Here is a 127,104-nt window from a genome sequence, read left to right as displayed (position 1 = left end):
CCCAGTGCACTGCAGCCCCGCCGAACCCCTCCCCGGGGAGGGACCGGAGCGGAGGCCCTGTCCCACACCTCTCACCTCCGCGACCCTCCTCGCTCTTGAACTTCCAAAAATACGTCTTTGGGGGGTGCGAGTGTCTGTGGCCGCTCAGCGAGCGCACCCGGCCCCGCGCCCTCCACGCCCCGCAGGCCTCGGGCCGCTGGGATTTGGGAGCTGCCCGAGGCGGGTGGAGAAGAAGGGGCTGGGGGCTCACAGACTTGCCACCCCAGCACCAAACTGATGGACAGGTTGAGATTAGGTATTAGGAAGAAATTCAGTGCCGTGGGGGTGGTGAGGCACTGGATGGGTTGCCCGGAGCAGCTGTGGATGCCACGTCCCTGGAAATGTTGAAAGCCAGGCTGGATGGGGCTTCGAGCAACCCGATCTAGTGGAAAGTGTCCCTGCCCATGGTTGAGACTAGATGATCTTTAAGGTCCCTTCCAACCCAAACCATTCTATGATTCTATGAAAATCTGGCCGTTTGCCATGTGTGCTGCCTAATGAAAATACCTTCCACCACCCTGCTCTGCCCCGGCAGTTTTTTACAGGTGGGCTGAAGTAAACCCTACTGACAGAAACACGAGGCTGTTACAGAAATGGAGACACCAGAAGATCAGCACCAAGAAAGGCTACAACAAAATAAAAAAAGTGCTTTGTAACTGTGTCCAGGCAAGAGGGGTTTGCTTGCAGCAGTGTGTACCCTGGGGACCCTCTGGCCTCAGCATTGTGATAGTGCTGCATCCGCCCCTTTCCCATGGGGTTCGGCACTGCACCCCAGTTAACTGTGACTCTGCAAAGGGTGAATAGAGGAGGAAAATCTGCTCAGTGGGACCCATCTTAGTTCAGGGCCTCTCATAAATCCTGGGGCCTCAGTAGAAAGGAAGGTGCTCAATTGGCTGCATGGGCCCAGTACTGGGCCCTTGAAGATGCACAGGCTGGGGGCTACACTCAACATCCCACTGGTAGGGAAAGCCTGTGTGGGTACATGGCCAGCTCATGAACACAGTTCCTGGGCCTCAGTCTGTTTGCATTTTTCTAGGAGAAAAAGTGCAGCCAGGAGCTACTCTGCCCTTCCTCCTCCTCTCCCTCAGTCCACACCAATGCTGTAGCCTGCAGAGCTTTACCCACAGACGGCCAAACATTTGCTGCTGCATCTAGTGAGCAAACATGAGCCAGGCTGGGTCTCCCCAACTATTCACGTATTTCCAGGAGAAGCATGAAGCAAAACCAGGATGAGATAAATGTAGAATAATTCAGGGGAAAGAGGCTTTTGGATGTCTCTAGTCCAACCCTCCTCCTAAAAGCAAGGCCATCTTCAAAGCTAGAGCAGGTCCTGCTGGGTTTTGAGTATGTCCAAGAACAGATAAGCACAGCCTCCCTCGGCACCTCATGCTAGCACTGACCACCATAGAGCAAAAAAAGGTTGTTCCTGATATCCAAACAGATTTTCCTCATTGCATCTTGCCCCTTGACCTTTTGCTGTGCACATCTGGAAAGGATCTGACTCCTTTTTCTCTCTGACCATTCTCCAGGCTCACCAATTCAAGCTCCCCTGCAGCCAGTCCCGGCGAGCAACTATGGCTCTCTCCACTTTGCAGATCTCTGTCTCATAGATCTCCAATAAAATTTAGAGCATAACACAGCACAGCAAAACTTGTAATCCAACAGAAGAGAATAAAAGGTCTGTCCTGCAACGAGCATCCCAGCATTGGGAAGAGTCATTAGATGGGGCTGGGGTTGCAGACTGTCCCTGAGGAGGGACGGCAGAGAGGGGAGAGGGAGGCTGGTGACCACAACTGATATAGCAGGAAATTTTCTTTCCTTGTTAACCTCCTTGGGTGAAGCTAATTGCTGTTTCCCGATTATTCTCACCCTATATTCCAGTCTTGCCCACAAGGGATTCCTGCAATCCTGGCAATCTGGCCCGGAAAGGCCCATTTAGATCATCACATCAGTGTCCCCCTCAGGGTAAACTACAGCCGTGTTTTTCATTTGTGTTACAGACCACATTATGCTCACCCTGCAGAATATTTGCTGAGGAGATTCATTTCTTGGAAACTAGCCAGAATCCAGCGATGCTTATACTAAAGCACGTGTTAGGACATTTTAAAAGCCCTGCAACATTGTCACGATGATCACAGAGATAATTTGCCAATGGTGAACTCTGCAGCTGAATCCAATCAGGGTTGTGAAATGGTCCTTTCAGCCTCCTCTGACTCACAATAATAATAATAATTTGGGGTTAGATTTTGCATTTAGTTGTGGCTCTTAATAGAGGGTTGTGGAGACCTGCACCTGCCAGAACTGAACCAGCCCAGGGAAGGGGGAAGGATCAGTCTGAAACACTTCAAATGTTTGTCACATGCCTTTCCAGCTCTCCAAGTGGGGATGCCTTTTCCTCTCCTGTTCTTTTTAGCTTGTGCATGTTGTACCCAAGAGAACAGAAGACTCTGGTCTCCTGTTGGCATTGTCCCCCTTGGCATTGTTCTTCATGCTTGATTCCCAGGGGCAGAGCTAAGGGTGTCTTGCCTCTTCCCTTCCTGATCTGCAATGCTTTCAGTTTGGTTGAATTTAGGACAGTAGCTAAACACAAGGTAGTCTTAATGCCTGTGCCAGTGAAATTGTTTGATTGCTTTTTGCCGGCGAATCATTATTATATCAGTTTGAGCTAGCTAACGGACCGTGGGAGCAGTGGCAATCAAATACAGGGAGGAAAGAAAATACTTCTCCTGTGTGGGAGTGTGACCTGGGGAGTGTGCACAGCATGAAATAATCAAGCTGCTGGCAGAGCCCAGAGTACCAGAGGGAGGACAGGGCAGGGGAAAGCTCAGCATCTTCTCAGAACTTGCCTCAATTCCTCCAGGTCTGGAGATATCATTCTGCCTGCCTGCAGCCAGTCCAAGGAGAACTACAGCATGAGAGCAGCTCTGTCCTGCCTCCTTTAGTTACCCTACAATCCCAGCATGAGAGGAGAGCAAAACAGGAACATTGAATTTGATTAACTTTCGCTACTTTGGACCCAGCTCAGGGCAGAAATAACAAGCATCACTGTGGACAGACTATCAATGTGATATTGATGTCTCTTTGTAATTTAAAATGAATTAAGCCACCACTCAAAAACACCTTACTCCATTGTGTGGTGACCAAAATGTGTCCCCATTCTGTCTTCCTGATCAAGATCTTTATTTAATAAAGGTAAAAAAAGTCTGCATTCCTGTCTCCTAAAAATGTGCTAAAGGAAGCAGAAAACAGAAGGGAAAATATTGATGTCTGCAAGAGCTTCTTAGTTGCTACTGAGCGCCTGGTATTGCAGAGCCACATTGTGAAGGCTTTTGTACCCAGAGGTGACTTCTAACTGGTTCTGACTCATTGAGCACTAAAATTTAGACTAATTTGCTTTCCTTCCTAGTAGAATTAATAATGACAAACTGACAGGTATTCTGCATAGGAACCTCATTCCAGGAGAGTAATGATCTCATAAGAAAAGATGTAGTCAGATCAAAAAGCATTTTGCAGACACCTTCTGACTGTGCTTGTGACAAGTCCTCTGCAGTAAACAGCCATTTTACAGGTGGAACCGTGACTGTGCCATGTGGGCTGCTGTCCTGTCTGTCTGCAGAGAGCTGGGTCTAAACACTGCGAGCATCCCAGTACCACTGGTGGCCTGAGCCAGCAGGACCAGTGTTAGGCCCATGGATGAGCCCTGAGGGAGTCTGGATTGCATGGCAGGCTGGTGCTGAGATATGGCCCACAGCTGATGGATACCCAGACTGAATGAGCCAGTGAATTGCTGCTAAAGGCTTTGCCCAGATAAGCACAGGAGGCAGCACTATTTATTTCATTTGAATAATACATGACTAGTAAGTTAAATAAGAGAAAGCAAAGTGAGCTTTCCGGTTAAGCCAAAATGTTTGATGCTTGTTTCCTGGGCATTTTGGGTCTCTGGGAAGCTTTGAAGTGGTCCTAATGAACTTGCCGATGTAGATAATGTAAAATCTTTAATAATTAATTTATCAGGCAATGCTGTCTATGAAATATATTCTGAAATGTTTAAAGAGATAGAACTGTCCTTTCTAAGTGGTTGTTTGATCTCGATTAAAATGGTGCAAGTTCTGCAAAGATCTTTTATGGAAGCACTTCAATACACCTTGCTTTGAATTAAACTGTCCTAATTGGACTATCTTTTATGTTTTTATAATGCTGTATTTGCATCAGATTACAAAAGAAAGAGGTGAGGGAGAAAGACCTGAGGAGTAGCAACCAAAATTCCCTGACACCAACCTCACCAAATGACAGAGCCATTTACTCTGTTGTAATCTTGATCTGTATCAAGTGATCAAGGCCAGGAAATAAACCATAAAAGAACTCACCTTATCTTATCAACCCTCCTATACCCATGATACCTTTATTGCAGTTGTAACTTTCATTTCCTTTACCTTCTCCTGTTAGACACCTGTGAAATTTTGACTCCTTCTTTGCAGTGTAATCTCCTAAAATGATCCCTGCCCACCTTAAGCAAGCCCACAGGCTTTTCCTGGCAGAAGCTGTTTGGCACCTTGGTGAGATCATGGTGTTGGTCTGTGACCAGAATGGATTTTTTTCCCCTCAGAGTGATGCAGGATGTGGAAGACAGCAGTAGGAAATGGGGATTTGTAGCGGTGGGCTGGGCATCTACACAGCTGTTGACGAGGACAGGGAGTGCCAGTGGAACTGACAGTGGCTTGGGACATCTCCTGTTCACCGGACAGGTGAAAGGATGCTCTCAGCCCTGCTTTCCTGACACAGAGACCAGTGCCACCAGCACTGCTGGACCGTACCTTTCCATGGTCCCACAGTCCCACAGTCTCAGCAGTGCTTCCAAGCTGGGAAATGTATTAGGAGATACATAAGGGGTTGGAGGTGATGACCAGGGATCACTTCCTCTCTGTCAACACAGGTACAAAACACACTTTTACAAGGTTGCACGCATGGCCAAACAGCCTCTCCCATCCATGTAACAGCACTGGGATCGCTGGAACAATAACCCACCCACTTGTGTTTCTGTTTCCAGGGGCTGTCCTGCAAACAGTCACATGCAGGTTGTTTTACTCACAAAGACCCTCAGCGAGTTTGGCTGCATTCGTGTCTCTGTGCTGCCTGGGCAAGGTCACATCCTCCCTGCCCAGAGGCACACCTGTGTCCATGCAGGGGAGAGCAAGTATTGTAAGTCTAGTTTTCTTCCTATTCCACCCTAGAAAATTACCTAACAACAATTAATGCTGGTGTTTTGGTGGTATATATCATCAGCGCTGTAATGTGCCAAGACAAGGAAGGGCCTGAGAACAGCAAAATATTGTTTGTATTTTCAGCTCTCAGCTCTGAGTTAAATGAAAGTTTCAAACATGTGGCTCGAGTCCTCTTGGATCACGTTTAAAATAAATTTTGTGTATTTGGAAACAGTGAAACTGGAAACTGCAACAACAAATGGTGTTTGGGGGAAAAGATAGCAGGGAGAGAAGAAACAAGCCTATCTAGAGATCTTATCTTCGTTTTTCTTGGGAGGACAATTTATGCAGCCAGCACTGGAAGTTTGATCGTGGTTGGGTGGTTCCCGGCAGCTGCGTTTGGAAAGGAAAGGGAGGCAGCAGCCGGCCAGGTAGATATCTGAGTACTTCCACGTCTGCTCTTTTCAGTTAAATACCAGATGTTTAGACTTTGCCTGTAAACCTTTAACAATAGGGATGAAAATGAAATGTTTGCTGCGTTTTCTGCCTGGCTCCATTTCAACACCAAACTATGCTCACAGATCCCCACTCACCTGTACTTGCCTGTTTGCAAGTAAAATGTGAGCCCTGTGGCGATTTCCAGGACTCTTTAGTTTTCCCTTGCCTGTTCTAGATAAAAAGAGATGGAAAAAGCTAGATCTAATGTATGCAAAACAAACCATAGTGGTCAGTGGTGCAGCACTGGTGTTAAGTGCTTTAGGAGATCATTTCTTCAGCCTGCATAAAACTCCATGCAGCTAAGGAAGTATATGCTGATGAATTGCATACATTTATGGGTATAGTCCATATTTAAATATCAAAATCATGCTTATTGCACAACAGAGACTTTTATTTAGTTCCTACAATGCCATTCTTCCTCAAAGTCTTCACTAGCACAAACATTAACAAGGTGCAATGACCTGTCTGTGTTTTGGCCTGACACCTGGGAAGTATTTCTATTACACAATGTTTCCTTATCTGCTCCAGCAATAAAACTAATGGAGCCAGGTGTCTGATAGGTCCCACTCCTCTTGCTGTCTGCTTGGGAGGCAAATGGGAGCCCTCCTGCAAGTTCCTGCCAGAGCCTGGGTTAGTGGCACTTCTCTCAGTGCTCACTCAAGTCTCTGGCATTGCCAGTGAGGGATCAGACATGGATTTTGTTTCTAATTAACATTTTCAGTGTAGTGGACATTTATTTGTATGTGTATTTATATATGGCCACATTTTACAAGCCCCAGCTCCCACCCGAAGTCACTGCCTTTGTAAGCGAGGCCCACTCACCTGATGAAAAATCCCTTGAGCCCGATCGTGTTGAAATAATTTTGTGTCCCAAGCTGTGTAATATATTAAATGAATCACAGTACAAGAAACAGATGTTTATTCCAGGGAGTGCAGGAGTCCACACACAAGGTATTGGGTTACTCTCTGTCTCAGATAATGGGACAAAGCAGAAAAGTTGGGATTAAACATTCTACATGTGCCCAATGTAGAAACTTTAAACCTTAAAAATGTAGCCCAGGTCCTTGTAACTGGCCTTATGGGAGCAAACCTGCATTTGCTGTGCTGCATTCCCAGGCTGTGATCAGCACTTGGGCACAAACCTGGGCACTGGCACATGTCCCGCATGTTACACCAACCTCGGTGTAACATGTAAAGCACTTGGGTGCTTTAGTTTGGTGCCTGGACACATTTTTTTTACTCCCATGCCCAAGGGATGGTGATCCATAGCCCATATCTAAGAGAGGTTTGGGACTATGTGAGACATCATCTATGATATTTCAGGTCTTTGGACACTAGTGTCTTTAGATCTAACTGCAGAACTGAACTCTGGTCTTTTCAAATGAGCTGTTTTCCTTAAAACAAAGGCTCATTATGTTTGATCAGTTGTTTTTATCTGTTAAGCCAAAACTCTAGATTAAGTATGAGGAAAACTCCCCCCAAATAAAACATGAAATATGAGAAGCTCCTGAGAAGTTTGCGGGCTGGGGTGTCTCTATCAGGCTGGCTGCTTGACTCTTAGCAACTCAGTACAGGGAATGTTTGCTCAAAACTCTATACAGGAGAAAGCATGAGCCCAAAAAAACAAGTGAGGTAAAGAAAAGGATCCTTGTAGAAAGATTGTGCATATCCAGGGATGCTCCTTGCCTTCAACTTTTCTGCCCTGCACTGATTCTTTTATCATCAGCAGCATTGCCCACATGGGTCCTGTTTGGGGTAATTTCTAAAAGCCCTGTGGGTCCAGGCAGTGCCCTGTGCTTGGGGTCCCTGAGGGATCCCAGCCTCTGGTCCTGCAGGATGGCAGTCAGTAGAAAACAGTGTGACCAGACTTCCAGCCTCTCCTGCCACATGCAACCACTGTCCTTTGGCTGGCAAGCACTGCGGAAAATGAAAAGCACCATTTCTACATTGTAAAATCTGTTTGAACAAACAGACCTTTGCTCAGACACAGCTCAGCCTCCTCCCACATCCCACCAATCGCTGTATCACAGGCAGTACTTCCTGGCTACAGAATCTGGGCTTCACTCATACAGGAGGAAAGATCTGCTGCTCCTTTTCTGTTCCTGTTTGCATACCTCAGCACACTTGACATGATCTATATCCTGAGCTATTCTTGTACAAGCTTTCCCATTGTTTGAGTTGCAGGTTATGAGTTCTGTCTCTTTGAAGAAATATGACACGTGGTATGGAAAAGTGAGAATGATGTTAAGTCTGCATGAGATACTCATGGATGTGACATACAGGAAAAGGATGAATGCTTTGCACTGTCCTCATGAATGAAGGCACAGGAAGGAGGTGTGACAGGGCACTGGGTGAGCTGCTGAGAAATTTCCATGGTTCCTGATTTTGTGCTGGCTCAGTTTGCATCCTCACTCTGCATTTTCATTAACTGAAAATGTAGATCATAAAGGGCTCCTCTGGCACTAAAAGTCTTGTCTCTGCTAAAATGTTTTTTAAATACTTAACACTAGTGATTCAGACATAATTTGTGACATCTGTGTCATGACAGCTTGCAGTCTACAGCTTCTTCACAGCAGGCAGGAGAAAGGCAGGTCCTGATCTCTCTGGTGACCAGCAATAGGACACAAGAATATGGAATGAAGCTGTGTCAGGAGAAGTTCAGACTGGACATTAGGAAAAGGTTCTTCACTGAGAGGGTGGTTGATCTCTAGAACAGGCTTCCCAGGGAACTGGTCATGACATCAAGCCTGGCAGAGTTCAAAGAGCATTTGGAGGATGTTCTCAGTCATATGGTTTAGTTGTAGGTAATTCTGTGAGGAGCAGGGAATTAGACTCAGTGATCCTTATGGGTCACTTCAAACTTGAGAGACACAATTCTACGACAGTCATTGGTCCCTTGTCTGTCTTTCCACACTAGCACTGCTCCTTTATTCTCATCGGTATTGCCAGCTGAATATTTGCAAGGGTGGGAGGAAATACTTTGTGCTGATAGATACCAAAAATGCCTCTCTGATGGCTGCATTGTCCTCCCCAGGATGCTGTTACCAGCCACTCAGGATGTATTTTGAAGGAATGGGGGAAAAATCAAAATGCTACAGCCAAAGGCCTGGTGCAAACAGGTGCTGAGTGTCACTGGGTACAGCCTGTGGTCTGGAGCATTTGGAGTTTGCTGCTGGGGCTCTGTGCCTTGCATTGTCCCTGGGGTCACTTGGCATTTTGTTCCTCCAGTCCTGGACCAGCAGTGCCCATGCTCACTGTCAGGGGCTGTGCTTCCCATTGCCAAGCTCCTTGCCATGCCTCAGCACCTTGCTCCTGGAGGCTGCTTATCGTGCAAAAAGGAAGAAGAAGGCAAAACAAGCACAGCCAGGAATCACATAATATTGCTGCAGTCCTGCCAGGAAACAGACTGTAGAAGTTCCTGTATTTAAAGCCAGGAGATGAGTTTTATTGTTAGTAGTTGTTATAGCAACCTGAGGTGCTGGAGAGTAATACATGCTCGGCGCGTTGCAACAGACTCTGACAAGTTCAAGGCTGTTGCCTTGCTGCTAAATCTTGTTGCCAAGGCAATGTAACACAAGGCTAGAGCCTAGAGAAATGAATACTGCTGACAGCTTGTGCCAGCAGGCATGGGCTGATTAAAAGGGAACTTGTGAAAGTGATGTTAACTTAAAGAGCAGAAGGGAAAGGGGAGCACAGAGAGGGAGGAGAGGATCCAGAGGAGGAGTGGTGGGTTAATGTCAAGTAACAGGTAAAGGAAAGCATTTGGTTAAAAAGCCATATAGTTGAACAGGAAGTCTTAGCCTGTGATGCAAGAAATGCACCACATTTTTGGAGGGAGTAAAAAAGAATCACAAAATCCTCATTTTTAAAATTGTTTGACTTGGACAGTACTGCTGTCAATTGAACAGGAACTTTGGCTTTTTCCCAATGGTGTTGACAGCAAAAATCATTTCCTCAGTAAATTTGTTCAGTGGCACGGATATTGTTGCTGCTGTAGTGAAAACCATGAAGTAGCTAAGTTAACTTTCAGTTTTATGTTCATTTCCAGCCTTTTTAAATGTGCTTCATGGCAAAATGTTAGCTAGAAAAGAGATGAGGCTGCAAGTTGATTATTCTCTCTTGTCTGTGATTCACTGTTAATGCTGACACTATACTCTGAATTGAAGGAAGAGTATTACTCCAAGGACCACAGAATCAAAATAAATGATCAAAGCCAAAGAAGTCAGGTAATTAAGTTAATTTCAACTACCAATACAATATTTTGACAAGTGCTATGGGATACTAGTGTTCAAAAATGCAAGTACTACAGAAGTGCCTCAAATAGATACACAATGATCTCAGATGAACTTGTTGACTTCTCTATTGATTTGTGAGTAAAAGCATAATGTTTCTTAAACAATTACCATGGCAGTGTTCTGATCCACTCCTACTTATGTCCAATGTATTTTACATTTTCATGGATTATCAATAGCAAAAGGTGACCTCATGTTTTTCTATTCAATATCTGTTTCATCACGTGCAACTTGCAGTACAACAGGACTATACCTGACCAAATGCCCTATGCGGAAATTTGTTCTTCTGGCACCTACTGTGGATCATGGAAAATCAGGTCTGTGAGTACTTTGTACTATTCAAATGTGGGAAACTTAGACATAGGAAGGGATTTGCCAGTTGTGCTGGAATGTTTTTTGTGTGCAATCATGGGCAGAGCCACCTCTATTGACCTTGATAAAAGTAAGGTTTTTTATTAACTGTGAAATATTTTTTTACTATTTTGAAGTTCTTAAGCCATGGTCCAGGAAGCAGGCAGGTAACTGGTCGTATGCCTGTAACCATCATTTGTTTTTCAGCTGCTGAGTTATATTCAAAGAAGGTAGCAATGTGTTACTTGTACCCCTACTACTATTACTGGCATTTTTCCACAATTGCCATAGTCAGCTGTGAGATGTTATAGAATCAGAAAGAAGGGGAAAAACAGTTCAGGCAATTGTGAAGAGAACATGACATTGCCCCAGAGGATGCTTGTATTTGGAGACTGTCCATTAGATAAAGAAATGTGAGGATCCTAGAACTGGGCATTAGCATTTTTTTTTAATAAGAAAGCAAAAAAAAACTCTCTATTTTTAGTCTTAGTTGAATTTCTCTTCTGGTGATTCCACATATGGTGTTATTTCTTAATATACCCAAGAGAAGGTTTCAAAGCCCTCTGGAATACCCTTCATTTTTGTGAAGAGATGCATACATAGAAGTCAGGCAAGTAAAAAGGCAAAACCATATGGGCAGGTCACTCAGCAACATCAACACTTACTTGAACTGCAGGATCCCAGAGCATTTCCAAGACCCAGCTCTCCTATCTGCAGGTGCCATCTGCCCCTGATGCCTGTGACAGTAGGATCCTTCTTGGAAGGCTTCTGGGTTCCTAGATGATGTTTACCACCCCAAACATGTTGTGTTATGCCTCCTTCAGGACAGATGGGATGCATAGGGGAAGGTCAGACCCCCCCAGAAAGAACCATGGCTGAATCACACTGCAGCTAAATGCACCTTGGCACAGCCTCTAAAATATGGATGCACAGCCCAAGGGCATCCCCCTCTGCTTCCTTCTGCCTCCTACCCCTCTCCCCTTCTGTGCACCTATTTATTTGCTTGAGAGTCACCCCCAGGGAGCAGGAAGCAATGTGGAGCCAGGACAGTGTGTCTTCAAGATAGCTACTGATAGCAGAGCAGACAGAGCTATTTCCAGAATGATTAATACTATTAACACATGCTGAAGCTTAAGGTTGAATATAAGCTTTAGAGGAATGGATTTTGATGTAAAAAGTGAATAAATGAGACAACTGTCAGAACAATGAGTGGTGAACCAAATAACGATTTTTAGCGTAGGAGATGCAAAGCACTGCCTGCTGGCCTGTTTTCACTGAAGCTGCTGATAAAATCGCCAATGCCCTTCAGGCTGGAGAAATAGCCCAGCAATAGCATGTGGCACAGAGGTAACCCAACTATAAGGCACCAAGGCTATTCCCACAACTAATTAGCTGCATGGCATTTGAGCAGAGGCACAGGGATGGTAACACCCAGGATTCAAGGCATTGATCCTCCCCCAGACCAAACCATGCTCCCATGTTGCTGGAGCTTGTTTGGAGATCTTTGTGTTGCCCTTTGCTGTACATAACTTGAGTGCCTGTGAGAGTACCAGTGTGAGGGCTTGTCCTGTCATTGAATAAAAAGCATGTCTCCAAAGAGCCATCTGACTTACACTATCTTCTAATAATCCCCACCCCACAGATCTCAAATGCCATAATTTAATACCTGCTGTTTATCTTCTGAAAGTCAGGTTTAACCTACTGTAGGCAGCTCCCAGAAGGACAGTATTTTGCATAATCAGTTACAGGGAATATGTATAGCATTTTTCTGTTTTATTTCTCCTGACACTTTTCTCATAGGAGAGCAAGCAAACAAAATGTAGGCATAGCTGTGAAATGTCCTCTTCCACAATTCCTTTTTTTTTAACCCCAGTCATTAAGGTTACTTCTTTTCCTGTGACTACTGCATTGTATGGACAGTTTTTCATTTCTTTTTTTGAAAATGTATTCTTTTCTTTCTTGCATGAAACATCTTGAGAATAGATGAATCGATTCACCAAAATCTGGTGCGATTTGTTACCTTAGATCTGTCTGCAAAGAAGTCACATGCTTGGGGTGTTTCTCTGGAATAGCTAATTCAGCTTGGACCCAGCCACATGATCCTTTTTTTGAATCTTGCCTTATGGCCTCTGAGGAATGTTACATTGGCTGCGAGCGAATTACTATGTCTTGGCAAGACATGTTAATATCTTCGCAAAGACTTGTTAGGGACCAAGACTTCAACCTCCAACTATTTCCTCTGATAAAGCAGAGTATTCACAGCAGTTCATTAGTCTTGAATCATCAGTCTGACTTTGAGAGAAATGAAAGTTCCCCACAAACCAGAAGGACTCCATGAGTAAAGCTGGCTGCTGATGCCTGCCTGCTAACAGGCTTTGGAACAGAAGCACAAAGTGTTGGATAAAATTAGAGGAGTCAGTGACTCACGACACTTCAGTCAAAGGTTGGGAAAATGAACACCCAGGTGGAAGACAGGTTATGAATTATGGCCACACCTGCTGCAAGAGGATTTGAAAGACCATCTGCCATGATATCTGAAAAGTTGGACTGTCATATCTGGGGATAGAAATTTGATGTTTTCTCCTGAAGATCTGCCCATGTTCATACACCAAGTTCATAGCAGCAACAGAACTACAGTCCCATTTTATTATAGCTGTTGTTTTGGGGGGGTTTATCACTCAGTGCTGTCTTTCCATTAGCGTCCAAAATCACACTGATAACCCTTGAAAGCACAAGATCTCTGCTGGATCTCTGCTGGGAAGCTAGTTACACAGCATGGAAAGTATTTTTGTTATCTCATTTTGAATCGTTGATAACAATATCACAAGTGAAGGGACCGTACTGTTCATCCATTAGATGGGAGAAACCCCTCCCACAGTCCCAGAACATTGCTGTCCCAAGCACACACTTGCAAGGCAGAGAGGCAACATACACATCTTACAAGCCAGGAGCAGCTTTCCCAAAGTGTGGCTGGCAGAGCACCGGTGCAAGTGACAGAGTATCACAGAACAGGTCCCTCCACGCCAGCTTCCCAAAGCACTCATATCACTGAGCTCAGCTTCGGAGCATAGCACAGAGAACACTCTAAAGGAACCTGAGAGCTGGCCCCCAGCAGCAGCAGCCGGCCCCAGCACCTGGAGCGCTCCATACGAGTAAGGGTATCTATCAGTCAGATGCTCGGAAACCCCCAGTTGACTCTCAGCCCCATTTCTTGGCTGCGTGCCGGCCCTTTACACCTCGGGTGTTGGAAAAGGAAGTGAAACAGCCGGTTCTCATGTATATGTTCAACAGCTCTGAAAAGCCCCCCAGTTGTAGAAAAACGGAGCAGAGCTGCGAGGTCTGGAGTTGGTTTCCTATCTGAAAGCCAGGCAGGATGCCGGATCTGTAGCTGCAGTTTGGCTTGACAGAGGGCCAACTCCAACACCGCTGTTCTCATCTGCTTTAGTGTCAGCTGAACATTTGTGTGCCATTTTCCCATCCAGCAACATATGAGCCTAAATCAAAGACTAAAGTTCCCCCAGCTTTCTACAGGTGGTGGCATAAATTGCATTCTTGTTCAGTGTCATTTGGTGTCACCCAGTTAATATTTTTGACACTGGGATCCAAATCAGGATCTCGGTTCAGCAGCTACTCAGAGACTTGTCCCATTCCAGTCTCATTTGGGCTGTGCATGTGCTTAGTTAGACACATGTTTAATTAACTCAGTAAAGCCATGGTCAAGCCTAGAGAAAAAAGTATCCCAGCAGAAGGACAGAGAATGGGCTTGATGAACCACTCACAATGAGATGTGTTCAAGCCATCTAATGGGTAATCCTGTGCCTGTGTACCACAAAAACAAGATAACTCACTGTCCTACTTGGCAGAAGTGTTATTGGCTCTTGGGGAACAAGCACTCCCCATCAAAAATTATCCTTGTAGAGTAAATAATCAAACCAAACTAATGCATTTGTAGGTGTGTATATATACATACATAGTGCACGTGGATTTATATGATATTGCATATGCTTATGTCAGTCCATCTGATGGGGTAGAAACTGATGGGGAATTTGTAACTACACGGAAAAAACAGGAATTTTCTGGTGAACCTCAGCATGGCAGAGACTGTTCTCAGAGGTCGTAAAAGACTTCTGCAGCCTGCTAATTATACACTAGCCAAATCTTATTACAAACAAGTAATAAGTATAGGCACGTTTGTTGGTTTTGCTAATGACATTAATGTCCTTTTTGATGGTTTGCAGAGCTACAGGAGGCCAAAGACTCAATTTGTACTGATGTATCTCTCACTCTGGTGAAGTCTACGGATCTCTGTGGAAGTTTGATAGCTTTTCACCCTCTATCTTTAGACAATCCAAGGTCTGTTTTCTGCACAGTAGTTTGAGCTGCTTCTTCTGCCATATAACACACACATTCAGAACTCTAATTAGATAGTGGATCTGTATATTATTTTCTAGTACATAAGTGATGGTATGTAAAATTACACATTTCTCTTCTTAAAGGGAATTTGTGCTTTTATTCCTCCGCAATTTCCTTATCTTCCACAGCAAAATGGCTGAGATATTGAAGTCTGCTGTGTAGATTCATTTATCTTTCCCCTGCAGAGTTCCAGAGAGTTCAGCTATCCCAGTTAAAACCACAGACTTTGCAATTTAGGGTAAGTCATCAGCAGGGTGAGAGACAGACTTGGAGCTGGTTAGTACACATTCTGGCGAATTATCAGAATTTGCTGGGCAAAGAGAAGCAAAGGTTTTTCTCTTCTCTCTATCCACATACCTCTGTGACTGATTTGTTTTGAGTTTCCAGTGTCTGTTTGCACAGACCTGATCATCGGTCCCACTGCCCTTCTCCGCTTCCTGTCTGAGAACAAATGGAGACAGTCACCAACAGCAATCACACGTCCTTTCATATGAAAACCACTGAACACAATTTGTCCCGCCAGGGAAATGAGTGCTTCAAGTATGTGAGCAATCCACTGACTTCATAGGAATATCTCTGGGTGGGTTTTTAAAGCGTGCTCTCGATGGCTGCAGCGACAGAAGGACACTGCTCTGAGCACACACTTGCACGCTGCAGGCGAGTGCCAGGAGCTCCCCGCAGGCGCTGCTGGCCCGTGCTGCAATGTAGGGAGCCCTGCTGTGCCGGGGCAGTGAGCTCCTGCCCCCCCAGCTTTCCATCCAGCCCTTCCTACCATTACACATCCCTGGGAATATACTCCGAAACTACAGATGAGGTCATTCCCAAGAGTCTGCTTAGGTATTTGGGGCCCTTGACACTGAGAGTAGTTAAAATCTTATGCTCTATGAATGGCTTTTAAAGGGAAAGTGGAACTCTTTTTATAGTACATTAGCTGTTTGCTAATCTTGAATTGGTAAATTACTAACTCCTCTATAGTTTGTTTATCCTTATTGTTAGAGATTGAGCTCATATATATTCTTTGATCTTAGTTGCTTCCTAAGAGGCTTTGGGAGTGACAGTTACCAATGCACAATCCAAAATAAAACATTATTCATGAATTAATATTGTTTATGCATATTAAAAAGTTTGATTTTGTCTCTGTGCTGTCTTTTCAAGCAATCCATCAAATATGAAAAGTAGCAGCTTGCCCAGAAGGCCCTGAATTTGATTTGATGCTCTAAACTTCAAAACATCTGTCCAGCAAATTACGCCACATGCTCCTCTGTGGGTCCAGGGCGAGAACAACAAGCACAGCATACAAAGATACCTCACCACTGAGGTGTCCTATGTCCAATTTGTCTTGGTGTAACAAAGAAGAAAGTGGAAGCTTACCCCGGAGTCCAGGTTTGGTACAGAAAGCCTTTTTCAGACTTACTGAATCAACACTCACATCTACCAGCCCATGACCTTACACTCCTGTACTTCCATGCTCCTCTCCCCCAGGCAGTTGTACAGGGCTTCCCATCTGGTATGGGTCTGCTGACAGCACACTCCTGTCAGAGAATTTAGGTTCAAGTCACAGTTAACGTGCTGACAGAGAATCCCTACCTTGTTGTTCAACCAACATAAACCTTTTGCCCAAGTGTAGACGGTGCTGAGCCAACAAACATGGGTTTCTTGATGCAAGAGGATGTACTGTGCTCCAAATGCATCATCAGAATCACAGATTAGTGTCTTCTTAAAAATGTGCTCTGAACATGAGTTTTTGCGTCCAAAAATAACTTTTATTTTGTTCATATTAGAAGAGCAGGATGTTCTTTCCTGTCCTGAAGGGATAAAGAGGAAATGAGAACTATGGGGTTCTTATATGGTATAAGCTACTATTCTTCGGGACTAGTGCTGCTCTGAATCTTGATTTATTTTTTTTTCTCCAGGCTTAGCATTTTATTCTCCATGGACCTCGTTTTGCATTCATTCATGCTGATGTTACTCCAATGAAGATCTCTTTGATATCAAAGGAATTCCTTCATGTTTACAACCTCTCCCATCCTAAGGCAATAGGCATTAGAAGGGAGGCAACCTACTGAAGACAGTGCATGCTGAATGTTTCAAATCCCTTTTCGAAAGAGATAAAGTCAGTTGAGAGTTGCAAGTGGGGGCAGAAAGCATCCTTTCCTGTACTCTGTTCGAAGGAAAGAGACAGCAGTTTGGAGGAAATGTGAATGTAATGGACTGTACATTTGTATCCCATTGTACTGAGGTCTGACAGGAAACACTTGGGGTTTGATTCAGGAAAAAGTAAATAGTATTCCTCTATAATACTTTCATAACCCTGGTTATCCTGCAATATTTGACTACATCCCTGTCTTTAATGTATATATTCTCACAGCTCTCTCCAGAGCACCAGAAGGAAATCTGGCCACTGGGGAGCGGGGGAGGCATGGGAAGAGACTGTACGGCATTTTCCATCCGACGGCCCTACTGAGTGACAGCAAAAGGCCATCTCAGCTCTCCCCCTTTTAAACCAAACGGACTCCTGAGCAGCTGCCATTATGGACTGCCACCATGAGCAGTTCCTTATGGGAGGAAAGCTGCAAATACCAAACTTGGAGTAATTTCTGAGCAGCCTCCACCAAGCCTCTGAGAGCTCTCTGTTGCCATCGGCTCTCACTGTTATGTATAGATGGTTGTAATGAGTTCCCACCAGGTGTGCAGGGCCACGGACTCCTCAGCAGACACCAGGGAATCCCTTGTTAGAGGTTCACCCTGCAGCAACATGGAAAAGGTTCCAGCCCTCAGCATTTAGCAACTTTGTTCCTCAAAGAGCCATCTGAAGCAGGAGTGCTCTGTAAGATCTGTGCTGGTCCCTGGAAATGCCTTTCATCCCTCCCGAGGGAACCTGCCTCCCAGAGTGACCAGGTCAGGGAACTGTTACAGTTCTTTGTCCGTGGGGAACATGCAGTACCACCAGTGTTTGGCACTTTGCTGCATGGCTCATGAAGCTGCAAAGATTGCAAAAGAAACCAACTCCCCCCCATGTAACCCAGAAGACACAGACTGAGGACATAATGCCCTTGATTGAAAAGGGAGGCACCCAGGAAACCTCATAGTATATGTTTTGTTGTGGTTTTTTGGTTTTTGTTTTTGTTTGGTGTTGTTTTTTTTTTTAACTAGAGCTAAAGTAATTTGGCATGTGTGTCCCCTGAGCTGCTTCCTAAACCACAGCTGCATGAGGAGTTATCTAGCTCTTAGCTGAAGTAACTCCTTAAAAAAAAAAAATCCCAACATGTAGGTCATTAAAGTGCTAATAAAAAAAGTTGATGAATCTCTGAGCAGTGCTCCGATTATCTCTCTGTGGGGATTGAAGAACTCATTAACATGAGCTCCATGCCACTCCCTCCCCCTTTCTCAGAGTTTGGCATAAAGCAAGGAAACAAATGTTTGTGGTTTGGCCAAGTTTCTAATGAGTAGCTCAGTTAGGTTCACTGATTTAGACACATGGCTTTACAGAGGGTGTAAAGGCTGCAGTACCATGTGAAGTGGCAAAGCATTTCTGCCAGATTGGGACCCTGAAAAGGAAATGCTTTACCTCTTTTGTGAATTTTTTTTGTGATATGTTTAGCCAGAGTTGTACACAGAGAGGGTTTCCTTGACTTGGTAGACAGGGAGAAACATTGAGCTCGAGAGAGTAACAGAGCCGGATGTATGTCTGAGGACGCACTCTCCAAAAATACAATGCTGTTGTAGCTTACTATGGGTTTGGTTTCACTTCCTGTGTTCTCTCTGCTCTAGATGTTACTTGTTCTAATCCACAGAAGGATGCACAGCAGCCCCCAGGCACTGCAGGAACCCACAGGCAGCATGGTCAGAGACCTCCATTTGCTGCATCATCTGCAGGAGCTGCAGTGCAGACATCTGCCTATAACTAGAATTGGCCCAGGCCAGTGACTCTCCAGGAGCACCTGGCAGTTGTTTTGAAAGAGGAAACAAAACCTCCAGAACTAATGGGAGAAGTCTTTTCCATGCAGGAAAGTTTCTTCTATATTCTGCTTGTAATCCATTTATAGCCCGAATCATGATGAGTACTTGTCATCTCCATAATCTTTCCAGGAGTAAAGTAAAACTCATCCACATGCCCAGGAGAAGAAAACTCACCCTACAATAAACAGGAAAGGCATCTGCTGGGATAAGCAGCTGCTGCCTCTGAAATTCAAATATCAGGGTGTGTGATCAATGTCACATAGCACCTTAGCACTCAAATCAACCTCCTGAGACATCAAGTCTGTCCCCTGCTGTTGCAGACAATGCATTGTATAATGAATTTAATAAACTTCATCTCAAAAGCAATGAGATTTTCCATTTCCAATACCATCCTTGGAAAAGGCAGAATTTAATTGCTCTAATGGTTAGCAACCCTCTTCTAATTTCCAGATGAAATCTGTGTGTGGCCAGTTCATATCCAGTTGCTTGTATTCCAAGCATCATCTCTAGCCAAGCAGTTTTTTGGGCCAGAGCTCAGAGTTCGAGGCAAGTTCTGATTCACCAATTCCATTCCATCCTCACTTTCAAAACCACACCTAAAGTTTGTAATTTCACAGCTTTTCAAGGTTGAAAGTTTACTAAGGCATGATACAGCTGTAATTTTTTCTGAAAGGAAATGAAAAACAGGGGATGAACATGGATGGAACAGCCTTACTAATTCCATGACTGTTAAATTGAATAAATATGCAAATTGGAGAGAGCCAATTGCTTCAACCTTCATAGCACAGTCCACATGTAGTTATATATTCTTCCAGTGCCTAAGGTAAGTTTCAATTTACAACATCCACCAGATAGTTAGAGGTTTTGTATTAAATAACAGATGCTGTACCACCTCATCCCATTATTAGTGGCTGGTACCTACAGGTTCCTGTGGTGCTGGTCCGGTCAGGTGGAGACATCTCAGTGCCATGTACACATTTGCAAAGTTAAAACATGTTCTGCATCCTCTCCCTATTCAAATCAAATACACATGTCTGGATAGTTTGATGCCTCAAGCACTTTTTTCTCCAAGGACCTCTCCAGCTCCCAAAGGCCCTTGCTCACCTTTCTATGGTGGACTTGTAGCTTCTATCCTGATGTGGTGGCAGCAGACAGCCAGGCTGGAGCCTCTTTGGTAACTCCATCAGAAGAGGGTCCTGGTGTGCAGTGTCCTTACTCCAGCTCTGCTCATTTCCCCATGACCACAGCCCCCTAGGGGCTCTTTAAAAGTGATCAGGATGCAGAATTAAAAGGTTTTGTTCCTGAACATACATGAAGTTGGTTAACGTGTGTAATTTTACACCTGTAAGCAGTATTGTTGATTTCAAAGGAACGTTTTAAGCCTTTCAAACATATTTTAGAAAGTTTCTCCCTGATCCTGCTTGTAATTCATTCATAGCCTGAATCATGGGGACTTCTTGGACTTCAGGAGTTTTGAGTTTTAGAAATAATTTAAAAAGTAGTTAAAATACAGACTATTTTTCTGCATATAAAGGGGAACAATCACCCATTGGTTCCGTGACTTCAAACGTCTGGTCAGAACTGCTCAGATGTAACCAAACCAGCTCTGAAACTGAGAAACAAGTAACTTAGGGTGGGGAAACAAGACAGGGGTGTTTTCAGCTGCAAAGCAGAACAATTACAGAAAGGGACAGAAAGAGACAGAAAGAGACAGAAAGAGACAGAAAGAGACAGAAAGAGACAGAAAGAGACAGAAAGAGACAGAAAGAGACAGAAAGAGACAGAAAGAAAAAGAAAGAAAAAGAAAGAACAATGTTTGCCAAGATGACTTTAGCATTTTGTGCAGCTTTCTTTAGCCAGGGCTGCTCTCAGCACAAGAGCCTTTTCCTGAGTAGCATGAGCCATCTGGAGGAGCCTTCTGCTGCCTTTCAGCCCCAACAACTGTTTAAATCTCTCAAAATTTCACTTCAAAACAAGGGGGTTTTCCGTTGTTGTTTTTTGTCTGGGGGAGGTTTCTTTATTCATTTTTCCCCCCGTACACCTCCCTGTATCCCCCACCGCCGCCTCAGCAGTGCGCTGAGCACCGAGGACCCCATCTCCTCGCGTCACGGCCCCTCGGGGACCGATGCTCCAGCCCCGCACTGCAGGTACCGCCGAGGCGCGGGGCGTGGGACAACAATGGAGGGCAGGCGGGGCGGACGACACTGGCGGCGCCGCCGTCCCTCGGCCAAGTTGGAAGCCGGCGGAGGGCGAGGGGAGGGCGGCAGCTCTTCCAACTTGGCGGAGGGGCGGCTGGAGAAGGACGGCGGGCGCGTCCCCGCCGGCTGCCAGATAGTGATCCACGGCGGGCGGGCGGGAGCGGGGGGAGGAGCCCAGGTGTCCCTTCCTGCCACATAGTGCGCCACCCCTTTCCCCGCCCGCTCCCGCGGTGGTGCTGGCGCTCCCGCCGCCGGCGCGGGGATGGACTGCAGCACAAAGGCGCGGGCCCGCTGAGGTATCGCTCCCGCGGGGCGCGGGCGGGAGGGCGAGCGGGGAGCGGGGGGAATCTCCTTTCCCGCCGAGCGCGGGGCCGTGGCCGCCCCGCAGCCGGGAAAGGGGGGCGGCGGCGGCGGCCGGAGGCCCCGAGCGCTCCTCGCCGTCCCGCGGCCGCCCCGGGGCTGCGGGGGGAGCGCGGGGCCGCGCCGGGCGGCGGGATGGGGCGGCGGGGCGGGACCGCGGCGGCCGCGGGGCGCGGGGGCGACTCGCCCGCGGGGCTACGCCAGCGCTCCGGCCCGGGGAGATGCTGCAGCGCTGCCGCTCTGCCTCGGCGCCGGGCTGGGCAGGAGGACGGGGCTTTAAATAATGCGCCTCTGCTCCGAAACTCCGCTAATCAAATAAAACCTGGCGAGTGATTGCTGTAACTACGCACTGCCCTTGCTCCACCGCAAGGCTCCGGACTCCCCTATGCGTCTCAGGAAACTTCTTAAAATTAATGTTTTTTAGGCTTTTTGTGCGTTTAGTCGCGCACGGCTCCACCTTTGCTGTGGATCGCGGTGCGGAGAGCCCGGGAATGCGCTTTCCCGGTGCAGGCACACGCATTCCGGTCACGGCAGCGCGGACCCATCGGCGTGAGCAGCATCAGCCCCGCGGCGCTCGCTGCTGGCCACACGCCCCCCTGTTCTGCTCGCAGTTTGGAATTATTGCCACTCTGTGTTTGTATTAGCGAGGAGGAAATTCAGCATTGCTGCCTTGAACTTTAGGCTCCAGAAATGATGATTTGCGATGGGCCTGTTGGGAGTTTCTTCCTCGGTTTTTGATCAGTTTCATCTCTCATTATAAAGCTTATTTAGGAATTCGGAGCAGAGTTATCAGTCAGTGTTCACCGCAGACTTCAGGATAGGCAGGGTCTGCATGGCCAAACGATGTGGTTTTAGCAGGGAAGCCTTGGACTGGCCCTCTAGGGAGGGTAGAACATGTCTCAAAAGCAATAAGCTGGTCATAGAGTTGGGTTGCCTCTGTTTCTGTCTTCTCAGCATGGTTAAGTTACAGGCAGGTTGAGCCTGAATCTGCTGGTTTTCATTCACAGGTCCTGGACTCATGTCTGGAGGGTAGTGATGTGATACCAAGCAAAGGAAAAATCTGTAGGCTCGTGCCTCATGTGCATGGTGCCACTGTGTGGAGGAGTTAAGTTTTAAAACAAATAGATAAAATCAATGGCAATGAATATCTGGGCAAAAAATAGTTGGCCAAGGGTTATAAAAGCATGAATGTATGGAATTGCTGAATTGTGTGGGAGAAGTTGCTGCTTAAATGAGCTTTGGTTCCAGAGGAATGAAGCCTGATAAATGTGACTTCAGCTTTTAAAAGAGCACTTTGCTGTGCCTGGGGCAGATTCAGATTGTCTCACCTGCCTTCTGGTCCAGTTGCTGGTGATTGGAATAAAGTGCAGGTGTGGCAGATGTATGTCTGTGTGTGATCTGCTGGGAAGGGATGGTGATGGCTTTGGGGGGAGCAGTGCAAGACGGGGCAGTTCTCCACCTGCCTGCTTTGACAGCAGATCTGCTGTGAAAGCCTCCCTTTTGCCTCCCTGCCAGGGTTTGCCTTGTATCAGGGAGTTCTCAGGACTGCACATGCAGCCACTGAAGTGGCCTTGCTGGAGGGAAACTGTGTATGAACAAATTGTACAAACCTTCTTGATGGCATCCTGTACTTACAGGGAAAGAAAGTGTCAGCTCTGGGAACGGAGTGAGCTCTTTGGCCATTATCAGACAAGCTCCTCAATGCTGCTTTGAGTAACGAGTGCATGTGCTTCTCAGTGAAACAAAATGATAATTGTGTGATTAATAGAGCGTACCAGTTTTAACTTTAGATGTTGTCACGTTAACACTTTTAGTGATACTCACATTATTTTTCAGAAGACATTACTTGATCTTAATTTTCTCTGGGAGAACCTGAAGCCCTAAGCAGGAATGGGTGGGCTGTTTAGAGGTTGAGTGTTTAATGACAGAGGTTAGTGCATGATGATGATGATGATTAAGCATGTCCTTAATTCCTGACCAATAGATGGAGTGCTTCTATGCTTTAGGATATCTGGGGATTTAATGGTCTCTTGGTTAAATCAGTCATTATCCTTGACTCTTGCCTGAGGATTGAGGCAGCTGACATTTTTATTTAAGGAAATGGTGATTTTTAGGGTGGTGCAGTCAGGCTGTCTGACACCATGATCATCTAACCTAAAGAGGAGGTCCAGGTGGTGCCTCTCACCCCAGAGGCTTTGCACTGCTTGTGGAGCGGTTGGACTGGAGGGACGTGGGTGAATGGGGCCGTCTTACTGTGACGGTCAGCTAGAGGTACTGCAGCTCTTCTGGCGACCCTTTGCTGGCAATGAAATGAGCGTGGGCTGTTCGACAGGGCTGGCTGAGCTGAGCCAGACTCGGTGAAACTGTGCTGGAACGGTCCCTGTTGCATGTGATGTTAGAGGTGACATTGCATGCGGGGCTGCCTGCTTTTGTTCAGCTCCACTTGTTATGGGCCAAATGACCTGGCATAAGACTCTATTTGCTGTTAAAATCATGAGAAATTAATGTGTAAGAGATGAAAAATGAAAACTATTTTAAGACAGGTCAACCTTAGTTTGTTTCCCTTTGTAAGGGGAATGTTTTACAGATTAAAAACTGAAATTGAAAGAAGGCAAAAGGCTACAAGATTTTCCCTTGTTAAAATCATTGTTGCTGGTTAAAACTGCAGCAAATGTCCTTGCCTTGCTGTGGATGGCGTTGGAATGATAATGCTTTTAAAAAAACAATTTAATTTAGGAGAATAACTTTTATGACTTTGAGATGGTGCATAAAATTGCCTTTGCTAGCTTTTTTTAAAGTCAATTCAAATTTTAGTTTCTTAAAAAAATGTCCTGTAACTTTAGCAGTCATTGTAACCTCTGGCTATTATTTCCCTTGTAAATCAATTCTGCATTTTCATAGTGCTGCTGTTTCAAAACCTGAGTCGATCATTGTTTTGGTATTGACTTAAAAGAATGCAATCTATATTTTTTAATAGCATTGCTTCCCATTACATCACAGGCTTTTCTTCAAGCTGTGTTTTGAAATGCCTGTTGCTATATGAGAGATGGTGGTAGATGGTGGTGTGGCTTCTGGCAGGGTTCTTGCGGGGTAGTTGTCTTTGGTGTAGCATTTTTTGGCAGATGAGGATGAATAAAACTACTTGACCCTTAGGGAACAAGCAGTAACTTACTCATTGTGTGTTAATATTAGCTCTGTTTGCCCACAGAGTCTACTCGGCTTCCATATTAAATTTGAGTCATTTGGCATATGGGGAAACACTGTTGTTTCTTTATTCAAGATAACACAAGTCATTGTACATCATCACAAATGAGATTTTGAGGGATTTCTTTTAAAGATATCCTAGCAAGTACGTGGCTGTTTTGTGGATAATTTGTGGTCCAGACTATTAGTTAGGACAAGCAAATTTTAATTGGATAGGTAAGAAAGTATCTGTAGTTATGGCACACTCTTAACCTTGGCTGGGGGAAGGGGGAGGCTTCACTTCAAAATTGTAGAGTAAATTAAAAAATGTTGATTACTAAAAGGTTGAGATGTTCTGCAGATTCATTGAACAGTTGGATAATGAAAGAAGGCTTGAGAGGTTCAGACCTCAGCGTGAGGGTGACGGCTCCTGGTTGTTTTATTCCCTCCTGGATTGTTACAGTTTGGTGAATGTAATGTAGGTATCTAGTCATTTAGGACTCTGAGAGCATACTAAATTTAGTTTGTGTCTTATGGTAGTAATGTCAATTCTGCTTGACAAGGATGCAATCAGCTGTTAAAGTGCTAATTAGGGAAATATTATAATAGCCTCGTTCATTGTCCCAGTCTCTTACAGTGTTCTGTTCTTGGGTAGAAATAAATTCTTTGCTTGTGTTATATTGTTTAATGTGTTAAAATCCAAATGACATCAAAGCAGGAGGCAGTTTTCACGTGAGTCATCAGGTTGAGGTGAAGATCAGTAAATCACAGACTGGTGTGAGAGCTCCAGCTTGCTTTGTAGCATTTCACATTGTTTTCTTCACCCACAGCAGCTAACAACTGGTAAATCCCTTTTCCCTTCTGCAGTAGCAACCTCCTGAAGTTACTTTTCCAGCTGAAGTACGTGGCAGCTCTGAATACCATAGAGTTGACAGCAGTTTGCTGCTGTTGCTATTGTTGCTGCGCTGCCCTGAATGAGCACCTCACACAGTGCTGGTGTTACTGACAGCTGGCACTTCAGCCAAGACCTGAACTGTCCGCTGTGTTGGCCATACTAAGAGGATTCTTGGAATTGCTTTGAAAATCTCTGCTTATTTTCTTCATCTATACCTGTAATAACTGATCTCAAGCTTTTTTATTGATACATGTATTTAAGTGTTATATGATACTTTTTTTTTTTCTTGTAGAAAACAAGCATTCCCCTGCATGTCATCCATAGTTATTACACTAAATACAACATAGTTTGGAGGCCATGTGGATCTTCATCTTATGTTTGCAGATGTACGGTAAATGTCGGTCCTGGAAGCAGGATGGTTTACCACTCAAACTGTGCATGTCCTTCTGATGGTAAATAAAGTGCAAAATAGAAAAGCTTACTTGATCAATAAAGCTTGCTTAATTGTTCCAATACATTCAAAACAAGGAAAGAAAAATATAATTTGAAATATGTATTATTCCCCCCTCCAAATGTAGACTGGCTTTTTTTTGACAGCTCTAGAAGTCTTCACAGAATGTTGTGGGAGCAATTTGGTACTGAAGTTGTCTGTATGATTCAAATAAATAATTTCTAGAGCAGTGTAATTTATAAATTGGCTGGGTTCAGAGAGATTGCTGATATCAGTGTAAGTAATTTCATAAAATCCGGTATCCCAGCACTTCCTTAGCAACCCCTACAACATATTAGCCTTTATGGATGGATATACAAAAAACCTCCGTATTTATAAAGAGCATCAGTAAGGCCACAAAGTCAAGTGTTTGAAAGCTGGGTAGTGCTTTCCAAAGAAAATATCCTTAGTTTAAAAATGAAAATTAAACTATAGCATTGGAAAGTACACTTAGGAGCCCTGATGTCAGGAAGAGTAGAAGTGTTTTGGCTCAGATGCTTCAGATGTAGCAGACACTTAGCAGAGGCAACCTTCAACCTACCATATGAAAAATTAGGTGAAATTGAAAATAGGATTTTGGGACGGAAACAGCAGACAATGTTAGGCAGTGCATCCAGCTCTGTCTAGAACTGAATACAATGACTCGAAAGTACTGACCTCACAAGTGTCTTTGTGTTTTCCTGATTCAGAAACACTGCTGTTTTTAGGAGAGCTCATGAATTGTATAACAATTTCTCCAGTCTCCTGGTCAGTGCTAAAACAAGAGTAAAACACAATTTAAGCAAGCTGTCTTTTAATATACCAATTATTGCTATACACCAGACAATGTACCGTATTTCCTGTGTACCCTAAACCACCAAAAGCAAACCTAACAACTTTGTTCTTGGAACATACAAGCTGTATTTGGGGATTGCATGATATAAGTAGCCCATGGAGGGTCAGATCAAGTATTCTATTATGAATGTTTCCAGCTGTATTATCTGCAATGTCTGTGGAGGTGCTGAGATTTAAGGTGCAGGAGGCATTCCTGTGTTAACTGAATACAACATTAGCTCTTCTGATGTAGCATTACTGCCATAATAAATGACTAACTAGTTTAATAGATATTTCTCTTATCATGGTTAAAGTGCGAAAGTGCCCACAACAAGCCCATCATCCTGTTTCAGGTTTTGGTCATGTATGAAGCATTATATTAAATACCCAGTTAAGGGGTAATTGTAGAGTTCACAGTTAATCTGTATAATTTCTGGCTTTCAATTGCAGCTGTCTTTAAATGCCTAAATATGTCTAAAAATATATGCAAAGGCTCTTCTGGTACTCAAATTTTTTTTGACCCAGCGGTCAGAGCAGAAAGCAAAGATGTTCATAGTCTTTAATTCACTTATACTCGTGTACTGTTCCCCCTTAGGGCAAACTGTATTTTCAGGCAATGGCTGTGTAAACTTGTTATTCCTAAAGTTATTGAGGTTGTAAAAGAATTTGTGGGCATGTGTCAGTTTTTTTCTTTTTTCCTCTCCTCCTCCCCATTCCCATCGATGGATATAATACTGAATACAAATTAGATTTCTTACTGACGTGCTGATTGTTATGGGTTGGCTATGCAGAGCTGTTTGTCTTTTACACGTAGCTGACTTGGCATTCGAAGGACACGTGCATGTTCTGTGTTAAATGGCTTAAGGACTGGAGTGACACAGTTGGGGAGCTTGGCAGATACGTCTGCGTGTGCATGATTTGGAACAAAAAACTCCATCTTCTAAGACAAAGTGTCCAAAGTAGATTTCTCAGTCAAATTTTCATGAATATTTTTATTGCAGAGATTTAATCCTGAGCAGCTGAAGAAGAAGAAAGAACTTGTGATACATGCTTTAATAATGGCTTCTACCATGTTTTGTAAAGCCAAGTATGTCTATAACCAGCAAAGCCCCCTTTAGATGTTTGTCCTGTTCCTTATCAACCTGATCAAAATCAGTGGGCAGAAAAAAAGTAAGAAATGTGCAGCAGAACTTGCACATCCTTTGAAATGCATAGTGTTTTGAAATAAGTAAAAAAAACCCAACCCAAAAGCAGAAACCAAACCCAGTGATGTGGCAGTCAGGGTGTACCCCCCTCCTTTTTTTTAATCTGTTTCAAACTTATTTTAAATACTTTTGCAGCATGCAAAGAGATTGAATACATCTGTGTAGAGCTAGCATGAGTGAGTCTGTGCTCAAAAACAGGTTAGTTAAAAAAAAAAAATCTTGAAATGAATCCAGGTAGCTTCCTAGTTAAAACATATCAAATAACATAAAGCACGTGAACTCAAGACAACTCAGTTTAACTATATAAAACATTTAAGCTGTAAAAAAATTGGGAGGGTTTTTTTTTTATAAGTACCTGGATAATTTGCCCTTAGGTGGCAGAGGGGCAGAGTGGGCTGGTTCCCTCATTGCATCAGATGTTTTCCTGTGGGCCAAGCACTTGGGGAAAAACTGAAATACTGCTTCCTCTTTAAATGTTTTCTACATATACGTTATGCTCTTTGTGTTTATTTGCTTAAATTTAGATGTTTTTAAAGAGCAGTGCCCCTAATTTTACATGCCCTAAGACAGCTCCCGGTTAAGGGTTAGATTTCAAAGACTGCTTAGTTCTTCTCAAGCACCATGCCATTTGAAATGGAAATTTTTCCTCTCTGGTCAGCAGAAAATGTTCTTGTTTTCTTGCTATTCATAATGTTTTATTGTGTGTCAGTGTTTCTAATCAAATCAAGTGACAATGTATTGCCAGATGGGATCCTGTGTCCTTCAAAATATCTTAAATATGAAAGTCTCCAATTATCTGGATCAAGACACCTCTCTGCAACAATGGACCCAAAGTGGCCTGTGGAGACTGTTAGCGTGGTGGGATTTCTTCTGTACTAGAGAAGTGTAGTCCAGCAAGGGTGGTCAGCATTTCATTCCTGTGCTTTGGGGAGTCTTTGCTTAGATGTGAAGATTCCCATATCTGTCCTCAGTTGGCAAGGCAAGCAGGAGCCCAGGTTCACCCAGCGGTTCCAACGCCAGCAGCTTTGTCTGCCTGGTCTTCTCCTATAGCTGGAAGAATAGACTGCCTAGCTCATATGTATCAGCAGAGTGGTGTGTGTATGGGCAACCCTTTCCAAGAACCTTGAGCGCTGTATGGCACTTATCTCTGAATTTGGGTCTGTGAACTGTTTCACAGGAGCCCATGAGACAGAACAAAGTTACTGTCCCAATACTTGTGTTGGGAGGTTCTGTCTCTCCACTGGAAAAATTATCAGTTTCTTTGTTGAAAAGGGTTGAAATCTTCCCCTATAGGGTAAAAGCAGTAAAAAATTAAAAAAAAAATCCCCCGATGTATTACTTCCTTTCCTATTACTATTGGCTAGTATGTTGCATAAGACTAATGTATGTGCAATGTAGACTGAAAAGAATTGGCTAATGGTGGGAGTAAGAATAACGATGTCATATTTATAGCCTGGGTTAGCCTTTAACAAGGAAAAAATAGCTTGAGGTATACCATGTAACACTAGTGTCTGGCTACTATCAAACATGCTGCAAATATATAGTAACAGGTATTGTGTGCAGTAAATTTATCTTTGTAGTAGAAACCTGATGTTGTTGCTATTCCCAGGGGCTAAATTGAATTACATTATTGCTGAGGCTGAGCTAACAGAGCTTTGCTTATAGTATACATACAGACAAGGCGGCTCTTCACAGAGAGGTGACCTCTGCTGTATTTTGGTTTCAGGTTTCACAGGGACCTATTTCAAAGTTTTTAGCTTCAGTCCACACCCTGCTGGTAGTTAGCTATAAAACTCTCTTTGAAGTAAGTAAAAAAAAAAAAAAAAAGAAAAAAAGTGTCTTTTATTACTTTAATAAAGTTAGATAAAGGTCATTTGTTTACCCCTTTTGTGTTATACAGTGCTGCCACTGTTGCTTGTCAATATAACTGATAGTTTGAAGATGAAACTAAAGCTACAGAATTACTGGTTGCAATGTGCAAATGCATAGTGTAAGTAATTATTTTTTATAGCTCTTCTGTTTATTAGTTAACTTGAAGAATGTGTACTAGCATATATTTGTGCTGGGGAAGCTATTATAGTTGACATGGCATAATGTAGTGTACTCTTTCCAAGGTTATTCCACTCTCACTCTAAACTTTTTCTGTGTTTTTCTTTCTCTCTCCAAAACCAATTTAAAGAACCAAATTAAAGCCCTGTAATCCTATTTAAGAGCCCTGTCAAATAAGAAGTCTGCATGTCACCGTTCCAATAAATATAATCGCCTCTTTATACAGTCACTCCTCTCTAGGACTCCGATTTCCATTCAATTTAAATACTTGGATTGTACATTACAATCAAGCTAGAGGGGATATCTTGCTTTTCCCTCCTGGCCATGTGGTCCTGCCCCATCCTCTCTTGTGTAAGCCCTGCTGCTTGCTGAACTTGTGCAATTCACTCTGAATTGCAGCAGGAAAACTCCTCTCCCCTCCTCCCCGACTGAATTAACTCTCTTTAATAAGTTGAATTAGCTCAAGAGAGGATTGAGTGAACACTAGGGTGGGTACGAGGTGTTGAAGGCAGCGGTGAGAACCTGTGGGGAAAGGGGGGAACAGGGAGATGGGGCACTGACAGCACTGGGCTTCAGGTTGACTCCAGCCCCTTAATCCTTCAGTGGTGACAGCTCTGCAGGCTAGGCACTGCCTGCAGTACTGGGAGGCAACACAAAAATGTATGTGGAAGGTGTTGGTAAGCTGAGCCTTCTGCAAGGGGACTCTTTGGTAGGACAGCAAGAATGAAAAAGCCATTTCTCTAGGCTTTGAGACACAATGTGGCAGCCCCTAGGTTAGGAAGTTCTGCCTTACCCTTCCAGAACTGTCAAAATCTGAGAGGGAACAGTCATGTTTAAAAGGAGATTCTGGGATAAATGCCACGTTTGGGAAAAACTACACAGACTTCAAAATTATTTTAATGAAAATAATCTCAACATGCTAGACTGAGCGGCTCTTTGACTGCCATGCCACACACCCATATCCCAGCTCCGTGAGGCTGCCAGTGCATGACAGTCCAGTGGAGTGCAGTGGTGTTGGGTGCTTGGGGTTGCTTTCTGTGTCTGCCTTCCCTTGCCTTCAGAGCCTGCAGTGTACACGCACAGCACAAGATGCACAACTGCATTTTCTATTGTAAAATTACGAGGTTATCACTGTTGAGCAGTGCGTACCATCGCTGCTCTTACTTTTTGGTTCTATTTCACGGTTATGTACCAGAAATGGAGGCTAAATACTGCCATAAGAGAACTTAATTACTTAATTAGTTGGGTAGACCACTGTGGCTGTGTGTATAGAAAAGGGGAGGATGGGGTTGTGCTTGGTTCTAGCAGTGAACTTATGCATATGTTTACAAGACAACTTTATATATGAAGATTAAGAATTACATTGAGGAAAATGTATACAAGTAAGTTGCTTAGTGTAATTCAGCCTGCCTCCTGAAATGTGTAACTCTCTTGCAGTCTCCTTCATGCTTTTGATGATGGCATTGCCTCTCTTCTCATTTCATCCAGGTTTTTATAGGTTAAATGATGTGTGAGAAAACCTAGTGTTACTAGCAACAAATTTGGCAGAAGAATTGCTTTAGAAGTGTAATGCTGAGTTTCTAACAGCAAAAAGCTGTTTGCTGTTTAAGTTGACTGAATTTATTCCAGTGAGTGTCTGTGCAGGTGGTGCGTGATACAAGTTCACAGTGTGAATAGCTGTCCTGCAGATAGCACTTTTTGGTCTTCAGTGCTGGGTCCTCCTAGGTTTTTCCTGGACCTCTCTTTCTCCTTTTCTCTCTTTTCCTAGCTGCAATGAAGGGTCGTTTCCAAAAGTTTGTATTTTGTATGTGTGATATGATATGCAGGCTTCAGTGTAAATACTTAAGGAGTCTTATCAAAATAATACTGGCTCAGTCAGAGTAAAGATGCTTTAGTTAAATAGACTGTGGCTGTGTTTAAAAATAACAGCTCTGGCTGTGTCAGCGTGTTGGACGACCTGATACTGACTGCAACACAAAGAGCTTCTGAAAATCACTTTGCCTGTTGCACGTATCGCCCCCAGTGTGCACTTGATTTCTGTTAGTAGCGTTTCAGTGTAAGACAAACCGAAACAGAGCCCCCGAGTTGTAAATATGAGTAGCCAAATGGCTTGAGAGAGAGCTTGTTGTAGTGGGCATCTTTTAAATGCACAAACAGGAGTAGCAGCATTTTTGGTCTTGTTCACATTGTCAGAACAGTGGTGTCTGGGTTTGGGTGCCAACATTGCCCTCATCTAAGCTCAGTAGTTTTGGGTTCTCAGCTGTTTGATGTTGTGGTGGTTTTCCTGTAGGAAAAAGGTGGTGTGTGTATGTTCCAGCCCAAGGTCTGTCAGTCTGTGACTGCCATGCTTGCACACATGTAGGCTGTTGCTTTCTTGTAATAGTAAAGCATGAGGAGGAGCTTGCTAGTAATTCCCATGTAATTGTCTCATCTCACCCCAGCCCTGGTTTGTCTCTGACTTCTTTTGCCTTTCTGAAGACTTATTTAAAGCATTGACATTCTTAAAAAGTCTAGTTAATGAAATATAGGTCATATGCAAAAGAAAGGTACAGGTTTTTGAAAATACTTTGTGTATCTGATGTTTATTCCATTTTTTATGGTTCTTGTTCTGTGTAGGTTTTCTGTGCTTTTTTTGTTTCTTGGCAAGGAAGACAGTATTACATTCTTGTACCAAGAGGAAGGGTATTAGGCCTACTCATAAAAAGAAGATTTATTATCAAATGTAGTTTTTCATTTTGTCTATTGGAAATTATTTTTTTCTTAAACTCTAACCATACACAGATTACTGGCTTCATTCATACAGTTGTATCAAGTTTGGATGCTGTCTTTGTTAAATTATGGCTCCTGAGGGTTTTCTGTTACAGAGGTTTCTTCAGTCAGGGGAAATGAGGGTATAATAAAGAAGATCCGAGGACCGGACACAATGATTCTATATAACTGAAACAAACAATGCCAGACTTGGCTGATGTTGGATTTTCCATCAAACTTTTTTATTGGCATTAATTCATTTTACTTTAGGCAGAATTTAAAACTCAGGCAGTTTGAGTGCCTGAAGGAACTGAAAGACCAATAGCAGACAAATCGGGCAGTACTTTTAATTGCTGTATCCTATCCTCATGCATTTATTCTGAATTCTGGCTTACTCAGGAAGTTGCCTTGATTCAAATGCCATTAGAGCAGTAAATTCAACAGGAGACATCCAGAGTCACCAAAAGGACTATCACTAAAGCCAGTGTAACAGACCTGGCTGTGCCTGGGGTTTCTGAAACATTGATTCCAAGCACTGAGCTCGTGCTTTGTGAGAAGCAGTACTGTTTTCTGGCAGAGTGAGTACCTGACCTTTGTTTCTGTTGCCTGTGACTTACTGCAACTCTCTTAATGTTAATGGTATATTTTGCCTTTTACTACAGTTATAAAATGTTACTAACTGTAATATGCTAAAATAGAGATAGAATAATCAAAATGCACCTCAGCATGCAAGCAAATTTGCTTGAGAGATTCTATAAATAGATGACTGTGCCTCTCAGCCAGAAATACAGTGTGAAGCAAGAACACAGGGTATGCCAGTAGCTTTCTCTCTCTCGTGTTGAGTGCCAGAAGGGGAATGATGCTGAATCTGTTTTTCACTGCCTCTGCTATGCCAGAATATTGGTCTTTCAGGGTAGAGAATGTGCAGTACTGCAGTTTTCTGCAGGTACTTCTAAAGGAGAGAGGAGGAAAAAACATATTAGTTTTGACATTTACAAACTAATAGATACCATGGTAAAGCTGCTGAAGTCAAAACTGTAGACATTGTTTTTAATGGCTTTTAATTATTAAAAGCCTTTATATATTATATAAAAACCTTTCAACTATTTTGGAAGGTTTTAGAGTATTCCTCTCCCTTCTTATTGTCAATAACTTCTCCGTCTTTGCACGATGGTGAAATTGGGTGCAATGATTGAATCATACCCAGTACACAAAACTGCTTCCTCTCCCCATCTATTTCTGCACCTGCTCTTCAGTATAACTTATCCATTTCTTTATTCATAGAAATCTAGGAGAAGCTTTCCTAATGCTCTTTCTCTTATTGAGGTTCAATGGCATAACTTTACCTTCTGTTCTTACATCTTTCCTACCCTTAGTGGCTTAGAAGGCACTCTCTGGTAAAAATGGAAGTCCTTACAGTGACTAATCATGTAGCAATTTGGAAGATGAAAACTGGATTCCTCATGGAGCAAAAAGCTGTATGTGATTTGAGATGAACACTTGCAGTGCATCAGCACTGTGCATTATGGTCAAATTTAATGGACACAGCATTTTTAGTCTTTTTTCTTTTAATACCATAATATGCCTCTCATACAACAGGATTCTGCTTGATGAAAAAAAGAAAGAAGATAGAAGGGGTAAAACTACACATTGCCCCAAGGATAAAGTTTTGGAAATATTTGTGTGAATTACAGCAATGGGCATTACATAAGAAAGAAAAAAGGTTTGCCCTGAAGTGCCTAAGTTATTAAAGCATTTGTAAAAGCAGGATTTGTCTGTCCCAAAATTTATTGCAATGTCAACTTCTGACCAGAGGCGAGATGAGTATGGATGCTTTGTAAAATCCTAGTCATCTACAGGAGCCTGAGGATTTTGAGGGTTACAAGGTTGTGTAACTCAGTGTAAAAAACATAAAAGGTTGCAGCTGATATCGTCAGATTATTTATTTACCTTGCAGTTGTGTGAAATTAAGTTTCCTGAGAGGTCTGAGTGACAGTATTTAGTGTAAGAGGATCTGATCTTCTAGTTGTTTGTTCCTTGTGGTAGCCTGAACTATCACAAATGACCAAAAGTGTGCAATTTTGCAGCTTTCTAATTAGTGTGCTCTCTTTAGTGTATTTGATAGATCAGCATTGAGGGGTGGTGGTTATAAAGGCAGCAAATAGAACAGTCTTGGTTGTGAGATGCAGTGATTTCCTTGTAGCATCTTATGGGGAGGAGTCTGCACTGGACTGGGATCCACAGCTACTGAGACTTTCTCTTGAACCACAGCCTCTTTCTTTGGCCCATGAGGGAGCAGAAAGGCCGGAGGTATTCACACCACTCAGCACAGCCAGCTGAGGCTCTCCCCTTAATCACATTCCTGCTTTGAATTGCTTTTTGGAGAACTCTCTAAGGATGCCGGAAGCCTTAAAACAAGGCAAACGCAACTCGGGCTTGGCTGGCTAATTAAGGTGCCCCAGCAGAGTAGTGAATAGCACACGTAGGTTATTATGCCTGCATCTAAATTCTTTGTACGGTGAGGCCTGGATCCCTGGGTCCTCTCAGCTCTGTGCCGATAACACCCAGATAACGATTCTCTGCTTAGTTCTCAGCTCATTATTCAGATATATTCAAGTATTTTGTCTGCATATTGGCTTAATTTCTGAACAGACTTGGACTGTGAGATATTTTTTTTATACTTTTTAACATAAACTGTGTAAATGCTGCTGTATGTTATCTTTCTCCTTTTAAGATATTTTATCCCATAGTGATGCTACAGCTACTGTTGTTCACCCCTTTTTTGGGATAGTGAAACCCTTCGTGTGAAATAGTTGGTAACTACTAAATGAATGGAAGCTTTACCATTGATTTATTAATGTGTCCACAAAACCACCTTTATGTTTTGCCTTCTCAGTTTATTTGTCTTCCTTCTTAAGAAAATAAACAAATGCACATATCCTCCTTTGTTTCTCCCAGCCATAGGTAGGCTTCTCAAATTGGGGTTTCTTTTATGTTTAAGGAAAATGCTTTGCTAGCAAGGCTTCTGTTATAAATAGTAGGTGAGTGCACCTACACAGCAGGGCTTTTCTCTTTAAGTGAGACTATAGCAGTTGAAGTTTGGAAGTAATTTTTAGGTACCACATAGATAGATGGCATGTGGGCAGAGCTGCTCACCCGCATCACCCCCACAAACCAAAGTAGCTGGAAACACTTGGGTGAGAACACAGCTGAGCCTCAGAGCTCAGACACTTCAGCAACCTCTCTCACTGAAAGAACGTTTTCCTCGTGGAGCAGAGACAAGTGCTTTGCTCACCTCTGGGCTCAGAGTGCTTGTTTATCCATCCTTGCCAAAGTTTCCTCTCTGAACAAGCCATTAGGTCTAACTGTACTTTAAATCAATCTGATTCCTCCACTAGAGATTGTGTTTATACAACCGTGTATATATATATATATATATATAATCCTGTTGTAAATGATGTTCAAAACAGATATTTAAAGCTCTTGTTAAAGGTTGCTTGGGACACTTTAAATAGTTGTGTAACATTCCAGTTTTCTCATCTTCCTGCCTCCAGAAGCAAGTAGCTAGGTACCTGTTGATTAGAAATTGGCTGGTTGTGAGAGGATTTTAAAATTGCAGCTGCATTCACATCATCTGACGTGGAATTTCTTAGGTTAAAGTAGGACTTTTCTCTACTTTGATTTTTATTCACTGACTTTTTCATCATTTCATATGACCTTTATAATACCTTGCTGGGAAAAGGTAATCTAGATTAATCAAATATCTGAGCTTTACCAGTAAATGCAGGTGCTCATAAGTGGCAGTGTCCTCTGATAGAGTTACTTATCTTTGTTTTCTAAAGGTCCAATCGAAAGATAATTTGGGGAAAAGTGTTGTTTTCTTTTCAACTGTTGATTTTAAGTGATGTTCCTGGTAGTTAACTAACCTAGCTTCAAGTGCTTTAGTTCCTTCAATAAATACATTGCAAAGGCAATAGTCTCAGTAACCATTGAATATTTGGGGTTTTACTAGTTAAATTCTATATGAGCATGAATGTGGAGTGAGAGTAATGATTCTAAGTAGAGAGGATTTTTCTTAACCATTGGATTCTCTATTCATATGAAGATGGACTTCTCTTATGTAATTCAGGAGAGTGATTGTTAAGAGGACTTTCTTAAATACTTCAATATCTGGATATCAAATATGATGAAAATCTTTTGGGTTTAGATGTGGAGTGATGCAATCAGTCTTTCTGTGCTGTTTCTATCCTGTTTCAAAATGAGTTTGAGTTTTACTCCAATTTTCTTGAGGTAAGTTGATAGGATTTTATAAATCAGGCAGCATGAAAGAACCAAGTTCTTGTTCAAACTTTACTGATTTTCAATATGAAACTTATGTGTTATTTCCATTATTTTGTTGATTGCTCGTCATTATATCAAAATTCAACTACCTTTTATCCTAAGCAATCCTAGAGCATACCAATTAAATCTTGATCATATGTTTGACTTATTTACCGAGACCTCTATGAATTTGGTCAGAGATTTTAAGGATGATATTAGCGATCAAAAACTTTGGTATGTATCTTTTTTTGTTTTTTTGTTTTTTTTTCTTAAAACACTGAAAATTATTGCTTAAAGCATCTGAACTTTCCCTAATCCTACAAGCAGAATTATAGTAACTGTTTTTGTACTTTGAAAATCAAATTATAAGTCAGGCACAGATCTAGCTAAGTACTGTTTGCTGCAAAGAAGCTCAGTCTAGACTTAGTTCTATCCTGCATCGTTGCCTTCTCATAGCTGCTATAGCAATAAGCTGCTGCAAAGCAGGGTTTCCTCAGTAACATGCTGAGCTTTCCTTTGATAAGAATGTGCTTCAATTATTTTTTGTGGTGGATGTGTGAAAGGGGAGGGTGTGGAACTTTTTTAGTTCTTGGAAACATTTTTTTTTTGTGAATTAAGAGATTTAGAGAAAATGTAGAAAATGAGTGAAATTCTTACACATATAGAGAATTTTTCTCTAAACATTAGGTTCAGGATATAGGCCACATCTGTGATCATGTTTTTAGAAATGAGTCCATATTAAATCGATTCCCTGCCAACAACATCTGGTTGCACTTTATGTACGTGTTTTCTTTCATAGAGAAAGCAAACCATATGACATAACCCCAGTCAGATAAAATGATTGTTTATAATACTTTGTTTATTTATATAGCACCACAGTGAAATACCTCGTCATCTGAAAGACCTCACAGCAGATTACAAAGGTGAGCAGATGACATCTGCATTTCCAGATGGCTGCTCTGGGGCACTGTGTTGTGTGGTTTATAAGCCCTGCTTAAGGGGATATAAAATTAGTAGCTGAATTTGCTAATTGAATGGGGGCTAATAATTCTAGGTGCCTTCGTGGATAGTGTCCCACATCCTGTAGTGGCCCTGTGATGCTGGTAGCACTTCTGAAGCTTCACATGGGGTCAGAAAGAGGAATACTGTGTAGTGACAAACCTTCACAGACACAGTGCCTTTTAGGACTGGTAATGACCCCCTGATAGTGCTCACTGCCATGAGTAAAATTTGGAAGCAGTGATTTACTTTTAATAAAGTGGACAGTATAGCAGTTGCTCACGTAAATAGTTCAGACAGATTTCAGACAATTGATCTGAACTATGCTCTTGAAAGTGGCTCCTTTCCTTACAAAACAAGCAGTCTGTGGGTCTTGTGAAGTAGTGCAGCCTGGATTCACCTTTTGAATTCCCTTTGGGAATGAGCCAAAAGAGAAGAATTGGAAATACCTTGCAAATAGCAGAGATGTAACATCCCGTAGTAAAGAGTATTGAGCTGTGATGCCCTCAGAGCAGGGGGAGCTAAGCAGTGGGGGTTTGGCTGTTGTGATCCTAAACAACAGATCTCTTTAGCACATGCCCACCGAGGTGTTAAAGGGTGTCAGCCTTGTCTTTACAGCATGAAAGTTGAGCCACTTGGAGCTGTAGAAAAAGCTGTAGATGAAGCTGTGTTTAACCGAGCATGCACAGTACTGCACTCCTGATTTGAGATATTTGGGAGGAGCAATTTCCATGTAGGCCAGCAGTTATTTCAGAAAGAGCTTCATGTATCAAAAACTTGATGGGAGCTTTTATGCCCTGCCAGACCTTGTGTGTCAGTGGGGGGCATACTGGGGAGGGAGGCAAGTGTCATCCATCTACTGCAGGGTTTATTTCTTCCGTGAACAGGCTCTGATCAAACCTAAACGAGGAAAGGACATTTTGACAATTTGTACCCAGATGAAGTATCCTTGGGTGGTTGATGATCTCAGGTGAGATCCAGGTTGTCTTTAAGTTTGGATTTTTTAATTGATTATTTATACTCTAAAGTTGCTTAGAATATGCAGTATTCAACAAGTAATAATTTATTTGACTCTTTCCATTTCAACTGATTAGCTTATCTGTTAACAGCATAACTTCTTTTTCTGAGTCAGTCAAAAAAAAAAATGGCAGGGGTTTAGAATAGACTTTTATTGTGTTCCCAGAACAAACCAGAAATTTAAATATTGTGGCTATTAGACCTTTTAAAATTAGGCATCCTAATTAACAGAGCTAAACATGACTTAATTACTTAATGTAATTAACAGAATATCTATTACCTTTTTAGTTGCTAGGCTAAAAGGTTTTTACTCAAGTACAAGCTTTTGCTGTGCATGATGACCCTTTAAAGGCTTTTGGGACTCTATCCAGCTGGCAGCTTGGCATTGCTGAGCAGATGTGCCTGGTCTCTGGAGAGCTGATCTGTACTGCTTAGCTTTATTAATTCCTGACATTCAGATTGATCTGTGGGTCCAAACAAAAGTAAAGAGTCTCAGGTGGAAGTGGTATAGTGTGTAAGTTCCTGTTGGTCTTTTCCTGCTCTGTTCAGGATATAGTTTGGTATTTTTAGTCTTAGCAGCTCTTATTTGTTGTTTGTACATGTGCATGTTTTACTGTTTCTTGGCTTCATGTTCTGTTCTTGGTGATTCATAGAGCATCAAAATGCTCAGAAATCATGTTCTCAGCACTTTGGAAGACCTCTCCAGATAATTCTGAACACTAGTGGTTCACAGGAAGCAAGTGGGTGTGCTGCAGGAGCATTTGAGTTTCCCGAAAGTGCTCATGATTACTGAGGAACTGCTTTGCAGCTCCCTTCTGAGAAGAGTTTTAAATTTCTTCCAACTATTATTTAATAATTAAAATATTGAGGTTGGGAGGAAGTACATTTTCCTGTAATAAGGGCAAGTAGTGTTGAAAAATCAAGTGAAAAATTGTGCTGATGGACTGAAGTTTGATTTTTCCCAGGATGTAATTTACGTCTACAAAAGGCAAACTGTAGTATATTGGGATTAGTTTGGCAGTAAACTCAAATCACAAGTGACAGATTTTTCTTAGTGTGGAGGGAGTTACAGTCAGATATTCTGTGTATGGAGAGTCTTTGTGGGCCACCTATTAATGTATTATTATCAAAGTACTAAATTGAAGTTGGTTTTTTTTAACGTTTTTCAAATTTAAGAGGAAACATGAGGAGTTTATGAACAAGAACAGTATGACCAGAGGTTGGCATGTTGGAGACACTGATCACGGGCAGTTGCAGACAGTGTTCTGAAGGTTACCAGTGGATCATGCCAGTGGGCGGTGGATTTCCCCCTTTAACCACACAGTGTCACAAATAAACATGGTAATTTCTGCAACAAAGGCACTGCACTAGTGCGCATTGCTGACCTCATCCCAAGAAACGCACAGCACTAGCCAATTTCTGATACAGTTTGGGGAAAACATTATTTAAATACTTACTGAAAACAGATGTTTGGGAGTTCTATTTGGATATATTAAAGTCTTCTAAAAAAAAATCATGAACTGGAACTACAATAGCTGATTGTTTATACCTTTCCAATCCTTGGTGTCTGAGGCTGTGCTTTGATAATTTCTCCAAGGGAAACACTTGCTGGTGAGAAAGTGGAGTCAGATTGAGACCACCCAATAGTCACTAAATAGAAGTCATGGCAATATGTGTTTTTTCATTTAGTATAAACATTTTTGACTTAATGACTTCCTGTTTCTAAGGATGAGAATAAACTTGCTTAAAAGAAGAGGAGGGGGAATATTAAAACAGGAAACTTGCATGATTGCACTTTGCTAGTAAACCTGTAGGCTGATGCAAACTTAGGAGAAGGCTCATAAGATGTTATGATATTGCAACTTGCAATTCCTATGGTGTTTGTCAAGCAGTTATGGTTGTTTCCATAGAAATATACAAACTTACGGATTTTGCTGAACAGCAATGGAACAAGTAACAAGAGGTGGTAAATGGAACAGCAAATGAGGAGTGAGCTGGTGGACAGGAAGACAGTGAGGGGAGAATACAGATAGTGTCTAAGTAGTGTCTTGACTTAATAAAATGTTACACTGGATAGGATTTCTGTTTAACTAGGTAACAAGTCTCTGTTTACATTTCCAAACTTTATCTGAATGGGCAAATATTACTAACAAAGAGTAAAAAGAAAAGCTTAGCTAAAACCTCAAGATTAGACTTGAATCATTAAAACATTCCACAAATTCAAGTTGAAGATGTCTGTCCTAGTTTTGTTCCCTTTCCTAACCGAATTTGATGTACAAGTTCTCAATGTGACAGTGTTGTAGAAGCAGCACATGAAAGTGGCTGGGTTTTTTCTCAAGTTTAGCAGTTTTAGCAGTGAAAGCAAGTGAGTTGCAGAGATGGGTAAGGGCTTTTGTGAACTGAATGAGATGCACATACTCAGGGACTCTTACACTTTTGTAATGTCCTGTTTTATTTTAGACCTGGACTTGGATTAATTCTGCTGGCCTTTTAACATATATCTCATGCAGTCTCTATGTAGCATTCTATTTGATCAGCACGTGTTCTCTAACCTTCTTTTAAGTAATTTTTGTTGAAGGGATCAAGGTGTGTACAATGAATGCCTTTAGCCTAAGCCGAGGATCTTATTAGAAATACGGCTACTGAGAGGTGAGGAGGGGGATGGCATGGTTTGATTGAAACCAAATGAGTTCTCATCCTTCCATTCTTGAGGGAGGAATGTATAAAAATACTTAGCATCCTTTTTACATAGCAGTAATTTATATTTGTACTGTTCTAACTGTACACTTGAGTATCATTTCAACTGAAGGTTTTGAAGGAGGAAAATCTATTCCCTCCCAAGAGGGCTTTGCTAGAAGTGTGTTGGAGGAGCATGTGGAAGTGAGTCACTTTGACTAAGTTGCAAATGATATTTTGTCTCAACTGAGGAAAAAAGAAAAAGGTCCCCTTGATTTCTGAAGGGGAAAGAAAGGTTACCTGGTCCTGTTCTTATATCCTGGTAGCTTCTATTTTCGAGAAAGCTTGAGCTGTGTATTGTGGAATGAAGTGTCTTTCAAAGTAAAGATGTGAGAATTTCCTTTTGCTTCTTGTGGCAAAACAAGTTAGACTAATTGAGCGATCTTCTGAAGCTTTGCACAGTCCAGGCATTCATCAAAGGAGAGATTTTTTTTCTCTGAATTTAAGTAAGTTTGGGTATCGTTCTTGTCTACATCTTTGGTAAACTAACTGTAACACTTGTGTATAGTTTTAATGGCCCCGGTTTTTTTTCTTTTCTCCTTTGGAAAACAGGAATCCGTGTGGCGAATGACAAACAAGGATTGCATCAGTAAACTTTGTTATAGTATCTGTTGCAGCAGTGTCTCACAGGATCTGTCTTTTGTCTCTGCACGGTGGTCCAACCAGGCACAACTGTGCAGCAGCAGCGTTTTCATTGGGCTGACCCCTAAATATATTCCAGTTATCTGTCACTTAAGAAGTTGTGCATTTATTTTCCTGTATTGTTATTTTCATAGAATTTCTTCATACCTTAAGACTGGTGTAATCTCAACATGAAATTTAATATCTTTGTTTTACCTGTAAGTGGAAAAAGGTGTTAGGAAGCAAAGCCTGGGTGGGAAGCAAAGGCTGCTTCACCATACAGCAAATAGACATTCCTGTTGCACTTATACCTGAAATAGCCACTGTCATCATGTCACCACTGAAATTCTTTACTTGTTCTTTTCCAATTGATAGCCTAAATTTCTCGAGTTGTGGAACTTCTCATTAAGAGCCTAATCTCCCCTTAATAATGTTGTCTTGAAATGAATTTCAACACATGCTGAATTTGTCAGGCAGTGGTACAAGAAACTTCCCTAGTACCAGGCATGAAGAGGACACCAGTGGTTCCTGCTGCCTCCCTGGCATGTGTAACCTGGACATTCTCATCTATTCGGTTTTAGCCCTTCCTTTCATATGCCTCTTGACTTCTGCTTGGTTTTATTGCTGAGTAAGAAAGATATAGACTGAAATGAAGAAAATCCTACCTGCTAAACGTGCCTGGAGTGCATGTTAGGACTCATTTCCACAACAGGTGTTAGAAGTTTGGTTGCTTGTTGTGGGTATGCCTTGCTTCCTCTCTCTGAAGTGGTAAGTGCCCCTCAGCACAGGAACTTTTGAGTACAACCTTCCTTTATGGGCATTTTGGATGCAGAAACAATCACACTTTGCTTGAACAAAGGTAATGCAGTAAACAAAGTGTTGTTGCTTCTAGTGCAGGGCAGTGAGCAGCAGCATCCTTCTGCTTGGGGAAATATGATTATTCATCTCTACTGGAATATCTCATAAGGTACATTTTATAAGGAAAGGCTTTGAGACTCAACAGGAAAAAATGCTATATATACATATATCCCATTGAATACGGAATGGTATCTTAAAGAAGCGTGTTCTTGCCAGAGACGAGATCAAAGTTATTTGACATTTCCACGTTGTGTTTGCAGCTAAAACCATTGTTCTGATTTGCATTCAGAACGATGCTTGTAACAGACCATTATCTGGATTATTCAACATGTATAATTAGGTATTTGCTTTCTTTTCCTTTCAGAGTGTCTGTGTAGGGTTTTAAAAATTTGAATTAAAAATGATCTGTGCACTTTCATACAGCATTTACGTAATTAATTTGAGAGGTTGGTCAGAAGGATTTATTTTGAAGCTTTTGTGCCTAAAATAGGTTCCATTGATTTATAGATAGAGATGAATATTGATGTACATTCTACAGTGGGATAGCACAGTGGAAATAATATGACAGCCTGTGGTAATGTATTTGGGATTTCAGGCCTGGGCTGTCATCTCTGGGCTGCTGGCCTTCGTGCAGACACTTTTAGCAGTAGACTCTTAACACTGATATTTCAAGTTGCATTAATGCTTTGCTATTGCAAAGTAAATAGCTGTGCAAAAAGAATTGTCACTGTCCAAAACAACAGAGCACATAGGCAAACCAAGGAGTTGAAATTAACCTCACTCAAACACATTTATTGAAACTGCTTTAGAAAGATTATATTTTCAATTCACCATCTAGTTTTTATTGAACATAAAGGGGACATGGATTTATTTTTAAATGTGAATTTAAGATTATTTTTATTTATTTTTGAAACTCTGTGTATACCCAGAGAGAAGCTGTCTTGCTGTGTCGTGAGAATGATGGATTACAAAGCTTGCTTTGCCTCTTGCAGACACATACACGTGTGCAAGCTCTGTTGCTAAGCAGTGGGTTATGTGGCTGGTTGGTAGAAGGAATGTTTCATTTCAAAGTTTAGGAAGTGCACTACGTACCTCTAAAGTTTTAAATTCTCCAAAGAATTCTGATTATTTTGGCCTGGAGGATCTCATCATGTGTAGTCCCCTGGTATAGCTGCCCTTTGGGTCTGTCTGCATCCTGAGTGCAGTCCCTGCATGCCAGGGCACACTGCCAGCTGGGGAGAGCATCTGAAACAGCCCCATCCCATCAGGCTTGGAGGGATGCTTTCTGAAGTCCAGTACTTATGGCAGCAGGGAAACCTGGTTGGCATTCATGGTGTGGAAACCCCTCTTGAAACTCCCCACCATTTACCTGACTCCCTTTGAGTTCTTGTACAGAAAAGTTTGCTGCCTCACTAGTTATAAATTTGTTTTTTCTCTGAAAGAGGAACCATGAGACGTGGGCAGTCATATTTTTTAGAAGTCACTGAGGAGCCTCTGCATGCATGAACGAGCAGACTATATTAAGTGCCAGAGGTATTATTTTTAGTGTCTCTTCCTGCACTGCAGTTGAGAGGAGTAGGCTGGTACTGGCAGTGAGCTGGTGTGCATCCTGCTTACACCCTGTGCTCTCCCTCCTCAAATAGATGCATGTGCCTCACCAGTGAGGCTGCCAGTTAAATTGCTAGTTTAGGATGCTCAAGGTTCCTCAATCGGTTTGGAGGAATTTTGCTTCTTGTGCTTTCTGCAGCTGATGCTGTGTTTGCTACAGAAGCAGCACAAACACAGAAATTTTGTTCCCTCAGATTCTGCTCTGTTTCCTTAGAAACTGATTTCATAACGTATCTGTGGACTGAGCATCAAGTCACTTCATATTCTGTATGTTAGAAACCTCTAAAATCAAATCGATGCAGACTAATTTCAAATATATTGGTCTTCACTTCTTTGCAGTTTCTTCTCTTCTCTGCAGTGAATCTTCTCTTACTGATCATTTTCCAACTCGGCTGTTCTAGAGAATAGAGCCCATTAGGCTGTGATTGCTATTCCTTTGATTAAGCTGCAAGGAGTTGTCATTGCTGGAAGTAAAACTTATTTTTAGTAGCTTGCATGAAACATTCAGCTTGTGTCTCAAGAAGAGGAAGTTCAGTTGCCTAATTGATTATTGTCCATGTCTTCACTCCAAAAAGAAAAAAGTATTGCGAAGTATGGGCAAAATTTGAACAGCTTGAAATCACATGGAGGGGAGAAGTTCTTCTTAGTAGAGGTATCGCTCAGCTGATAACAGATGTCCTGTTTTTGGTTTTTTTTTTTTCTGGTGAGTAATTTGGCAGTGCTTCCCTAAAGCAGAAATAATGTTGCATCTTCACTTCGGCTACTTTTAATGACAAACTGTGTTTATTCATACTGATGGTCTTTTTTAGATTTTTTGGAGATGAGGAGGTAAAAAATGGGAAGGGACAGTTGAATCAGTCTAGAAACTGGCATCTATGAATGCAAGGAAGCAGAATGTTTGGTTCTGTTAATATTGCATTAAGTCCTCTTTTCACAGATGTGGAAGAGGTAAATGTTGGCAGGGGAAGTGTTTCTGCCCCAGCTTTGTACCCTTAATTATGCTGGTTCAAGCATTTGTGTCCAGAGCTTTTGCGTTATTTTATATGTGGTAGTGTTTGGCTGAGTTATTTCAGTAGTTATTTTTTGAATAATGAATAGTGGACCTATTCATTACATTTTTAATTCACTGTTACCTCTCTACTGTATATTTCCTGCTCTGATGAATTTACTGTACCGGTGGTATGCAGCCTCCTACACATCTGTAATTGAACTTGTACTCCTTGGTATTCCAGAAGAGTTGCTGAAGGGACAAGAAGATACTTAACATGATCATTACAAGTCATTATGCTTCTGAAAGCTCACTTTGTTGAATTAAATTCAGAGGTTCAACTTGAAAATAAACAGCAGCTAAGCAATCACCCCTGTAGAGAGATATTTTTCTTCCTAGTATGTGTTTTCTAATTTGTTACACTATAGTTCTACACTGGCATTTTTCCCTTATGCAGGTATTAAATTAGCTCATTAGACTGAATTAATATTTGAAATTAATCAGGTGTTTGGATCAAGCATTGCAAAGCATTGAGAACCTTCAATTCCTGGTTAAAAAGCTGAATGTCAAGTATTGCTCATTGCTTTCATTAATTTTCCCTGTAACAAAGGCACGAATCTGGCTTTCATTTAAACTTGATGCAGATTTCTGGTGCGTATCAAGTGGAGCAGAGTAGTCTGCAAAATAACTTTTAATGATAATCTGTAGTTGACTACCTTTGATCGAAAGAGATAGTGTGCCTTGAAAAATAGGGTTATAAAATGTACTAAAAGGCACACTTATATGGCAGCTCAGATAAAAACAGATAAAAGTAGGTGGGGTTTAAGAACATGTGGTTGGAAGTAAAACCAGTTTGATGCAGTTGCTTGTCTTCTGCAGTTTATGCTTTTTCTGCGAGTGTTCCTCAGCACATGTGATCCACTGTTTTGGGAGAGGGGTCACAGCATAGATATTTTGATGAAAATATCATTTAAAAAAATGACATGTCCCTCTTTTCTGGAGGAGCTGAGATGCAGCAGTTGCTGCCAGGGGGAGGGATACCATCAAAATGGGTACAAGTTCAAAAGTAAATGTTTGTCTCTGTTCCTTTTAAAGTTTGTCTCTGATCTTAGTTTGGCAATAATTCACTTCATTTGCAAAACTCTCTGAATAAACACTTTGGTACAATTTCTTCTATCCTAAACCATCATACGTGAACTTTCATGCTGTTTGTAAGGACTTTTGTGACGAAAAGGTGAAAACTGAGGGGAAAAAAAATAATTTCTATTTTTTAATTTTTTTTTTATTAAGGCAGCACTAGAAAATGGTAAGCAAAGAAGTTGTATGACATCAATAGAGCTCACGAGTAAGATTGTGTGAGCTCTTCATAGAGAACAATAGTTTTTTTTGAGAAAATAAGAACTTAGAAAATAACTGCACAGACAAGACAAAAAGATAGTAAGGAGGTTTTTCTTTGTTCATGAACAAGTTTGACTTACTTCTTAGTAATGTAAATACAGTCCAGATGGCTGGAAAGTACAAGATGCTCCCAGGGGTTAGGGTGGAGGTTGGCTGAATTAAGCTGTGTAGAAGTCAAAAGTGAACAAGTGAGATAAAGAGTTTAAAAAAAGGAAAAAAAGTGTAGTTGGTTTCTATCCTTTCTAAGCTTTGGGGCCTGGATTGACCATTTCAGGAGCATGATTAAATAGAATATAAAGAGGCAACATTTCTGTTCACAATGTCAGAATTAATTAGGAAGAATACTGATGAAAGTGTGTTTTTGTTTTACCAGTTGGTCAGAAGTTGGTCAATTTGTAAACAAATCATAATCTTAACTTCCAAATACAGCTTGTTCCAATAAATAAGGAGTTCAGTACTTTGTAGCTGAGGAAAAATATTTTAAGATCTGTATGTACACTGAACATTATTAGTTTTGCAGTAATGGTGGTGTCATGAATCCAGCTACGGCTTTATCCGTAAGTTAATACTGGAAGAAAATAATTCCATACTTTTGAAGTTTATGTTGTGAAACATCTTCTGGTCAGCTGTTGTCAGACAGAGATTCCTCTTGAGAAGTTGTGTCATGCCTTGATGTGACTGGGCTAAGTGTCCTAATCACTATTGGGAGCACAGGGAAAATCCTCTCCAGCCCCTTGAAGCTTCAGCTGCAGGCCTTCACTTTGATTTCCACTATTCTCTTCTTGTTTGCAGGCACAGTATGAGCCAAGTTTCAACAGTCTCAGAATGTGCCGCAGAATGCCAGTAAACCCTGCTGGAAATGCTCAGAAGTAATATTGCTGTAGTAGAATCAGAGGTTCAGAGCTGAAAGACAAAACTGTGTGAGTGGAGGTGTAGAGGTGCTGTGGATTCAATGATTCAGTAATAAAACCAAAACAGTATTAAAGGAAAAGGTGAGATTAGAAAAGAATCAGTGGCTTCTCAGGTGGTCGAAGCATCAAGTTAGCAAAAATTACTTCCTAGTAAAAACATCCCAAACAGACATTTTTTAGAGATGAAGTGGCAAAGGCAGTTTGCAAAAAAAATTGCTGTGAAATGAAATGTAGCATGAGACTCTGCCAGGTCTTATTGTTATTTAATATGAAGACTTGGAAAGAGTCCCTATGAGTCTTGCCTTGCTTTGTATCCTTGGGCAGACCACTGCTGTAACTGCAGGTGTGTAAGTATATATTTTACATGCAAGTCGAAGAGAACGGTGTTTCAAGTGCACATACCCGAGCGAGTTGGGAAGTCGGTCTTGTTTCCTTCTGTGAGAGATGGATCCCAAGGAAGCAGAGGTCTTGCTACTTGAAGTGCCCATTCCTTTCTTGAAACTTTGATGCTTGTACCTTTTCTGTTGCTTTAACCTATGCTTTTTCATTTTTCATAATGAAAGCTGAAGGAGCACTGTCCACCTCCCCTTGACAGGCCTTTTCAAAGCTGCACTTGGCATTTGTGTTTTGTCTGGTTTGAAGTACCTGTTACTGAAAGAGATGCAGTTTATTAACACACACCTTTGCTCATGCCAATCTCAGTAGGCTCTTCACCTCATTTTAAGGGACCAAAGGAAGCAGAAATATATAACGTAGAAATGATTTTTCTGAGGCCACTTAGGAGGCTTGTAGCAGAACTGTACCCGGCATCCGGATCTTAAGGCCATTCGGATGATTTCTGACAGTGCCATTTCCTATTGCTTGGACTGTATTTATGTGAAATTTAATAATGCAGTATTTAAAATACCTCACCTGAAACTGATTTTACAGTCTTCCTGAGAAAGTGGTTAAGGTAGCTACCAGACAGCAGCTCTATTCTGTACAACACCAAATTGTTGAGCATTGGGCTTTTATTAGTGGGATTTATCAGATGACAGAGGTAAAATGAAATAACAAGTATTATCATAAACTATAACCCATAAGATGAGTGTGAATTAGTGCCTTCATTTTCACATGTATTTATTTCAGCCAGAAGACACAATTAAAGCTTTTCAGATATTCTTCAATAGCTTGGATTTTTGCCACCTTTCTAAAATCAGTCTCTGCTTCCTTATCAACACCAAAGCTTCCACTGATGGTAGTGCTAATTCAGCCTGAGTATGAATGTTACATGGACTTTGCCCGGTAGTTTCTTGTCATTCTGAACATGCATCTTGTTGCAGTGACTGTAGGAAAAAATAAAAATGAAATGGGCATTTTAATGAAAACTAGCAAATAATTTCTTGCATAGCTTGGTATTATTATGTTCTAGTTATGGAAATCCGTGATGTGTTCTACTGACTTTACCTTACGGTCTGCAGAGTTTGGGTAGTTCTCTATATCATCACCAGTGAGATTAAATTGAAAAGCTTTTGGTACATGTTTTTTTTCTAGGACACTGACAGTAATAAAAATAAAAGATAGCTTTTGAGTAGTGTTCTAAATCTCAGCACGCTTTGGCACTAGTCAAGGTTGTGTAACACGCTTTGGTTATCTAGTCAAGATAACTGGAAAAATAATTTTTGCTCTACTATTATAATTAAACCAAGCTGCTTCTTTGCATGACTTATGTTTAGATCTTCAGAATCATCTAAAAAGGAGGGGAGAGTTAATGGGTTTGACTTGAAAAAAGTTGAATTCTCCAGAATCATGAATGTACTGTGACAAAAGGTCAGCGTTCAAGAGTTCAGTGTGCATCTCCTATAGAAAGAAAAGATTAAGAGATGCAACAGTTAAAATAAAGCCTGGCTTGAAATTTTTAGCTTCCTGTTTAGTAACTTCTGGTAAATGGTTTTGTATGTGAAAATATTATGGGAGACTTGCAATCAGTGACTATTTTATTATTGATTATCTCAGAAGATTGAAGTACAGTATGGACATGTTTCTTCCTCCCTGGTGCCATTGGGACGAGTTTGTTGATACTTTTGGCCCTTTTTGTCTACACATGGGACATCACAGCCATATCCCATTTTCCCTTTTGAAGAGCATGGAGGATTTTCCCGTGTTCCCTCCTAAAAGGGGAAATCCAAAATTTGAAATCTTGTAATTGTAGGAGTGGTTTCCTTAACTACAAGAGAAATAATCTCTCTGCCATGGATTGTAAACACTTCCACACAAGCAAAGTCTTTTTACATCTCTATCTCAAGTTAAGACATTTGTCTGTCTTTTCTACTATCCAAAATTCTTGACTTGTTTGGCAAACTAATTCCATAAAGCTGTGTCTTTCATGGACTTTGTTTGTTTTGGTTTTTTCTTTTGAAAACAATTTGGTCTCTTTGTAGCACATTTCAGTTTTGTTCTGTTTTTATGACTTCTTCTCCTTGCTTTCCTTCAGCTTGAATGGAGAGAATTAAGTCCAGTTGTAGCTCTGATTATAATCTTGCCTTAATTTAGTTGCAAATTTGCAATGACAGATATTGGTCAGGGTGCTGATGTAGCACCTTTTGGCATTCCTGGTCCCCTCCTGGATTCTGACAATACTCTCTGTTTTTACAATTGCTTATGTTCATTTATTCTCCTTTTCCCTCTTCACAGCATGGAGCTCAGCACAGAGTGTAAATTGCTTTCTCTGCGATAGTGACTTGTTAATTAGCTGTCTTTGTCAGTCTTGTCTTGCCTTTCCCTTGAAGTGTCTCTGATACTTTGTCTCCTCATGTAAGGTCTGAAGCCCAGTAGATTGCGAGCACTAAGGGTGCCATTGCCTGAACATATACACAAACATTTCCAGCTTCCTTTGGAGGGATTCGCAGTGTCAGTTGGCATCGCTCAAATAATAATCCCAAATGGAGAAGGTGGCGTGGAAATCTATTCATTGGAATTACACAGAGGATATAAGATACAAAGGGTGTACTACCAGTAGCATTGCTTTTGCTTTCACTAACCAAGTTGAGCAAAAACCCATGTTTTTGTGCCAGTGCTTCTCCCTAGCCTCACCTGCCTTACTTACTGTCAGGGAATGCTGCGGGAGTGAGTCTTGTTACTGATGTGCTGATTTGTGGTTGGGGCTAGAGATCTGTTTCTGGTTAAAAGGGATGTAACGTTATTTGGGGGAAATCTGACAAATAAATAGAAAGTGCAGTAGAAACATAAATTTTGTTTAGATAAGATGCTAAATAATTAGACATAAGTTCTCTCTCTAAACGTCAGGAGAAATATATTCTTGTTAAGTCTCAGGTGCTGAGTTAAAGATGTCTTGTGGCCCTGGTATGATACTTCTGTATTCTATTATATCATCTGTTTTGTATGCTGAGTGCTGAGAGTGGAAAAGATGGAAACATGGTTAGCTTGTCAGTTGTTTCCAATGAACACATCTCTGTTTGGTGGAACTGTTTGCATTCCTGTGGCCAGTGGTATAAGGAAATACCATGTTATGAAAAATTCCCAATTGTTTCCTTAAGGGCTCTTAGACTTGCACAATCTTTTGATGGTTTTGTTTGTTAAAAAGAAAAGAACTTAGTTGCTAGCCTTTCAGTTTGGAACTCAAAATTCTCTTAAATATTTACTAGAGCTTTGCTTTTATACTCAAGGTTTGGATTCAAACCAGAAGCGTATTTTCCTATTGCACACTGATCAGCCATTATAATATGAGTAGTTGAGGAAGATTATAATTTCATTCCAGGACATGTTTCTTTGGGATATCCCATCAGTTCCTGAACTATCTGTCATTATGATTACTCGTACTTTCTGGATGCAGCTCTAAAATGTTGCTTCTCTGACCGAGGGAGTGGTAGCTCTCAAGTAACCAAGTGGCTTTTGCACTTTAATTCTCAAGAAGATAAATGGTATCTCTGACACACAAATTGTTTTGTCCTATAGGCTGAAACCCTCATGTAACATTTAATTTGTACTTGCATTTTCAATATCCTGTTAAGATTTGTGTAATATGCCTGATTTCTGACATACACAGTTACTCAGATGTATTGCAAATTTTTTTGAAGCTGCTCATGTTCAATATTTGTCATATCTTGAGTTAACGTCCATCTCTCTTCCTAATTTATTCATCCAAGAATGTATTTCAGTTATTATTTTCCCTGATCTGAGAGCTGACTTTGAGTTTGTTCTTTAGTGTGTGACTGTTACTCCTTTCCAGATTTTCTTTTTCTAGTTCTTGATATGATCTGCATCCCTTGTTACTGATTGTATAATTTTATTTTGGCCATAGAGTCATTTTGATGAAAAAAAGCTGAGAATACAGCCTAAACAAGCACAGTGAAGACAACTCCTGGCCAGTGCCTACGTCAAAGAGTTTCTTGCCCATACTCCAGGGGTGTGTAGAGCAGGGTGAAAAGACCCCAGTGGATTAAGCAGAGTGAATAAGGTCATGGTACCAAACAGCATAGTAGTTTCACAGTTGTCAAGTGTTTTTGTTGTTGTTTTAATAATGAGAATTTTGAATTGGAATGGGAGGAAGAGCTTGTGAAAGTGCATTGAGTGGTAATAGGGAGAAGGGTCGCAAAGAGGGAGAAGAAGGAAGGGATTGTAGCAAAGAGCTTGTGACAAAGGGCAGAAAAAAAATTTGCTCAAAAGCACATATATTTGGAGTGTCACGGTTCCTGGATTCAGCAGTTTCCCAGACTGCCTCCTTTTACTGAGAGCTGTAGGATCTCCAACTCCCCCAGTGCCCAGAGGTGGGGACAGAGCTGAGCAAGATGCCCATGCTCCACTGGCCCCCATGGGAGAGTGAGCAGTGCTCTGCAACTCTAGGGAGGCTAAAGCATGTCAAACACCATCAGATATGGGCATCTCTGTGCTCTAACAACCAGTGCTATTAGACCTGAAGCTGGCAAAATTGGAGAGACTATCAAATTTTCATGTCTGAGAGTGGTCTACTGATGCCCTCTGGAAACAGTAGCTGCTAGCCTGCAAGACGGGGGTCTCTTCTTGCTGGTGACAGCTACGCTTAAAATAACATATCAGGAACTTGCATAAAAATAGCATTCCCTTATCTCTAGCAGTGTGAAGTAGATGAAAAATAAACTGTACTCATGCCAAGAATAAACAGTCACGTTAAAGTGTTTAAATTCCTGATGCTGTGGAGTACTCCTGCTTTAATGTGGCATTTTGATGCCAACACACTTCCTCTTCTTTCCCCAGTCACTGCTATCACTTTGTGTGCTCTGCCAGGGAGCATTGGCAGGACAGCAAAATAAGCAAATATGCCCAAGCCCCATGCAGAGCACCTGGATAGAGACAGTTTTGTCCCCTAAATCTATATTCCTCTCAAGTCTAAAAGTAGGTGAAATTGTTTTGTGGCTGTTTACCTGTATTAATACACTGTGTAAGTACATTGTTCGTTCCTAAATGCAGACGTGCTGAAAATAATGCCATACTGTGGCAACATTTATTTTTCAAGTGAGCAAGGAATTGACTTTCTGTAACTATAATTCAGGGAAAATAGACAATTTGAGCACATGTGCACTAACATTTTAACTTCTCTTGGAAGCTTGTTTTTTGCTTTGGACAATCTTGTGGCAATAATCTCTTACGGTAATTTTGCATAATTCTACTTGCATTATTTTTATGTACCCTGTTTTTTTCAAAAGTTAGTTCTTTACTCCTGACACTCATAGAGAACGTTGAATAACTGAGCTATTAGTGATGATGGGGAACAGGATAACCAACCTGCTGGAATGTTGAAACTGGTGAAGTATTTGTAGTATGATAGTAGAAAACCTAGAGCAGTAATGTTTGAGGATACTAAATGAAGTCATGAAAGAGTAAAAGGGAAAAGCTGGGGACGGTTGAAAGAGACTGTTACAACCTGATGAATAAAAATGGGTTAACAGGTTGGTGAAAAGTACCAGCCATGCCTGATGGTTGGCTGAGCTCGGTGTTTTCACAATGCATAAAATGTCTAATTTGCCATGTATAGATCTTAAAAAAGAAAATGTAGCATATGTTTTGTATATATGTATGAAATCAAGGAGTCTGGCCCCTGTACCCCAGGAAATTCAGCTGTTTTTCCTTGGCGGAACAGTTCAGGGAAAAGGGGAGGTGATGGAAATGATTTCTCAGGTTTGACTGAAGACAACTTGTACTCAAAGACCGAGAGGATGAAAGATGAAAGAAATAAACAATTGCTATTTTATTTATTAATTTATTTTCATGTTAGAAGACAAAGGCAAGAGGAAGACCCATCCCTGCTCAGTGGTGGGAAAGGGTCAGAGCAAGGCAGTTGTTTCCATATGAATTTGCACGCCAGCCCTCAAAGGGGGGTATTGTGTCGCTGTCCCGGTTCCCCACCTGCCCCACAGCATAGTGACTGCTCTGAAGTTCAGTTCTTCTGCTGGGCTAGAAGAGGAATTGTGGATTGTGGCTGTTACGCTCTATTTTAAAAGTGAGGCTGGTAGTCTGGATTTTACTTTCTGGTTTGGAACCTGGTAAATGGCAAGATTCCCAATGAGATGCTCTTAAATGAGATTTATGTATGTGAAAAATGCACTATATGGTAACAAAATGTAATTCAATGAAAAAATCTGAAAAGAGTTCAAGAAACTGAATGTTGCATCAATACTTTAAGTGTACAGTATATTCCAGTAATATTCAAAAGTCTACCAGAAGTCAGTCATCTCTTTCTTCTGTTTTACAGGTCAACTACATTACTAGAAAGAAGGAGAGCTGTGGAAAAAATCAAGGTACCTAAAAAATTTTACTGTCTGAATTCTTGGCTGTGTTCCTGCTGATCATTTAGTGTAATGATTTTAAGGGGGGAGAGGGAACTGAATCAGAAATTGGCACTACCTACGTCCTGGGGACCTCACTGCCACTGTCCAAGTTTGCTTGGCCCCGGCAGATGAACCTCAGGATTAAAGGGTGGGCTCAGTTCAGCGCACGCTGTGTCTCACCTAAAAAAAAATCCACTGCGCAGGCTCGAAGGGTTAATGACCTTTCCCAAATCTTCGCTCGCGAAGACTGGCCATTATATACAGACAAAAAAAACTTTCACAATAATCTCATTAATGTTGCACAGAATACTTTCCTCATTGTGGGATGAAATTGTACCTCAGCTTTGGGGTGTGTGCAAGAGTCCGAACAGTACTGCATAATATTTGCTCTAAATATGTAATGGAACTGCATATGCATAAGGATAACAACATGTCCTGCTGGTTCCAGCTACAGTGAGGTGGATATTCCCTATTTGTACAGTGGGATGCATGGACTAGTTGATAAGTATCATCAAAGCTTGCAGCTTTGACATTCTTCACAGTAGTTAGCAGACTTTGCACATCAGTTAGCTTTTATATGTACAGTTCCTAAAGATGCAAAAGGAGGAGTAAGAAAGTGGCAGAACCTGAGCAGCAGCCTGTATTTACAAGTGAGGAACTGAGGATTTTTTAATACCTTTTTCAGACACTGCTGTTATGTCTTACAAGTGTTCCTGTGGTATAGATAGCATATATTGTGTTGTGTTCTTCATTTTTATAATGATAGGCAGCAAGCATTCTTACAGTGCAGACTTTTAGGGATTTGGATGCCTAATCTCTTATCTGAAGTATTTTTTGTCTACCACTCTTGTCTGTAGCTCCTCAGGCCTAGATTAAAATAAGACAGTGTTATAACTTGCATTTTCATGCCTGTTATGTAACTAAAAAGACTATATTAAAATAATCCTGTTGCTAGCACTTGGATTTTTTTTTTTTTTAGTTGGAGAAACTTTCTTTCCTTTATTTGCTGTGAAATATTACCTGTGAAATGCTACATGTACCTTGCAAATGGAATGCTGTGAGGCAGAAGCAAGGAAGGAGTAAAAATATTACCATTTCATTAAAATGTGAAGACAATGGCTTTGATTAATAAAAGCTGACTTTATACTTCTGAGCATTACAAATTGAGAGGTGCTGAGCTGCCTTCTTCCACTAAGAGTGCATCGAATTATTACTGTAAACTCTAGCACTTTCTGTCCTGTTAATGCTAAGTTTCCATATTTGTAGCTGTATAGGTTGCATGTACCACACCTGCAAGAGCAGTGTGCTACAGATGAGAGTACAGTTTATATGGAATTAATTTCTCAAATTTCTACTATTAGTACAGATTTAGAGACTGGTTATATCAAACATTTGTCTTTGTGATTTAGGGAAAAAGTAACAGGTGTTTTTGTTTGGTGTCTTGAAGAGTGTGGGAACTGAAAAGAAAGGACAGAGAAACTTACAGTGCTGGTAAATATGAAATGTGTTCAGTTCTTGACCTGTTGGTGGGTAGTTATGCTTACACTGCAGGTGACACAGAACTACTCAGGTCTGTAATTTGGACAGAATTGAAAATACAGGAGAGAAATCCTGTCCAAGAGCAAAACTGGTGATATTGGCAGTGTTCATCCATAATGCCTTTCATTTCAAGAAACAGAGTAATTTCCTGGTCCTTTGACTTTTCTTTAAGATCACTCAGATGATTGGTTCTACCTTTAAATTGAGGTCTTCTGTGATGCTTGGGGTATTTAAAATATAAGATGTTTTCCTGGGATCTTGGGACAATGATATACATGGAGTCCCAATGTGGCTGCATTCCCTGCAGTGCTGGACTGGCCTCCCCTGTAGGCTCCTGGTAAGATGAGAAGCTGGCATAAAGCATAAAAAGGAATTAATATGTGGCTGGAAAAAAGATACAAGGGAGTCAGACATTTTATCTGGCGTCTCCAGTGCTGAAGGAGAGGTTTCTGTCTCTTTGCTCGTTTTAGACAAGAGATTTTACTCTAGACGTTCCTTGCCCCTCACTGTGCAGAACCTGTCAGATCCTTTTCCTGACACTTTCTCCCCCGTCAGTCCCTCAGAAGGAGTTCAAAAGAGATTTTTCCCAATAGCAAAAGGAACCAGACATGGCCTTTCTTACTAACCCTGCATCTGAAGCATTGATAAGTAACATGTGGCTGGCTCCAAACTGCTGACTTTCCCAACCATTTAAGAAAACACTGTTAGGAGTCCGGTTTTAAAAGAAACTATAGGATTGTTCTTCCTTCTTTGCAATTGCTCTTTTGTGTAATGCATCCCAAGAGTTTTGATTCTTTTCTATCTGAAGCAGTCAGAATTCACTACTGTCTTTCTGATTAACACATATTGAAAAGAAATGTCAAATTTTTAAAGCTTTTCCATATGGGAAGGGTTTCTTTTTTCGTAATCTGTGTCACACTGTTTAAGCTGTAACTTTTTTTCTTTAATGCCTTTGGATCATCATTGTTTGGGAGTGCCCTAGTAGAAAGAAAAATATTATTTTTAAAACTTGAGACTGAGTAAGAGGAGCCTGGAATTGAAATCTACTGTCTTGCATAATTGTTTAAACCTGCTACACAGTTTGGCAGAGGTACAAACCAAGAGGTCTTTTCCATAAAATGTGGTTGGGGCTTCATCTTCAAAGACAGGGTATGCCTGAGGACAGCTTCTAGTCCTTTTAATAAGGATAGAGCTCACTTGAAAGGCAAGGCTGAAGATGAAGAAGAATGTGTAACCTGGGGGATTGATCTATTCAATAACAGCAATCTGGTGCATGCCATTATAATGATGGGAGAACATGGTAAAGCAATTGCCTTTTTCTTTCCTGCTTTGTCTAAGGAACAGTCTAAAGTAAATAGTTCAAAAATACAGTAAGATTCAAGATTAATCTAAATATGTTTTTAAATCTATCACCTGAATTAATTTTTTTCTTTTAAAAATAATAATAAAACTCTCAAGCCCTCCTTGAAATACAGGGAGTGTGGCTGCATTACCCCATACCATTTAACCTGGTTAAATAAAATTCAGTGTTCTCTTGGCTCCTGGGCATCTGCACTTCCTTTAACTTCTGCTGTCCCACATGGTTTATGTGAGGAATTTCAGTCCTTGAACTATTAAAACATTCAAGGGACTTGTTGGGGCTGTTTTCTGAAACCATCTTGCAACACTCTTGAGATTCAGCAAGTTTATAAAGTTGATTTTTTTTTTATCTAATACAGTTTTAATGCCTCTCTGTGATATGAAGCATGTTTCTGAGCCCCAGGTAGAATTACTCATTTTGCTAGAAATTGAGACTTTTAAAATCCCCTTACTCATAATACTGAGGAAGAGGTCGAAGTAGAGCAGAGCAGGACAGTTACCAAAGTATTTTTGCATGTTACCAATATAGAGTTGACCCAAACTTTTGTCTGTGCCCTACTAGAAGTGTCAGCCTGTACTGTCCCATTCCTCCCTCCCCCCCCCCCACATGCATGATATAAGGGCATACCTGTTTTGCACACTGGATGTAGCAGCTCTGGTGAAGGTCATGTTCCTAATTAGTCTGCTGTACTTTTGAGAGGGGCTAAATGTTGTTTGTGGAACTATTTCAAGCAAGCCCTTGAGTGCTTTCCCCTCCCTGCCCAGTGCATCTTTCAACATATCCATCTCCATGTTCCTACCAGCCCTCACCCTCCCAATCCAGCAAGGAGGAATTGGGATGGACATTGGCTCGAAATCCTTTAGGCACACTACTTCCTAGGTTTGAGCAAGGGAAACTGTTTAATAAGTGTTTACTTCTGGATATACAGGAGTTTCATGCAAACATAGAGGAATTGTCTTCTCTGTCTTTTGTCAGCTACTAGCCCTACGGAACCATACTTGAGCATCCTAGAGGCCTGGAATCCTCTGGTTTAATGTGGCTTCATTGTCCTTTCTAAGCCCCATTGCTAGAGTCAGCTTCTTATTTTGGTCAATTTTTTAATTGGGGCTGATTAAGTCCCCCAAGTGAGGCTCTTCAAATGTCAGTGTAGATAATCCTGTCTGCATGAATGATGAAGCAGAATATATGATACAAGTGTATTTATGCCTTAAATGCCTGTTTCCAGTAAATATTCATAAAAAGAAGTTGGTTTTGCAGTCTGGTAACAAAGCCAAAATTAAATGCAGAGTTGGGCTCATGCACATTTCATGAAATCATGTAATCTGATACCTCATTCCCCACAGTGAATCAGTTTGAAGCTTTTTTTTGTTCCTAGCATGGAAGTTTCAATGCATAAAAGTGAGTCTTTGACTTAATCTTCTCACTAAGTATTTGCAGTAGCAAACAGTAATATTGGTTCATACTGTACCTGCACTCTACATTTTTCTCCTACGGAGTGGAAAGAGATAACCATACTCATCATGAAGATGACTGTATTTTTCTGGAGTCCTGCATTTGTTGGACTTTTTCTTTCCTGTTGAGGTGAAGAAACTTTCTGGAACTCAGTTCCTGTTTGCTTGGCTGGTCTCAGCCTTGTCCAGTATGGATAATGACTGTATCTCCTGACAGTATGGAGGCTGTATCTCTCCCACTTCTCCAGCTTTCCCTGCTGGTGGTAGTGCTCATGCTGAACTGAGCTGTTCACTGGGACCACTTGCATCAAAGCACTGCAGCTCTGCCCAGATACTCATAAACAAATGAAATACATCGTGGGATATATATTGTGCAATCTAAAGTAATCAAAGGGAATTAAAAAAAAAAAGACAAAAGGAGATCCTATTCAACATTTCTACAGTTGTTGTCTTTCTCCTGGAAAAAACCCACTTGCTTTGTGTGTAGCTCCTATTCTTTGATACATGTGTGAAAGAGCTGGGGGATTGTTGATTGTGTTTTTAATTATTATTTTAAACACACCATAATTTTCAGTATAGATTGCTGTTACAAAATAGAACCTGGTTCTCTGTAACCTCAGCATCAAGCTGATGATTATCTTGTCTCAAAAGAACCAAACCCAAAGTTTCTGTGGTATAATCAGACTAAGCTTGAAGCACTTGCACTGCTTGTCTCACTGTGATAGAAAGCTGGAGTAGCTTAGTAGTTGAGGATGAGGAAGATTTATAATTAAAACAGAAAAACATCATCCTAGGATACTTTCAGAATTGCTGCTCCTGCTATGATCCATAGCAGTGAGGGAAGCTTATTCAAATTCCTGCAGCCTTTTAAAACATGAATAGGGTGCTTGAAGCAAAGATCCTGCTCCCTCAGGCATGCTGCTAATCCTTGAGTTTGTACAGAATTTCTGTAGCTGTGACTTCTGGTGTGGATTGAGAAAAGAGACATTCAGGCTTTCCCAGACAGCATAGTTTTTGAAGGTGTTATTTTAATAATGTTAAAATCCTAAATCGTTGGTGCTGCTTTTTTTTTAATTCTTTTCTCACTGTTTTGGGGGGTTGTTTGTTTGTTTGTTTGTTTGTTTGTTTGTTTTATTTCCCATGAGTGCCTGAAATGGGTTGAAGAGTGTTGGATTGGTCTTTGCCATTTTCTCTTTCCAATGCCTCTCTCACAGAAACAGTTTGCTGGCAGCAAAGTTTCTATATCTCATTCCCTGTCAAATTCCTCAGTCCGTGTGATAAAGGAGTTTCATGAGAGGCAGGAAGAGGAGGAAGACAGCATTCATGTAAAGTCTCTAATTGCAGCAGGGGCAGAGGAGCTTGGTGGGCACCTCCAGGAGGAGGAATTGTAAGGGAGTGTGTGTTGCTGAGCATGGGAGAGAAGCACTGGAGCTCTGGGGTTCACCAAACAAAAAATTGTCCTTTTTCAGGTGATGCAAGCAGACTGTTAAAAGTTAGTAGTACAGATTGTGTTACCAACCCCAGTTAATTATGAATTAATGAAGAACAGCTCTACAGAGAGGGGTTGATGTAATTATTCGGTTGATTGTGACATGGTAATCAGATTTTTAGATCTTCATATGTGATGCTGGAATTCAAGCTGAAAATAATATTCAAAATTGCAGACTGGCATATTTTAAATGATTCAGCTTCTCACTACAAAAGAACAGATCTAGCTTAAATTTAAACATTTTTTTCCAAAAGGTAAACTCATTCTGTTTTGCTAACATTATAACTATTAATGAAGTGGGTTTAAATGTGTCACCCTATCTCTATCTCATTGCACTTAATTTTTTTAATTGCTCTTTAGTTTAGGAATAAGTCTGTCCCTGATGGCTTAAAAATATTGAATCTTTGTGAGCATAAAAAAAAATGTGGATAGATGTGTATTAGCTCATCACTGTGTCTTTACCATGGAGATTGTTGGATTTCATCTGGTTTGACTTTATTCATAAACTGAGTAGAGTGAATGAGGAATATGTGTTTAAAAATTGAATTTTTTTCTGAAGAAAGACTTAAAACTCTCCCACTCAATAATGATTTAATACTTGCAACAACAGCCTGTGTTTTTAGGATTTTCCCCCCCTTCACTCATTGAACTATATTCAGAAATTACAAGGTCCTTAGCAAACATTGATATTTAGAAAGTCAGTTTAATAAACATATAGCTTTTTGTTTCCCCTCTGCTGAAGCTGGATTTACTTAACAGTTCAATTATAGTACCATGGAGATTTTCTCGGTCTGCTAATGACCTGTGACTCTTCATAGAGAAGACTCTGTTAAATGTGGAACTAGTTTTAAGATTCAGCTTTGTTGTGTACCTTGCTGGGTCAGGTTAAAACAGTGTCAGCTGAGTTCTTTGCAGCTGATGCTCCTCTTAATTCTGCTTCTTTTGAAGGGCTTATACTGTTAACTGAGACTTGCCAACACTCCAGTCTCTGCTGGTTATCAGCATGAAGTGCCAGGAAGTGTGATTTGTGTTGTGTCATCTTTAGGCTGAGGAGAGACTTGGTTGAAGGGGGATGGGGTAAAACAATCACTAACAAAGCATGGAAGTATGATTTCTTTGTGAGCTGCATTCAGGAACTGTTTACCAGTGGTCAACAGTTGCTTTTATTGCCCAGTGTGTACCCCTTAATGTAGAGATATGGAGGGTTTCATGTCAAGTGGTTCAGTTGGAAGCTTGTCTATACAAGTAATTGGAGTAACCTGTAATTCTCTTAATTTTAAATTCAATTTATTCACATTTTTCGGATTAACAGTAGTGCAGCTACACAAATCAGTAAGTGAACTGCTGAATTAGATGTGTTTATTCTCCATAGCAATAGACCATTTATACTGGACATAGATTGTAACTTTAGATTGAGTTAATTCTTCTAATAAGCTAAAGCAGTCAAGCCCCCAAATATTACAATTTAACGGCAATAGAACAAGCCTCTTTGCATTCTGTTTGCAGTCTTTGAATGTGTGTACCTTGAAAAAAAAAAGTTACAAAACACATGGTATTATGAAACATTGTAACTCACAAGAATCCCAGTCCTGGTTGTAATACATTGAACAAGTCACCCTGATGTTCGGAGCAGCAACCTGCTCCCATGAAGGTACAGAAGGAGGTAATTCTGTGGGTGTTTCCAAAGGCTGCTGATACCACTCTCAAGCTTGTAGAAGGCAGTGACTTCAGAAAGCATCAGTGTTGCTTTAGATGCATTGGCAACTGAGATCTGGAATAGCAAAGCTGTTCTTACCTGGCTCCCAATAATATATTTGCATGATTAAAGTTCACTGGTCACATCTGAACTGGTGCACTGAACCCTGCAATTCTCCTGCCAGCCTCCTGCCTTTGCTAGTCATAAAAATGAGAATGCTTGTTATAAGGAAGTTGAAGATTGGAAGTAGTAAAGTGTCTTTTTAAAGACTGAATTAGAAGTTGGATAAAATGTATACCCATCTATCAAAGACTTCAAACTTTTTGTTGTTGCTGCTTTTTATTTTTAAGAGGTAAGGAGGGTTTCAAAGCAGATTTTAGGACTCTCTTAGCAACGAGGAACCATCTTTCTAAAGCTGAAGTTTCCTCTGAAGAAAATAGAAAGGGGAAAAAAAAAGCCTCTCACAAATTAAATTTTAAAGTATAATAAGTCTGTCCAAAAGATATTCTGAGAAACAATTTGCTAAAGATACCAGAGCCTACAATAAATCATTTAAATTGAATCATTTCAAGTACATCAGAAATGGACATCCTGCCAGACAGACTGGAGAGCTGATAGATGCCTGAAGTGTAAAAGAAATACATGATGAAGATAAGCCACAGAAAAAAAGCTAAATATTTTTTACCCAAATTGACTTTCCTGAGAGATTTTAGTGCAGGAACTTCACTTCGTAGGTGATATTTTGAGAATTGGTCTCAAATTGAAATGTTGGTATAAAAGACTTTTAGAACATTAAAAAAATGTAGCAAATTGCCAAGAGTAGATAACATTTGTTCAAGAGATCTTATAGTAACTGCCGGTGACAACACTGATCTGGCAACTGTGATCTGTTACTTAAGGCGGCTGCGAGATCAGAGGCAGGAAAATAGGTGAACACAATTTCAATATATTAAAAGCATTCCAGAAATAGTCAGGGTACCACAGACCAGCAGGTCTGTACAGGCAAGTTGGGGTGTTTCATTAGGAACAAAGACCACAGAATTGGTAAACACGTGGGCATATACAGTTTATCTCATTATTTGAGGAAAATATTTGTGTGCTTCAAATAGATGACCTTTAGCCTTAGGGTGGGACATGCAGTTATTTAACTCTCTTCTTTCTCCTCGTCTTCAGCTTGTGGAATTGAACTTGCTGTTGGTGTCAAATGCAAAAAACCCCCACTAATTTGTTCTATAATCATATAACTTTGTGAAAAAGAGACTTACTTAACAGCCAGAAACAGTATACTATACCACAGTGTAACTTTGTGTTAAATTAGATGTATGTCAATAAATAACTGGATAATAAATAAATATTATTAATAATAATAAATACAAATAATAAATATTTAGTAGGAAATGATGGACTGAAATTAACTGTCTGGCATCAAGCACACTAAATGACCTGTATGTAGTCAAAATCTATGACTGCTGACATACGTTAGTTTAGATGTGAATGTTTATTCAATTTTGGTCAAGTTCTATCCACAAGATTTAAATGAAACTTAGTTTGTGGTGAATGGGACGTGGACATTAACTAGATTCCTATGAAATCCGCCAAGTCTGAATTTTATCCTGTCTTCATGCGTGGTTGGCACATGTGAGACTGGATGTGCGTGACTCTTTTTTACGTTGCTGATAACACAGACTTCTTGGTGAGAAGATACAAAATAAATAAGGTAAGGTGTCATCTTGCCATCAGATCCTGGGCATCAGGAAAAAAAGATTCTTTGGACTAATAGTGGTTTCAAGATGTTCTATGGGTACAGCCTCTGTAAGGTGTTTAACTTTGCATGTAGACTGAATACAGGGCTTTTTTCTGCTACTTATCATGCTAAGCAGAAAGAACTTGCATTTCACCAACTGTGTAGAAAGTTGCTGATGACCTGTGGATATTTGAAAAGCTAAGTAACTGTGGGGGAAGGACCTCACCTTAATACTGATTTGTGTGAAATAAATATTAATACCTTATGATGATGAAATAGCTTTAAAGTGAAACAGATTTACTAGACCAGCCAAAAGGCCTTCACCTGCAGCTGTACATCAGCTGGTATATCAACTGTGTATCAGTTTTGTACCAAAGAATTACAAAATGAGTGGAGATTACTAGAAAGGTCAGGTTACTTCCATGAAAATATTTTCTTTGACCAAATCTGTTCTTCAGTCTTTGGGAATATACAGATAAATTTACGCTATTCTCTTTAAAGCATAAAACACCAAGTTTGCACCATTGTTAGTTTGCACATCTTGTGTCATATGGAAGAAAGCATATGTTTGTAGGTGGGTACTGATAAGCTTGTATGATTTAGAAAAGTATTCAAAAATCCTTTCATCATCACTGTAACTTAGTGTTGCATGTTTGTCATGAATCATGCTAATTAAGCCCCAGATCATCTAGCTGTCATATGAGGACGGGAGCTTAAATTAGCTTTTACCAAACACATTTTGGTGCAGTACATCCAATACATTTCACTGCAATGAACTTTTTATTGCCATGAGTATAGCAAGGTGCTTAGAGTGGGCTAATGAATGCAAGGGGTTTATTGTTGCTTTGACCCAACTTTCACCATGATTTCTAGTATAAAGGAGTACTTTGTTTATTTACATGTCATGCTAACATGAAATGAAAAGACTCTAGTACCATGTTGATGTCCAGAAATGTGAGTTGTGTAATGCATTTTCTAACTTTTTGGCTCATTTTTCTTTCTTAACAGTAATAATAAAATACGGAAGACAGTCTTTGAGATGTACATTAGCTTCAAGCACTTAGTGACAGTGGGAGAGAGCATTATTATTGAATTAAAAATCTTTTATGGAACTTGTTAAACACTATTTTCTGTTAAGCTTGTTTGCTTTGTTATCCCCATGGATGAACATTTTCCTAATCAAGTACATTTGTATTTTGATCACAAACCCAATAAAATTTGTCTGCTACATTTCCCCCCTTCCTTGTTCCTTCACTTTTTCTCCTTTGTTATCCCCTAGATGTTGACATTTTCTTTCTTTTTTTTTTTTTTTTGAGGAATTGGTCACATATTTTCGCTTAATGATTGTTATGTTAGCAGCTCCTGCACTTGGTATTCCAAAAGCTTGTTTGTGCCTGGTGACAGTTTCTCACTGCATATTTTAGTCTACACTCACACTGTTGCCAGATCTTGGTATTTACTTGGCACCATGAGGTTCTCATTTTATACTGTGTTGTATCCCAGTGCCACGAATTAGTCTGTAACATGTGTTGTTGACTTGGGCAATGTAAAATACTCCTTTGCCTCTGATTAGTGGGATGCATAGAAAACTGTACTACACATCCTGCATGTGAATTTTAAGAATTTAAAGAGTAGGCTCTTGTTTTTAAATCTGCCATTTTTCATTTTTTCCCCCTTGGTTATTAATGTAGTTAAGTGATCTCTTCGAACACATTTCTTCCGTCTTGCATGTGGTTTTAGAGCAGCACGTGTCTTGCATAACTTGAGGTGTCTGCAATATGGATGTCTGCTTGTGGATTATGTGCCTCCATTGGAATCACTGTAAGCCTGTGGTGCAGGCAATGAAGTCTAGAATATTATGCACCTCATCCTAAAGAAAGAGCTTAATTAGACAATGAATTCAAATGTTATGTAATTATCTAAAGTTAGGCGAAAAAAACGCACTTCAGGACCTAATGAATTCACAAATACAAATGTTGAACAGGAAGGTGTTAAGTTTCAGTAGTTTGTACATAATATGGATGATAAATGAAAACTGTTACTTTAGGACTTAGGAATTTTCCTTTCAGACTGGGAACTTTCAGACATTGAGCAACTTTGTTCCTGATTCAGATTTTGGAGAGAGAAAAGCATAAGTCACCCCAAGTGACTCACAAATTATTTAACCATAAAGTATGAACTCCTCTTGCAAGTTCAGATGGCACTGTTTATCCTTAACCATTATGTAATATAAGCATTTCTAGGCATTTCAGGGATTATTCTAACATATGTGATATGTGTTCATGTTCAGCATAAGTTAAGCAGCTTCCTTTTGTTGTGGCTGGATGTGAAAACTAGGGACTTTCTAAACCCCTTTTGCATTCTTTTAGTGTGAAATTCTTTGCTGTGTAGCAAATCTGAGAAGTGTGTGCCGCTTAGACTTGCATGGAAGTAGTAGTGAGGTGTAGTTTTGGAATATAAGTGGTATACAGGCTTGGAGCCCTCTCTGCATCCGAATTTCAGCCTTAGTCACTGAAATTTATCTCTAGCTTGAAGTGTCATGTCTAAATTTAAATGGTAAATCCTTAAGAGCAGAATAATCATGGTATTTATTTCTGGGACACATCTTCCATGCTTTTAAGCAATACATAGATCCTGGATAGATTTGCTGCACAAGAAAGAGTTTTACTGTGGAGAAGTAGCAGAGAAGAGACTAGTCAGCAAAGAGTTGAGTTTAGTTAACAGTTGGCATGTGTACACTTGTGTGATTTCTGTTTGTACTGCTCAGCTGAGTTTTACTGATGCAGTGAAATGTACTGTTACCACTTTCAACATCTATCAATATTTTCACAGTCTTCTATCAAAATATTGCTGAAAACAGCTTGAGAAAAAATTTTGAAATTAATAACTAATACCCATTCTAATAATTATGGGTGGGGTGAGAGTAATTTCTGAACTACGTAGTTTTTTTAAGGCATCGACAGCACTGTCACCATTCCCTACTTTACTGAAATATCTTCCATTTTGAAGTAGGTCTAATAAAGCCTTTAATCCTTCTTTTAGTTTAAAAACCTCTCTATGTTCTGCTGTTTAAGGATAATTTTTGCCTTGTGTTGTCCAGTATTTAGGATAAGTAATATAATACTTTGTATTGCAGCACTTCATGTGAAAAGAATTGGAGAAAAGTCTTGGAGAAGTGGCCTATGTATCTTGAAGGTCTTGGTGTTGCTCAGTGTGATGTGATGGGTCGATCAACTGCAGAAACTTTCTATGCATGTTTCTAGTATATGAGAAAGTCAGATTTTACTGTGGCAGACAATAAGCAATGTAAGAAATCATCCCCCAATGGATTTGCTCAGTGTTAAGCAGATAAAAGTGAAATTGTGGGAAGTGGTGAGTGCTGTTCTTGCTTTCAAGGAGCAGTGGAACTGTTCATGCAACAATATAGTGAGATTGCTTGCAGTCAAAATTGTGCTATGCTTCTGATTTAACAAAATTGTGCTGCTTCTGTTTACCCGTTATTGAGTCACTGGTTCCAAGGGAAAAAAAAAAAGACATGGTGTTTTAAGCCATTTGTACAAATTCATACTTTCCAGTCAACCATAGGATTTAGATTTACTTTCCTTGGGAAAATTTCAGTAAATTACTGAAAGTCCTCTGCTTTTGTATTTTCTGAGTGATAACACTGCCTGCTTGTATAGCTATTGTGGAGATGATACCAATCTTCCAGAAGCATAGCTCTACATTGTAGAGATTCTTTTTAAAAAAGGTAACGTTTAAATACTTCATCAATCTTGTTTGACAGAAGGATGTTGCTCTCACGTTTTTTTCATTACTGTATGGACACAATATCACAGTCCTGTTCTGTAGAATATTTTTCTTTCTACACACTGGGATGCAAACTTGTAGTCTGAGCAGACTCGGTTTATTCAGCAAAACACACAAGCTGGTATTTCAGTCTGCCTCTTTGTAAAGGGATTAGCTCTGACAGTTACTTCTTACCTCAGGTACTGGAATTGAAAGTGGCCGAGTGAAGATGTTTTCTAATAGTGTCATTCTTCCTGATACCTGTGCAGTTTGAGATGATTGAGTGGTCCAGCCAATGAAAAGGTGACCTGCTGTTACTAAAGATCAAAGAAGTCAAAGGAGCTCTTTTTAACTGGTTGTGTTGGGACCGAAGAAAAAAGCACCAGTAATATATATTAGAAGAGTCTTGCTGTGTGTGGCTTTACCCAGCAAAAAGGAATCTGTATGGATAGTTTGGGATTTTTAAATGGGGGTTGCCTTGGGTAAAGGGAGGGGAAAAAAAAAGTTATTTTTGTTGTTTTAAATATATTATAGGAAAAAACGACCTGTTTGTGTAACCTGGTGAGTTTATTTAAGTGGGATGAAATTTCCAGGTGCTCAGCACAGTGGGGTTTGTTGATGTTACTGATAGCATCCTCTTTTTATATGCTCTATGCCTTTCCTGAAATCCCAAGTGTGGCATGGGGTGATTTCATTCATAAGAAAGAAAGGGCTGAAATCTGCCTTAAGTTCTGGAGCTTCAGGGGTGCAATAATTACCAATAAGTAGTAATTACTTACCAAAAAGTCTTATTCCAGCATAGATGAAGCCATGTCTCTATAGCAACTTTGTTGGGAAAGCATGATCCCAAATAAAAGTGACAGCTTTTGTAAAGTGCCCCCAAATCTACCTGACATCAGCCAGTGTAAAACCACCTTGGCAGAGCTGATGTAGATATGGGGGTTTCTGAGGCCATCCCACCCTGTCTCTGCCAGTGTGACAGTCCTGTCCGTCCTGTAAGCTGAGCCTGGCTTTGCTGGCAGCTCCTCGTCCTCCCCCTCTGCCGCCCTCTACCCCAGATAACTTTATCCTCATATCACAGATACTCAGCGCTCCAGTCTGGATTTCATTTCTTCTTCCTCAGCTCCGTGTGATCTCTCGCGCATTCCTGACGCGTTACCAACAGCCCACGGCTCTGAAAGTGCCGGATCAGCTTTCAGTGGCAAGAGCTCGGAGGGGAAGAAGGCTGGTTCCTCCATGAGCAAACAGCTGGGCAGTTGTGGATGGAATTAATTGCTGATATACACTGGCTGTGTTTTTCTTCTCTTGTCATTTCCTTTGCAGCTGTGAAAGGCAAGTTTTTTAGGCTTTGAAAACAGCGCAGACCTTCTCAGTGGTATTGATGTAACAGCACTGAAATATATATGCAGATTAGGATTTGCATACAAAATAAAAGCCCTCCTAAACTGTAACAACCAGCAGTGTTGACCTTGATATTCAAATTCTAAGTGCACCTTCCATTTCTGACTTTGGATTTCTAGCTTGAAAAAAAATTCTGTTTGGGGAGGTTTGTATTTCTGAATGCAATAGTCATTGTTTTCTGAAAATAGGAGTCTGAAGTTGAGTGTTGAAAGCAAGCTGTTAAGAAAATGGTTGTCTTCCATCTACAGTCTTGGAGCTATTATACAAAATGGACTGAGGCTGCTTTAGCCAAATGTGGAACAGTCAAGTTGCTGAAAGTCATGTTCCAGGCCAACAGTTATGGGAAATTTATCACAGGGTTGGAAAATACATATGTTATCAACAGGGCTGCCTGTCTGCCCTTAGGCTTCACCCAGCCCATAACAATGCAAAAACAAACCGCCCATCACAAATCAAAAAATGCTGTCAAAAGTAGGTTCTGAGAACTAATGCTGTCAGAAGCTGCAGCTTGTTGGATTTAGTTGTAAAATCAGTGGAAAAATGTGTGGTACCTATTGTTGAAGATAATATTTTGTGAGCTTCCACCCTGTAAGTCCCACAGATATTTTTTGCCTTATTTATTAAACTGTTTTAATGTGCTTTTGTTTTACAGAATTGTTAGGCCTCCCCTTCCAGCAGGCTTATGCTGCCATGCAGTTTACTCAGGGGAAGATCTATAAGCTCTTTTGCCAAAATAATTACAACTCTCTTAGGTATTTCACTAGTACACAGTATTTGCACGATGTATATTTATAAATAGTCTTATACACAGAATGGATTCTTTAAACAAATGCTAGAAAAAGGTTTTGTTGTTTTAAGGCCTGGTCCTAATAACTAAATAAATGAAGTTGTACAAATATGCTGAAAATGTCCTCACCAGCTTGTGTTGTGCAGTGCCTTGTTACCACAAGACGAGTATTTCAAAGGTCCCACTGAAACCAGGGCCATTATTTGTGGTAAATACTGTGCAGGGTGAGGAAGGGTTGACAGACCAAAATCTTAATAAATAAATAAAAATTACACAACTCTTGAAAGGAGCCAGACTTTCAGTCACAGCACCCACATCAGCCAAACTCTTGCAGAGACTGCTGCAGAGATCTGTGGGACTGTACTTGCAGCCAGTACAAAGTAGTGCATCCTATTTTTTCAGCCTTCCATGCAAGGGATATCCGCTGCGACCTTGCGTCTGTCACAGCTAATAGCACACCAGGGGACACCAACCAAGTCTGGCTCACATGGAATGCAGGAAGGTCAGCTGTAGTAATTCAATTGTAAATCTGAGCCAGAGAGTCAGTATATCTGAATCGTGGCTGTTACTTCAAAGAATGAAGACTTCCCCTTTGAAAGCCTTCTAGTTTTTATAGCTATATAAAAGTTAACTGTTACATAAGTCGTATGATATATGTATGCATATATGTCTGTATTTATATGTTTTGATAAAACATATATGTATTATATGTATTGATAAATTTGCATGTATCATAGGCACCCTGTCCCATATCTGTCATATAAAGTACTTTTTTGGCAGGTAACAAACAGAAGTTATGGAAACAATTAAAATTCCTGTGCAATGCTGGAATACTTATTTGTTTGGAAGAGTGGGTGGTGTTATAGGGAGGGGAAAAAAGGCAGATATGTACTTCAAAACCAAAACGTAAAAGCATTCTGGAGTGGTTTTGCCAGAAGGTCTTTTTGTCTATTTGTGTTTTGACAGAAAGATCTGAGTATCAGGAATACAGTTCTGGGGTTTGTACTCTGGTGTATCTTATTAGTAAATATTTAAGAAATTATAGAGCTGCAGTTGCTTTTATGACCAGTAACCAACTGTGTTCATTTCAAGGCACTAAACAGTGTATGAGAACAGTGCTCTTAACTGCCCTGCATTGCAAGAAGTTGTTAAAATTTAGAAACTGGTTGTTCTCTGCTCTGCCTTCGCTTTAATCCAGTGCCTGTCTGACTGAGAGATTAAGAGAGACAAAAAACCCAGCCAGTTTTAAGGAACTCATATAGTAGCAGGGCAATTTAATTTCATCCAGCAGTGAATATCTTGATCCAGAGTCTGCACTGTGCTTTCTTCTGGGTTACGTGACAGGTTGGTGGCATGATTTGCTTTGCAAACCTGTAAATGAGTTCATGTTTGTGAATCTTTCAGCTGTGGTTTCTTCCTCCACCCTTTTCTCATGAATAAACTTGAAAAATATTTAGGACAAGATTTCTCTGGACTCACCACATCTGATGATATCTTTTTCAACTGTGGTCTTTGTATATGTGTACTTCTAAAACAATTGGGAGGTGTGGTGCAATGTGCTTCCTTGGAGGGAGGAAAGATTACTAATCTGTTAGTAAAGATTACTAATTCTGTGAGAAGAGTCAACCACACAAAATGCTGAAACTAACATTGCAGCTGGGAGGAGTCTGTGGCTTTGGTTCTAAACTTCCTTTGGGTTTTGCCAGTGACTTGGAGCAGAGAAGTGTTTGGTCAGTTATGGTGAAACACCAAAAAGATTTTAATCTTCTTGACAACTACATATAGCAGTATAGTAATAAGTTCAGTGTCCTAATCAACCACCTGACTTGCTACATGAAGAAACTGAATGCAATTAATAAATATTTCAGATTGTTCTGTATGTGACTTACAAGTGGTATTTGACTAATGAAATACAGGATCTGGCAGTACTAAAGCTCGAGACATCGTTGAGCGAACTTTGTGTAAGAGTGGGTTCATTCAATAAAAAATAAAAGGAGCATTTAAAGAGCCTTTTATTCCTGTCATAAAGATGCTTTGTGCTATTGCAGTTGTGTATTTGACAGAAGGGTTGGGGATGGATGCTGCAGAAAATTGTCTTGTATTTTGAGTGTATTTTGAGACCTGCGTGATTTCTATCTTCAGGGTCATGACATGGCTGGTGAGTTACGATTTCTGTGTTTGAATGAAGTTTTCCACTGTACTTAGTGTCTACATATCCATAAATCAGTTACTCCTTTAACACTGGTTGTTCTGCATATTATGGGGTGGTTTGGGTTTTGTTTTGGTTTTTTTTAAGGGAATGTTATCTGATTTTGCTTCTTCTTAAGTCCAGAACACCAGCCTCATTAGGACTGGGCTCAGAGTTTTGAGTATATGTTGGCAGCTAAATTGTGCACAACCACATGGGGCACAGGGCTGATTCTGCTGTGGTGCAGTACCGTGGGTTGCTGTAGTGACCTTTGAGGTTTTAATTTTAAGTCTGTGAAATAAAATGAATCAAATATGTTTGGTTTTGTTTTGTGGTTGAGTTTGGCTTTGGGGTTTTTTTTGTTGTTGTTGGTTTTGTTTTTTGGTTGTTTTTTTTTTAAAGCTGAGTACAAATAGGTATCTTGATTTAGTTTGTAAGATACGTTTTAACACATGGTTCTAGAACACAGCACATACTAGTCACACAGTTACACCAGTTGTTGCACTGTATTTTTTCATCTCTGCTTATTGTGTCAAAGTAGTTCAACTTCTGTGAGTATGGGTGATTAGCAGCAGACTAGATGTTCTCCTGTGTAAGTCATTGCAGTGTGATAGATAATGGAGAGGTCTGTTCTCATTTAAAGCTATAGCAGAGTGCATAAGGCAGCCTTCATTAATGTATACCGTAATAGCATTGAATGTCTTGGATTATGTCAGAGAGATTCTTATGATAAACATGACCAACAATTTTTAAATTGTCCATAAAATTTAATTTTCTAAGGTCCAAAACTACCCCACTCCCACCTTCCCCTCCACCACCCCTCAAAAAAACCCCCAATAAAACAAGGCAAAACACTCAAGTACTTTTAAAATACATAAACTTCTAAACTTGAACTGGGGAGAAAAGATGAAGAAAAAACTTCTAACTTTCGGTAGATTAATCATACTTTCAACATCTGGAATTAAGGTTTTTCTTAAACACAGTTTTGAGATATGTGGTATTAATCCCAAAGCTTTGTGAGGGTGTGCAGAGCTTAGCCTAGGAGGCAGATACTCAGTTCTGGCATTAGTTTTTTTGCATTGTTTCAACATTCTGGCACTCCACTTCATTTCCTCGCCTCACTGAGCACTGAAAGGGACATAAATTGACATAACTAGAATTTTGTGACTGGGGCAAGGGAAGCAGCCTGAAAGATAAACTTTAACCTGTCATCCTGTCAAAAAATTTGCATTGTTACAGAAGTAAGAATTTATATACCATGGAGTCAAGAATAGTATGTAGGGACAATGTATTAAGATAAAGAAAGTGCATATCTGAAGTTGTTTTTTTTCATCCTAAAAATAGGATCTAAACTTCCTACTACCTGATGTGCTGTTCCATAAAAAAAATTTGTTTTTCCATTTTTTTGGCATAAAAAAGTTTTGAGTACTTTCGCTGGCGTAAAGCAAGGAATCCCTAACTATGGCAAAAGTTGAACAGCTTAATGGGAAAGTAATGAAAGAATTTGTCCTGTCAGTGTAGTTTTGGGACTGCTGACTTCTCTTAGCAGTCTATACTGTCTTCAGCATGCCACAGTTCAGTTATGCAACCTTGGGAAATTTCTCTCCCACTGAATGCTCTCTTCCTTTATTAAGGCTAATGGGAGTCATGTGTTCATGTCAGTGGGAAAGCAGAGCCTTACAAATCTTTCTGGTAGATTTGGTGGAAACAGAGCTCACGTTCGTTATTGCTGTGTTCTGGGCAGTTGGATGTCTCATTAGTGGGACGTTAATGATGTTCAGTGAACTTCGTTACTGGACAGGAGGATGTGGTGAAAATATAAAATAAGTGACTTCTCAATCTTATAACTTCCTATGTTATTGGATTAACTTCTGCCTGTTGTGCCCTTTCTCTCATCCCAGCACTTAAACATTGCTACCTGTAATGTGGTGGATATGATGCTGGAGGTGCTTCAGCCCCACTGTCGTAGTCTCTCTGCCCTGAGCCTGTGCTGTGGCTTCCCTCTCCTTGGAAATTTTCTGCAGCTCAGTAGCAACCATTAGGTTTTCAATCCTTCTGCAATTTAAGGCAGGGAGCAGATCATAAACATCCATCAGGTAGGAGCCAGATTTTAGGCATGAGAATGTCAGTGTAGTACCTCTATAGTGAGAGCCACGTGCGGAGGGAGCAAACGTGGGTTTGCACAGATCCGTGGGAAGGGCCTGCGGGCGATGATAGCGAGAGCCACACCACTGCTTCCCTGAGCAGATGTTCCTGCAAACACCTCCTGCTAACAAAAATAAACCCACCATCTCCCCACCAAGTCGCAGGACAGGCTGGCCCTGATGTGAGGCCGAGCCGTTGGCCGACAGTGGGAATTTGCTTATCCTCAGAAAACGCTGCCTCTCGTTTTATCTCGCCGAGGCAAAGGCAGAACAATAGGTTATTAGAGCATTGGAACAACACAGGCTTTGAGTGACCCCCGTGTTACTGTGTTGGGCAGGCGAGGCTAAAAGAGGAGAGATTGGCTGCCCTCAGAGTTAATTTGGCAGCCAGCGTGTGGAGGCCTGGTCTGGTGGTGGGTGTGAGGTGAGGGTGACCATGAGAGAGCACAGAGGGCTTCCCCTTAGGGCTGCCCATGGGAAAGGAGAGCAGTAAACATAGAAACAGAGAGCTGGCAGAGCTGAAAGCCCTTGGTTTGATTTTTCTTTCTGGTACGAAATCTGTTTTCCTTCATTCTTCAGCTTTTATGACAAAACTGTTACATTGCTGATTTTTGTCACTGTGACTCCAAGGGGCTGGAAATGGCTGAATTGCAGGTGAAGTGTCCGTTCACAAGCAGAAAGGTGGTGGCCTCCTCAGTCCTACACAGAATGGCACAAGCAGGCTGTCACATCCATGCACAGTCCAGAGACCTGATTTAGTCTTGAATGTAGCCTTTGGAGATGTCATCCTTCCTGAGACCGTGTGCATCTGTAAGTAATTAGATAAATTATGCCATTGATATCTCAGAAATTAATCACGGAATATTCTGAGTTGGAGGTGACCCACAAGGATCACTGAATCCAACTCTTAGCCCTGTGAAGGACACCCTAGGAATCTCACCATGTTGTGTTGTCCAAGCACTTCTTGAACTCAGTCAGGTTTGGTCCTGTGACCACTTCCCTGGGGAAGCTGTTCCAGTGCCCAACCACCATCTGGGTGAAGAACCTTTTTCTAATATCTAACATACTGTACTAAGAATTTGTTTTTTCAGAGAATAAGGGTGTAGGGGAATGTTTTAATCTATGAACAAGGTATGTTCCAGCTATGGGCCATTAGTCTTAAAGGTGCATTTTAATTAAAAGCACTCATATTTCAATGCTGGTAAAATATATAGAGCTGCAGAGTAGACATGCATTTTGAGGAAATTCAGAAGGGACACAACATTCAGATGTTTGCCAGTAGCTCCTGTTTTGTAAAGCAGAAACCAGTTTCTTAGTCCCTCAGCTTTCACTTGCACACATACCCTTAACAACAAATAAAGAAACTAGCCTTCTTGATGACTCATCAGTCTGTCTTGAGTAGAATTTTCCTGCCTCCCATGCTGAAGGAGGAGCCCATCCAGTGAGTTATTTGAAAGTCAGTTGGTCTTAGAGAATTAACAAGGTGATGAAACTACCTTTATCTTCTGGACTGGTGTACCTGTCGTATGCTACTCATGTAAATGTATGTACATTTTTTAAATGTGTTTTTCTCTAACACGTAGTAAGAATTCTGGCAACCCCTTCCTGGGTAGTTATCTACTCAATATGCAAATGTATTCCCCAGTGTCCTGACTGGAAGCCTGCTGGAAGGCTCCCAGTCGGTTCTCACTGTGTAGTTCCTGGGTTGCATCTGACAGTCCAGAACCAGAGACTTTTCCATCAGTCTGATGGGGGCAGAATGGACTATCCATGAGGGAAGAAATAAAATGGGCTATCCATTAGGGAAGAAATATTTAATAGTTATGATGTGCACCTTTTTTTAAATTTTTTTTTCGCATCAGTTGAGGAAAAACAAGCGATGGCAGCAGCTGTGCCATGTGAGCGAGTGTGTCATGAGCCTGCTGGGCAAGGCATAGTGAAGGGCATTATTCCTCTGGGAGGTTGGCACTGGCCATGGCCCTCCAGAGTTGCCACAAAGGATTTTCTGTTCGACATCTAATGCAACAAGCACATTCATATGTTTGCAGAGGGTTTCCATGGAAACCATGTAAACTGTGATGCTAGCAGACAGAGCCAAAGGTTATACTATTGTAGAGGCCCTTTTGTGTTCTCTTTAAGTGTTTCAGAGCAGTTATATTTCTTAACTCATACTTTGAGCCTATGAAACAATTTATTCAGATTTTTGGTTTAGTCTTCTTTTCCCCCTCCTTTCCCCCCATCCGCCCTTGCCTAAGCTTTTGTCGTGGTTGTACTGAGGAGGCCAGATAAGCTGCAAGAATAACAATGAAAATGTGGTTTTTATTTTAGGTTTTTTTACATAGGATCACTTGAATATCATTATTTGAATTGATTTATCTTTCTGTTAGTGATAATGGTGCAATTGGCAGTGGAAGAACAAGGCACAAAAAAACCCAATCAACCCATTCTGCCCCTAATAGTACTATTCTCAATTCTGTTGAGTGCTTTTATTGCTCAGGTAGAACTAACTCAGGTCATTGCTCGCTGGCACGTGGAGAATTTTGAATGTTTGTCTCCTCTTAGAAATATGAACCTATGCTATTTGTAGACACTAGTTTTAACACTGGCTAGCCTTTAGTATGCTTTGAGAGTTCGTGCTGATTTTAAATTTAAATTTCCAGGCATACCTATTGCTTTGTTCATGTTTCAGGAAGTACGCCCACCATGGGCACAACTGCTACTTATTAAGAAGAAAGAGAAGTATTGACTCTTCTATAGCATTATCTGAGTTTCCTTTTGACTGCCCATGTTTGCAAAATTGTGCTTGTTCACAAGTTCAGCTTAATTATCATGGGAGGTTATTTCAAATGGCTGATCTCATGTCTGGGCTTCTGCTGCAGGTCAGAGAGAGGTCCAGGTACCTGTTTGTTGTTCACCTGCTGCTCTATGAACATGAGATCTTACCTGATCACACTATGCATATATTCCTTCCTGCCACTTATCTTTTGAACCTGTTGGTTACTTTGAGCCAAACTTGGTACAAAGGTAAAAACGTAATTCATTTGTGCATTACAAAAGTTGATGTCTGGTTAGAAGACAAAGATGTAGGGTTTAGATGCTGAGGTTCAACAGAGGTACGAGTTGCCCGTTCCATCTGATCATAGGGCAGTGACTAAAGAACAAGTCCAGGCTCAGTGTACATAATCAATTGAACTTGTAATCAAGTTTGCAGATTTGAGACAATTTAAATTCTCAGTTTTAAAGAATAAAACGTGCTTTGCTGAAAAAAAAGTGCAACAACCTCTTAGGTGCGTAAAATATTCCCATCTAATATAGGCAAGTAACCTTGGCATTAATTGTTTCTGAACTTGTGAAAGTGCTGTCTCAATTATACAAAGCAGCACTTAGTAATTACTTTTTGTGGATATCCCACACAAGGATGAAACAGCCAACTTGGAGCACCTGTGGGCACTTGTGGGCAATAGTTTCTAATACAGAATGAAAAGGTGGAATATGCTGTTAGCTCAGCATACTGCTGACTTACTTTTGGACAGCTAGGCATGCCCATGACCTGCTGCACCATGCCAGGAGGGGTCAGGAAGGGATGGATTTGTTTGTTTACTTATTTCTCATGTTTTGTTATTTAGATATCAGATGTGTAATTATTAAAAGCCTTATATCCACTGCCTCAGGAATGTGACAGATAAAAATAACTTCAAAAAAATAAACCATCCATGTTAGTCTTGTAGAAACCACAAGTCTTCCAGCCCAATATCACACGATTCCAAACAACACATTGAATATGACATGAAAATGAGCACAGGATAGATGCAATGAAAACCTTTCTTCAAGTTTCATATAGCATAATTGTATAATTGCACTCTGTGAGGGATGGGGGTTGTGTGCCAGGTAGGAGTGTTTTTCATTATGAATTCCAATTTTCTGAATTTGAAGCCAGAAGTCTCAAGTCTGTTCATATAGCACAAAACTTTGTATGCTTTTCATCACTTCATCCTGACTGCTTTGCAGCACAAACTCTGATCAGTTTTGAAAATTTATCACAGAGAGAGAACACAATACTGATGAGGCAGGCTGAAGTCAAAATTCCTTAGCAATTTGCCAGGCAATTAAAAAGAACAAAATGAAAAACCCTTAGCAACCCACAAATGGCATCTGACATGCTTGTTTCAATACACACTGGAAGCATCACTCAATAACTGAAATTGAAAAAATTTGAAATCCAGCAATCTCCCTGCCCAAAATAATGCAATATATTAGCAAGTTAGAGCAATGCATCTTGAAGGGAAAAAAAAATATTTAAATACTACCCAACTCTAGAAGCAGCACCCACTCCAACACTTCCAGAAACCTTTGAGATCAGACTCCTGAGACCAGATTAGTCCTGCAGATTCCTTTTTTCCTCTTTGGATTAAGAAGTGAGTTCCAAAAAAAGATGTGGTTCCTCCGCATCCCCACTGTGGTTAATCCAGAGCTCCGGCTGCCCTGGGTCGGTGTCGTCCTCCACAACATTCCAGCACGTCTGTGAGAGCTGTCATGAATGAGCCTTTGGCAAGCATCTAATCACCTATTATTCAGCACTTTATTAATCAAGTTTTGTGGTATTTTTTGGCATGTTTTTGCATTAATGTGGAGATCTTTAATGCTTTGAACAATGTTAGGTTTTTACAGATGTTTAAAAAAAAATCCACAAAATGCCTAATACATAAGAGAAAAAAAATAACTGAAAGACCCAGAAGAGATGTTACTTACCCTCACTCCTCAAACAGATGTGATCTGTCTAGTCTCAAGCATTTTTTGTATCATCAGTAATTATGATATGAACTGAAATTCCACTTACCCAGGATGGTTTCCATGAGTTATTCAAATATTCAAAAATAAACATCACTATAGCTCAGAAAACAATGTAATTTTTACAGTTGTTAATCGATTTTTAAATTTGTTGCTTTTAAATCATAATGTTACAGTTAAGAGAAAAATTTCCCCCCACATCTCTCTGCACTCAGACTCTGAACTCCATCCCATGGGTAACGTCTGATACTTGCATTCAACATAAATATAAACAAGTTGGAATGCAAACAAACAAATAGCATTTTCAGGCCCGGTTTACAAATGAGCTTTGGAAATTCAAATAAAACAACTCTTATGTTTTTAGTTTTATCTAGGAGATGGATCCATCTAATATATCTGTTGGCTTCAGCATATTCTTGGAATTACAAACAAAAAACAGTGGAAATCAAAACTGGAAGAATTGCTGGGAAAGGACTTGAGGAAGAATCCTTCCTGCTGCATGTGTGACTGATTAAAGGCTGTATGTGCCTTCAAAATTATAACTGAGGTCTTTGCAACTGGGATTCTGAGCCACTGGTGCTGCAGCTCATTCAAGTCCATGGTTTGAGGAGAAACCATGAACAAGCTTTTCTTCATTTGTGTGCCAATGCAGTAGTATAAAGTGCCTTCTGAAGCAGTCTCTGGTGGATGGTGTTTGTGCTGCCTTGGCTGCCAGGAAGTTCTGTTCTCCTTTTTAGACACGAAAATATGCTTCATGAACTGCTTAGGACAAAAGAGAGGGTGAATCTCTAGGACAAGTGTTCAATGTCAGCTGGTTTTGCATTCTAGAAACAACCAACACAGATGTTTGCAAGTCTCCATGATTTTACGTAGCATGCCAGGATTCATCCATGGTCTGGTGATACCAGAGTTGTTTGCTGTGGAGTGTCTTTTATTTTATGCAAGTTTCCAGTGCTTATGAGTAACGACGGAGAAGGTGAATTATGGGATAACAGTAGATAATTGCTTGCTTGCACTGGAAAATAATAGTAACCTAATTATGAAATATTTCTATATTCTGCTTTTGACTTTTAAAATACTACTCTTACTACTGTGCCTGATGCTGACTCACCCCCGCAGTGTGCGTCTTACCAAAGCTTTTGTTAGTAAATCTTCAGCTCTTGTTCAGGGATGTGCTGGCTACTGCTCTGGGCATGTCTCCTTCTGTGGTTAAGTCCAAAATAACCCTCTGCCTTCAGACAGGCTTGCTTGAGATTCAGTAAAGTAACTTTCCATTCCTGAAGGTGTAGAAGACCTTTGGCTCTCTAAATTCAATTTACTTTTCGAGTACCATGAGCAAAAGGTGGCAGAGACAAGAAGCAGGTCAAATTCAGGCCAAGTCAGTTGAGATTGATGTACATAATTATATAGGTTAAACATTGAAAGCAAATGAAATTTTTTGTATTTACTAGTTAGGTAATTGGTTGGGTTTTTTTTTTAAATTATTTTCCAGCAAGCTGAAGACAATATTAGCCATGTGACTATACACAGAAAAAGTGTTTCTGCACCACCGTAAATCCTAGGGATTTCCCTGGGAAGGATAATTAAAGCAACATGCTTTGAACACAGCTGATAAAGTAGCTGCCTTTTGAACTTATGGTGAGGGCAGCCAGGCCTTTGTGGCCCTTCTCTACTCCACACTTTCCCCTGCCCTTCTTGCCCAGATTATTTTTAACCCTGATCCTTTTGTGTAATCAGTGTAGACTCAAGCTTCCTGGAGAGGTGTGCTAGCACACCTAGGGGGGAATAGTGTTTTGAGAGGTGGGGAGCTGAAACACAAGGGGCAGGATTGCCTTGAGTCAGCCGGGAAAAACTGTAGCATAAGGTGTGTTTAACTTAAGTCCTCTGAAGATAATAATTTTGTAGGTATTAGGGATGCCCCCATAACTTAAATCAAATTCTGTGTGTTTGTTAACTTTTTTCATGTTATGTTTTAACATTCATGAACATTCATATTTGTGAATGGACCAAGGAGGGGAAAAATTTTTCCATGTATTGAGGCAAAATTAAGTCTGATAATGCGGTAAAAAAGCAAGTCTTGAATAGGGTGACAGAAGACACTTCTCAGAATAATTTGGATATAGTGATTTACAGTTTTTTGTCCCTTATGCCATCCCATGGCTGATAGAAGCTGTTAAAATCCTATCAGAAGAGCTTTCCCTCTACACCTCAATTTGAGCTTGCTTTTTGGAGCATTTACTAAAGTAAAGGTGTAGCTTTTTTCTTGAGTTGCCTAGGTTTTTTTCCATGCTTCTCATGGCAAATCATTGGCAATGTGCCTCCTGCACAGTCAGGCCTGGACTTGGCTGGCATCAATCCCTAAAATTACTATTTTTAAATTCCAGTTAAAAACCTTAAGACAGCTATAACATTTCCACTAAGTCTCTTGTTCATATTTGAAATCAAAATATGCGATTGTTGTTTTATCTAAAATACTCAGAGTTTTTGACTGTAACTATCATAAATCAGCTTTTTTTAAATGCTGTTGTTTTCTGTTTAATGTGGAAATGACATATAAGTCAGTAAAATGTTAAAATTCCCTTTTTGAGACGCTAGCCAATTTATTTTGACATGGTCAAGCTGATATTGGTGTATTAATGTGACTTGTGTTATTGCTCTTTATTTAAAATTTATGTCAGCATGATTCAGAGGTCCCAAGATGAACTGGGGGGAATCGTGCAGGGTGTGGTGCGTAATGTAAATAAAGATACAATTTGTCCTGAAGACTTTATGATCGAAGACCTGGCACAATTTCATCTTTTCCCCAAGCCTCCAGTTACAAATATCCTACTGAGATTAGCTGTTGGCCAGGCTTCCCATTCCTCACTTACGAGTTACAGAGGGTGTTGAGCTGCAATTCTGTATGGTCAGTGCACGGTGGTGGTCTTAAATGGGGTTTAAGACAGAACCGTTGCTGATGGTAAAGGTCAGGATTTGATGTGAAGAGAGAGGAACTCCAGGGGTTTGGGCTATAAAAAGGTTTGGCTGCGTGCTGCCATACACGAGATCGGTTGTTCGTGTAAATATTTGTACAATCCAGCAGTTGCCCCATGTCGATCATCTGGTTTGCCCACCATTGCAGCCTCTGACCCTCCAGCAAAACACAGGAGGCAGCTGCTTTGGCCATGACATTTCTCAGGATAATCAAACTGCCATAAATCACGAAGACTTTTCATGTGCCTTGGCATCGATAAGTTTTCCCGGCTCTCTAAGGTCACACGTTGTACCAGTGACCGAGGAGGGCTCTTGAAGATTGCCAAGAGCAACCCTTGTTACTCCGGGTAGTGCTTTCCAGGTTGATATGAGTCAGTGGGATTTTAAAAAAATATTTACATAAAAACTTGCTTCTTCTACCCCATGACTGTGTAGATCTGCATAAAGAGTGTAATTGTCTCCCCTGCATCTGTGCAGTTCAGGGACACCCCAAGAAAAGAGTCACCAGAGGAAGCTGGAGGCTCTGTAAGAGAAATAAAGTGTTGCAAAATACAAAAGGTTTTGACTGCAATCAGCTTTTCCAGTTACGTGGTTTTTTCTCACGGAGAAGTTCTTAGTTGATACTACGGAGGAACCCAGGTTTCAACTTTTCCAAAGGTTCAGGGGGATTTTTCAGCCGTTGTCTGTGTGGGTTATGTGTTTGCGTACTTTCACGGCTTAATACGGATAAGTGCCACCAGAACGTAATCTTTTAATTTAGCTCTGTGTTGTCTACTGACTCGTGAAATATTTTTAGGTGACTTAAGCACAAGTGATTATGTAGATAAGCGGAGATCAGTCCTTAAAAATAAAAAAGTGCTTTTTATTGTCTTAAAGTTGCAATATTTTGGAAAATACTGCCATACTTTTTCATTATCAAGGTTCCAGGTATCTCTGAATCTAAATGAAATCAAGAACACTGTCCTAAATTCTTATTCCCCTCTCATTTGTAATTTGCTGGGTCCTCTTGGAGCATGAATAGGCACAGGGTCATGAGAACCAAGAGTTGAAGCCTCTTTGGTGGTGGAGCATTTGCATTTCGTCAGAATTCTTAAAACCAAAAGGAAAAAGCAATTATTCCTCATGAAAACTGATATATGTGTCTTATGTCTTCATTTCTGGTTTTTTTTATGAAAATTGAAATACACATGAGGAGTTAAAGCTCCCTGACTTTATTTTTAGGGGTTCCATGACTTAAGAAAAGGTCAAACACAAATAAATAATCTTATTTCTGCTCTGTCGGTATAATTTGCTTGTATCCCTTATTGATACTAGCTCTGCACTATTTGGTGTCAGGAATGGGTAAATACAGGACATTAATTCCCAATAAGCGCTGAGATGACGGATGGATTCTTTGAAGTATGTCAATATTTGCTAATAATATTTGTTATTAGCAAATGGGTTTGACATGAGTGGGTAGATGGTGTTCTCTGTAAAAGAAGGATAACAAAGCAGGGTCAGCAAGAGCCAAAATACACTGCCAGTTTGGGAGAGCCCGCCAGTTCTGCCCCATGGGTCAGCTCTGACATGGGCTGTGCTGATGGGAGCAGCTTGGGAGGGCCTGGGTCTTCCTGCGGTCCCGTGATGTTTATATTTGGATGCATAGTTTATTCCCTCTAGTGCCTAAGCTTCGAGGTGGCATTGGGAGAGGGCCACTGCTTGTATCTTCAGTTGGATTTGCCAAAAGAAACCACTTTCAGAGGAGACTTGGTTGAGTTCTTGCAGGTGGAGCATTCCTGCTGCCTGTGAACTGGCTGAGGGAGGACCAGAGCAATGGCACTGCTGCCATCACTGTGCTGGCTGGCTCCTCTGCCACAGGTCTTCTGCATTCAGAACAGCTTCAAAACACTTGCAACTTGAAAATCTGCAGCAGTTCATGCTGCTCTGGTCCTTACCAAATCCTCTGGAGCAGTTGGGGGGGGGGGTGTTCTGTGAATGACAGATGAATTATTATCCTGGAGCAAAGTCATAGTGAGATGAAAAATGTTAGAGGAGGGGAAGTAACTTCATTTCCATTGTTGTCATTCAGTGCATCTGTGCTTTGTGTGAGAGCAGCTTTTTGCATATGTTATAGGGAGAGGTTTTCTTTTCCCTGGCAGCTCCAGTACATGTCCTTAGCTTTCTGCTACGGTGAGGACACGCTTCCCAAACAGCAGTCTTGCCTTTGGATAGAAGCAGATTATTTAAGCTCAATGTTCAGATATTTTGAGTGATCTCATATCCTCTGCATGAAATTTTAATTTAATGCTCCTCTATGAAAATAGCTTAAGCCAGGAGAAATTTACATTCTCATCATAGAACTAATTTTTTACTGTGCTTTTTCATGAACTTCAGTATAACATCGAAGATGAGAGAAAAACAGAGGAAAAGTAGGTGTGAGATAGGACTAACATGCTTTTCAAGTCTAGTGAGTACAGAAACTATTTTACAGTTTAATAATTCAATGTATTAGATGTTCTGGTGGTTTTATTCAATTGAAGGAGATGTGGGTTTTTTTTAATTGCCTTAGAAATAGTCTCTGTCCACACTGTTTCATAGGACCAGTCACCCTGTGTACCCAAGCAGAGGTGACAAATAAATTTCAGCACTCCAAAGTGCAGCTTAATGTTGTTTCAAAATAAAGACATACACTTACATGAGTAAATAAAATTTACATAAGAGCAAAATACAAATCAGCTTCCAAACTGTTTCTGGTATATTTCAGTGAACCAGGTAGTTATTAAAAATAACAAATAAACAAAAGGAGGAAATAAAACTATCAAAGAGAAAAAATTTCAAGGAACAAGTTTAGGGAAAGGGACAAAACAAACCAATGTGATATTTCTGGATGACTAACATTCTTCTCTTAAAGCGAGGTTTTAGTGACACAATCTGTTGTGTCTTCAAAGTTACAGATTATTAGTTCTTACTTGCTCCTATTATACAGTTATACAGAACTGGTATGGCAAACTGTGTCCAGCAGTACAGAGGATTTATAGTGAATTATCAGCATGTGACACGAATCCCCCTTTACCACTCTGACATTTCAGTGCTTTCTTATGGTTCAGCCACCCCTTCCTGCTGCGATGCAGGAGTCACCTGTGTGAATCATTTCACCAACTAACTCTGGATTCCTCCTCTGCTACTTCTCAGTAACCAGTTTGCTTGTGTGATGAGGTTTGTTCTGGTTTTAATGTTCTCTGTACAGAACAGCATAATCTCAAAATGTTCTTACTGTCTGCACAACCTTAACTAGAAGAAAACATTTTGTGGAGTGCGGCAAGGAAGCCCTTATGCTGCCGACTGCTCAAGTGTCACACAGTGACGGAAACAGCCTTCCCTTGGCACAAGAGGTTCCATAGTAGGCAGGATGGACCCTGGAACTAGATTCTAGAGGCTGTGCTTTTGAGAGCAGTTTTGTCTTTTATCACACTGTCTCTTAGAAAAAGGGTAACTGCGTAATTCACTCATCAAGGGTTCTCTCCATCATGAAAAGCTCACGCAGCAGTGAAGGAATACTAAAATGTGAATGAATGAAGTAGTTTGGGGCTACAGGGTTAAGCAGGCAAGTTCACTTATGAGACTCAATGCATGCAAATAGCATTTAAGGCCATGTGGTAGAGCATATTGAATACATCAAACCATAACTCTAGGCTTGGGAGGTTTTTTCCCCCACCACTTGTGCTGCAAAATGTTGGCAGGCTGGCCTGCAAATGTGGAGGTGCAGATTGCACCTGCTACAGTCTGGGTGCATTACAAGGAGGCTTCTGTAATGGGGAAGAAATGTCACATCTTCAGTTAAAGGTAGAGGTGTAGCCCTCATATTCTGGATGGTTTTCAGCAATTTCTTAGTTCTCACTTCTTGACAATAGAGTGTATCTGGCTCAGTTCCAGTTTACGCTGAGTAAAGCATAAGTTGCACAGCTTGAATATTCGTGTTGACTTTAACATGGCACTATAGAATTGGGCAAAAATAATGCTTTAGATTTAACACAGCAACACAAAAACTGTGTTCAAATACACACAAGTTCCTACTTCTTAGGAAAAATATATCTTGCTGCCTTATAGTCTCTCTAATGTGGTGTCTGAAAAGAGATTAATAAAATTATTAGCTTGCTCTGTTCAAAAGCAGATGGACTTAAATATGCAGCACTGAATTAGAATATTTGATTAGTAACTGGTTTGGGCTGTAGTATGACAAATTGTTTATGGCTGCATTGCTACTGGAAGAAGTGGTATTAGACACCTCTGTATCATCATTATCTTTGTTTCAGAACAAACATTTGTGTAGATATGCAGTTAGCTGGCAGGGGAACTGATACAGCTGAAAAATAAAGCCACTTAAAAAAATTAAAAAAAAACAAACAAAACAGACCAAACCAAACAAACAAGAAAAACAAACAACAACAAAAGCAAAAAACCTCTGCAACTCAGCCATAGAGTAGTTTTTCCTACCCATTCCACCATCTGACCTTAGAAGCTTTTGCTGGCATGAATATGAAGATGTGATAAAGGGAGAAAGATGGAATGGCTAGGAAGGTTGAGAGAAGGTGCGATTACTTTATTTTTTTAGTGCAAATATTATATTGTGTCAGTTCAAGGGTGTAGTTTGGCTTGAGTGCCAGCATACAGAACCACTGTGTAGTAGTAAGATCAGTTAATATAATTTTGAACAAATGCTGCCTATCTATTTATTTTCAGTTCCCCAAATTGCATTTAGAAAATGCTAACGTCTGAACATGTGTAAAGTAAGATGTATAAATGAAACCCAAACCCATTGTAACATAAATAAAAGAAAAAGAATTAAAAAAAAAAAATCTGTCAGCTCCTTATCAGATATTTATAGTATTTGATGTCCTGATCAGGAGACTAAAAAAATTAATTACATTTTTTGCCCTGAAAGAGATTCAATTCTATGTCATTACTAAGATTTACGTGAGGAAGGACGAATAGTTGACTATGCAAGAAAATAGCACTGGTGATACTTTTCTCAGTCCATATTCTCCTGCATATTTCCCTGTCCCTGTTAAGCATTCCCTCATATTCCTTAAGTGTGTGTGTTTCTGCCAGCTTACTTACGCAGCTGGAGGTGTTCTCTAAAGCCAAGTCTTTGATTCAGACTGGAACCTGCCTGTTTCATAGGGAGGCTGGAACTGAGATCAAGAGACACCCAGTTTGCTTCCAACAAGTCTCCTGGCAGACAAGATACCGGAGGGTGGGGGGAAGAAAGAGCAGAGTGTTCCTTAAAAACAAGCAGATGAGAAATAGCGAGAGCAGAATAGCACAACGTGCTCCTTAGAAAGGAGCTGCTCACATGCAGTGTAGTCTCACTCGAGTGCTCAGACCTGAGATCAGTCGCTCCTGTTAATGATGCAGCGCACACACTGCAGGTTTGCAGGGCTGGAAACTCTCAATAAGATGGATTGTACTGCATAGAGAAAATGGAGATGTCTGAAACCAGCCATAAAAAATCAGCATAAAAGGTAGGTTAATGTTCCGTTGCTAGGTGATGTAATGATTTGGTCCCTTTTCTGTTACTCTGTCTTGTGGTGGTATTTATTTTTATATACATTCAGTACATTATGAAAGATATAAATATATCAAGTCAGTTCTTTCCGGGGAGTTCTTTGGCAAGATAAATTTTCCTTGCATTTGGTCTCTTGCACTTTTTTCTTTAGTACTTCTTGTTTCTCTGACCTCATTATTATCTTTTTTTTTCTTTTGTGATTTGACATTCAAAATAGTTATTTGCAACAAAAGCAGCACAGCATGTTACTTAGACTATACAAACTGTCAGATAGGGATGCTCAGGATGTAATGTTGCAACCTAAAATCAACAGTTTCAAGTTCCTGGAATAAATTGGAAGCTTTTGTTAAATAGAACTTACTCCTAAGTAGAGAGATACACAGTTTCCTGATGGGGTGGGAGGGGGAATGTTCTACTTTCTCTCTAGCCCAGTTACGAGTATAAAATACAGAACAGGATATGGAGGCCAAACCCATGAGCTATATAAGGCATCAAAGCACGGGAGGACACGACCTGTTTTCTTTTGTATCAGAATTGAGTTCAGCATGAACCAGGAGGGCAGAATTAGAAGGGGGAAGCAGAGTTAGATTAACAAGTTACTTTGTAGCAAGAGCTTGTGAGCCTCTTCCTTTCACAGGTCCGTAAAAGTATTTTCAGCAGACGTGAAGATTCTGTGTAACAAAAATTTATCCCTGCTGACTTGCTCTTCTTAGTTTCTCTTGTCCCCTTTGGAACTCTTGAACCATGGGTGGGGAACTTGCTCTTCCATATGCTTTGAATCTCTTTTTAGCATGTCAGCATGTGCATGTTAGGCCAAAATGTGGGCTAAATTGTGTCTCAGCTGAGCGAGAGTGGTGTCTCTCACCAGGATAGAATCAGATCCTAGTTTGTTTGATTTCTCTGTGTTTGTCCTTTCTGACCTGTCTAGATAAAGCGTCATGTTGCTATAGGGTCTGTCATTTCTACTTGTGCCCCAGTCTCTGGAACCACTCTTGAGCGTGCAGAAGAAACGTTAGCTAGTACTGCTTAGGAAGGTGGGACCTCAATTTCTGCAATTCATAACTACATCATTGGAAGGGGTGAAAGCTAAAAGTAGCCTTGCAGCAAAGCTGATTTTATTTCTAGGCAAAAGTAACTTGCAAAAAAAAAAATTAAAAAAAAAAAATAAATGGGGAGGGGGAGAGGATCCTCTGTCACCATTCATAGATTTTGGGATCTGGGTTTTCTGCAAATACTTACTTTTATGTCATTGCCAGTTCTGTGCTGAGAAGGGGAGTTACTGATTTTTTGATCCCCAAAAGCCAATCGCATTTTTAACAAATGTCCTCTTTCTTAAAAAGAAATCAGTGGATGATGCAAATAAATAATAAAAGAATGGCCGATTTGTTTAAAAAATTTCCTGGATACAGTAGGGGTTATATGAGAGTCAGCCTGGGCCCAACAGAGCGGGCATTGAACCAGACCTAATAAGAACAACTGGACCCAATACCCATATTATGTTCAGTAATGGAGGGGGGTTTGTAGTACAAGGACTTTAATGTTATAATCTTAATGGCTAGAGGTAACAAACCAGGCTGAAAGGAAAGAGGAAAAAATAAAGTCCAAAGCAATTAGAAAAATCTTTTTTGTGGATTTTAGGTTTTGCTAGCCACATTTGTGTCATTTTTACAGATGAATGGGCTTTTCTGTCACTGTAAGAGTGAATTGCAAAGTAACGGACTTGAACTAATTATGTCCTGTAAACCTATAATAATAACAATAAACTTGTTTTGAAGTTCAGACATGCGTGTAGTTGATCCAGTCAACTGAGTGGATCAGCAGCTGAGCAAGTCTGCTACTTGGGGGTGACGGGACTCAGGAGCATTTTAGGGAAAAAAAAAACAATCAGATAAGACAACTCCTGGGAAGGAAGAAAAGAGCAGGAGTCACAGCTAGTCACCAATTCAAGCAAGATTTTTGCTATCTGCATTTCTAGACTGCTTTCAGTTACCTGCAGGTGCTGGAAAGTGTCTGTTCTGGCTCAGATGGAGGTTCATAGCCCAGCGCAAATGGAGAACAGTGTAGAATGACGGGTCTGGTCTCAAGCTCTTCATACCTTGTGGCATTTGGCGAGAGAGCTCAAGGTCTTGTGTTTTCTCCTGATGCTTCTTTTCTTTCTCATCTTAAACCTCATCACTTTGGGTGGGGGGAGAAAGAGGGAGGTACACTCAGGTTAGAGGAGTGAAGACCTAATACATGGTTACATTTATAAGGTATCTTTTTTAAGCTGAGCGGTGATCATAGTCCCAGGCACTAACCCAGGAGGCTCATCCTTCTGCTTCAGTGCTCCCACTCGGGAAAGACAATAGTTAATTCTTTAGAAAAACTTAAGCTCCTTTTATACTTCTACTAGATTTTTCCCAAACCCTCACTTCCTTGAAGCAAGCCCCTTGTTTTCTCCCCAGCATCCCTAAACTGATCACACATACCAGGCTTCCCCGCGGTCAGTCAGCAAATGCTGAGTGAACTCATGTTGCACTCGAGCAGCAAATGAAAAACTCACCGATGTGTTTCCACAGCCTCTGGAATGAAGCCATCAGAGTTCATGGAGCTTGTCTCCAGGATGTGAATTATACATCCCAGAACATGGTATGTTCATCCAGCATGCCAGGTACCTCTTGGGAGCTGTGTGTGTGCAGCTGGATAACATTGCATCCCAGAACACGTGTGTGTGTCTCTCTCAAAAACAAAACAAAACGAAAAAAAGAGGGCAGAAAGAACAAAACCAATTACAACCTGTAAAAACTGTTGTATTTCATCTTGATCCCAAATTTACAAGAAAATTGTAGATGTGGTTGTCTTGGCTCTTAGCTGCTAATGCTTTCCCAGCTCCATAGGTGGTATCTGTCTTGTTTTGTGTCTGGAGTTTCATGCTTGGTTGCAGGGCTGCAGTGCCCCAGGATTTCATCCTTGCACTCTCCCTTGCATTGTGTCAGCAAAGCCGTTTGGGAATCACTGTGGGAAACTGGCTGAAAACCAATTTGCATCCTCCTGCCAGCCTCGTTCCTGGTGTGGCTGTGCAGCAGCAGAGGGTGCAGCACAAGGACCGACAGGACTTGCTGCAGGCAGGAGGAGGGCTTGGGCTGCTGGAGCTGGTTTTGACAGGGCTTCCTAGTGTTTCATCTGGAAAATACGTGAGGTTATAGTTGAAGCAGTTCAGATGCTCCACTGTTCGCAGAATACCCCGAACAGTATTTGCAGTGACCTGAATGAGGGATGGGTGAACTGTGCCACAGAGCAAGGACACTTTAAACCACTGATACCATAATGTCAAACCACGCTGTTTAACACTTTGGCTTTTTTCCTCTGAAGATGTGAATTATCTACATACCAAATATATTTGCATGCAGATATTTTTGTATTACATGTATTATTGAATGTAGATATTTGCATGTTGAAATGTGCATTTTCATAATGTACTATCTCTTCCTTCAAATCTTGCTTCTCTTCATTCCTCAAACCTGAGAAAGCATCCCTCTTCAGTAGCCTTTTGAGGAATGGTGTTCCTGAGTGTGCTTCTGAGCCTTATTCTTTGTATGAAAATACAGGTGTCTTCTCCTTTCCTTTTGATCCAGTTCTGTTTGTGTTTAAAAATGCTTATCAGGTTTTTTAATGAGATTTTGAACCTTCTACCAAGACATGAAAGTTCTTGGGGTGTTTTTTTTTTTCTTAAGGTGATGAGCTTCAGTGAGAATCTTTGCATACAATTGCTCACAAAAGGAGAAAAACTAAAACTCAGCTATTTGGTGTGGATGTAATCTCAATACTGTGTAACCCAAGATATAACCTTCTCTGCAGTTGTCTCCAAGTGTCTCCTGAAAGTACGGACACCAGCTGGAGCTCTGCAGAAATTTCCTGGTGGTCTTTGAGTGGCCTGATGCCTTGTCTTGAAGCTGCAGTTATGAGATGCTTTGGAAATGCTGTAATTGAGGAATGCCTTCCTTCAAGTTGGGAGATGAGCTCTTAGCAGATATTAAACAGAGGCCTTGTTTTCTGGATGTGTTTGCTTGAACAGCTCAGGAAGGAGAGCTGTATAAAAACCTGGGGGGGGTTATAAGTGCAGTCTAAAATGATACAGGAAAGTTTGTCATAAAATATATAATGGTCATTTCAAATTTCATTCTTAATTGTGTTCTGTTGGGGTTTCATTTTAACTTGAATAGTGATGGTTATGTGCTATCAGAAAACTTATTAATGGGTTTTAAGCACTTTTCTAGGATTTTTCCACAGTTTTCTGATTATGACTGTTGTTCACTTGGTCTCCTTTCATTTCAGATGGTGTTCTGCGGACACGAAAAAGAGCATTAGTTGTGTCCAGACTTGGAAGTTATATGCAGTTTCCTGCTTTGAATTGTTAACCGTTCTTCCCTCTTTTTCATGTTTCAGGTGAAGCCTGCCCTCTGCACTGCTGAAGGATGAGTACTGATGCCAGTCAGGTGGTGGTCACTACTCCTCCCCCGGCCACGATGCCTCACAAAGAGCGGTACTTCGATCGCATCAATGAGAACGACCCAGAGTATCTCCGGGAGAGAAACATGTCTCCTGACCTGAGACAGGACTTCAACATGATGGAGCAAAGGAAGAGAGTCACTCAGATACTGCAGAGCCCTGTGAGTGCCATTAAGGGGGAATAAAAAGGAAAGGGTGTTATTTTTGGAGACTTAGAAAAAGAAATCTGTGTCACAGCTAGATAGAATATCTCTGGACCATCTCCTAAGAAGAATCACGAAAGAGATTATCCAGCATTTTGTTTGCATAGTGTTTTGTCTGTGAACAAGCAGCCTTTATTGTGTTGTTTTTTCTCCGGGTGCTTTTATATTCTTATGCTCCATTGCAGTATTACAAAAAGATGTGGCTGGCTGCAGGGTACTTAATTAGAACTTAGGGGCAGGAAAGAGAGTGAAGGAGTCATTGGTCAAATAGAAATAAATTAGGGTATTACTTGGTGTTCTGCATTCTGGGTTTGAATATTAACCTAACCTTTGCATCAAGAATGCTTTAATTAACATCTATGATTGAGTTAAATTTATTTGAAAGGTAGACTGTGTGTTCTTTTTATGTCCTTGGGGGTAATCATACCTGTACTTGGCCATATTGGCACTCATCTACTGGTTGTGTAAGTTCAATACTTGTGTAGGCTACATATAATTCTATCACATCTATTGAGCCACACTCGCAGTAGCTTTAATTTATATTTTAATGCCTGTATTCTTTGGGCTTAACTCGATGAATACACTGGAAAATAATACTGTTGCCTTAAGTATTTTGAAGCCGTAGGGAGCAAGCAAGGCCTGTGCGAGGGTGAGCCTGTGGGAGTGTTGAGTAATGAGAATAATGGGAACTGAGAAGGGGTTAAGTAGCTTTACAGATCCTTCTCTCTTCAGTTCCTCTGTAAGTTGGGGTGCTGCTTCTGTAACTTTTTTTGAAGCTTTTCCATATGTAATAAGATGGCAAACAGCTGTTAGTAATCACTCTATTATAGTCATCCATGAATAACAGGATTGTTTGCTAAAGTGTTGTCCTGGAGTGTCTCTTGGATCTGTGTGTTGCTTTGAGTATAATGTGAACCTGTTGACTAAGGAATTTATTATTTTTCAAGTCAATTTGTGCAAGCTTGGGTTTGCAGCCAGGCTCTTTTATAAAGAAAATATTCTAAGGAGGTATTGCATAATGCTTAAATCATGATAATTTTATGTTCAACACTCAGTTGTAAAATGTGATCAGAGTCTCTCCCTTCCTATTAAAATATTCACATAATGAATAGCCAGGACTCACAGAAAAGACTAAATCTTTAGCCTAAGAGGTAAAAATCAGTTAGAGAGATCTTGTTTGCGTTTGTATGTGTGTTGTTTTTTGGTCCTTTTGATGGCAGTACTGAATCTGATGAGCGTAACTATTTCATTAACATTTTGGGGGGCACCTTTTGCCAAGTCTGCCAGATGTAATTAATGTCCCTTTGCTGCAGCCTCTGTGGTGTTTTTTTCAATATATACAGTGTCAGGGTGCAGATTTTAGGAAGGGGTATGAGGAGGGGCAACCCCTGAGTTTAGGTAACTGTTTTAATAGAAGGTCGAGGGACAAAGAGCTGCTGGGCTGCTGTTAGTGTCCTGCTGCAAGAGAAGCTGAGCCCAGCACTTTTTGGAAAGTGTCTGTTTGGAGCTGCCAGTAAGTTGCAAGTTTTTGTTGTATAAGGGAGCAGTTGTCCAAATAAGCCAGGGGCCTGCTGCCTGCTTGGCTCAGGGAAAAACAGGAACGTGGGAGCTGAGTGTGTGATCAGGCACGAAGAGGAGTTGTCTGAGCTGCAATTTCCCCTCGAGTATCTTCTTTTATTCTCCCTTGATATAGAAAATTTAGACGAACCCTGCTGTGATTTCTTGTGTGAGGAAATAAAAGCATTTTTCTACAGTATCTGTGACCAAATGTCCATCAAGCAAATTGCACAACTGATTTTCTGATTTGGGGATGGAAGGGGCAGTATTTCTTCCAGGTTCCCGCTGCCATGGACCATACTGTTCTTGAGACTCAGGACTGAAAATAATTACCCTGATCTCCTGAATTTAAAATTCATCATGAAATGTCCAGAAAGTATTTTTCCTGTTATCAGTCTGTGTAACACAGGTTCAGGATTGATTGATGAGTATTGTGCTTAGTGTTTTTGTTCTGTAGCTGCAGAATTACATTGCATTAGACATTTTCATAGAACTTTGTTGCTTTTCTGGATTATTCCAGTTGGCAAGGAGGATATCATTTGAAGGTGTTTAGAAGAAGAGAGGTTATCAGAAACATTTTAAAGAAGAGCTTGCTTGATGGTAAATCTTCACCCAGTCTTAGATATATGCCTTCATATCTTCACCAAGTCTTGTTATATGGATTCAGATCAGAGAAACAGTCACTGACTCATATTCTGGCAAGTATTAGTAAATATGAGGTGTATGTAGCAAAGCTGGTAACTGTCTTAAAAATATACAAGCATGTATGGACTTGAGGTGAGCTTTGAACATGCACTTTCTCTGAGCAAAGGTGCAAACCTAAGGGTTAATCACTGTCATATAGCAGGAAGTTTAGGTATTGATTTAATCTAGTTTTATTAACAAGCTTTTTTCTTTCTTTCAAGTAGGAAAATCTAAATCCTGTAGCAAGAAAATAAATTAGAGAATATATTTCAGGAACCACGGTATATTTTGTTCAGTGCATGTTATTGTAAGTGCTACAGCCCTAACCAGACATCTTCAGACATCAAACTGCTGCATCTCTCTGATGTGCTGTTTGGTCACATACTAGTGTGCAGTCTGACTACTCCTCTCTGATGTGCAATTTCCCTTTCCTAAATTAAATAATTTAAAAGCTACTGAAAAGCTATTTCCATTACCTCTGATGTTTGCTAATATCTTAGAGTCTGTTCATAATAAGCCTTAAACAAATCATAGGAGTTTTATGACCGTTGCCCACAGAGAATGTCCTGACATTATCAGTGAGTTCTCAGACGTGTTTGCCTAATATTGCATGTAGCCCATGAACATCTGACAGCCTGGACAATCTGATAGCACTCACATGTTTGCTGTTCTGTGTCTGTTAGAAAGGTGGAAAGAAATTAATATCAGATGGGTCTGAGCAGCCTGAAAGCATCCAGAGATACTGCTGGCCAATCTTTGGGATAAAGCCATTTAGGTTTATTTTAGTAATGTCTTCAGTTTGAGGAGGTTCAGGTAGTGTGTTGTTATTTTTAAAGGAAAGGTACTGCATTTCTTCAGTGGACTGATTTTATTGCTTCTTGGGTCTGAGGTACTTGCTCTATAATATATCCAAAATTTGAAAAGATGGGTTGGTTGTTTAGGGTTTTTTTTAAATATTTTCCAACTTAACTTAGTTAAAAACAGTTTTGTCTGTCTGCTAAGCAGTCATATGTTGCTTGTTATACAGATTAACTATGTCTTTCATAGAGTAAACATGTATTTGCTGCACCATCAGACCCCTTATTTCAGTTATGGTATGCAAGTCCTTCTGGCCTTCATTTCCTTCTAGCATTTCTCTGGTGCCCTCACCATAGCAACCAGAAACTCTTAAAAGACAAAGACTATCAAAAAAAAAAAAAGGGAAAGGCAATGGTTGTGCAGTCATGGTGTGTGTGAAGACTGAATAATCTGTTCAGCATTGAGGAGCTGAATGAACATAGAGAAGGGAAAAAATCCCCATAGCCCTCCCAGAGCCAGGGAAGGTGATGTGTGTTTCTGCAGGCAGGCAGCAGTGCCACGCTGCTTCCAGTGCAGTGAGACAACTCTTTCACCAGCAGGAAAGCTAACTACAGGTTTTAGCTAACAGGACAGTGTGTGTAACCTGACAGGAAATTAGGATCACAGCTTAAACTGCACTGAGGAGTACCATACATCCCCTTTATATCACTGTATTTGAAGGAAAGCTACAGGTCAGGGTGGAAATGAGAGCTGATGCATTCTTGTACATAAGCTGTTATATGAGATATACTTCATTATTTTTACTGACATAAGAAGTTGGAGTAGTCAAATTTGTGTATGAAGTTGTGAGTTGAACAGCTGTTTTATGTAAACATAAAAATGCCTGGTGATTGGAATTTAAATGCCCAGTTTATGTTTTGAATTTTCCAAAATGAAAACGTTGAGTGGCTTGTTGAGACCCATTGAATGTGCACTTCCTATTTTTGCACAGCTATTTGGAGCTTGGGTTTGGGTTTTTTTTCTGAAGTTGAGCACTGCGTTGGCAGGATCTCATCATGCTCTGCTTTAATTCTGTGTTGGATACAGAGAGTGTCTACCAACCCACCACAGCTCTGCAGAGTGTTCAGGATGATTTTGGCTTGATGCTGCCATTACATGAAGGCCCTGGATCAGGTCTATCCACCGGGATTGCAAAATAAGGGGGGGTTTTATGCTGAGGTTAAAAATGTCCTCTCCTGTGCCTCGCTTCCTTCCTGCCTTGTACATGCATACCCCCCCTGCCTCCCACACTAGCCAGTCTTGCCCAAGAAAGTGGGGAGAGAACTGTGCAGCTTAGCAACTCATCTCTTCAGAAGTCTGCCTTAGCATGCAGCATGCAGACAGATTTTTCTCCTCAAAAACAAGCAATCCCACCCACACTTGAATTTTTTTTTCTAGCTATGTTATTTTCAAACTATCAGTTCAGAGATGAAGGATGGTTTGATTTATTTTTTCCCCAGCTTTTGCAGTTGTTTAGCTTACTTTATTTGTATCGAGTGAACATCTAGTATTTTTGTAATACCACTCCCTTTCAAGGCAGTTTATTTTCTTAAAAATATCAAAGTCCTTTCAGTTCCTCATATGTTTTGGCTTCTCCTGCTCTTTTCTCACAAGTTCAAAAGCCTTTCAGATCGTTCAGAAGCCTTTGGCCACAAAGGGCTCACAACCTTGTACATCACCTGGGGGCCTCCTCACTGGGCAGCCCTCTTGCCTTGTAGCTCCTTCTTCTGGCTTTTGTCTTCTCTGACATCTTCCCAATTTCCTGCTGGGCAGTCATGACTCTCCTCTTGTTGCAATAGCTTATTTAATTGCATGCTTTTGTCGTACAACCTGTGCAGTGTTTTGTTCACTGGGAGACAGGAGCTCAACTCAGCATTTAAGACATACCAAAAAATGTCCCTTAAAGATCCTCTCTGAGCCGTGACAACAATTTCAGTGAGAGGGAATTTGTGCTAAGGGTGTTGTCTTAAACGAAGGCCATCCACTGGATGTCTGTGAGGACCCAAGAAATTCCATTGCGTAACTTTCATTTCTGTAGCTGCGATGGTTCATGGTCAAATCACACTCATGTCCTGCACCACGAGTGCTATTTTATTTCCCTGCTTCCTCACCTTAAAAATGGGGTGCCTTTCACTCCTCTCTTATTTCCATGTTGCTGCTTTCCGTTTAGTTTGAACTGTGGTTTCCATTAGATATAAATGCCAACAGTATCCAAAACGATATTTTTTCCCCTCATATCTGTGTTTCTAATGTTCCTGCTGGTTGTTAACTACTTGGGTTTGGGTTCTTGTAGTCTTGGGGGATGTCTACAGATTCTGTTGTACTTCTGGTGCCATGTTCTTTAGATTATTGAAATCATCAAACAATCAGATCCGTCTTCCTTTGTGTGCTGACTCTTCTATGATCCTCTGTGTAGTTGAAGTTATTAATTGCAAATAGCACTGTGATCTGATTTATTTTCCTAGGTCAGTAATAAGGAGGTATAAAATGCACTGTAACAAAATCCACTCTTTTTCTTTCATTTGCTGGTCTTGTAGATTCTGTCCAATTAAGGCATCAGCTTGGTCTGATGAGGGCAGGAAGAGGGGTTTCCACTGCAGTAGAAGTAAAGAATAACAATTAAAGTATTTACTTAGCTCAAATAATTTTTAAATCCTTTTTTTAATTATTATTTTGGGCTGTTAAATAATCCTTTGGTTTAGTACACGCTCTTAACAGTGCCTGGAAAATCCTGGAAGGTTATGACTGATGAGTTTCCTCCCTGACTGCAGGAGGACATTCATCCAGAGTGCCCTACAAGAGCTCTGCCTGCCATCCCTCCTGGTGCATTGACACCACATGTGATCCCTACTCCTGCACTTACTGAAAACCACTTAATTATGCTTAGAAATGTGAGACCCCTGAGGAGCTGAAATTTCACGTCTTCTAGCATTTTAAATTTCAGTGGTTATATTCCATCCAGCAAGGTGCATAGTGTGGCTTTATTCCATGAGAAAACACGAGGGAGGGACCCAGACCCCCATTCACAGCAGCAGCTCTGAGTGTGGGGATGGCTGGCGCTGGGAAGTCGGCAGCTGGGTGTGCTGGAGATGGGCTTTGCAAAGGAGTTCGGTGCTTCGGGTTTTGCTGTAATCATAGGTTATCTCTAGGCTCCTTATCTCAGGAGTAAACATGCTGCTTCAGCTCACAGGAAAGTCATTGTGTGCTGGGTTAGAAGAGCTGGAAAAACTGGCACAGTTGAGCTCTGTTTGGGGACAGCCTTGCTGTCGGTTGAGTCACTAAATCCAGCCCAGGTACCCTCACGCTTCACTGCAAGTGAAGAGATTATTATAACTTTAGCTAATTCTCTGTACTTATTACTCAGGCTATTTCTTTTTGTCTTAACACAGAAGCCCCCTCCCCCTTTTTCTTTTCCATAGCATTAACAAACACTTTTTTGTGGCTCTTATCTTTTCCCTGCCAGCCTTAACTCAGTGGCGGTTTTTTTGTGGCCAGCTCCACCCTTTTCCACTTGGGGCACCGGCTGTTTGTATCTAAACTCCAGTCTTCAAGCAGCCTGTTATGAGCTGTATCGGCTGTTTGGGTGAAGGTCTTCCTCTCCACGGGCAGCTGTGTTTGCAGCACAGGAGTTAAAATTAACGTCTCTTCACTCGAGAGAACAAAATACCAGTTAAGTTTTGAAACTTTTCTTCAGTGGTTGAGATTTAGCTTAGAGACTCTGTGTGGGCGCGTTTATATGTAACATAGATAAGTGGAGCTATACACTTTTTGAAAATGGCTTTTGGATATATAAACTCTGATTAAAATGGGCAAAAGTGAAAATGGGTGAAGGGGTTTCTCATATTGTTCTACAGCTTTTAAGTGCTTCTATGAAATGTAGGGGCCTCACGGATCTTTTTTAGCTACTTTCCTTTGGAATGACATGAGACTGTTTGGACATTACTGTAATTAGTCCTGATGTGAGCACGTGCTTTCTCCCCTTAAAGGTTTGCGATGGTGTGGAGTATTTGTAGGTGACCTGTATACCATTGGGTTTTTTCTTATTATTTTTTTCTACTTCTTTTGAGTGGATATATGGAGAAATCAGTGGTCAACAAACAAGAAATAGCATAGATGGTCAAAATACTTAAGGGCCTGTGTACTTCTTAATATCCTCAGAGATCTGCCTAACAAAATGAAGAAATTAATACCAAATTTTTTAACAGCATCATTATTCTGTGCTATATATATTTGCATACCCATGTAAAATAGGTTATTCTAGCAAGTTGGTTATTCCAGTTTTTCTGCATATATTGACTGAAAAATACCAGTTGTCAACTGGTACATGCAAATGTTGCTTTGATTCTTAAAAGCCCAAATTTACACTGTCAATTCACACTTAGACTGCTCTTCTGAAAGAAAATGGAAGTAAATGAGTGAGAACTAAGGCTTCTAACTTCACTCTCAAGTTTCAGAGAGCTGTTGGAGATCTAAACTGTAAGATTCTTGCATCTAAACTGCCTGAGTTTATGATGTGTATTTGGAAAATGATTGGAAATATTTCTGGAGAAGTAATTTTATGGTATTAGAAAGGCCTTGACCTAATCATGCTACTAATGACTCCATCAAGAAAAGCTGTGTCTGTTCTGCCAGCTGCAGTACTGTGTAAGGCTGGTTTAAAAGAGCTGGTTTAAAAGAGCTGACTGCAGTTTTGGAAAGAGTGGTGTTCTAGAAACAGTTTTAGGAACAGGTTGAGCTGCCCTGTTTATTTTTACTGGTGAGTTGTGAGTAAATTCATGTCTTAAATCAAGGTGGTGGAGTGGCATTGAGAAGGTGAGATGGGAGCAGAGCAGCAGCCTGCAGCATAACAAGGTCAGGCTGCTCACTTGGGTGTCTGCTGCTGCCAGGTGAATAAAAGCATCCTCCCAGTTGTGCATCTTGCCTGAAAAGTTGCTTTACCTCTTTTCCAGTAGCTGTCCTGGGCCCAGTTACATACCACAGGCTGCTCCCTATGCAAACTTTCAGTGGGGTGCTTGGGGAGCTGTTTCAGCACAAACAAGGGGGGGACACAGTTGCTTGGCTGGGCAGATGAACTTGCTGAAGGCAGAAGGATGCTTGTGCAAACAGGAAACGATTCTCAGCTATGGCATGGTGGGTTATCCAGCTGTGGCAGTGCTGTGGGCACACAGGTTGTCCAAGTCCAGAAGTTGTGCAGCTCTGTTGATGATGGGATCATGGGCAGCCATGAAGTGCTGTGCTTCTCACTTTGGGTACCCTGCTGTGAAAAGTCACTGTGAAAAGTTACTGTAGTAACTTATATCTAAGGTTTTAGTGGTTTAAAACAAACAAACAAAAACCCCAAAGAGCTATTTAAATCCCAGAGCTGAAACTTTCTCTTGATTGAGCAATGCTGAGCTTACAGCTGAATAACACAATTTTTCATTCATCTGACAGTACAGTTTTACTTTGTCAGCATTTTCTTGTCAAATACTACATCTGAAATTGCCAGTGACCTTTCTGCTTGAAAAATATCTGCTTTGTGCCAGAGCAGCGTGTTTGTCATCTTTTTGAAAACATCTCTCTCAAGTATGACTTTTACTTGATCACTTGTGGGCAGTTGCAGTGTGATGTCACATATGTACATATCACAGTCTTATGAAGCAAAGCAAAACCAAACCACTTGGTCTCCAGGCTCCATACCCATTAGCAGAAATGGAGGAAGGTTGTGTGAGCACACATGGGATGGTCATTTAAGGACATAAAGACCTTTTTAGGTTTTAAAGGTCTGTAGCATTGAATGAAAGGTACGGAAATATTCATAAATGTCCATGAAGGAGTGTGCATGAGTCACGTGTGTGACATGCTGAAGGCTGCTAGAAAACATCACTACTCAGTGGCATGTGGATAAATTGCATACTTGATTCTATGCACTTCATCCATATTCTCACCTCTGTTTTACAGCTCATCCCAAACCTCCATATTTCCTACTTTCCTGGCTCTTACCTATCTTCTGTTATTTCTAAAATTGTCTTTAAGGGATGCTACTTGTTTGCTTTAACAAAATTGTTGATACAACACTAAATCCTCATTTGTAGTAGTCTCAGCAAGTATGTAACATACTACTGTTAGCATAAAAGAGCAAAACTAAGCTCAGAGGACTGAAAACAACATGATCAAAAAGCAGAAGAATTAAAAATACAATAAGAAATAAACGATCTTTCTGTCAAAAACTGCCCAAAATACTATCAATTATACTACCTTTCTTTCTACTATAGAAGTAATATTACTTGTACAGGTTATAAAAAAAATTCTAAATATAATTGGTAAGAATTTACTGTGAACGTTTTTGCAGATCTTTTTTTATAGTCCTCGTTGAATTGAAGTGGGAATGATTTAATGTAATACAGATAACTGTTTATCTCCATCTCCTCCCAAGCAAATGCTTCCATGAATATCATGAATTCTGTCTTCCACATGGCCCCCAGGAGACTACAAATGTGCAGTTTCCATATATACATATTGTAAACAAGGCTGAAAGAACATTTCAGCCTTGCAGAGTGTAAAATGGTAGAGTTTCTTGCAGGGGGCTTCTTTCAGTAATAAATGAGAAGTAACTAAATATCTTGAAATGACAGAATTTGAAAATAAGTGTAGCTTCCTGATGGAATATATTGGCTGGTCATCTCTGCAATCTTAATAGATCATGGGAACAGAAGCAGAAAGTCACATAAAGCCATCATCTCATGGTGAACCATCAGTAGGGGAGGGAACTGGCACTGGGATGGCTGGTGCCCAAATGTCTGTTTTAAGTGTTTTGTAACATGGGGGATGTGATGTGCCAAGAACCAAGGAAGTACCTCTGTTGTTTTACTTTTTTTTCACTTTTGATAAAATATGGAGGTTGAACCTTGGCTCCTTTTTCTATGCCCTCTGAGCTGTTTGACCACCAAAATGCATTTTCTATTTATTTGAAAAACCCTTGTCTTCTACAGGGGATTGTATAAATCATGCACATCTGATTTTCATTCAAAACCATTTCGGTGGTTTTTCATTCAAAACCACTTTGGTGAGAGATGCTCAGATTCAGGTACTAACCCATCTCAGGCATGAGTGATGCCAAATCATCTGTTTCCCATTTTTCAGACTGTGATTTTCCATGTATCCCACTTGATACCCTGAGGAACAGCAGTGCGCTAGACACTCAGTGCTGCACTTGAATTTTCAGTGAGAGCTGAGCTTTGTGTATGTGAGAAGCTACTTACTGCCCAGTGTTCTGCAAATGGGGCTCTGGGCCTCTCGGAATGAACATCCCAGATTGGTCGAAGCACCTTACCTTGACCTCCTCACTGGCATTCTGTGGAAATAACAGGGCCTTGCTGCATCTTAAAGGCACATTTGGGGAATTAGTAAGTTAATGTTTGTGAAGCACTTGGATTTACAGTAATTATCTGCCCACAGAAAATCTTGTCAGATAAATAATAATTGTTACCTCAGCAGAGTATGTGCAGCCTCCACAAAAGGCACAGGGCCGCATGCTGAGCCACAAGAAGAGAAAAAATACTGACCTGCTTTTCTAGTGAGAATGAGCCACTGTGTGCCAAATGAGGCACAAAGACAAGGTGTCTGTGCTTAAAGATTATTACCTAGGTGCAACAGGGACCAAGACACATCTCCTACTTGTCTTAACTTCCAGCAGTCCAGGCATCCGCATTGCCATTGGAACACGAGGATGACGGCCATCCTCAGAGCTGAATCAGATTGATCATCATCATCTGCTCATAGATGAAGGATGAAAGTCAGGATGTTTTCTCCAACCACTTGGTGTTTTATACAAGTACTTTGCTTTTCTGGTAGCTGCCTCCCCATAACTGCCTCCCATCAGGTCCTTACAGGCTCTCACTGCTGATGCACCTCCCATACTTCCACTTTTCTCCCAGTTAGGTTCCTTTCCTCACGCAATTCACTGTTTCTTCTTTTCTTTTTCTCATCTGCTGCTTTCTCCTGCTGCATAGATGTTACCTCCATGAGCCTCTGAAGACAAAAATCTGACTTTGCCTGTGCACCTTCAGGCTGCCAAGAGGTTGTTCAGCCATTTGAGGGCTGCCACGAGCATAGTCTGGTCTGTGTTGAGAAATCCATGGAACAGGTCACTGCATAGTCAGTCAGTGGGAATCTTTAGAGGCTTTATTTATCTGTCAAGTCTCAGGTACACGCAATCCTGACAAAAATTATTCTAAGGAGAGCATGGGTGTCTGAGAACTCGGTCATTAAAGTGCAGTTGTGGAGGCTCAACTGTCCAACCAAGGGGCCATATCAAGTAGAATCTTGAGGACGTTTTTTTAGGAGTCCAGTAGCGCTCTCTCTTACAGAGTCAAAACCTGTTGATGAACAGGCTGTCATGAGATTGGTGGATTTTACCCAACAAAGTGGGCGTTTTGAAGGCCTGAATTAAAATTCAGTGAGGAAATCACATTTGTCATACAGAACTATTTTCTTTTTTTAATTGAGAGCAAGTACTCCGCTAAGCAAGGCAAACTGCAAGGAGCAATTACATACAGGGAATAGCCTGGAGTTATAATGGGAGCCAGCTGCTGGTAAAGACACCAAATGTCTTTTTGGAATGAACTGGCAGGAGTGTTCGCAATACACCTCAGCCCGTGTTGTGTGCAGCTTTGGGTACTGCTAGTTTGGACAAAGGCTGGAAGATGCTGCCAAGAAATAATGAGAGGGTAGAAAATGTAACTTATAATGGAAGTTTGAAGGAACAGAATTTACTTAGTCCAGAAATGTCAGGATTGCAGTAGTCCTAGGACAGGCATTCACTGTGGATAGGGGATAATCTGCCTATCATCTCAAAGGAACAGGCTTTGTCCACAGTGCATAGTATATTAAATTTGATACCATAAAAACCTTTTTCATTATATATTCTGCAAGACTATATCTCTTGGGCTTGCGGACATTTTATTCAGGAAAAGAAGGGAGGGGTTTTCCCTTTGGGAGAAGGAAAGAGAGAGGAGATAGCATCCTGGCATTCCTTCTAGTTTCTGCATGTCTGTGATACTACTTGAGCATGGATGAGCTCCAGTTTTCCAGTTGTTTATAACTTTATCAAATTTGGATGGATTTTCAGAGGGACTACATTATTAAAAAATATCTAGTACTAAAAGCAGCGTATCCTGGTCAAATTTCAAGTACATCTTCCAAAATATGGACAACACTTTAATTATTCATAAAAATGTTTTTTATCATTTAAAAAAATACATTTTGTCTTGTCTTGTACTGGGAAGTAGTTAATCCTCTGTGACCAAACTCCTCCTTTCTGCCCCCCTAATTGCAAATACCCAGCATACAAACTTCAGGTCAGATGGTTAAAGTCTGGCAAAGTTATAAGCAGCTAAAAACAAGGTCTAAGGGGAAGTTTCATGTAACAATAAGAAGCAGAACTACCAGCCCCACCTATAATAGAAATATGGTTATCAAAGCCAGGTTTCCTTGATGATTCTCAAATGTTTCTACAGGCTTTTAGAGAAGATCTGGAATGCCTTATTCAAGAACAGATGAAGAAGGGCAATAACCCCACTGGACTGCTTGCGTTACAGCAGATTGCTGAATACATTACAGCGAGCACTTTTACAGGTTTTTCTTCAGCTTCACTCAGTAAGTGAATCAAACATATAATTGCACTTTTCCTTTTTTTTTTTTTTTAATTGTCACCGGCAATGTTGGGATCTCCACTTTCTTTGAATACAAATTCTGCCAGAGCTTGCCTCAGCTGTGAAGTAGTACAGATGGTGGCCTTAACTTGCCTTTTTAGGCTTCTTTCTCCCATATTCCTTGATTTGTATAATGATGTACAAAATGGTTGGGATCCTCACACTCAGTTCTATAATTTGCAAATAAAAGTTTAACTGGGTTAGGGAACAAAATGTTGTGCCCTGTTATTATTAGCAGTTTTAACATGAACATAAACCGAGATGTGAAGTACATTGCCATTCAGATTGTTTATTTTTCTACTCTTGCATACAAATTGTTACTAAAAAAAAACCAAAAAAAAACAAGGGGGGGGAAGAATACCCCGGCAAATTGAGTCATTACACAAACAGCTCCCACAGTTAAAAACAGCTTGTAGCCTGCACTCCAGTTATAGAGATGTCACTGGGATCTTTCAGTTAACACCCAAGTTCTTCTTTCCAAGTCATGAAGCATTGAAACGCCCAAGTCAATTTAGGTTCTGTGGGTGGACATCATACAGGAGCTTACAAGCCTGAAGTACAGTGGCAGCTGTCAGCATTCATAATTTTTTGAGAATTGGTCCCAAAATGGTGCTTCAGGGTTCATTTAACAAAACAAGTGGAAGAGAAGAGCAGAGAACCCAAACAGTCTCCCCTTCACATCTCTGGTTGGTTACTGAAATGATGTGTCCGACTGTTGTCTCTGCTGCATTTACCCAGAGGCAGTGGTGACTGATCTCAAAGTGCATACTCTTTTTGTTGAAAACCAAAATGGCTTTTACTTTTTCTGGTTGTAATTCTCCCTGTAAACAAAGGTTGTAAGCTGTCCAAAAGATATTATGCATTCACGAAGGGGAAAAGGGTATGTTTGTGTAGTCACAAGTCAAAGAGATGAATTGATCTTTGTGATTTCTCTGTTAAGAGGTGATCCCTTCTGTTAATCCCTTTGAGAACTCTTGCACTAATCGTAATTTCCTCATTAGGACTGAATTCAAGTACTGAGATAGCTCTTCAAAGTAGTTATATTGGTGTCAGAAGTCCATAAGGAATGTGTTGTCCTGTAAAAAAAAACCAACAAAGTAACATGTAAAAATACTTCATTAGTGACAAATGTCTTAAAGCACATTTCCAGTCCTGTATAGTATATTGATTCAGGAGAGAGCTCAGGAAAACCTTTATTTCACCTCTCTTAGATTTGAAAAGGGAGGAACACTTAAATTCAGGTGTGGTTGGTTCCTACTGTCTTAAAGTAACAGATGTTTCAGTAACAACCTTAGAAATCCCAGTAGTGAAGTTTCAGTCTAGTAATTGCTGGTACTGCTAGGCTAACAACTTAAATACACTGCATCTGGAAGATTGTGCTAGAAGTCATTTAATTGTCCAAGTGGCTATCATCTGGTTTTGTCTGTTTCTCAGGCCATGGAATGATTACACCCATCAATGACCTACCTGGGATAGATACCTCCTCGTTTGTTAAGGGAGAAAAACTTACTCGTTGCAAGTTAGCCAGTTTATATAGACTGGCTGACTTGTTTGGGTGGGCACATTTGCCGAATACCTATATCACAGTAAGTATTTTAGAGAATAACATTTTTTATTTAGAATGCTACTTATTCCTTCCAATTATTTTTCCCCTGAATAAAGTAAATTAGATCAGTAATCTATTTTATTCTTCCTTTGCAGGTAAGAGTTAGCAAAGAACATGACCATATTCTAATCATTCCAAGAGGTCTGTCCTTTTCTGAAGCTTCAGCTTCTAATTTGGTACGTGATTCACCTCCTGTAATAACCAATGAGGCTCAACCTGTTTTCTGAAATACTTTTGTGGCTGCTAAAATGGACTTCTAATCTATAATCACGCTGTTATTTGGGTTTTTTTTAATATTTATCCACCAGATGAAAAGCTGATTAACTGTTTAGATACTAGCATCCTTTGTTTCTCAGCATTTCTCCTTAGGTTTAGCTTTACTTTCTGTTGCTTTGTCTTCAGCTTCAGTGTGGAGCAGCAGCTTTGTTTCCCTGTCTGATGAAGCTCATCAAATAGCCTCAGTGTAGCAGTAACCTTTTATAACCTGACAGTATGATAATATGTGTGAAATTACTCCATAGGAGAAGCGTTAGTAGAATCAGCTCTTATTGTTTTAAGTGGGGAAATAAAATTGAATATCTTCTCTAGGCCCAATAAATGAGCTGAGTGAAGTTACAGGCTGTTATTTAGGCAATGGCAGCTGATAAATCACACATCTTTTGGTGCAGAACCTGCCATATGTTCTTCGTGACAGTAGATATCTGTAAGGAAACTTACCTCCAGGTCAAAAGGGTACCAGATAGAGATTGACAGCATTACATAACAAAACAAAATACCTTGAGATATGACCCTGCTGTTATTTTTTGTTGATACAGGAATTACAATTTTAATGTTCCCACAAAACTGAAAATTCCTTATGCATTTAATGTTCCTACTGGACATTTCTCAGGGGCTGAATTTTCTTTATATTTAAAATGTAGGAAATGTTAACAAAATTAATTTTTGAAAGTCAGAAACCAGGAAAGATCAGCTAGACTGAAGTGGAATATATGTTGTATCAGTCTTATCCTTACTTCTTCCATGGCTGGACTTCCAACAATTGTCAGGGGCTTGTACAGCGGGATGGTTTATTGACATACAGATTCATGGCTGCTCTCCTACTTTTTTTTGTGCTCTGAGCCCTAAATACATAGGGAGGAATTTGGTACTAAATAAGAAAGGGAGGGTAGTTTCTAGACTATTGAAATTGTCACATACTTTCTGAATATCATTTGTTTGTTTGGCTCTTTCAGGTTAAAGTAAACATCCTAGGAGATGTAGTGGACCAGGGAAGTACAGCTCTCAGTATTGACAGTGTAGGATTCAGTCCACACGTGGCCATCTACTCCACCCGCCCCGACGTCAGATGTGTGATACACATACACACCCCTGCAACGGCGGCTGTAAGTCTTCCTTCCGGATAAAGAGTAAAAAAACAGCTTTACCTTATGAACTTAAAAGTGTGTTTCTGAATCTGAATCACTGCTCATGGCAGTGATTTTATTTTTGTTTTTAATACCGGCTCTACGCTGGCAAAGACGAGCCTGAGGTTATCAAATAACCAGAGAAAGAGGGCTGGGCCACTGCAGTGAAATGGGATAGAAATAAAGTGATGCTTAGATATCGTTATGGTCAGGTTGTGGAGGTTGTAAAGCATAGGGTTTGCACAAGTTTCATTTATAGCATCCTAGACAATATATTATGCTATATAGATCATCATTTGCATTATGCAGTTCCATTTTTTAGGTGGTTTAATTAGTAGTTATGTTCAGTTTGGATTTACGTCACTATTAAAATGTCAAAGTTAACATAAATTTAAAATGGTCTGCATAATAGTGATAAAAATGTAATGAGGCTTGAAAAAACTGGTTTGAAATAAAATAATATTAATTTATTTATCTATAAATTATATGTATTCCTTGACCACAGACAAAAAAAAAGGGATCAATAATTTCTTTTATACTAGCTTTTTGAAATTATAAATGTGCGAAAGAAGGAAAAAAAATTAAGCTTATGCTGAGAATTAAACATGGATAAAAATTCACAAAAATTAACTCAGTTGGGTTAATTTGTATTTTCCTCTAATGAATCTGTTCCTAGGCTGGGTAGCAGCACCTCTGTCATCCTATTGGAAACTAGTCTGGTGGAGGAGGATTGATTCTAAGCTTTCACTGTGGAGAGTTTGTCTCTCTTGTAGCAAAGATACAAAAGTACATCGTGCTAAGGCTTGGGTGGTTGAGATATGAGTTTTAAGTTTCATTTTTTCCTAATTATCAGCACTTCATTTTCATGAAACAGGTTTCCTCTATGAAATGTGGCATCCTTCCCATATCACAAGAGGCTCTGATTCTGGGAGATGTTGCTTATTACAACTACCAGGGATCTCTTGATGAACAGGATGAGAGAATTCAGCTTCAAAAAGTTCTTGGACCCAGTTGCAAGGTATTCAACCTCCTTCATGCTCTTCATAAACGATTTTCATGTCCTGTGCCAGTTTCTACCATTTAACATTAGTGTCTTCATTTACTAGGTATTAGTCTTGAGAAACCATGGTGTGGTAGCACTAGGAGAGACACTGGAAGAAGCATTCCACTATATTTTCAATGTGCAGCTGGCCTGTGAAACACAGGTGAGAGAGAATTATCTGTACTTAATTCCAAACACTTATGCTGCAAAAGCTTTTTCACAAATGAAATAATCACTGGTGTCCCCAGGTTCATGCATTAGCTGGAGCAGGTGGGATAGACAATCTCCTACTACTGGATCTGCAGAAGTTCAAGCCTTCCACGCACGCTGTGGCAGCAATGGGAGGAGGTGGAGTTAATATGGCTTCGCAACATAAATGGAAAGTTGGGGAGCAAGAATTTGAAGCGCTCATGCGGATGCTGGACAACCTGGTGAGAGCACGTGGATGGTGTTGTCCATATGGTCCCTGTAAGCTTTTGAGTGCAGGATTAGCTTCTGGAAAGCAAACAATTTTTTCTTTGTGATTTTTGAAATGAAGACAGAGTAACTTTGTGTATGTAAAATCTATTCTACTTGATTTAGTTTGTCATATGTCACTGTTTCTGACAGTGGTATTTTGTCATGAGAAGAATTTATAATGCTTTGGACTTTGATTTTGTCCAACCATCTTACAAACATGATTTGCTCCTTATAGTAGCTTAATAGTAAAAATATTTTGTAATTACCACCTAGCAAATAGACATGGCAGATTCCCTCTATATATTTTGTTATTAACTCTGGTATTAGGAAAAGAAAAGGCTCCAGGGAAAACTCACTGAGGCCTTTCAGTACCTTAGAGGGGCTTATAAAAAGGAGGGAGAGGGACTTTTAATATGTGCAGATAGTGACAGGACAAGGGGCAATGGTTTTAAACTGCCAGGTTTGGATTAGATTTTAGAAAGAAATTCCTTACTGTGAAGGTGGTGAGGCACTGGAACAGGTTGCCCAGGGATGTTGTGGCTGCCTCATCCCTGGAAGTGTTCAAGGCCAGGATGGGGACTTGAGTAACCTGATCTAGTGAATGGCATCCCTGCCTATGGCAGGGGACTTGGAACTAGATGATCTGTAAGGTCATCCCTTCCAACCCAAACCACTGTATGATTAGGAAATCAGATGATAATTTATTATTTTTAAAATGTCCATTTCCCTGCTCTGTGAATTCTGGAACAGCCTCCCATACCAATAGAGTGAGGAGTGGGGGAGTGTCATGAGCTGGGATGTGCTGTTGTGCAAGACATAAATGTCCTCATGGAAGCTGCCTAGACCATAACCTGAGCAGGGCGTCATTTGGTGGTCATACATGTGCAAAGGCAGGAGGAAGGTGAAGTGAGAGTGGAGTCCTGTTCAACTGCTGCTGTACTGTGTTGTAAATGGGTCTCTTGAATGTAAATAGTATGAATTAATGATGGACAACACCACTAACCAGGTCTCTGAAGAGAACTCAGTGGACCTGCTTAATGCATATAGGGCAGCACAAAAAATCCATTGCTACTTTGGATACCTTTTTCTGATTTTTAATAAATAATTCCTTCTATTTATGTTTTTAATTATTTTTCTTTTTTACTTCTCTGTAGGGATACAGAACTGGCTATGCCTATAGGCAACCATTAGTCAGGGAAAAACCCAGACATAAGAGTGATGTTGAGATCCCAGCCACTGTGACTGCCTTTTCCTTTGAAGATGATACAGTCCCACTTTCCCCCCTGAAGTTCCTTGCACAGAAGCAACAGAGAGAAAAGACAAGATGGCTGAACTCTCCAAACACGTACTTGAAAGTTAATGTGCCTGAGGAGTCCTGGAACGGGGAAACCAGTCCCAGGACTAAGATCACGGTAGGTAGAGATTTTGGGCAGCCACTTCATTTTTGCCCTATTTGAAAGTAAATTATGCACAGTTTTTATGAGAAAATCTTTAACAGGAGTAGCAAGTAAGTTTATCAAGCAAATTAAAATAGGCTTTTCGGAGACTTAATGACATTAGTACTAAGGGTTCCCTCTGTTTGGTGAGGGGGGTGTTAATAGTTTGTAAGAGTAACAGTTTATGATAAAATTTAACAATTATTTCCCTGTTGTTACTAGCTATTCTGATTCCTGAAGCAGACAACAGATTTTCTGCCGGATCTTTTTATGCTATTAGCTAACCAACAAACATAGTAAGGTTTTAAATCATCCAGGGGTGGTTCTCTTTTTTTATACAAGGGAGACAAAAGCTCTAATCCATCTCTAGCTGCCCCTTTCCTGTTTGTGAGCCTGCTGAAAACAGCTTTCAAAGAGTCTGTTCATGCTACGGCTTTTAATGATGATCAAGATTTTTTCCCCCTCCTGCAGCTTACCAAGATGCTTCTACCTAAGTTTCCAGCCTGCAGAGAGGTGGCTTTCATGGGACTACAAAGTGTGTTATTTGCTATTGACTACTCCCAGTTGCGCAGTGCAACTGCAAAAGCATCAGCTCCTCCTGCTGGCAGGCTGGCAAGTTTCTAAACTTAAGTTTAGAAGGAAACCCTGCTTATGAAGAGAAAAAACCTGCAGTCAAAATGTGCAGAGGTGGAAGTCAATTGCATGAACAAGGGCTCTGGATCTATGTCCCAGTTACTAGGAATTGTGATCCTTCCTAAATACAGAGTCATAAGTACACCGTAATACTGCATTTTTCTGGAATGTATTTCAGTGTTTACAAAAAAGTAATCTTAATTGTACATGTTCAAGGCAACTTAAATCCTCTTGGGCAAACACATAAACCTGTAAGGAGATGGGATTATTTTGTGAGTGTCATGTGGAATTGAAAATAAAGGCAGAAAGTCTTTTCTTTTATATCTCTTCGTTAGCAGTAAGACAACACTAAGAATTGTTCCTCTCCATCATGCTGGAAGTTTTAGCTTCTTTATTTTTATTTTCTTCCCCTTTAAGTGGATGAAAGCTGACGACTCTTCCAAGACAAGTGGAGGAACGCCAATCAAAATTGAAGATCCAAACCAATTTGTCCCTCTGAACACAAACCCAAGTGAAGTGTTGGAAAAGAGAAATAAGGTAAACGAAGTGTGATGAACTGAAAATTGTAACATTTCCAAGTAAAATTATATGTTCAAGCAATGATTCAGCAGAGCAGTAAAATAACATTTTCAGATGTTTTGATTTTATTAAGAAGTTTCTTACACTATGTGTGATTTTTGGCACTCAAAAGCGTGTATTTAAATGTGTGACATACATGAAGTCTGGAGATACATACGTAGTATGTATATATTTAAATTGTGAGTGCAGTAGTCTGAAGGATGAGTATTAACTCTGGAAATTATAGATTGGAAAGGGTAGTCCCTGCTATTTAGTGTAATATTTAGTGGATAATTAGGTGTCAACATGAACTGAGTTGCTGTGCATCATCTACAGCATGATTCAATCTCAGACTCTGATCTTGCTCTGCTCTGTTTTAATTTGCCTAGTGCTTATTAGGCTGGAGTTCTTGTGACCCAGTCCTCTTTCTAATGGCAGTAAAAAAAAGAAAACGAGAGATTATTTTTGGACCTCTCTGTAAACAGAAATATCCCACTGCTTTTCCCTTCCAGCACATAAGACACTGACTATCAGACTGACCAAATACTCCACCCTCAGCATAACTATATTAACAGATATTCAGGACATTTTTCATTTGATTACATATTTTTTCTTTTTTGGAAAGCACTACATCAGTATCCTTGGAGACTGGAGTTAAAAGGAGCAAATCCCTTCCTCAGAACTGGAAAGGAACCCTCTAATCATCTAGGGATTAATAATACGTGTCCCAGGCAATGATTTTTAAATTCATGCATGTCACTGTCTCATAGATAGTTTATTCCGAATTTTCTGTTTTAGAATTTTTTTATAAGATCTGTATTGGTATTTATATCTGATCTGTCAGTCTCTTAAGCACTGACAATTTGAAGTTAGGGCTGTTAGTTTAGGGAAAATAATAAGCTATTCACAAAAGGAAAAACTTTACCAACCTTTATGACCACAGTTCTCTCCAGTAGCTGAACATGTGTCATAAATGAGGTGGGGAGCTCAGGTTCAGAGAATATTCCTTGGAGCTTATTTCTAAATATTGGCTTGCATGATGAAGTGCAGGAGCTGGGACTGTGGTGGATATTTGAGAGTACTGCAATAGCTAAATAATATATGCTGTATATTCAGAGGTGGAAGAAGAGTTCTTAGTTTTTAGGTGCAGCAGCATACAGCTTGATCCTCCAGCCATTCACTGTGTTAATGGCTTTGGAAAGCTCATGGGCATAGGATTTGTTAAAGAGAAATACCTGTTTCTAACCAGGTTTACTTTCTCTATATAGATAAGGGAGCAAAACCGATATGACCTAAAGACAGCAGGACCACAGTCTCAGCTGCTCGCAGGGATCGTTGTGGATAAAAAGCCAAGCTCAGTGAGTACAACATAATTCACTAATTTACAACTGTTTGGGTTGTCTGGCTGCCTGTCTTTCAAATGTCAGTTCGGGCCATTGTCTTTTTAAGCGATTGGTTAGAACTGATTATTTTCATGCCAGATTTGAGAGGTGTGATACATTTTATTCATATTTCATTTTAAAGGTTTAAAATGTTAGTTTGAAATCGCGATATGCATGTTAAGTTTGCCACTATTAATATTAATGAAGTAGGACCCTGTCTAAGTGAGAGAGGATGAACTTTGCAATGCATGGGGCCAAAAATAATCTTCATTAGTTTGTGGAACTGATGTCCACAGTAGTGATTGAGGCCCTGAAATATCTGAGTTTAAAAGGTGGGATTTGACCATGTAGAAGACACAGCTTTCATTAGAAACAGGCTTCTTACTGGGAGGGAGGTTTTTCAGTTTCTTGCCTGTCCACAGTAATCTTTTCTTGAATAGAATATACTTACTTCCAAACAACACAGATATCCCTAATAAGGTTATCCAACAAACTGTGATGAATTCTAATTGGAAACCTATAAATCTAGTTTTCAACTGTCCACGAGTTAGTAAGTCTTATTTTCTCATTTTGGTTTCAACTATTGTTTTGAGATAACACTGGGTTTCCTTATGTATTTCAGACAGAAAGAATATTTTGCAAGTGAATTTTCTTTCAACATGAGAATAATTTTAAAATTTGTCATTTTAAGATTCATCTTGGAGTCCTTCCACTTAGATTCCTAAACAGGAACATGAGCACAGTTACTTTCCTGCAAAAAAAAAATCCTAGAACTTGGGCATCTGTAGAAAACAGGGAAACCTCATTTTTGATCCCCTGTTAGGATCAACTGTGTGAAAGGACTTTCACTTCTGTGAAGAGGCCCTGAACTGTAAACTCTTAAGGCAGGTCTCTATTCTGGAGCTGTCCCCCCTTGATTAAAAAAAAACCAAAGCACCCAAACAAAAAAAAACTCCAACTAATTACTTAACTGCTGCAAAAGGGTAATTCTTTTACAGCTCAGCAGTCAGTATTCATTATTATGAGAATGCCTCTTAGATGGGGTAACTTTTACCTGGATGCATCCGTGTTTTAGTTCTGTATTCCCTGTGAATCTGGTGTCACAAACTCTGGGCAAAAAAGGAGACATTATCTCTGTATGTCTTGCTTGTTGCTTCTTTTTTTAACTGTTAAATTCTGTGGTTTTCTCTTTTCCAGCCAATGCAATTTGATGATGAGCACGCGCCACCGGCACCGCCCAACCCGTTCAGCCATCTCACTGAGAAGGAACTGGAAGAGTACAAGAAAACAATTGAGCGCAAGCAGCAAGGGCTGGACGGTCAGTGATGTGGTTTAGATTGTTGGGGTTTACATTTTAATAATGAGTGGGAAAATACCTACTGTAAAATTGTATACATGTTAATTATTAACACATACAGCTACTTTAGAACTCATCATTCCTTGAGGTGGTAGAATTCTTTTTTAAATGTTGTTTAGTCTTTTACTTTAGTTAGTGGTAAGATTGAAGCAATGAAAGGTTTGCACAGAAATGGGGTTGACAGAAACACACTTTAACATGATGAATTTTCTTGTCAGAATCATAGAATAACTTCAGGTGGGAGAGTCCCTGAAGGTCATCTTAGTCCAACCTCCTCCTCAGAGTTGATATTAAAGTTAGATGTGCCCAACTGAACTAAAGTTTACTGGGATGTTTGGTCTCGGCTCCTTTAATTTTTCTTCTGTTCTCTCAGTGTGCACAACTCATCTACTTTCACTTTTTACATCTTTTTCCAATACTACCAATACTACTGTTTCATAGAGAATTACTAATTCAGTGTTGATCTTTTATATGTTTTTTTTAACAATAACACTGTGATTTCTTCTTTACTAATACTGTGTAATAAACCAATTTTGTTATATGTCACATTCAGGACATACTATAGTAGCTTACTGTAACAGCAGACTGTGACTTATGGCATGGCACTTGAAATGCAACCCTGCCAGCTTTTTAATGTTTTCTATTAAAGAACTAATATATAATGATTTTTAGTGGATAAAACATGTAAATCCACAATTCTGTAGTGTTTCAATTGTGTATTGTAACTTCGTGAAGTTGTCAGCCTGAGCAAGGCAATGCTATAGCAGAGCTGTAAATCTTGTAGCACTAGCACTGACACTCTTGCTTGACTTTCACTTTTGCATGGCTACTAACTCCAGTCTTGTCCTGCAGATGCTGAACAGGAATTGTTCTCAGATGACGGTTCATCTGTGTCACAAATTCAGTCACAAACTCAATCCCCGCAAAATGTCCCAGAAAAATTAGAAGGTATTCCATGCAATTTCTGTACAATGCCAATGGCTCCAATAACCCAAGTCATCCACTTTTCTGCTGCATTCTTACACTTGCATGAAATCAACTGAGCCAGAAAGAGCCCACTTATACAAAGTCTGGGAGGGACTTTGTCCAGAAAACTATCTTTCCCAGTCTTTTCTAATACATAATTCTCACAAACAGAAAACAACACAAGGCATGCTGAAACTTGGATATTAATCTGATGAAGGAAATAGATATTATACTTTTATTTTATTGAATATGTTAAGATTAGATTTTATGCCTAAGACTTTCCTAGCAAAGTCTAAGTAGGCATTTTGAAAGGGAAGTTCTCCAAAGACTTCTGTATGGAATTAGTCTCTTGCAGTAAAGTGTAATTTTGAGTGTGCTTGAGACTGTGTACATCTATGCTGTGTAGACTGTATTTGTACATCCTCTATACAGTTTGATCTGCATATTCACCTGGCAGAGATAAAGTTAGATTTTTCAGCCCATTTTCCTTTGATGACATTTTCACAATATTATCTGCTTACAACAACAAAGAGTGTGGATAAAGGGGAAAAAAAACCACATCTAAGCACTCTGGGTTTCATTCTTTGGATCAGAGTCCAGACTCACAGTATTTACTTCTATACTGGGGGTTTTTTTGCAAAGTGGTGTACATAAATGATTGCAAAATCATTTGCTCTTTCAGAAAACCATGAGGATTCCTATACCCAGAATGCAAACCTGATATCTGTGGAGATGCCAGTTGTGGTGGTGAATGGGAAGGAAGATGCACATGACGTGGAAGAGGATCTCACCAAGAGGGTCAGTCAGTTAACCACAAGTACTGTGGAGAGCGTAGAGATTACCATCAAAAGCTCTGAAAAGATAGAAGAGGCCCTGTCTCCTGAAGGGTCACCTTCCAAATCCCCATCAAAGAAGAAGAAGAAATTCCGCACCCCATCCTTCCTGAAAAAGAGTAAAAAGAAGGAGAAAGTAGAAGCATAAGTGCAGTTCTGTTGTGAGGAGACATTGCACATTTTAAACGTTTAAGTTTTCCATTAACAGCGTAGTGTTAGGGGTGTGCAGTAACTGGACTTTTAACCTAAACAAAAAGAAACTGGAAGAGGTTTTGCTTTAAAAAAAAAAACAAAGAGACAAAAAAAACTTTACATGTTAATTGAAAGTTAATTCATCTCTCACTTAACTGTGTCCAAAATTGCTATGAGGGCTGGAAACATTGATTAGTTTCATGTAGAACTACACTGGCAGGTGCTCCATTACCATCATAGCAAGGTCAAATACCATCACAGTATGCAGCAGCAAGTTCTGCTTGGAGTATTTTGCAGACCTTAAAATTTTCAGTACAGTTAAAGTCTTTATTAAAGTTACTGTTGAGTGATCATATGACTTTTTAAAACTGCTGTCTCATTTGGAAACCAGATCATACATTTTTGTATTGTGATTTTTGACCATATATTTTATGTTTCTGTACCCCTGTTTGAGTGGGTACATATTAACAGCACACCTTTAAATCTTTTTTAAGATTAGCTCACATAGAAATATTATACACTGGCACATAATATTAGGGGAAAAACTGTGTAAGAGAAAGTTTATTTGGAATTATACAAAATGTCTAAAGAATTCCATTATTCAATAACTTTTTTGCCAAATATTTCATTTTAGTGAAATATAATTTTTGAAGACTTCTTTTTTATTCTATCAGTTGGGGCGGGGGAAACCCTTATTTTTCAAGAAGGGGGATTTTATACACTTAACATTGATAATTTAGTTTAACTGGCAAAACAAAAAGAAGATTTTATATGTTCAAATGTTTGTATACCATTCAGTATAAAGGTATGATAAGCATGTGAACCAAGCATTTAATAGTTAGAGTGTATTTAAGAATGCTTGGTTTAGAATATACTTAAATATAATTCAGGAATCCAGGGACTTAGAAATCAAAGGATAAAAGCATATAAAATTGAACTGGATTCATGTTTAAAAATTAGTCATGGGTTGTTCTTTTTTTCTCTCATGGTATTGCTAATGAATGAAGAAAAATAATCTCTTAACATAACCAAATGAAGGAAACAAAACTGTTAAAAGGGAAAGTGAAATAGTAGGAAAATAGGAGGAGACAAAGAAAGTAAAAGTTCGGTGATTATTTTTTTTAAATATATGATATGGATTGCGGGATATTTTTATTAAATCAGCAGAGTGACATTTCCATATTAGATGTTTTAAATAATTTGTATGGATTCATACAGAGTGCAACACTGTGGGTTTTTAATTCAGTTTCATTCAAATTGTAAAAGGGTCTTGTGAATCTGTGTTGTCCTTTGGATGAACCCAGAGCAAATCAGAGCCTAGTGCCATGGGTAAGGGTGGTACTGCCACTTACTCATTTTTACTTGTATTGTCATTTTAGTACTTTTACTGTATTGTAAATACAAACTAAACATAGAAATTAACATAGGGGTTTCTTCGCTGTGTCAAATGTCTGTAAATCAGTCATCGCAATAGGAAGTATGTTTTTAACATCCATGTGATTCCCAAATTGCCGGTTGAAATATTATACCATATATAATTGTTAAATATGGCTGGAGAGTGGTTTGGCATGCAAAAATGTTGATTATAGCATGTTCGGGGCTGGTTAGCTTTGACCGTGTAAGTGTGATAATGCGATGTTGGAATGGATCCTGGAAACAATTTTCTAGCTATCACTAAATACTGGAATCAGTGTTTTTAATCATAGTGGAAACTTTCAGTTGCTTACTTTGTTTTTTATGTTCTACATTATTTGTGTTGTATTACAACATATGTAGAAACAGTAACCTGTGAACTACGCTTTTCATAACTTTTTTAAAAATATATCTAAATGAATGCAATGTGCATAAATATTTTTTAAAATGCAACCGTGAACTATTTGCACCTTTTGCTAATGCCTCTATTTACTTGCTTTGGCATAAAGAATGAGCCAGCCAACTCTTGTGTCCTGTGGAAAATATATAAATGTTATCTGAAATTGCTCATAGATGTAATGCTAATTAATGTTAAATCACAAATAAACAGTATTTTAAATAGATGGATCTCATATGGCAGCCTTTTGTTTATACAGTCCTCTTACATCTCTCCCTTGTAGAGAAGATGCTCTGATTATGCATGTTGGTTCTCAAGAATTTATTCTGAAGATGGCTCCTTGCTTGTGCTTATCCTGAAAGCTATGCAAGCAAACCTGATCTTGTTGTTAAACAGTTGTTCTCTCTGTCACAGGTCCTGGAGGTGAAAAAGGACAGGCCTGTGGTAAAAAACACGGCACTGGCAGGCAGTTGTTTTGAGCCCCAGGTGACTTGGGCTGCATCTTCTGCTCTGCAGCATCATGGGCTTAGATGTGATGGCCCAGGACGTGTGGCTGGGGTGGTTTAAGTGCTGTGTAAGTACAAAACAGGGAAATAGCTTGCAGAAATTACCTTTTTTTTTTTCATTAATGAAAACAAAGTTTTCCTGTAGGGAAGGCTTTTAATATGAAGTTATTTGTAGATATCTGTCATGCCCTGCCAGCATATGGTATATGTCGGAGCCTCTGAGGCTGCAGAAGTTGCAGTCTAATGTTTTTGTAGCTGTATCAACTCTGTGAAATGTCTTTAAGGACTTCACAAATGTTTATTTTCCCTGTCCTTCCACAAATCAGCCTTTTGTTTCTGTTTACAAGCAAGTCAAAATTCAGCCCTCTGAGTCTGGTGACAGTTTCATGAACTCGGTCCCCATGTGGGAGGATAATTTTGGTTTAGCATTTAAAATAAATCTTATCCAAGATTTAAGTAATTTTCTGACAATCATTTGTCTCCAGGAGCATCTGCAGTCTGCTCAGGGCTGCACTAACGTCAAAGTAGACACTGTGTCAACACAGAGGAGCATACACTGTAAGGCCAAGCGTGTCTATAGTTTTCTTCTTTGAACTCCCTTTATTCCCAAGGGTCTACAAACCACATCAGACCCTTCATTTTCACTTAAATCTTACTCTTTTATGGTGTCACAAAGATCTGAGATTCTGCAAACCAAAGCATGGAAATAAAGTAGATGTTCATAACAGGCATAACAGATTAAGGCTTAAATCTTGAGAAGCAGGAGCCCTTGGAAAGATGAGCTTCAAAATGGGTCATTGACCTGATAGGAAATAATTATTGTCATCAGGCTACTTAACCCAAGAGAGAACAATACAGAGAAGCAGTGGTTGCTATAAAGAATTACATTCAAGCTACTACCTGAGAACATTAAAAAGGAAAAGGATTTGTAAAGCTGTGCATCTTTCTACCCCACTTTTGTCTATGTACAGCCATACTAAAATCTGTGTTGTGATCCAGGTGATCACCTGCCATCATCTTTTACAGACTCTCACCTGTTCTGGAGATGTGTTACATAGCAAACCAGATTTTGCAAAATTTGCACAATGAGGTATCAGGCTTTAGATTTCACAAGAAGACAGAATTATGTCATGGTTGGGGCTGTAAGAGGCCGTATTTTCCTGCCTTGCCGGTTGAGTCACTGTATGTTGTTGAGCACTCTGAAATTGTGGTTGAGTCACCAACACAGCCTCTGAGAGGTGAAAATTCAAGCGGCCTTTAGGTGGCATCAGACTTTCACGTTTGCTGCCTTTGTTCCCCGCAGTTGCAAAGCCACTAACAAAGCGCTTTCAAAGAAGGTATTTTGGAGATTTTTTGGGCTTTATTCCAGCATAGCGAGATGAAAGCAGACATGAGAGAGATGAAAGCTGTCGGACTCATTTTCTATATTGATTCATTTCAAAATCCAGCAATGGAGCAGGCTTTGTCTGGGAAGCAAGACTCCTCTGCTCCCCTCCATCCTAGTTGCACTTTTGCAACTAGCTAAGAATGTTGGTTAAGTTTTTTGCGCTTACAAACTGACTCCACTGAGCAGGAGAATATCCTTATGTTCAATATTTTCTCTCTAGGAACCTTACCCACAGGCCAGATAGCTCTGAGCGTTTCTGGATGGTGGGGGCAGAAGTGACAGGAGACTCCAGTGGAAGTGTGCAGGGGAAACAGGGATGACTGAGAAGCAGCAGAGCTTCAGGTGTCTTGGGGCTGAGGCAGAGCCTTGCTGACCTTCTCCCTTGGGTGAAGTGCGAGTATGTGAGCAGAGAACCAGAAGTCACAGCAGCTGTGTCTCTAGGAGGATCTACAGTGAAGGAAGTACTAGAAAAACCTGCTGCTTCGCAAGTTTAATCACACCAGTTTTGGCAGTTTGTGGTAAATTTTTGTGTCTCTTTAAAAGGAGATTATGTGCTTTGCTACTGCTGGCCTGCTTGTGTCTTCTTGCTCTGCAGCAGATAAATTCTGCACTTGGCATCTTGGTCTCAGCCCCGGTCCCTGAACTGCACATAGCTGGAGGCTGAGGGCAAGGTCTCGGAAAGCATCACTGTGTTTGACACCTTTCTCTGACTGTCTTTCCTTCATCTTTGTGGGAAACAGCCTACTGGGCAAGTTGGACGCTTGTTCTGAGTTGTTTTTCTGTATTGGTCAAAGAGAAGGGAAAGTCTGAGCTCTTGGTGCTGTTAACTGTTGTGCATGGAAAATCAGAGAAAGGGGGAGATAGATGTATGTTATATTTTACATAATATATTGTATATATTATTTATAATATATATATAAATATAGCATATTATTATATACTATTGTATCTCTCCTATGTGTTATCAAAGGGACAGATGCTCTGAACTGTCTTCAATTGTTATACTTTCAAAAGAGTGGAAGGTGTTGTCAGTGTTTCTTACTGGGGATCTGCCTGTTAATGAAGCCCATAAAGGTGTCTGGAAGTACCTAGAGCATGTGTTTAGCAGAATTTGCTTTTTGGCCTGTCTTGCCTGACTTTTCTATTTTCTCCTTCCTAACCCTGATCAGTGTTTGCACTGGATCAAACTCAGGGAGAGAAAACCAAAGGCTTGAGCTCACATGCAGCAGATTCAGATGGTTTTCCCTCTAGGATCTTATACTGAGGTGTGACATTAATGCAGTTCCTCAGCTGTATCTTTAAATCAAGCTGTGCCATGGCAGAGACATTATCCTGGCAGAGTCAAGGGTTGCATTTGATACTTAGTCTGGCCACAGAGTAGGGTGAGCACAGGGGGTCACTGTCACATCCTCTGAAGAGGCATGACCCAAAGATGGTGACACTCCCCAGTGCCAGCAGGCACAGGAACCGAGGAGGTAAAGGTGCCATTTGCCCCTGTGTGCGGTTCCTCCTCCCTCTCCTGCTGAAGCTCTGGCCAGGGTAGGGAACATCACTCCAGGGGTGCAGCCTGGGTGAGCACAGGCCGTGTCCCTCTTGGCATTGCATTTGTTTGGCCACTCTGGAGAGCAGCTGAGCCTGCATGTGCCCAAAGGAGCCTCAGTAGCTGCCGCTCGGCACTGGCTGAAGCCAGCTCCACTCCTCACCACACCTGTCCCTTCGCTGCCAGCAGCTCCTGACTTGTTTTATTTTAATGTTAGATAAATGAAGAGGGAAAGAACAGTCTGGCAGCCAGCAAATGCAGGGCTGAGGTTCACTGGCCTCCTCCTGCTCGCTGCCCACCCTGCTCTGCCAGCCATGCCGGGCTGCCCAGACTCCAGGAGACACGTGTCAGCTCTGACAGCATCCCTGCAGTCCAGAGCAATGGAAATGTGGGACAAATCCTTCTGCATCCACCTGCCCTCCCAATGCTGATGGGCTGCTCTCTGCTGTTCAGTTTCTCCTTTTTAGTCTCTCTTGCCTTCCCCAGCCAAAGAAGTTAAGTGCAAAACACCTCGTCCTTCACACCTGTATGAGAATGGCTGTGTATCAACAATGAAAAAGGGAATGAAAAAATGAATTAGGGGCAGAACTGGCTGCTGGTGTATGCACAAAGGCTTCCTGGGCCACTGCATCCCCAGCAAGTGTCTTTTCAGACTGACTCCATTTTTTTATCCTGAAGGTGCTGCTGGAGTTTCTGTGGGGGAGTGGGTATTTGAGAAAGTGTGTATGGTTCAAGGTGTTGCTGCCAAGGGCTGGCACTCAAGGCGAAATCCTGGTCATCTTCTGCCAACCCCCTGGAACTGGGGTGTTTGCACCACAGAGCTGAGAGCTGGGCTGAACTCTGGCTTCAGTGGTGGTAAAGCTCTTCTTCAATCTCATTTTTCAGGAACTCCAACCTATTCTTGCACTTAAATTTCACCCCAGAAATGCATGTGTTCTGTGCTGAGCAATGTCTTGCCAAGCTCCTTTGGGAGCTCTTGTTGTGGAGGGCTTTGAGACTGGAGAAAGTGGACATGTTGGCTTTGGCTGCCTGCGCCAGGCATGAGCACCTCACCTGGAAATATTTGCTATACCTGACACGTGGCTGGCATCACTGTGTGGGACAGGGACACACAAGGAAGGGGACATCTCCTACTGGCTTTGTGTCCTTCTCTTCCCACATTTAGTTGGAGTGCTTCATGCCAATCCCAGGCAGAATGCTGGAGGGATGTGGGGATCAACTGATTTGAGAGGTTTCATTCCCTCTGTGCCAGAGCTGCCCAGCCCTTCACTTCCCCCAGACAGAAGATTAAGGGTCTGCTGAAGGCCCTTCCCAGGGCTCCCTGTGTCTCCAGGGGTAGATATGCAATATCCACTGGTACCCCTGCACTTTTCTGTCCCACCTACTTCAGTGTCTTAAATTTCCAGGCGCGTTTCCTTTTGCAGTTGCAGTGGTACCTCCGTACAACCACCTGTCTCTGGACGCTACTGTAGCTTTTGCAAATTTTTAATTTGCAAATGTCATAAAAACAAAACTTGTGCCCTGGGTTATCGGGACAGCGAGTAGTTAAACTCTGTTAGGAATGACTGAAATTCTCTGGGGTGATGACATGGTCCCCAGCACAGCTCTGAGAGCTCCCAGCCCTGGCAGACATTGCCAGTTGGTGCTGGGTTTGACCTTTGGCATGTCAGCTGCTGGCTGCTCTCTGACCTCCTTACCAGACGCAGCACTCATCTCTCTCGTCCCAAAGGTACAGAAAGTTCAAACATTGCCTAAAATGAGGTGCTTGACTTAATGGCCTGGCTTTTCTCAAGGAGCTGAGCACGTTTGCGATGCCAGGGAGAGCCGGAGAAGAGCAAGTTGCTTGTTCAGTCCTCGGCTTGATGCATTGAGAGACAAATAACCCCTGAGCTCCGGGGGGAAAAGCAACCCCCAGCAGCAGCGTGTTGAGTGGCTGTTGTGCTTGAGTACCTTGCAGGGGCTGAGTTTCCCAATGAACATCCCAGCAGCCCAGCTCTTCCCCTCTCCTCCATGCCCTCACCGAAACGGGAAAGGGAAGGTTGCTGCAGATGGATGATTTTCTGTATCTGAGGTGTTGAGAGCAGCTAATTGACCCTTAATAAACATGGCATGTTAAGGGTCTCTGAGTGTTAATGGCAGTGCAGGGGCCTGCCTCAGCATGTCTCACAAGCTGGCACTTGGCACAATGGCACTGAAGCTTGGGGACACTTCGAGTCCCTGCACTGATGGCCACGTGGTGTGGTAAAGCAGCTGGTGGTTCATTCCTTTTCCTTCTCTCCCAACAGCAATACAGAGGGTCTGCAAACTTTCAAAACTTCATTAAACTTGTGAACACTCAGTCCAAGCTGTGTCTGCCTGAGAAGGTACCTTGCTTGTGAAATACTTGTTGTAAAGAAATCTAGCTCTAAGCTGGGGATGTGGGATGGACTTGTTGCACCATGGCCTGTGTGTTGGAGGCCGTCACCATGTCCCTCTGTCTGCCTGAAGGCCCCTTTGGCATGGAACCCTGCTCCTTGGACTCCAAAGCCCAAATATCGAACTTGAGTGAAAAGAAATTGCAGCCAGCACTGCACAAGCAAATGTGTGGTACCTCTCTGTCAGCAAGACCAGCCACAAGGACCAGTTCTTGCCATGGCCACATGGAGTCTGAAGCCCAGATGGGTCATGAAGTGGAGGATGTCTACCTTGCTGCTTCTTGTCTACCACCTGTCAGGTGTATGGAGTGGAGAAGGGAAGGCAGAAGCAGCAGGGGAGTTTCTCAGCACAGCTTATCTGAAAGTGTCTCTGGGGTCTGCAGTACCAGTGACCTGTGCAGAGGATGTGTGGGACAAGCCCAGCTGAGCAGGGAGGACAAACACAGGACTCTATTTATCATGCAGGAATTGCAGTCATGTCCCCAGGCAGGTGCTGTGCTGGAGCCTCAGAGGTGCACCAGAGGACCAAACTTGCCTCATCTCCTGAGTTGCACCTTTGCTGGGTGCTAAAAAGGACCTACAGAAAACTCTGAACACAGTGTAGCAGCTGTGGTTTATACACAGGGCTTTGCCCTTGGATGTCAGACACTTCCAACCTCAATTCTTTTTTAGATGGATGGACAAGAAGGAGAAGTTGGCTGTCAAATTCACTCAGCAGACAGGGAACATAGGGCAATAACTCCCTTCCTCAAATACCAACTACCAGTTTCATATTCCAGTGAGTTTAAGCATTCTCCCCTCTCTAGCAGACAGTGGCACAGTGTTTTCAGTACTTACTCTTTCCATCTGGCTAGACAGCTCTCTCAAACACCAATACCTATAATTACATATATTATGTATATTTGTATATACATATTACACATGCTAATTATATCTACAGAGGCATTAAAACATTTACCCAGTTTTATTTTAAAGTTGGCAACATTCAACTAACATTAGGAATATGCTGTATAAATAATTAGAGTTTATTTAGATTTATTCAACAGTGTTTACATCTAATAAGTAACCACATCCATTTAAGTGCTGGCATGTCACCTACATGTGATCATTCACCTTCAGCTGGAGCAGCTGGTTCTTCCTGGGTTTATTTAATGGGGCCAAATTCACAAGTGACCTGAAAGAGGAACGTTGGGCAGAATTTGCTCTACCACTGTCTGTTTAATAGGAGAATATTTGGGTATTGGAGTGATTTTCTTATGACCAGATGTTTGGGGTTGATGACTTACTCCATTTGGCTTGATTTCTGCTTTTCCAGTTGCTTTATGGTACTAGAGATGCCCCAAATGCCTTCTCAGGGTGTGGGTGAAGGTGCTTTGTCAGTGTTACCTGTTCCATCCTGCCAGCACCAGGATACCTGTGGTACCATCCACTCACTGGGGCTACTGAGCCTCTCACAAATATTTCAAGGAATAACAGTGTCCTATCCCTTCATTGAAAATGATCTTTGTGCAAACAAGGGGTGACAAGGGAGTTGGGCCCAATAATCCTTGTGGGTCCCTTCCAACTCAGTATATTCTTCCGTTCTTGATGATTTTCTTACACTGAGCATTTTAAGTTTGAAAGCAATGTACACTTTGCTTTTGCTATCAGCCTCTGCCTTCAATTTAACCCACATGAGTGCTGGTGTGAACACAGTGACAGCGCTACACAGGCAGCAATTTGGTTGGAGAGATCACTATGTTTTACGCAGGGGACCAGCACCTCTGTCTGTGTGAAAATAATCTCATCTGAGAGGTTATTTTCAACCCGCGGAAGGTTTGTGTGAGCCGGTCAAAGGTTCTCCTGGAGGGATGGGGCTTCCAGACAGCACTTCCAGCCTCCCTGAACCCTGAACATCAGCACGGCACAGCTCATGGAGGCTCATCGTGTGCTGCCAGTGCCATTTCAGGGTGAGTTTTGTGAAAGCCACGCACTTTTCATTTGCCCCCTTCGAGATCAGGATTCGGCCTTTAATCCCGGTGCACCCCAGGTACTGCCCCTAAAGCAGAGGAGCGCTGCTCCCCACATTTAGTCCTGCTGTCATTTAGATCTAATCAAGGCTGTCAATACCACTGAATTACTGGACAGTCGGAAAAAACACGTTTCCTTTGAGAAATCGATATGATGAGAAAGAACCAAAGTGGTGTCTGGGTTATCGGGAACACGGTGCCACGCTCCCTCGGCATCTGTACAGCTGCCATCTGCACCACACACAGCGCAGCACCTGCCTCACCA

At 40.7% G+C, this 127,104-nt stretch overlaps 1 protein-coding gene across 5 annotated transcripts; it reads left to right on the top strand.

Annotated features, from left to right (window-relative positions):
- Nucleotides 1-21,141: 21,141 nt before the first annotated feature.
- Nucleotides 21,142-119,213, top strand: ADD3 (adducin 3). Of its 5 annotated transcripts, XM_017804047.1 has the most exons (16): nucleotides 21,142-21,248; nucleotides 54,879-54,924; nucleotides 92,271-92,494; nucleotides 105,112-105,250; nucleotides 106,741-106,892; nucleotides 107,008-107,088; nucleotides 108,145-108,294; nucleotides 109,190-109,333; nucleotides 109,422-109,520; nucleotides 109,606-109,788; nucleotides 110,971-111,228; nucleotides 112,303-112,422; nucleotides 113,712-113,801; nucleotides 115,023-115,143; nucleotides 116,035-116,130; nucleotides 116,831-119,213. In XM_017804047.1, exons 3-16 carry the CDS (start codon nucleotides 92,300-92,302, stop codon nucleotides 117,127-117,129), a joined length of 2,127 nt encoding a protein of 708 aa, XP_017659536.1. In that variant the 5' UTR covers nucleotides 21,142-21,248; nucleotides 54,879-54,924; nucleotides 92,271-92,299; the 3' UTR covers nucleotides 117,130-119,213. The 5 variants fall into 5 exon arrangements, with proteins under 5 accessions (XP_017659536.1, XP_017659540.1, XP_017659539.1 ...); XM_017804051.1 differs by lacking the exon at nucleotides 116,035-116,130 and having other exon boundaries at nucleotides 116,831-119,209; XM_017804050.1 differs by lacking the exon at nucleotides 54,879-54,924 and having other exon boundaries at nucleotides 21,229-21,248.
- The last annotated feature ends 7,891 nt before the right edge of the window (nucleotides 119,214-127,104 follow it).

The sequence above is a fragment of the Lepidothrix coronata genome, unplaced genomic scaffold (assembly GCF_001604755.1).
Source record: "Lepidothrix coronata isolate B3197 unplaced genomic scaffold, Lepidothrix_coronata-1.0 Scaffold8, whole genome shotgun sequence".
Classification (NCBI taxonomy): Eukaryota; Metazoa; Chordata; class Aves; order Passeriformes; family Pipridae; genus Lepidothrix; species Lepidothrix coronata.
This window is presented reverse-complemented; position numbering and strand designations above follow the sequence as displayed.

Bases quoted from the DNA above. Each gene is read 5' to 3' on its own strand.
- ADD3 (XM_017804047.1), top strand. From the start codon at position 92,300: ATGAGTACTGATGCCAGTCAGGTGGTGGTCACTACTCCTCCCCCGGCC. The intron at 105,251-106,740 runs GTAAGTGAATCA...TCTGTTTCTCAG, and splicing joins TTTTTCTTCAGCTTCACTCA to GCCATGGAATGATTACACCC. The intron at 107,089-108,144 runs GTACGTGATTCA...TGGCTCTTTCAG, and splicing joins AAGCTTCAGCTTCTAATTTG to GTTAAAGTAAACATCCTAGG.